At 37.9% G+C, this 121,896-nt stretch overlaps 4 protein-coding genes and 1 long non-coding RNA gene across 13 annotated transcripts; 2 read left to right on the plus strand and 3 right to left on the minus strand.

Annotated features, from left to right (window-relative positions):
• Window positions 1–9,685: 9,685 nt before the first annotated feature.
• On the minus strand, window positions 9,686–20,338 carry LOC128016539 (apoptosis regulator BAX). The gene is made up of 6 exons (XM_052601107.1): window positions 19,991–20,338; window positions 18,987–19,035; window positions 18,705–18,866; window positions 13,359–13,491; window positions 12,985–13,089; window positions 9,686–10,415 (listed from the first exon to the last, which is right to left on the minus strand). The coding sequence occupies exons 1-6, from the start codon at window positions 20,055–20,057 to the stop codon at window positions 10,317–10,319; spliced, it is 615 nt and encodes a 204-aa protein (XP_052457067.1). The 5' UTR covers window positions 20,058–20,338; the 3' UTR covers window positions 9,686–10,316.
• Window positions 20,339–30,801: 10,463 nt separating this feature from the next.
• Window positions 30,802–83,975, plus strand: LOC128016540 (anoctamin-1-like). 4 transcript variants are annotated; one of them, XM_052601111.1, is made up of 26 exons: window positions 30,802–30,951; window positions 31,038–31,295; window positions 42,621–42,787; window positions 45,009–45,326; window positions 49,592–49,690; window positions 49,784–49,935; window positions 51,529–51,583; window positions 51,842–51,893; window positions 56,725–56,780; window positions 56,891–56,932; window positions 61,062–61,126; window positions 62,215–62,349; window positions 63,698–63,858; window positions 65,715–65,797; window positions 66,590–66,658; window positions 67,747–67,821; window positions 68,229–68,430; window positions 68,525–68,636; window positions 70,430–70,487; window positions 70,816–70,916; window positions 73,336–73,472; window positions 74,282–74,434; window positions 75,741–75,793; window positions 81,783–81,967; window positions 82,063–82,168; window positions 82,765–83,975. In XM_052601111.1, exons 3-26 carry the CDS (start codon window positions 42,686–42,688, stop codon window positions 82,960–82,962), a joined length of 2,769 nt encoding a protein of 922 aa, XP_052457071.1. In that variant the 5' UTR covers window positions 30,802–30,951; window positions 31,038–31,295; window positions 42,621–42,685; the 3' UTR covers window positions 82,963–83,975. The 4 variants fall into 4 exon arrangements, with proteins under 4 accessions (XP_052457071.1, XP_052457070.1, XP_052457069.1 ...); XM_052601110.1 differs by lacking the exon at window positions 30,802–30,951 and adding an exon at window positions 32,629–32,722 and having other exon boundaries at window positions 30,961–31,295; XM_052601109.1 differs by lacking the exons at window positions 30,802–30,951; window positions 31,038–31,295 and adding an exon at window positions 32,962–33,084.
• On the minus strand, window positions 68,228–86,755 carry LOC128016543 (uncharacterized). Of its 3 annotated transcripts, XR_008184195.1 has the most exons (5): window positions 86,614–86,755; window positions 86,243–86,406; window positions 74,304–74,413; window positions 70,727–70,896; window positions 68,228–69,306 (listed from the first exon to the last, which is right to left on the minus strand). It is a non-coding gene; the product is annotated as an uncharacterized LOC128016543 (long non-coding RNA). The 3 variants fall into 3 exon arrangements; XR_008184197.1 differs by lacking the exon at window positions 74,304–74,413; XR_008184196.1 differs by lacking the exons at window positions 68,228–69,306; window positions 70,727–70,896; window positions 74,304–74,413 and adding an exon at window positions 81,972–83,041.
• Window positions 86,405–91,093, plus strand: LOC128016542 (FAS-associated death domain protein). Its single transcript, XM_052601117.1, has 2 exons — window positions 86,405–86,725; window positions 90,168–91,093. The coding sequence occupies exons 1-2, from the start codon at window positions 86,425–86,427 to the stop codon at window positions 90,437–90,439; spliced, it is 573 nt and encodes a 190-aa protein (XP_052457077.1). The 5' UTR covers window positions 86,405–86,424; the 3' UTR covers window positions 90,440–91,093.
• A 396-nt stretch (window positions 91,094–91,489) lies between these two features.
• LOC128016541 (protein kinase C and casein kinase II substrate protein 3-like) lies at window positions 91,490–120,854 on the minus strand. Of its 4 annotated transcripts, XM_052601113.1 has the most exons (11): window positions 120,435–120,854; window positions 115,632–115,697; window positions 103,864–103,964; window positions 102,899–103,055; window positions 101,340–101,575; window positions 100,864–101,019; window positions 100,131–100,306; window positions 98,596–98,716; window positions 97,523–97,653; window positions 94,771–94,931; window positions 91,490–92,574 (listed from the first exon to the last, which is right to left on the minus strand). In XM_052601113.1, exons 3-11 carry the CDS (start codon window positions 103,915–103,917, stop codon window positions 92,459–92,461), a joined length of 1,308 nt encoding a protein of 435 aa, XP_052457073.1. In that variant the 5' UTR covers window positions 103,918–103,964; window positions 115,632–115,697; window positions 120,435–120,854; the 3' UTR covers window positions 91,490–92,458. The 4 variants fall into 4 exon arrangements, with proteins under 4 accessions (XP_052457073.1, XP_052457074.1, XP_052457076.1 ...); XM_052601114.1 differs by lacking the exon at window positions 115,632–115,697; XM_052601116.1 differs by lacking the exons at window positions 115,632–115,697; window positions 120,435–120,854 and adding an exon at window positions 112,040–112,233.
• Window positions 120,855–121,896: the final 1,042 nt, after the last annotated feature.

Raw genomic sequence — 121,896 nt, forward strand, 5'->3', positions numbered from 1 at the left:
AGCCACAAGCAACCACATGAATGCATCTGCTCCGACCTCCACTGACAGCGAATCCGTAGACTCCACAATCACTGTTATACCAACACACACCTGCTATCACACATACATAAACAGAAGCTTTTCAAAAGAGAACTCACAGTACTAAATAAAATATAAACGGTTAGCTTTCCATTTTAACTGTATAATTATAAAAATAAATAATGTATAATCCGTATCAGTGCATTTTTCTGCACATGTAAATATCAGCACATGCGGTTTATTTTTGCATGTTGCTGCAGAAGGAGAGTACAGGGACTCTGATGCCTGAGGCAGTCTGTCTGAGAGTTGTATTTAGATGTGTTTGTGCCTTGTGCCCTTTTTGTAGGGCCAGTTGTAAGTTGTCTGTTTGGGATACTCCAGATGTTTGCCAATAAAGACAAGGCACTTCAAACAGCTGCGAACAACGTCCTAACCCCCTTGCACTTCCACCATGTTTAGAGGAGTATGCTGGGGCTTTAGCAGAGGGGAAATGACTCCGACTCTTACCCTGTAATCATGGGGCTGGCTTGCCAGCATGTCGAGGGGGGAGGAGGGAACCTGCCAGTCACTTTCTATTCCGCATCTTCTAGCACTGAAGGGAAGCCCTGAAACTCCATGAAACCTCCAGATTCCCACCTTTCCCAAGGGAACTAGAACTGTCTGGGAATATACAGGTTCTTCATTGGACCTAAGCAGTGCCTTTCGTTTGGACCCATTTTTCAAGAATTTATTGGATATGTTTTGTTAGAGAGTCAAAAATGTAACATAATATGTTCTTCACAATGTCACATTGATTTCAGGGAGTTTAAACTGATTTAAAAAGTGTTTTATGGAAACTTAAAAAGTTCTTCTAAGATAAAAACTGTCATGATTCCTTACAGCCAAAGATTTCTTCCACAAAGTACCACACTGAAAATGGTGTAAAAACTATTTTCACTGAGAAACTGCTAGTTAATTTCTTTAATAATTACAAAGAAATAACAAATAACAAATTAAAATGGAACAGTTCATGCAAAAATGAAAAATCTGCCATCATTTACTCACCCTCAAGTTGTTCTAAACCGGTAAGAGTTTATTTCTTCTGTAGAGCGCAAACGTATTTTGAAGACTGTAGGTAATCAAACAGTTTCTGGTCCCCATCGAATCTCATAGTTTTGTTTTCCATACTATTGAAGTCAGTGTGGACCAAGAGCTGTTTGGTTACCTACATTCTTCAAAAATATATTCATGTTCAACAGAAGAAAGAAAGTCAAACAGATTTGGAACAACTTGAGATTGACCACATGATGACAGAATTACATTTTTTGCATGAACTATCAATTTAAATATGAAAATTTTAAGTATAAAGACTAAAATAGTATTTTCTTGTAAAACATATTCCTAATTTTTTTTAGTGTAACCGTTATTTGGGAAAATAACAAAAAAAAAAAAACAACAACAACCCAAAGCTCCCTGATCTTTATAGCTTTAAAGACCCAGACCTTTGTACAGAATGAAAGCGGAGGATTTCATCTGGCTTTAATTAAAGTAACGCCAACAAAGGGGATACAGTCATGTTGGCAAAACATGGAACAAGAGACACCTAGTCAAAACAAACTTTGAGGGCTTCAAAGCGAATAGTGACTACCTGCATGCAGCACCAACATACAAATACTTCAGAGGTTTTATCAAGCCTTTGCTTCCCCAGCATAAACAAAACCACCTCGGCCAACCCTATGTCTATAAAGAACTCAAGTGTGAAATCTAACACTGGAATTAATTGCAAAACATCCTCTGGATTACTAAGGAAACTGAGGATAGAGATATAAAAGGCTGAATGAACCAGTCTTGTTGATAAGTCTGTTCTGCATATTTAACTTGAAACAAAGCTTTGAGGTTTCCACAGGAGGGCAACACATAAACAGAAAATGTGTGCAGATGTAGTGGCCTCAAAAATAGAACTGCTTTTTATGATACTGAAACTGTCATGGGACATATATGACACAAATATAAAATTATCATCACCATTGGACAATCGTGGCCTAATGGTTAGAGAGTTGGACTTTCATATACAGTATTTTATCTTGTCTAGACAAAGATATTCATTACATAAATCCATTACTCAAACATTTAAAACTATTTAATTGAAAAAAGAGTGATACCGAGTGTATTTTACATATACACTGGTATCATTAGGGGGAGTTTAACTTGCAATGGCAACACATATACAAAATATTATTGAAATAATACACTGATTTGTTGACACTAAGAACTGTTACATTCTAGGTTAGCTTTCACTTTAATAAAAGGGGCATCTGAAATGAAGGAGGTCAAACTGTGTAAACTGCAATATGTATTTTACTCTTATGTGCATCAGCATCAACCCGAAAGTAAACACTACATGTGATTATCCTTGTTTACTTAACAGGGGATCTCCCCACGTTGACCAAAATACTCCAGTGCGCAAAGCTGCACATTTGTGAATGGGAGACACAAAAATACAATGTTTTTTAGCTTTTCTTTAAGGGTAATCATATCCTATACAATACTTTTGTCTTGATTCAACATTCCCTGTTTGTTCTTAGTTCATTAAGAGGCAATGTGGAAGCATTACAAAATACATCCAGACAATGACCTTTGATCAACTGGGTCTGCATTACATAATAAATTATACATTATTTTTGTATTTAATTATTTTCTTGCGCAGTTATAGTTAACCATAAATGTGGTTATCAGACAACAGAGACTGGCCAGTGAATGACCTGGTGTTTGAATGACAGATTTCCTCTATAATCATTATTGTGTTTTTGTTTGGGGTGCAGAGGCACCAGAATTCTTTTTTTGGAGCAAACTGAATGACAGCATAGGTCAGCATTCAGAGTTATAACACTTCCTCTGCAGATTTTTGACAAACGAAACAAAGCCAAGCTTTCAGTTCTCGTCAGTTCAGTTTTTCAGTTTTCATGTGACATCATTTAATACTTGTAACAATGAATAGGCTATATATCACACAAATGATGAGATGATGGAAATTCTTTGTGACTCAGCAGGACAAATGCACCATTCATTCATTTCTCATTTGATTTCCTAGGTTTTGTGTATTCCTAGGTTTTGATATAACCTGCAGGCAACATATCAACCAATCATTTTAATGAGTAAACACATAGCCTATGTGTGCTTTTAAAATCTTAATTGACAATGAAAGAAGACGTTTGAATTAAAATTATTATTTTTTTCTATTATTATTATAATTATTATTAAGAATGCCTTTTCATTCAGTATATATAGTTTATTTGACTCTTCTTTGTAAAGCGTCAATCAGGTTCAAAAATCTTATGGAGCAACAAAACAGCCAAAGTGCAGCGATTACACAGCGCCATCTAGCGAAGAATCCTGCAACGGCTGTCTGGTGAATTTTTAGATCGCCTGGCAGAGAGATATGGTCACATAGCCTGTCTGTAAAGGTTTATATACGCTAAAAAAAAATAATTCAGATATTTTATTCAGGATCAACATAATGTTTACGATGAAATGCACTGGAGTTTGTTTACCAACCTTGCAGAACAACCACCCAGTAAAGCATTACAATAATCTAACCTTGAGGTCATAAATGCATGAATTAACATTTCTGCATTTTACATTGAGAGCATAGGCCATAATTAAAATTTATTTTTGAGATGGAAAATGCAGTTTTACAAATGCTAGAAACGCGGCTTTCTAAGGAAAGATTGCTATCAAATAGCACACTGAGTGCTAAAGTTAGAGGGTCAAATAAAGATGGAAGAGATGGGTTTTAATCCGATTCTTGAAGATGGCTTAGGACTCAGCGTCTCAGATTGAGTAGGGGAGGTCATTCCACCAGGAGGAAACATTTAATTTAAAAGTCCATAAAAGTGACTTTGTGACTGAGACTTCAGTCTTTGCAACTTTACAGATCTTCTTTACGCACCAAGAGCTTGTAACACTCCAAAGAGAAAGAAAAAAATTTTATTGCATCATATGACCCCATTAAGTCAATAAAATTTGTCATAAAACACTCTGAAGTTGGTCTACTCACTTGCACTGACTCATTTGTTTATTGTTGGATTTGAAATAATCCTCAATAGCAGCCAGGTTAACTTGAGGTTGAGGAGAGCTGGCTTGTTGCTAAATAAGTGTAAAATATGATGCATTGCACAGCAAGCCATCTGTAGCACTACAAATGAGCTTTGTGTGGGTGGTGAGAAAGCCACACACCCCAATTGTTCCATTTCTAACAACAACACAGAAGGTCCTGCTACGTCCAAGTCATGTGATTTGTCTAGATGGGTTCCCTGCACTGCGGAGATCCACAGCTGGGGTTCCACACTCTCCCCATTGCTTTTCCCAGTGGGCTTTCCTTTGCGTCAGAGATGGCGGAATGCTAGTCCATGGGAGTCCAGCTCCATAAGGACAGTGACAACTACAGAGGTCGCTCTCAACAGGGGCCGTACACTGAGTCATTCCTAAGTATAACCTTTGCCAATGACTAGAGTTTCACCCAAACAATAAAAAGGTTACTTCTTAAAGTAGTTCCCTTCACTGAGACCTGACCATAACAAGTCATGACAGTTTCCTCAAGGAAATATCTCTCCTTTATGAGGCCTGTGTGAATGTAAGACACCGACCATTAGACTACTGATTGTGCTCATGACAGTCTGTAATGTCTGTAGGGAGTGATTAATTTCTCTATGTCTGATATATAATAAATCTGTCATTATGTACTAGGATTGTTGGCTGTTTGATGAATTGCTTTGTTCATGTTTTCTAATGTGCTTTGGATAGAAGTGTCTACTAAATGTAAGTGTAAATATGAATGTAAAGGAGAGTATTTGACTCCAACACTGATTCTGTTTCCACAGCGTAGTTGTGATTTTTTTAAATCTTCCCACTCTACTGACATTTGTTATGACATACGCTTTGGACATTATGCACATGATAACATTCGTTAACTCTACAATAAGTAAATCCACTTCAAGTTCACCAGCTAATTACTCTTCAACAGGAATTCAATAGAGCTACAGTAAAAACAGAAGTTCAAAGACAAAATTCGAAAGATGGCTGAGCACTTTGTTTTTCTGACGCATAAGGTCTATAGTATATTTAAAGGGTATAATTTATAGTATAGTGTACTGTACTGTCTATTACGAGGTGACAAGAGCTGTCATAGTTTATTGTAGCCTAAGTACGGATTTCAAGAGAGGACGTGAATGCTTTTTACAAGTCAAAAACGTACCAAGCACTATGCAACAAGCAAATTTGCCACATGGATGATGGACCAAACAAAATCCAGTAAAGTGAAGATACCACATACCGTTATTCAAGATTTTTTTAGTGGGAATATCCAGTCAATTAAATAGGAATACAGGGGTAGTATGTGAGGTAGATTTTCCCTCCATATTTGGCAACGTTTTCAGGTTCATCACACCAAATAGCTGTGTTGACTAACAAAATAATCAGCTTGGTTTGAAATGACTTCTCCATTGAGAAGAACATTGACATCCAATCAGAAGCCATTGTACATTTAAAGTGACACAATCACAACTGCAGCGTGTGCTTATAATAAACTGCATTATCGTGCGCTGGAGTGGACTCATATGGTCAGGCTATAATCTGAATATTAATAGGACCCGTTATTAGTGTAAAAGAACCAAGTACAGAGATCAGAATGCCATAAGGAGTAAACTACCACCTATAGCAACCACTCAGAACACCCTAGCAAACCACATAACAATACTTACAGAATACTTAGTAACCACATAACAAAGCCCTGGCAACCGCACACAACATCCTAGCATCATGAAAGCAACTTGCACAAACAAGAACCATTTTCTTCTTCAATTAAAGCAAGCTAGGCTTAAGTAAAAAGCTAGACAAAGCCTTTTCAAGAATCTTTATAATGCTCATGGACTGTTGACGTTATTACTAATTTCAAAATGAATATGCCACTATGAAGCTTCCAGCACTGAATGCATTTATTTTTAAAAAAAGGCTAGAATATATTGACATTACAAAAAAAAACTGCATCTACATGAAATAATACTTATGAATATCATGATAAACCAGACAGACACGCTCAAGAGGGACTCTTCTAATTCATTACGTGCACTGACACCAGACAAATGAACACAGAAATGTACATTGCATAATTTTAGGCAAAATTTACATGGCTTTTATTTTAGGTAGATGCAGGCTTCCACACTAAATAAATGGCCAGTAAAAAGAAGTAAAAATAGGTAAATAAATAAGCAAATAAGTTTAAAATCATGTGCACACTCATATAATAAAAGCTGGTGTATTTTACTTGGACTCTGACGAAGACTGTCAGGTTGAGACCACAATTAATTGCCTCAGTAACCATGCTGTGTTATATTGCATACTGAATTATTAGCATCTAATGAAATATACAACCAGCACGTGGTATAATGACATTTGTTTTATCCTCAACATATACATATTCCATCAGTTTAAAACTAAGGGGAGTCTTTGTATACAGCAGTTTACTGCATCTAGCTCCTGAAAAGCTGCAGCTGATCATACAAGGTTTATAGCTGGCAAAGGTCCAAACGTGAAATCTGAGTTCTGAAACCTTTGGTTATTGTCCAGCTGGAGATCCAGTCTGTAGTCTTCTAACAGCTGAGCTAACACAGACGCGGGCCGGCTGCTGTTAATGTCTATGGCGTCGATAGGTTCAAAGCTACTATCGTGGATTATACGAAGTACTGACATAAATCCTAAAAAGCAAAGGAATGTGTACTGTAGTAGCGTAACAATGAACAATAACCAGCAGAATAAACAATATAATAAAGGAAATTATTCTGTTTATTATTTTGTATACATGCCCCAAGTTTTGATGATTTTGACTGATGGATTTCAAGGTAATGTCACACAAAAATTGGCTATACATGCAAAAGGCAAAAAAGGCATGAAAATAAAAATGGATTTTATGTTTTTATATTCTGCCTTCTTTTTGTCTATGATAAATTAGTTAATAAAACTTGAGTTCCATCAAAAAAAAAAAAAAAAAAAAAAAGACCTCAAAAGACAAGGGTCAAACTGCCAAATTCATCAAAATAAATAAATAAATAATTCTCACTACTTGAAATAAAAATTAACTGATATTAAAACTTTTAGGTATTGCATTTAGATTCATTTTTATATATTTATTTCAGATTTTATTGTTATAAAAAATGCTAAATACAATTACTAATACTTTAATTAAAAATATAGTTAAAACGGAAAAGATAAATAAAATCAATGATTTTAAATCAATGATAAAATCAATGATAATACAAAAAAAAATCAATGATAGTACATCAATAATCCTCGAATAACACTGCTTTAACATTATTCATCCATCTGGCTGTTCAGTGAACGAAATAATAAAAAGTTATTGATACCAACAGTGAGTTTAAAGGGGTCATGACATGGGTTTTTTTATTTTATTATTATGGTCCCCTAGGTGCAATTATAGTATTACTATAGTTAAAAAAAAAAAAAACTTTTAAAATGTAGTGAATTATGACATTTTCCCACCCTGTTTCTCATCCTTTGATTCAAACAGTCTGTTTTGGGTTGTTTCCCCTTTAAGAGTTCAGTGTTAACGCCCACTGTTATGATTGGCTAACGACATTTGACGGAACATTTGCGGATTGAGCGTAACTGTTTAGTAGCGAGTGATGCATTCGAAGCAATGGCTCTTGCAATGATAAAACCTTATATGTTTGAGCCGGAATCAGATGAGGAATCAGAGGAAAATGAACCATCACCACAACGAAGACTGGATCAGCCCGTGTCCACATGGAAAGTGAAACTATTTTGAATTAATAAAAAAATTGTAACCCGAGACACTTGAAAACGGTTTATTGTTGCATAATTATTCTATAGTTTAATATGCTAACAGTTCAACATTATTTACCTAATTTCAATGAAATGATAGGGTGTACTGCGGACAAAAATGCATGCACAGGCCATATTTGAAGATGCAGCATTGATAAGGCAAAATTTTTAATCTTCTATTACATGTAGGCCTACTAGAAAGGCGACATATTTTCAAGATTCTCTTATACAAATAAACTGCATCCATTTTTCCCTGACGTCAGGATCTTTCGGCAGCGTATTCAAAGATGTTGTTTGTCCACAGCCAGGAACAGCACATCTGCGTGGCATTGTAATTTTCCTGTACACAGACCCACTCGCTGTCCGTCGACTGAACACTTGTGAGGCGCGCAGCGCGACAACGATCCGAAATGAGCGTAGTTGTCTTGTGCTGGAGGCGGTCATATGCAAATGGTTGGAACGTCACTTCGCACCGTGACGTCACTTCTTACCATGGATCCAGAACGAGCTGTATTTAGAGCTTGATTAAATAAATGGCTCGTTTATAATGGGGAGGACGTCTTAAGCTATGAAACTTGCAGGACGTTTTAATGGTACAAAGACCTCTTATATTCCAAAAGATCAAGGCAAATTTGGTTTCTCATTTCATGACCCCTTTAACAATTCATCATTTTACTATCCAATTATTAAACATAAAAGCTGTGATTTAGATGTTGAGCTAATGTCATGAGACAGGAGAATCTGAAATGCACTAAATGTATTTGCAGATGCCATTTTACATTGTTTTTATGTAAATTAAATTACAAATTAAGTGTCTTTTCGGGGGCACTGTATATTTACACAATTTTTTATTAGGTTTTGTAACATACAGTTTATTCAAGTCACCCATCAGCAGCCCATATGCTTTAACGGAGCTCTGGTTGGAGAGAACAAGAGGAGAACTAGAGTCTGGTGGAAATGGTTAACTGCATCCCTCAGTCTGACACATGGATCCTCTTTCTAGTGGTTTGAGAGATGACAGACCTGTGGTTCCCATCGCTGAGATGATTTAGAATGAATATGAATGCTTCCAATTACAACAGGAAATAATGAAACAATAAGGGCCCTATACCGATTACTGACTGTTACTGTTGAGAACATTGTGACCAGGTCAAACAAGACCATTTTTAAATGTCATGTAGGAGTACGGTGGAAGTACTATAAATCAGTGATGAAAACATGGTATCTCAGCACAAAGATAACATACTACACTCTTAAAAAAAATAAAGATTCCAAAGAGATATTATATTGGGTTCCCCAACCATTCATATTTGTTTGTCTGAAAAATATCTTAATAATCTGAAACATTTTCCACTGCCCTTACGAAAAATAACCATGGTTTTATTATAGTAAAACTGTAGTAACCCATGGTTTTTTGGCGTATTGACTGCCATTTGTAAAACCATTGATTTACTACAAATACCATGGTTAAACTATGGTTAATATAGCAAAACCATGGTTAATTTGTGGTAACCATGGTTTAACTACAGTAACCATGGTTTTTTGGTTTTATTTGTAGTAAAACCATGGTTAATTTTCGTAAGGGTGTAAATAAACTTTTGTGTGATAGAAAAAAAAAGAGCCCCAATGGAACCATTGATGCCAATGAAAACCTTTATTTTTAAATGTGTACTAAAGTATCCTTACAAAAATCCACAGAATTATCATGGTACGTGTCCAAAAAACAAATGGCTTTGGGCAAAGAGAAAAAAAAAAAAAAACAGAAAATGTGTTTTTTAGCCAGGAACATACACATCAATTTATATGAAAGAATAAACACAGACATCTCTCAGTAATTCATTGTCAAATTTATTTAGAGGTGTGCAATAATTATTGTCCACATTCCCTGTATTTCACCAATAGCATGCTAAGCCTATAAATCATTTACACCACTAAAACTGCATTTTAAACCTTTGTTGAAGTTCAATTAAAAAAAAAAAAAAAGACTTAATATTTTTCAGCACTGTCCCTGTATTCCTGATGTAATAAACTGTAAACTGTTAGTCTCAGATATTTAGCAGATTCGAGGTAGGGCTGGTATGTACTGTGGCACATTAAAAAATGTTTATACCTGAGCCAGAAAAACATTTACAGAGTAAAAGGCATTGGTGGTGAAAAAGTGCGGTCTTAAAAATCCCTTATATAAATAAATCAAGGTGAAATATGTTCATTGACTCAACTGTACTGAAAACGATAGACACAACATCCGACAGGGATTGTTTAAAAAAATAGAAATTCTAGATAAAAGGCTACAGTATCTTCTGCAGTGGCTTTTTTTCATGTTTAAGTCTTTAAACATAGTAAGGCATGAAGCATGATTTGTCTGTATGACCTGTGATTGGTCCACCTGATTGCACCACTTATGAGTTTTGAGATCACATTTGTGAGAATTATGAAACTTGATGGTGTCTTTCACTTTTATCTTAGCGTGTTTTTCTCCAATAAACAGCAGCTACAATGAATGCCATGGCAGCGATGAAAGACACAGTACGCCATCTTGACACGGTGCGGAAAATGCCCTCCTGCAACACAAGGCAGAGAAAACATTAGATACACCCTGCATATGAACACATTTTCAAGACTTTGAATGACATCCATCCAATAATCTATTATCAATAATCATAATCTCAGACTTTCTCCATTGAAAACAAATGAGGGATTTTTTTACAGTAATTGGACGTTTTCCATAACTACACAAATGAATGGAACCAGTGCTGTCAAAATTCAACTACGGGAAAACACTGTTTGAATTGCTCAAATGCTAATGAGATTATTAGAGAGCAGTGCTGGAGGGGAAGCTTTTCACTGAATAATGGCTTTGATACTTTTCAGAAGAAATAAGTACCCAGAAAAATGATATGTAATTCGTGTTGAATTCACTGCTCTTAGCGGTCAATTATCATTTCACTATTCAATAGAAAAGATATATACAAATCAAGTTGCTTTTTAAAGTCTTTTGTTAGACCTTTTAGAGATTATACAAATCTTTCTATATGGCGAAAGCTACTATTAATGGTTCAGTAAATTAATCGGATTAATTCTGTAACTGCCTTGACTCATGAGTGTTTTGGTTCACTAAAAAGGACCAGCTCATTAGTCATCACTAATCATTTGTGAAGTATAGTCTTCAGATGTCATGTTCATTACAGCAGCATCTTACGTCATTGAGAAAGCTGAATGAACTGCATGTATACAGGGGTTAAGTGTTAACTTAAATATGAATATACGAATGGCTTTCTGTTTGTGTAAATGAACTATAATAATGGCATTAATTGTAATCTTGAATCAATGGGATTTGCTATGTAGAATACAGTATATTTCTTTATGTAAGTGTACTGGATGTATGTTGCTAATGTTAAATGTACCATATATACTCAATATATGACTTTCTGATGATATGTTTAAAAATTATATGAATGGTGTTATATGAAATTATATGAAATATATGAATTATCTGAAATGATACATCCACACACACACACACATATATATATATATATATATATATATATATATATATATATATATATATATATACATATATATGAGTGTATATAGATGTTTATTATAAGAGATGTAGTTTGTAGATATTCATTCCTTATAAAGTTTTGTTAAATTTATAACAATTTTGTGTAGTGACAAACCTAATTAATATTTGCTGATGTGCATCAATGCCTGGAGTAAATCACACATATAAATGACAGTCACAGCGTAAAACGTAACACTTCTGTCTATACAATCTAAATATAATGTCAATAATTTAGTAGGTATTGTATTCACTTAAGTCTGACGTCACGTAGCAGCGCTTCCGTGTCCAAACGCTCTATCAGTTACCACGAGAAAACAACAAAAGGTGCTAATATAAACTCACAATGTGATAGAATACTAGCGAAAAAGTTATAATCTTAACCTTTAACTCCATACCGAAGTCCCAGATAGCCAGACAATGAAAATATAAATTTTAAAAAAATATATAAAAATTATTTGTGTTTGGGACGCTGTGAGCACGGAGACTGAAGTGTATACCGTAAGTTTGAAAGCGTTTAGCTTAAATTATTAATATGAATAAACAGTGCTCATAAACGGCTGCTGAGGCCGTATTCTCAAGTGAAGCGAGTTGAGGCTTGGACCCGGAAGCAGCGCTTCTTATGTCATCACTTAACCGAATTACAATCAATGTTTGAACCATAAGATGAAGTGACGTGAAGCCAAGTGTGGTACAAGTGTGAGTTATTAAATTAATTATGCTCAATTACACTGTAAACACACCAAGAGCAGTGGGCATCCATTTTTGCTGTGGCACCCAGGGAACAATTGGGGGTTGAGTGACTTGCTCAAGGGCACCTCAGTTGTGGGTGTTGAGGGTAGAAAAAATTGCTGTTTAATAGCTCCCCCCACCAACAATTCCTTCCGGTATTGACAATAGAACCCATGACCTCTGGGTTACTGGGTCCAACTCTCTAACCATTAGGCCACAACTGCCTAACGGTTATACATGACCGGTGGCACATTCCACTTCAGTACAATACTGTACACAGCAGGTGCCTTAACTTTTTCAAATCACCAAAATGAGGGTCAAACCTACAAGAGTCCCTTCTCCTCCCTGTCTGGGTTTGCATTCTTCAGACTCATGCTGCGTAGCATACTGTAAATATTGTCATATGCTCACTGTATTTCAGTTCTCAGGGCCACAGTATGCTCCATGACGCTTGAGTGTTTGAAGTCGAAACCCAGCACCCCACATTCTGCTTCCTTTATGATCATATGTGTGCTATTAAACTTGAGTGGCCCCAGGAACTGTCCTGGTGGAGGCTCTGCAGCACATGCAAATCATGCAAATCGCATCTTACTGAAGTATGACAACATCAACTCTTACATGATGTGAAAAGCAAAAGTTTGCATTCTTAATATGCAATTTATAAAGACAGATCAGATCTCTGGTATGTAGTTTCATGCCATGCTGTCTGGGTTTTTGTGTCTGGATATTCCTAGACAGCATGGCTTCCTGGCCCAAGTGGGTGCACTTTCTCTGGCTCGACCTGTGTGGCTCCACATGGGTGGCCAGATGCACAAACAAAAACAGCAACTTACCCATCCTCCTTGCTGTCTGATCCAGGCAGAAATGTTTTCCTTCATAAACTGTAAAACCCAGCTAATGATCCTCTTGATAATGTCAAAGTGGTTCTGAGTCAGAGCCTAAAAGAATAAAAGATCATTTTTATACATCTGCATTATCCAAAAGAATAAGCATCCATTAATAAATCTGATCCATCAACAATCATGCATTTGCATTGATGGAGTTTTCAATTTCCTTTTCTCAATTATTCATGCAATAGATCGGCACTTTGGTTGAAAAACAAATGGTGAGGTAGTATTTTCACATTTTCACTTAAAATAATTCAAAGATGAACAAATGATTAAAGAACACTAAAATGTTTTTTAAAGGGCAAAATAAAGAGTTTCACCTGGTAAATGAGCCTATAAGCAAGGTGAAACAGTGCCACAACACGTCCCCAGTTAATGCCATCCTCAAAGATGCTCCTGGCCACAGTCATGAAGACGTCCTGAGCACAGTTTGCTTGCACAGTGCTGATGAGACTGTGAGGGGAAAAAAGTTGTATGTAACAGTATATGGGTTTCCCAACCTCTTCAACCATACCATCTTAAACAAAACACCACCCATATGGACCACTTCCTGTTTTAAAAATGAAAATGATCAATTCCTAATCATTTTGCTAAAATTTGGTTGCGACAAATAATATTTATATTGTTCTGTATTGTATACTGTTCATAATGCATCCTAGTTTAGTAACCTATCCTGGGTTGACAGGTTTTGAGATTTCACACTGTAGCTTTTTAAACCTTGTCTTAATGTTCTTATTTACACATTTGAGAGATAAATAACAATGATTGAACAAATACTGTACACAATGAGCATGAAGCCCTTTAACAATAGCTTTATCCAGATCCAGTTATGTAGAATGTTTCTACACAATTCAGCTAAAAAGAGAAAAAAATAAAAAATAAAATAAATAATAGCATCTTTTATGCATACTAGTAAGGGGTGGGTGATTTGGCAAAAAGTATCGTATCACTTTTCTTTTCTTTTTCAGGAAAATATGGATTTTATCATGGTTCTTTGTCATGTTGGTTTTACTATTTTGTAAGTTGTCTAAGCAGTATAGCCAAAATAATTTTCCCTATTTAAAAAACAAAACAAAGTCAAGGTAACAAAATATAAAATAAAATAATTGGCAGACATTTAGGCCAAAGTGGGATAGATAACAATATTTGTCATTATGTTATCTGTTATTAAAAATTAAGAAACAAGATGCACATTACAAATACACATAATATACAAATGAAACAAACAGTGCTTTATTTTTCAGGTACAGTAGGTATATTCAGGAGTAGCATTCAAGAAATTGAATGAACAAAAATAAAAATAAAACAGTATATAAAACATAAGTTATTTTGAAGAATGTGGCTCCTACTAGGGTTTGGGAATAGTTAGAAATTTTCCGGTTACGATTGTGGTTCCGGTTCCACCTAACGGTTCTGGTTCTGATTCCAGTTCCATTAAAATCATTAAACAATTATTAAGAAATAGTGGTAAGGAAAAATTAACAATACTCAACTACACAATGCTCAATACTGTTTATTACTTAAATTAAAGGTTGGCAATGTCAAAATTCAATATATATTAGTGTTCAGATCTTCATAAGTAGGGTGTGGTATTTAAAAAAAAAATTCTGGTTTCCACATTTTTAAACATTTAAAATGCATTAAAATAAATATTTTATATCACTTTGTTTATCACTCTTGAAATGACCTGTACACTAAATAATCTAGCCCTCATACTAACAGTCTGTTTATTTAGTGGTCAAAGTTGAAGCCAATATGTATATTAATGACAATATGGGACAAATATAATGCAATTTAGTGGCGGTAGGTGCAGCGCGCTGCCGTTAGATGTACAGTCAGACAAAACGATGTGCAGTTATCAAAGGCACGAGTGCACATACAATCGTGGGAAACAATGTGTTCGGCAATTAAAGATGGGACAGCGCAACGAGTTTGTGGATGCACGTCATTGGATCAATGTGCTCAGTAATTAAAGCAGCGGTTCTCAATTCCAGTCCTCGCGCACCACTGCTCTGCTTATTTTGCACGTTTCTCTTTGTTAACACACCTGGGGCCTGTTCTTCGTACATCGCTAACTCAGTTAGCTGGATTTGAATGTTGACGATTTGGCGTGATCTTGGATCATTTGGTTCTTCGAAGCTCATCCCAGAGCTGCTGTCATAGCAACAGGTCCGTAAGCTCAAACCTGCTCGGGAGCAGGCTTATTTCATGTAAACAGGATTAGATCAAGAACTTTCAACCAGAACTGATACTCAAAATATGTCTGCTACCACCGCTAATTTATTACAGGAGTATCGTACTGATCCAGGGACAATAATTTAAAATAATAATCATTTGAAAAAAATATTTTAAAATAATATAAAAATGATTTGTAGTCCATATCAGCCTGCTATAGACACAGACAGTTTTACTCACTGAAATATTTATTTGTCATAAAATTATTACTTCATAATTGTATGAGAGTCTTACACACATGCTATACAGATAATAGAGTCGTGCATTATTTTGAGTGATGACTGCTATTATAAGAGTGGCTTGATGGAGTGCAGGAGATGCAGATAACATGATATTGACCCTTAAGAAACTTTCATTAATGCTGTCACGTTACAAATCTGTCCAAATATAAAATGAAATGAATAGATAAGTTCTACATTGAAATAAAAATGTAAAGACTGCACAACTATTATAAATTGCGAATCTAAATAATTGGGAATCATGAAAAAAATTCTAATAAAATAAAAACTATCTATTATATCTATTATCTGTTTCATGTATCTATTATAACATTTATGTAGTTTTGTTTGCTTGGCTGTTTCCAAGTCCAGATATTTGTCAAGTTTTTCGTCGGGTGTCATTTTAAATTATATGACGTCATTACATTGCCGTCTTGCCACCAGCCAATCGCTGCACTGCTGATCATGGTTTAGAGTATCGATATATATCCCCTTTTAAGACAACACATGAATGCGCAATTATCTCAGATAACTCAATCCAGCGATGCTAATCATACAAAACAGGTGTGTTTGAAGAACCCAATTAGCCGGATCATGATTAGCACGATGATATCATCTTGGATGTGTCATTTTATCTTGGATGTAATAAGCGACGTACGAAGAACGGGCCCCTGATTCAGATAATCAGCTCGTTAGAAATGAACTCCGTGCATGAACTCTGTTCCAATTGTTCATTGCTCCCTACTCCCTGAGCAGGGGAAATCTGTTGAAGTTTATACCTCACATCGAAACATTCATTCACTGATTTGTGCTGTCTAGCGTCTTTAAACATGGACAACTGTGAAATCATATACCTCCGTAAATCAATACAATATTCACGTCTTGCACACTTCAATGCACTTTGATTGGAACATATAGCTATGTTCGCTTCGAGCTGGAATCATGGCTGAATATCCTTTGATGTCCACTTGCAGGGCACTTATGTTCGAATAGAACAAATGTCTGATGCAAGAGAAACATTCAAAATGTGCAGAGCAATGGGGCGCGAGGACTGCAATTGACAACTGCTGCTTTACGGGAAACGCCGAATATTCAGAACACCGGTGTTGTGCCCAATTACGACCCCCATTCCGAATTATTACCCCCCTTGTTCAAATCGCTACCAGATTGCCAATCCTAACCCCGCCCCTAATCCTAAACCCTCCCCCACACCTACTCCTAAACCTACCAATACTAGGGGGGTAATAATTCGGCAAGGGGTCGAAATTGGGCACAACACCGGTTCTTTTCAAAGAACAAAACAGGTTCTGAAAAAGAACCGGTTTTCGGTTCCCATCCCTAGCTCCTACTATCAAAGTCAATGTGGCCCAGCAAAGATTTGGTTATCCACATTCTTCAAAATATCTTCTTTTGTGTTCAGTACAAGAACATTTTTTTTATACAGGTTTAGGACAACATGAGAGCAAGTAAATAACGACCAAATTTACTGCCAAATTTCTGCCAAGTCCCAGAATGTTTAGTACTATTAGTCTGCTGTCACTTTTAACCTCCACACATCTAATATACAGGCATGCATTTGTTTTTCTCTTAACTGTTTACATTCACTTTAGACATAACCAACTGTGTTTTTTGTAAACCTTGTGTGTCCAGTAATCAGGAGTTGCTGTAGCATGATACTACGATATTTCTTCAAAAGCAGATTGTGGAGACATTTAATCAATATATATATGATATATGATATTGCATACCCATAAGTAGGCCTGTCACGATAGTCGATAAATCAATTAATTGCACGATAAAAAAAAATGAGCTCGATAATATTTTCGGCCGCCATAATTGTTTTCAATTATTTGCCCGCGGTAGAAAACACACTCTCCGATGGCACAGATGTACCGGGAATAAAGAGATAACGTCTCGCTAGAGTGGCCAGCTTTGGGAAGCTCCTTTCATTTGCTTGTGGATGTTGTGTCTCAAGTGATACAGCATTGTACTTGCACAAATACTGTACTTTATTTTAATACCACATAGCATATTTTGCAAGTAACTTCGTTGCCTTTTTAGTCGAAATGGGCCTCCTTTTTGCTCGCTTCATTTGGCTTGCTCAGTTAAATATGTCTGTAGGTGTGTGGTTGCGTGTGTCCCAGTGAGTTAACACACACACACACACACACTCGCGCGCTCGTCATTTTCTTCTTCTTTCCAAAACTCGGGCAGATGTGCTCCTGAGGCGTCTGTCATTGCTAAGCATCCACCAGCAGCGATATCCGTTACAAGGGAATTTCAGCAATGGGTTTCCACCACCGAAAAACCCTTGCTGTAACTCTGCTACAAGATTTATTTATGAAGAAAAGCAAAAAAACCCTGCAGTGTTTGGGTGCACCCCATTTTTCAAAAACAACGGGGAATTTCACCCTGAAGGAAGTTGATTGAGTTGGCTATGGTCACATGACCTGGTGCACTTGCATCATTCTGAAAAGCCGAGATGTTTTTAACTTGACGCGCCTGGAAAAAACGTTTCCATTATGAGCGTGCATACCGCATTTGAAATAACGAACTTGAGCACAAAAAAAGACGTGATATGTGAACGGCCCCTTCATCGGTCAAAATTTTTACTTTCGGTTAACGGTTAAACAGTCAATATGAGCATCCATAACTGGCATATAAATATAATATAACATACAAAATTAATTAATTTTAAGCCACACAAAGTCAACGTGTTGGTATTTCTTGCTCTGAATCTGCCATAAAAGAAAAGAAAAGTTGATTGATCTTTGAAAAGGTGCGTTATTATGCCATTATCATTATATTAGTTGAAACTGGTCTTAGAACGACAATATTATCGTTTATCGTGAAAATTTCTTAAACAATTTATTGTCCAGCAAAATTTGTTATCATGACAGACCTACCCCTAACACCAACTGATAAGGCTGCATTCGAAAGGATTGTTTTTTTTTTTTTTTGACAAATATTTTTTTAAAGCCCTATTTCGCACAAAAATAAATGAATAAAATAAAAATACAGTTATTACAAAAAAACTGATCTCTTTTAAGAGAAAATGTTTTGTGTGTAAAGTAACTAATACTATAGGTAGTCATTAAAATAAGATTAAACTAGATTAGACACTTTAGTTGTGTCCTTTTAACATCAAAAAACTTCATTTTCATAAAAAGACAAGTTAAAGACAAGTAAGCTGAAATAAAATTAAAAACATACTGTTGAAGTTCAGCATTCTTGTGAAGGTCATCGGCTATCTTCAAAAGTTGATGTACAACCTCTTTGATTTGAGGATCTTCTGCTTCATGGGCTCGTCCCCCTAAATCCTCATGGCTCACATGCACGGATGGATCCTCTACAGTAACTCGTTCAATAACATACCTTCATGTGAAACCAAAGCACAGTAACATTGTGGAGATGCATTAATTCACACAAATTCATGCATGCAAATTTAACAGACAGACAACCTACATAAAATATACAAGCATTGCATGAGTTTACCTTCTTAGTAGAACAGCACCCTGTTCAGTGATCACCTCATCCATGACATCTGAAAATAAGTGGTTTAATGTTTATATTGTGACTATTTTATAATGATACAAGCTCAAAGTTTGTATTCCTATGTGTGATAATAGGGTGACAGGTTATTATACATGTGGTAAACATTGACCTCAATTGGGAACAACTTCCTGTTTTGATACTAGCTGGTTTATGGTTTGAGAATGTTTGTTTGTGGTGTATCCAAATTACCCTATCATTACTGAAATTTTTATTCTCACTTCTGGTTTTCTCTCGTCTTGTTAATACCTTGTTTAAAGGTGGTTTGTGTAATCCCATCTTATTTTAGAAAGACAGCTTTAATGCGTATGCTTTTATTTTAAACAGCCTTGTTTTAGGGGCTTGTTGGCCCTTTGCAAGATGTCATTCATATCTGAATGCTATTTAAGTGTCTGAATGTGAATGTCCTCTAGTGGGTGTTTTGTTTGTCAAGGAATTCATTTTGAATGATTCTTTTGAGTAAACTGGCTCATTTTCACTGTCCTGACTTTAAAGCCTGGCTATACAGGATGAGCCAATAGGTCTAAAGTCCATGGTTTTTTTGACAGATTTGGGTAAAAAATATTTTTTGACGTAGTAAGGTCCCTAAACAAATTATTAGCGAAGAGACTGACAACATTCGAGACTCAAAATCCGCGCCACTATTTTTGACATACGTCAGACTCGCCCAGTATGACGTCACAGGAAATTCCATAATAACTGCAACGAAACGTTCAAAAAAGATTATATGCCTAAATAGGAGACACACTGAACTAATTTAACTAAAAATCACCCTATACTATCACCGTGGAATCTATGAAGAGGTTTAGAAGAAAGAGTACGTTAGACTTCTCTACTAACGTTAGTCGAAGAACAGCGTGACGTCACGCGGAGTGCAAAGAGCTCGGAATGGATGGCTAGTTCACAGAAGTCACTCTAATTAGTTTTAAGTTTGTTTCTCATCTTACCTTCACCACCTGCAGCCCCCCTCGACTCGTTTTCGTTTCCCCTTTCTCCGCCATTGGCATCTGCCATGGTTTAATTCAGCACAAATACAGCCGGAACCAAGTGATAGCTTGCTAACTAATTTAGCCGGACCAGTTTAACAATTTCTGAATCCGCTAAATTCACAGTTTCCAACAAGATACAACATAATCTAGTCAAGTTATCGACGCTTGTGGTTATATGTCTTCCCCGGGAGCACCGTTAAAATGGTATAATATGCAAGTAAAACTTTGTCGATAAGCCTTAAAAAGCGCTCCGCCAATCCATAGGAGCGCTTTAAACCTGGAAATAACGCGGAAATGGAGACTGTATACAAGGGCAGAGCGAACCACAAGCGTGCATCTTTCCTTTATATACATTATATTAGAAACCGGTCAACTATTTATTTTTTATTAGGGGTTTAGAAAATACAGAACATTATTATCTTACTAAAACCCACAGAAAATAGTGTAATTTTATTAGAATCACAATGACATTTACTGTCCACAGTTGACAAGATAGACAAAACATGTAAAAAAAAATATATGTATCTATATACCGATAAAATTATAAAAAGGAAGTTGAATAAAGGGGCAAAATGTAAAAAGAAAAAAAAAGGTGTGCATAGGTTCAAACGCCATAAAAGCATTTAATAATGTAATATGTGTAGCTATTTGTTAGTTTTAGGTTCATATTTATTCAGAGGCTTTTGGGAAATGACTAAATGTTTTATTTATTTGGTTTTATGTAGAGGCTTTGGGGCTTAATACTAGACATTCCTAAATCACTTTATTATACATACTAGACCTGCTTGAAATACGTTTTGCACAATTAGCCTATATTTCTCTTCTATAATGCAGTGATCGTTTTTAATTTGCGAACTACTTTTAGAATTTTAGACCGTGACGTTGATTTTTCTCCACAAGATGACGCTATCAGACTCAGGAACATAACCACGACCTCGTTTCCATTGCCTAGCAAATATCAACAAGTTTCCTAAAACATGGAATTGACCTAAGAAGCGAGAGGTTACAGAGAATAGGTTTTAGTATGTCTTAAGCGCATTACAAATGTGACTCCTAGGGGGCGCGCATTCGCACACAATTTGTATATTTAAACTAGAAAACCCAAACAGCGCTCCCCTTAAAACTTGACAGGCTATAGCCAATGAAGGGATGAAAATGGGTCTGTACTCAATTTTATTAAACACTAGACAATACACTGATTGGCAATCGGAGCAGACAAATGTTCCCCTTAGGTAACAGTGAACGATTCTACAATAAATAAGTCACAGTGAATAAAAGTCTCATAATAAATGTGTTACAGGATATTAAATCTAACAATACCTAGACTACAGTGAATAGTCGAATAAATAGATACGGTTTACACACACACACACACACACACTCCAACACTGCAAGAAACATTTTAAACCAAATCGACAGGGTACATTAACACAGCATCACACTAATAAATGTTACAAAAACTCCGTCCCCAAAGGAAATATTGCACAATGTCCATAGGTCGAATGTTGAATTATAGCGATTGCAAAACAGAATTTTTTTTTAAAATTAACAAGCTACCACTAGCCGGATTCCATCATAGGCCCACCTAGGTCCAGGTCATCAAATAACAGTGTTAACAAACCCCAAAGACACACACATACATACGAAGAAATACAAAAGTAAAACCAGATTGGATTGAACATGATTAAACCCAGGAAAAACAGTGGCTAGTGATCGACGAAGGCAATCCTCTTTTTTTTTTTTTTTTTTTTTTTTTTTGGACACCAGCCTAAATGAATTAGAACTATATACCCCTTAACAATAAAGTTAAACAGCATGAATGACTAATAGCTGTGCACTCTCCTCAATACTCGTTACTGGACACCCATGTAAAATCACTAGCTATTATGCAAACAAGTATCTGTAGACTCGTGACTGCTGGCACCACTGGTCAACAAAGATACCAAACTGAAATTCTCCTGTTTACACAGCCGATACACCAAGAGGCTCACTCTTCAGCTCAGACCGCATTAATGTTTTTTCTATTCATGTCTCAACACATTTAAAGGGATGCGTCACTTACGCCACCTGATCCAAATAATTAGTGCCAATAAGCAGGCCTTCAAGGTACACTTCCCCTCTCAACCACCCTACCTGCTACATAAAAAAATAAATACAATAAAAAAAATATATATTAGGCTGATTTTAGTGAATTGCAGGTAATCAGAATGTACCTGTGATCAGAGATGCTGCTATTGTTACTTGGCAGACTAAACAGCATCCAGGGCCCCCTCAGTAGAAATCACAAGGGGGTGCAGAGGGTGGATTCATCAAATCAATCAACTCTCATAACAGTTTAAAGTAGAGGCCTGGATAGGTTTGTCTAAGTGCTAGATTAACTCTACAAAAGAAAGATGATACTGGTGAAGGAAAATAATATACCCCTCAATTTGTGCATGCCTTTTCTCAGTATATATACCCTAATACATAAACTTTGTTTCATTTATTTACATTTAATAAGTGTCCTTATTCCTAGCTCTGTTTAATTATATGGTAATCATGTGAAATATAAGTTTGGTACCCCTGCAGACACTGTAGTGACCTGTAAATATCAGATGTCTACATTTGCTGTTTCAGAGATGAAAGTTATTGAAATTGGTGATATCATGGAGTTTTTGTACAACATACTGTATGAAAAAAGATAACTTGTTTTGATCCCCTGACCTGAAAGCGACCTCAAAGAAATCCACAGGGAAAATGTTCACCGTGCCCTTGACCAAGTCATGGAAGGTGGGCTGGCTCTGTACACCACAGATATCTTTGGATTAAACAAAGCAAACAGATTATTTAAAATGCTTTTTTTTTTAACTCAACTTTACCATTTGGGGGAAAAGTACACTCCAATGTGTAGCTTGTAGTATGAGTAAAACCATTAAAGGGCACTGCAGTGACGCTGCTGATGTACGACGCTCCTGATGTGTTATCTTAGTTATTGGGCGCACCAGAAAACACTCACAACAGATCCGGAAGAGAAGACAATGTTGAATAAAGTCACAATTCTGGTCCGTTATTTTTGGACCAAAATGTATTTTCGATGCTTCAACAAATTCTAACTGACCCTCTGGATTACTTTGAAGATGTTTTTATAACCTTTCTGGACACGGACAGTATACCGTACACACATTTTCAATGGAGGGACAGAAAGCTCTCAGACTAAATGCCAAATATCTTAAACTGTGTTCCGAAGATGAACTGAGGTCTTACGGGTTTGGAACGACATGAGGGTGAATAATTAATGACATAATTTTCATTTTTGGGTGAACTAACTCTGTAAACTTGAAAAAAAAAGAACACTTTTACATTTTTTTTTTTACATACTTCAGCCTGTATAATAAAAATCAATTTCCAAACACACAGTAACATTTGAGATGTTTAGATAAAAAAAGATAAAAAAATCCTTGATAACTGAGAACAGTGTATTGTGACGTGACGAGCCAACGACAGACACATAACAGTGAGCATGGCGTCAGGCTTTTATTAACAGAAAATCAAATAAAACAGGGGATAAAGGTGGCCAAAGGGGAAGAGTGTCCAAAACAACAGGGAATCTGGTGTCCTCGTTGTGCTGCAGGGTTCGTCTGGGTCGGGCAGTGTTCACGGAGGAAGGGTCCAGGTAAGGGGCCACCCAGAGAGGAGCTGAAGTAGACTCCTCTGCCTCAGGAGGTTTTACAGCCATAGCCGTCACCTGGGGAGGAACTGGAGCAGGCTAAGGAGTGGACTCCTGGACTAGAACACGCTCTGGATTGGATTCGTAGATTGGACGAGCTCTGGAATTAAATCATATACTGAACTCAAAGATCTAAGACTTTTTCTATGTACACAAAAGGCATGTTTCTCTCAAATATTGTTGACAAATCTGGGGGTGGGGGGGGGTCCGAAAACCAGCCAGTATCTGGTTACCACTATTGCCTGACGCAGTGCAACGCATCTTCTTCACATAGATTTGAAAAGGTTGTTGATTGTGGCCTGTGAAATGTTGGTCCACTCCTCTTAAATGGCTGTGCGAAGTTGCCAAATCATGCTCAATGTGAGAATTTTTCCCACTCAAGTCGGTTATGACAAAGAACTGCAGTCAGGTCAAGACCCCGATGAGGATGACTAGCATGCAGATGAGCTTCCCTGAGACAGTTTCTGACATTTTGTTCAGAAATTCTTTGGTTATGCAAACCAGTTGTTGCAACAGCTGTCCGGGTGGCTGGTCTCAGACGATCTTGGAGGTGAAGATGCTGGATGTGGAGATCCTGGGCTGGTGTAGTCACATGTGGTCTGCGGTTGTGAGGCTGGTTGGATGTTCTGCCAAATTCTCTGAAACGCCATTGAAGATGCCTTATGGGAGAGAAATTAACATTCAATTCATGGAGAACAGCTCTAGTGGACATTCATGCAGTCAGCATCCCAATTGCACGCTCCCTCAAAATTTGTGACATCTGTGGCATTGTGCATTGTGATAAAACTGCACATTTTAGACTGGCCTTTTATTGTGACCAGCCTAAGGCACACCTGTGCAATAATCATGCTGTCTAATCAGCATTTGTGAGGTGGATGGATTATCTAGGCAAAGGAGAAGTGCTCACTAACACAGATTTAGACAGATTTGTGAACAAAGTTTGAGAGAAATAGGCCTTTTGTGTACATAGAAAAAGTCTTAGATCTTTGACTTCAGCTTGTGAAAAATTAGGGCAGAAAAAAACTTTTGTGGTGTTTATAATTTTGTTCATTGTGCTTCAGAGGGCTCTGGAGTGGACTCTCTGAAGGCTCCAAGACTGGAGCGGGCTCTGGAGTGGACTCTAAGGGCTCCAAGACTGGAGCAGTTTCACGTGTGGATTCTCTCAAGGGTCCAGGACTGGAGCAGTTTCAAGAGTGGACTCCCTAAAGGCTCCATGACTGGAGCGGGCTCTGGAGTGGACTCTGAGGCCTCCAGGGCTGGAGCAGTTTCAAGAGTGGACTCTCTGAAGGCCCCAGGACTGGAGCGGGCTCTGGAGTGTACTCTCTGATGGCTTCAGGACTGGAGCGGGCTCTGGAGTGGACTCTGAGGGCTCCAGGACTGGAGCAGTTCCACGAGTGGACTCTCTGAAGGCCCCCAGACTGGTCCGGGCTCTGGAACAACAATAGTGGGGCTTGCTGCCCACCTGCTTCTCGATATTTTCTTGCGAAATAACGATAAAGCCTGACTATTCTCTGAGGAAGTTAGATCCAACTTGAGACTCTTCAGAGGCACTGCAATAGGCACAGACTGATCGGATGGAACCACTGAACTGCAGTAAGAGAGGGAGTCAATAAAACCCCAAACTCAAGAGTCTTCAATCCCTCCATCTACCAAAGAGGCATGGGGTAATCCAAGCATTTATTAAAAATCCTGTTGAGCTCAGAATTACAAAAACTATTATACTCAGAATTAGAAAACAAAGCAAAAAAAAAGAAAAAAAACCCACAAAATAATCCCAAAGACGGGGTGACAAAAACCGGTGCAATACTGCAGCAAACTAAGATGAACAAAACACTATATTTATACATACACTAACAAGATGACGACACACACCTGGAAAACAATGAACCTGTCAGACAGAGCAAAGGGTGATGGTATATAAAGTCTTCAAGCAAAAACAGTGACCTGGGAGGAGCGCTATCTGGTGGTTGTCGTGGGCACTCCAACCAATGGATGTGAGTGTTACTTTTTACTATTTTTAATAGTGTGATTTTAGATGACTTGTATTAAAACCAGTAATCAAATCAGGCATCATAATACATATGTTATAATAGTATAACAACAATTAATTAATAATAAACTACATTAATTCAATATTAAATTTATTGTCCATGTTTGTTAGTTTTTTACTTCGATAATTAAAATGGAGATTTTAAAGTTTTTTTGTCTACTGAACTAAAATATCTTCATTAATATCTATTTTAATTTCAGAAAGGTGATCACCTTGATTTAAATGTGGCTGTCACGTCTAAAACTCTAGTGTGTAAGTGGCCTATTGAGTAATTAGCAATATAATATCTCAAATATAAGTTATTCAGTATTTACATCCTATTTTTAACCATCTTTTACATCTTTTAATTATCATTATTGTTATTATTTTGTTAGCTAAATACTGGGTTTTCAATTCTAAAAAAATCCCTTTGGCTATTTAAACATTACATTTAAACATGTTTTTAAAATTATTATTTATTGGCTGCGAAAAATAAATTATACAGGATAAAAACTTGAAAATAAAAAATAAAAAATACATTGAAAATGAGTGCAGTAAGATTACTGATGCCCAATATTTTAATTTTTTTTTCCGTGACCCCTCTAGGAGAAAAACATACTCCCCAGCACACACAGGATGTACAAGCTCTCCCTCCAAAAATTCCAAACTTATAGTCCCATGGCGGCCAGTCCTCAGCATTGTGATAACCATAACTGCAACAATCACACACACTTACACACTGCCTGGAGCCAAACCGGGTTAGAAATGATGCTTTTGGCCGTCTCGGTCCTTGAGATTTGTGGGAGGGAAAGTTGTGGACAGTTAATGGAAAGGATGTTTCGCTTTGTTCTTAGTGTAGACCCTTCATCTTCAAATGATCTGCAGTCTCCAAATGACCTTCAGTTTACTTTACTTGATTGAGCCTGTGAGAAAATATTCAGACCATCCTAAGAACAACTAGGCTGCGTGACAAGCTTTCACTTTGACTGTTTGGGATAGATTGCAAGCTGATCCACCAGCCTGTTTCAATTTAAGCTGAAAATTGTGACAGGAAATATGGGGGATAAGAGGAAGTGGTCAGTGTGTGGGAACTTGTTAATGGAACGGTTTCAGATTGGGGTAAGGACAGTAAAGGACAAATTTCCCATGGAAAGTGTATTTCCACTATCCCAATGTTTATATTCCATTATTTATTAGTGGTTGTCAGTTTCTGTGATCACATTCTCAGTACACAATATGAGATGTTATATGTATAATGATCAAAGGATTTAATACCTTTTACAAAAATATAAACATTTTTGGTTTTCCTTCTATCTTAAGGGAATTTTGCAAGATTTATTACCTGGGTAAATATTACAATTCAAACTGTACTCTAAAATAATTTTAATAAAAATACATTTATAAAAGCAAAAAAATCTTGAAAACTGTCAGTGAATGTCAAAGTAAATCCTACACCTATTTTACAGTACAAAAACGCTATACAATTATTATTATTATTATTATTATTATTATTATTATATTAGCATTCCCTCTGGAATAATTCATTCTGATCAGTCACATCACTGAATCTGAGTTTAAATCAATTCATAAATGTACCTATATATTCCACTTAGAAAAACAAAAACCAAAAAAACAATCCATTACAATGTACAAAAAACTGGCATGACAAAAAGACAAACACACCAGCGAGGTTTTTTTATGTTTATTTTTTCTCCGTTCTGTCACCGATGGAGTTTTGGTTCCTTGCCGCCGTCGCCTCTGGCTTGCTTAGTTGGGGTCACTTCATTTACAGCAAAATCGTTGACTTGATTGCAAATGATTGCACATATACTAGTTAAACTGAACTGAGATGATGACATCACGGAATTAAATGATGAACTGCCTTTAACTGTCATTTTGCATTATTGACACACTCTTTTCCTAATTAATGTTGTTCAGTTGCTTTGACGCAATCTTTTTTGTTTAAAGCGCTATTAAAAAAAAAAAGTCATTGGAGTTGACGTGACAATCTTTTTCAGTCTATATCCGAGACACAAGATTTAATAGTTGTCTCAGCAGTCTGATACAAGAAATTACAGTAGCCCTGGCTTCTTAAGCGACCGGTCGTCAGCCATTGTTGGACTGTCTTAAGCAATTACTGGCCCAGAATTTGCAGCATGTTCTACACTGTTGGCACTAGTCAGACCCCAATTGGTGGCATGTTAAATCAGTGATGGAGCCCATCAGTGACAAAGATCTGACTTTTGTTCAGTTTACCAAACCAGTGGATGAGAAGAAAATGAAACAGAAGAAAACAAGCAAATGGGGAAGTCAAGTGGACACACTTTCTTCTACTTCTACAAGGTCAAGCCCGACAATGCCAGTTCTACTTGCAACTTATAAGACATTTTTGAAGAAGCTATATTATGAACTCATCTATGATGAGCGAGTTGGTGTGAAAAGGGTACACAAGCATAGTCCTAGGTTTCCCTTTTTGAGCAATAAAAACAGACTACTGCCACCTGGTATGTGGAGTTGTTTCCTCTCACATGGGGGCAGAACTCATGTACTAGTTTGTTGTTGAATGTAGTCGTTGCAGTGTGTTCAAGCTCAGCATTTTAGCCCAGATGCAGGAAACATAAGTGACACCAAAATAAGCTTTTAATGCCACATGTTCTTTGGTATGTTTGAGCCTTTATGTGGAATTGTTTTGCAGGACATTCATGATTTAACAATGAGTCTGTTGACCAAACCCAACTGCGTGACAAAAAAAAAATCACCTCCCAAATCTCGGGCCATTACTTGGCCAATATTATTCCTTTCATTAGTTACTGGAGAACTATAAACATTGATGAGTTCACATTTACACTCATAGCCATTGTCTTCATATCAAAGTCACACAATGTATACAAATGAAACATTTAATCTTCACCAGCAGACTTTCCACTGAAATCTAATTTGATACCTTAAGGAAACATTTCCGGTGGTGCTTGCCAAGGCAGGCATCGCTATTAATGTGACTCATTCTACCAATTATTATTATTAATTTTTTTGGCTTTTCTGGTGAATAGGACTCGTGATTTATAAATAAATCAAGCAAAAAAAAAATCCCACAAGGGTAATTTTTTGTATATATTTATGCGTGTTCAGTCAAAATGCATTGCCGAAAAGCATTTTGAATGGGTTCTCTGTGACAACTTATTGTAGGATTTTGTCTAGACCCTTCCTTCTTATCTCATGACACTCTACAGTACATCTCTTTCAGAGGAGTGCCAAGTACTTTGCATGAATATGAATGAGCTAGCAGGAGATTAAACATATTGAAACAATAGGTATGTGAGGTAACAGTGATATTTAGTGAAGATGGGACGGTTTGTTTTGGTGTGCTTTCTCAAAACATGTCCCATAACGCTCATGGGCTGTGAGTAGGCAGACGTTTGTGGCCATTTAAGCACAATTGAACACATGAGTGTCCACACTTAAAAAGAAATCAGTCCTGCAACTGTGTTTCTCACCACCTCTGGAAGTGGCTGAAAGTGGACAAGCTACAAAAGTTTTAGACCCCATTTATACTTGAATTTAGCATCATGCAATTAATTCCAGTTATAAACAAGGTCACAGAGACTGGGTGGCCTCTTTTGACTGGGAACGGTAAGCAATCACCTAGAACACCTTAGCACTGTTGTAGAAATTTTTAAATGGGCAAACATGACTATTTACATTTTGGATAAAAATGAACACAAAAGATATATTTAGTTCTCAAGTTATTCTAGGCTCACAGAAGCTAACCCAAATGTTCCAGTCTCCTTGTTGTAAAGGGCGGAAATAAACATGGGGTTAGACTGTCGAGGGGTATGCAAGCACTGCCACGGAGGGCCTGGGTTCAAAGGTCAGGACAAAGTTTCTGACAGACGGGAAATGGTGGTGGGGCTTAGCGACCCTGTTTCTGCTGAATTCCCAGTGGAAAGATTTTTTTTCCTAAAATATACTTCAGACATCAGCTTCCCGGCTTTATCTAACACTGCATCATGCTACAGAGATTCTGACCACAAATGTTTGTCATTTACTGTGAGAACAGGATTAAAAGTCTAAATATAGTATCACTTGTGGACACAAAAACAACTTCATGTTTTCTTTAGCTTTGTTATAGTGCAAATCCAGTATCATCAAGCTGTCAATGAGAGTGACATTTAAACATTTTGCATTTTAAAACTCAGTGGCCCACGGTTTACGGAGGCTGGGTGGACTGAAATAGATTTTTGTTGATGCATACTGTATAATGACATTAACACTTATAATTTAAACCTTTCCTGGTTTCTGACTAATTAGAAAACAACCCTTCCTAGAAATGGAATGGAACATTAAGGACTGCAAAAGAACAATTAGATTCCAAATCTCAGTTTTTTTTTTTTTTAAGAAGATATTTAAACTGACTTCAAACATAAACTGGCAGGACAGATTGAAAATGTGAAAATTTAAGAGCTATGGAGTAATAGAAAATTATGACAGTTGATACAAGTCATTCAAGTTTGGAACGACATGAGGTTGAGTCAGGGACAGATGATGATGCAGCGATGCTCTATACACATACCAATTAAGGTCAACCTCAGCTGAAATTGCATTGTGAAATATCTCTCGACTTTTAAATACATAGTAAATACCAAGTAAATGCATGCACCTTTATAGATTGTATTTAGTGGTTCCCCATCCTGGTCCTGGAGAACCCCCAACACTGCACGCTTTTGGTGTCTCTCTTATCTGACACACACATTTGAGGGGTACCCAATCCTACTCCTGGAGATCGACTGTCCTGCAAAGTTAAGCTCCAATCCAAATCCAACACACCTGAAGCAACTAATTAAGGTCTTCAGGATAACTTAGACATTAAAAGAAATCAGAGTTTGGCTCCAACCCTAGTCAAACACACCTGAGCATGTTAATCAATGTTTTTGGGATCATTAGAAAATCACAGCCAGGTGACTTTGATCAGGGTTGGAGCCAAACTCTGTACCACATTGGCGCTCCAGGGCAAGATTTGAATAGCCCTGGACATCTAAAATGTGCAGTGTTGTGGGGTTCTCCAAGACCAGGATTGGGAGCCATTGCATTAGTTGATCTATAATAGATGTGCGCCGAGCTGATATTCAGTATTGGTATCACTCCATTTTCTGCTGGATCAGACGAGACAGATCCAAATCCAATATTGTGAGTATACTATTCTGTGTTTGTTAAGCTCCACGAAAGGCACAAACACATTATAAAGCACCATAACATTTTTGTCACAACTAAAGGACCCAGAGGCAAAGGCAAGACAAGACAAACAAAGGATTTATTGTACACAAAAAATAAACTAAGGCAGTCTGCTGTTAACCGGCCATATCCAGCAGTCATAGAACTCCACATTAAAACAGAAGAACTGGAACATAGGGGTTGACTTGACTTGAAAGTTCAGGCGTGCGAACCTTTCAGGCTGTACGGGCCGGGGGACAGCATCCGGAGGAGAACGAACTGCTGGCGGTGAATAACTGGGAGACTGGGCATAAATCCAGGTAAGTCACTCAACTAGATAACACAATTGATGGAACTGAGTAGCCAAGAGACTGGCACCTAAGCACAACAATCTGGCAAAAAGTCTCGTAACAATAGAGATGTCTATCAGCATAAAGAGGAAATGTGCGAGCATGCCCTTGTGAAAAAGAAGTGTGCTTAATTGTACTTCAGATCATAAAAGTATACTTTTCAAAAAATGCACTTGCAGATAATATAATATAATTTAAATTAAAGGCCAATAGGTGTATTTAAAGCGAGTACACTTTAATGACAATAGGTCTTAATATATTTAAGTGCATTAAAAAATTGCAATTTATGATAATGTCTAAATTAAGTATTACTTAAACTACATTTTACATAATTATGATTTTGTTGTATTTTAAATAAGTGCATTCATTTTGATTTATCAATAATATTAAAGCAGTGACGTGACATAAAGCCAAGTATGGTGATCCATAATCAGAATTCGTGCTCTGCATTTAATCCATCCAAAGTGCACACACACACACACACACACTCACAGCAGTGAACACACACACACTGTGAACACACACCCAGAGCAGGGGGTAGCCATTTGTGCTGCGGTGCCCGGGGAGCAGTTGGTGGTTCAGTGCCTTGCTCAAGGGCACCTCAGTTGTGGTATTGTCAGCCCGAGACTCGAACCCACAACCTTAAGGTTAGGAGTCAAACTCTCTAACCACTAAGCCACGACTTCCCCGACAGTACATATAGTATGTGTATTAATGCAATTAATAAAAAATAAAAATATTATTATACAGTAAACTCCAATAAAAATTGAAATTTTCATCACCAGCTCCAGTGCTATGAACTCTAAAGTTAAATTTTCTACATAATATTTGACATACCGGGTCAATTGCGAGTACTGTATTTGTATGTAATGGTACTGTGATTAACATCTGTGTACTGAATACTTTCAATATCATTATGTTGTTCTCTTTTGTTATCCTTGGCTCAGTATCACATAATACTAAAAAGGCATGATCTTTAGACAGGATGTAGAAAGCATTATCAAAATAGTAAAGGTTTTTTTTTTTTTTTTTTTTAAGTGCCCCTATTTGAGGTGTGTGTGTATGTATCTATGTATGAATATATCCTGAAGCAAGAATATATTGTTGTATATGGGGGTGGGGGGGATTACTTGTTTGATGTTTTACTTTTTTTTCAGGTTTGGCATTCCATACAATGCAGGTTTGAATTTAGCAGCTGATGATGTAGCAGATGATGTGCCACACTAAATGTTCTTATCACACCTGTTTTTTTTTTTTTTTTTTTTTTTTTTAAACAATTCTCTCTCTTTTTTTCTTTTGGGAGCTGCATTAAAAATCCACTTGGCTCAAATATCTGAGGGGGCACGACTGAAATCACATTTTCGGGAAAAGTGGTATTTCAACTGGACCCCCTGTTAGTAAGTGAGTAAGTCTCTTTGGATAAGTGTTTGCAAAATGCAAAAATGTTAATGTGAAGATATTACAGAATTCTCATTTTTGGGATAAATTATCTATTTAAAAGTCCAGCCAGCTTCATTACATTTAAGGGAACAATTTTTGGTGTGTGTGTTGGGGGGGGGGGGGGGGGATCTCTGAGACTCTCCCATCAGGGCCTGAGACAGCCCACTCATGTTAAGGGGCTTCTGTTGCAGTCCAACTTTAACTCACTTACATAGATACGGTATAATGGCTGTATGCTGAGTAAAGGAAGTCTTAAGTAAGCAGGGAAGACGGAAGAGAGACACTGATAAAGTCAGCTTTGGGATAATGCATCCAGCAGGTAAAAATATATCTAATACATTTTGTGTGTGTGTGTGTTTTCATAAAAATACAATTATTAAGCACTTCAAGCTGCATCAATTATATGAATGTCCCTGCATTACAAACAAAACACAACAAGTGGCATTTTTTTTATTAAGATGAATCGCACAAGCATATATTTAACAAATAGTTTTTTGGGTTTAAGCTATTATTATATATGTATATATCCTCGTTAAAACTACAAAAAAAGGAATTGGGAACTTGTATATATGTATATAAATAATGTGATGAACTACACCTGTTTTAACTGTTATAGGAACTTGAAGGAAACTGGCTTCATTCACTAAAAATGTCCTTGGGATCAGTTTAGCTGAAAAGTAATAGCAAATACAGTATGGCTCAGATAAATGCTGGTGTATGACTATGTATGCAGCCTGATACTCAACAAAATACATATTTGCAAACCTTTTTAGATTTTGTCTAAATGCTTTAAATACTCTTCCATTTAAAAAAAAAAAAGTATGTTTCTGATTATTATTTCCTATGTCGCATTTTACAGAGTTAAAGGTATTTTGTACCACAGATCTTAAAGTCAACTAAGCTAATGTTAACCTGAAGACCATTCTTTGTAGTTTCCTTTATGCAAATTTATATATTTAGAGTTGCACATTTATTCAGTTCACTTATCTATTTGTACAGAAATAAGTTTTGGATACTTTTTGACTTTTCTTAGTATTAGTTCTAAGAAAGTCAATTTTTTGCTGCTCCCACTTTGCTTGATATTTTGTTATCTAGTGCAGTGACATTCATAGATTTAAGGGTGGCTTCAGTGTCCAAGTACATTTTGGTGCCTCTCTTTTAGCATGTTTTAAGAGATACGGAGCAAACAGAAAGACAGACTGAAAGAGAGAGAGTGTATGAGTGAGATAAGAGAGGAAGAGACTACTGGTAGTATATTGTCCCAAATTTGAGAGGTTACGGTTAACACTATATATTAAATTTTTTTAAATATCCTCAGGCATAGAATTGCATCCTTTTATATTAACCTAACCACCCTTGTTAATTTAGTCCGCTTTACACTGATGCCAACAATTAGCATCGTAGTCTATAAAAACTTGTCACAAAAGATGAAACCTAGATTTTCCCACACTGACTGAAGACATCTGAAACCAAGCCACAACTTAAGAGATAATAATGGCTAGCAAAATCAGATACATAGGAGGAGATAGAGAGAGAGAGAGAATAACTTCTCTATAATAACTCCAGGTAGGTTAGGTAACTATTGAATAACGTACTTGGTTCATAACATAACCTCGGTTCCCTTAGATACAGAACAAGTACTGCGTCGTAAGCCGTTAGGCTGAGTCTCAATGGGGAAAAGTCATTTTTCTCAGATTTCTGAATCACGAATCACATTTCTTTTTCAAACGCGCAGTGAAACTGCACGACCATTGGTTTGTGGAGTTTGATAGAAACTAACCAATGGCAGTGCGTGCCTATGGTGATCGAGCCCGTCTGAACCCCAGACCAATCAGGGATGTAATTACACTAGTCATCTTGTTGACCTCCTACAGTTCAGGCACCAAGGGGCCTGAGAACGTGTAGGGGACAAAGCTAACCCCAGGGACCCAGACACAGGCTGGACAACAAGCAAAAACCGACCATGATGGTGGACTTATGCTGAGAGGACCTGTATTTTGTAGAGCAGGAATTTCCAGGTTGTAGAACCTGACAAATGTGGAAGTGAGGGCCAGCCGGCTGCTGCACAGATTTCTGCAATAGACACGCCACTAGACCACACCCATGAGGAGGCCATCCCCCTTGTGAAGTGTGCTTTAACTCCTATCGGACAATGGAGCCCGGAGGATGAGTAAGCAAGATCTCTCACATCTATCTGGATAGCCTTGGCTTCGCGACCGAATGACCTTTGGTGTGGCCTCCGAAACACACAAAGAGCTGTTCCAACTGTCAAAAAGAGGCATAACAGTCAATGTAGACTCTTAAAGCCCTGACAGGGCAGAGAGTAAGTTCAACTCCTGATCATCCTGAGAAGGAAGTGCGGAGAAAACAACAATCTGGTCTCTGTACGGAGTGAAGAGAACCTTCAGGACATACCCATGCCTTGGCTTCAGGATGACCTTGGAGTCGCCAAGCCCGAACTCAAGACAGGAGAAACTCACAGAGAGTGCCTGTAGGTCTGAAAGTCCTACTCGCTTAACCGATGCTAGCGCCAGAGAACATAAGTCGGCAGTCTGAAGCGGTTTGAAGGGCGGCTCTTTGAGGCCACTAAGAACCATGGATGGGTCCCATGTGGAGATCGTGAATGGGTGAGGAGGGTTCAGCCTTCTGGACCCCTTCAGAAAATGAACAATCAGGTTGTTTTTACCCACAGACAGCCCGGCTAAAGGAGCATGACAGGGTGCGATAACCACAACATAGACTTTAAGGGTAGATTGAGTATGGCCCCTATTCAGTAAGTCTTGGAGGAAGGACAATATCTGGGATATGTCCCAAGTGAACAGATCTTCACCCCTGGGTGTACAACAGGTGGTGAAAACCAACCATTTAAGGCTATAGAGGTGCCTTGTACATGGAGCTCCAGCCTGTAATATGATATTAATGATGTTCTCTGAGAGGTCCACCAACTCCCGTTGAGAGGCCATACATGGAGAGCCCACAGCTCTAATCTGGGGTGCCATATCGTTCCGTTCACTTGAGAGAAGAGGTCCCATCTCAAGGGGATCGGCCATAGCTCTGCTAGCAACAGCTGCGACAGGTCCGAGAGCCATGATTGGCTCCTCCAAAGAGGGGCTAACAGGAGGACATTGTGGGCATCCTCACTGATTTGTCTGACTTAGGGGTTCACAACGATCAGGGGGAAAGCATAGAGGAGGAGACTGGGCCAGTCGTGGGCCAGCGCATCCCTGACTTTTGAAAAATAGATTGGGAAATGAGAATTGTCTTCGGAGGCGAAGAGGTCGACTTCTGCCCTCCCAAAGATATCCCAAATCCTTTGAACATTTTAGGTATGGAGCCTCCACTCTTCCGAGGGGAGGTTGCCCGGGACAACATGTCCACCCCAGTATTCAGAACAGCCTGCACATGTGCTGCCCTTTAGCGAGAGCAGGTGGTGCTGGGCCCACTCTAGGATGCTTTTCACTAGAGTGAATAGTGGTTTTGAGGAGAGCCCGCCTTGGTGATTTATGAAGGACACCACTGTCATGTTGTCCGACTGGACTAGAAAATGGTTCCCTGTCAGGAATGGTAACAAAGTGTAGGGAGCTTGAATACAGCCAGCATTTCCAGGTGGTTGATATGGAGCTTACTTTCTGTACTCGTCCAGATGCCAAAGGTCACATGGCCTTCGCACAGGTCCACCCAGCCTATCTTGGAAGCATACGTGAAGATGACTTTCCACCTGCCAACTATCCCCACAGCTGGCCCCTGCTCGTACCAGCTGGGCTTCGTCCATGGGGTCTGGACTGCACTGCACACCTGGCTCATCTTGATCATGTGGCGACCATGCCACCAGGCATGGGGTGGGACTTGAGGTTTTGGCCAAAACTGTAGTGGCCACATGTAGAGCAGGCCCAGCTGCAGAGCTGGCGATGCTGAGCTCATTTAGACTTAGCATCTTTTGAAACCTCTTGAGCGGCAGAGCCGTTCCAGGTGTAAAGGTTTCCGCAAGTTGCCAAATGGCCAGAGCGCGCTTTGGCTAGACTACAGCCCTCATATGGGTCGAGTCTATATTTGTCCCCAGGAATGTGATACATTGGTTGTGGGACAACGAGCTCTTGGAAAAATTGTTCCTGAGCCCCAATCACTTTAGATGGTTGAGGAGGAGGGATATGTGAGCCACCAGCTCCGCCTCTGACTGGGCCAAAGCGAGCCAGTCATCGAGATAATTCTGTAAGCACACTCTCCTCTGTCTCAAAGGGGGGAGAACCGCATCTAAGCACTTTATAAAAGTTCGGGGGGCCAGGGACAGCCCGAACCAAAGGATCATGTATTGATATGCCACTCCTTCAAAATCGAATCTCAAGAAGCGCCTGTGATGGGGCGCTACCTAGATGTGAAAGTAAGCATCTTTCAAATCCAGGGAAAAGAACCAGTCCCCTGGGCGTATTTGCGTGAGGATCTGCTTCAAAGTGATCATGAGCACTTCATCAGGGCCCTGTTCAGATGCCTCAAATTGAGGATGGGTCTGAGACCGCCATCCTTTTTGGGGACGAGAAAGTACTGGCTTTAGAAGCCTGACTCGCTCTGCTCTGGGGGGACCACTTCTATGGCCCTTTTTACGCCAGCATAAATTTTGCCTTTGAACGAAGGACATGCACATCCTCGCCTGTCACAGAGGATAGGACCATGCTGTCCAGACTTCGCCTCCCCCTCTTCCTGACCAGGGCATCAGGCTGACTTCCGTGTAGGCTGACATTTGTGCAGCGGTGAAGTGCTCAGCGAACCCATCCCCATCGGGGCTGAAGAGACCAGCGGGAGAGACAGGCGAGTCAAGGACGACTGTTTTATCCGCATCCTTGATCTCTGTCAGATTCAGCCAGAGGTGGCGTTCCACAACTACCAAGCTGACCATCGAAACGCCCAATAGCCTGGGCAGTGGCCTTAATATCGTGCAGGGCCAGGTCTGTAGCACTGCACAACTCATTAAATGTGGCCGGTTGTGCCCCACCTCGTCCATGGTGCGGAGGAGCTTGGCCTGGTACACTTGAAGCTCCGCCATGGAGTGCAGTGTTGAAGCAGCCTGGCCGGCTGAGGCAAGTCAAGAGCCAAAGTCATCTGGCATGGTTTGGAAAGAAGGGTCACCTAAGACTTCCATCCAATGGCAGCAGGCTGGCACAGGTGTGCGGCCACAGCTTCGTCCACTGGAGGGATCTTCTCATAGCCCTTCTGCCCCCCTTCTGGAAGGAAAGTTATCCATGAGCACAGAGACCAGACTCATATCCACACAATTTGGACAAGTAATTCGTTTTTTTTTTTTTTTTTGCAGTTTCATTAATTTTTCTGTGTTTCATAAATGTTTAAAATGTAAAATGGTTAAACCTAATAAAATTCGCTTTGGAGTAAAAAGTGTGACAACTAGCACAGTTATCCGATAATAGCCCGTATCACCGACACCAATATGCATGCATTAGGGCTGTGAATCTTTGGGAAGGCAGCGATTCAATTCACGATTCATAGGTTTTCGATACGATTCAAGAACGATTTTTGCAAATTTAGAACAATTCAAATTTTAATTAAATTTTACGAATTAAATTTGATTTGATTATAACGATTCGATTCTGCATTCTTTAAGTGCATTAACAGGATTATTTAAATGTTCCCCTAAATTCTTTAAATGTTTAGTCAGGGGGCAAAAAAAAAACACTTGTCCATTGTTAGATGCTAGTTTAATGATGCTATGACATGACATTGCATATGTAAAAATGTATGTAAGCCAAGATAAAAAAAAAAAAAGAGCTTCAAGTGTATTATCTATAGGCTAACATTTTGTCACACCAGCGGCATAGCCATCATTACAGAAGTGACAGAAATGTCAAATACAATAATTTTATGTATGTAGCTTATGTATTATCATAATTATTATAATTTTTAATTGTATTTATTTAAATAGAATTTATTTTTATTTTTTTTATTTTGCAAAGGAATTCTCTTCTTTTTTTATTACTTTTAATTAGCTGTAAGAAATTAAATACACTGCTGGACAATAATCAATCTTTTATCTTTTTTTTTTTTTTTTTCTAATGGCAATTTTATGATTGTTTTATATACTAGGCTACATTTAATTAGCAATTATTTTCATTTTCTGCAAAGAATAAGGTAGAATATATACTTTATTGCTTCTGTACTGTAATGGATGTCAATTAGCACTATCATTCATAATTTTTTTTTTTCTTAGCGTTTCATCAGTTCATTCTGCTTTTTATTTAGTTATGCTGCAGATAAAGCCTGACACGTCTATGAGAGTGAGATCACTTCTTTTTCAGTGTGAACTTCTTTATCTAATTTTCACAAAATAAAATGCTATAGTAGCTATTTAACTTTTCCTCTCCTTCAGTAATGATGATTCTGAGAGAAAACTCGCCAGATGTCTGTTTGCTAAAGCTACCAACACTACTTTCATGCATCTGATTATCAGATAAACCTTGCGCACTTATTTCAAGGTCGTCATTAATGCTGAGATTATTTTAACAGTTTGCTTCTTACATTCGGTTCATAAGCATTGTTTAAACACATTTATCATTCAATGGAACTGTGCATATGATTTAGACACTTCCATTTCTGCTCCATCCATGCAATACAGATGTGTAAAAAGTACTCAAAGATTTTACTCAAGTGAAAGTACTGTATCTGGTCAAAATCATACTTGAGTAAAAGTGAACAAGTACAACTTTAAATTGTACTCCAGAATTAAAGTAGAAGTAATTCTTTTTCTGACAGACAATAGGCTACAGAAGAATGGTTAAAGGGAGAGAATGGAAAAAAATGCAATGGCACAGGTCAAACATGTATATTTAGTTCAACAACAATTAAAATGAAATGCAATGGAACACCAAAAAAAAAATAATAATAAACTCCATCATTTCCAGCCTTTATTAATGTGTGTGTGTGTGTGTGTGGTAATTTAATGTGTACTATATATTTTGAAAGCATTGAATCGGTACAGAAATCGCGATTCATTCGATTCTTAGCGTTTTGAATGGATTATACTGTCCAAGATCGGCGATTCACGATTCAAAAATCATGTTTCAAGATCGATGCATATGAATCGTCAGGGTTTGTAATCGATGCATCGAGAAAACGAGTGAATCGTGCACCCCTAGCATGCATCCCTGTATCACAATATTTTAACAGGCTGTAAATCCTATGAGTTCAAAGCATCATTTATCAAAATGAGATAATCCCGCGTTCAACTGGTGTTGCTTCATGAACTGCCCAAATAAAGCGCATCTGACGTGAGGAAAAGCTCGTGTGTCTTGTTGTGATGTATGTGTGTGTGGTTGGTGAATGAGATAAAAATGCACTGGCACGAATCCAGTCCTCTGCTCGAGACTTCATGTAAATACTCCACAAACGATCGCGCAGGGACGTCACACACACACACACGCACACACACACACCGCCTACACGACACACAACTTCCACTAGCCTATATCCACCTGGAAACTAGATCCAACGAACCTTTGCGCAAATGAAGGGTGAAGATGATGTAAATACTGCGAGGAAAGATGAGGAGGCTGATGGCTCGGGTGAGTTTCTCTTTTTTTTTTCTGTATCCAGAATCCTGATTGCGCGTTTATTTTTGTAACCATGAATACTAAAGATCGACAAATAATGGATCGCTCCGTAGACAAAAAGAATCCATCACTTAGAAAACGTATTTATTTTGAACACGTTTATAATGTCCAGATTGTTACATCCAGGTATGTTATAAATAATGCAGTTAAGCAATAACCTGTTTACTGGTGCTATTATTAATAAAATAATACTAATAGTAAAGTAAGATGTGATGAATGGATAAAGAGGCTTGTGTTATTAGGCGAGCAACAGTTTTCTGTGGGTTTAGTGCAGTCACGTATTGCCCTTAGGCGCGTGCGCGCACACACACATACACACTGAGCACATGAGGAAAATCCATCACAACATCATCTTCACCTGAGGAGAGAGATGTTGGTCTGAGGGGACGGGGTTATGTCAGCCTAAACTATCAGAGGGGATTTTCCCATTTGGGATGTATGGAGGCATTGCTTTCCAAAAAGAAATGGTTTAAGGGAGAATGTTACTACATCATCTACAAGGATTTTTATAGTAGAATGTGGGAATCATGTATAAAAACCTGTAATATTTTCCATATTTGCAGCAGTGTGAGAAGTAAGTTTCATGATTTATTGGCTTTGAAATACCATGAGACAATCAAATGTAACTAATTAATGACTGCCACAAGGGTGTTTGCCATCCTGAATAATGCTTTCTTTTGTCTGACATCATTATGGTGAATGTAATCAAGCTTCATTAACTAGTATCAACAAGCAGATGAGTATATATTATATACCTCTATAAAGAAACGGGTAATGTTTTGACTGAAATTTACCAGCAGAAAGCATGTCGTACATTAGTTGTAGCCTTGGCTCCTTTTCTGATCGCCGCTGGTTTTGTATGGTTTCTGGGTGGAACATTGCTGTTCAGTTTAGTTTATTAGCTTGTCTACACTGATCTAGGTGATGGATCAGATGGACTAGCAGTTGAGATTGATTCGGCAGACTTTGACCAAGCTGGTTAAATATGGTAAACCACCTTGGACCAGTTATAAACCAGCATTCATGTTCCAAAAATCAGCTTGATCATCCTATGATGAAGACAAAGATTTTCCAACATGAACAGAAATCTAATGCAACAAAATCTATTTTCAAACTAAATTTTTCAATTTAAGAAAATTGCTCTAAAATTCTTTACTTATTGCAGCAAATTTTATATAACAATATAACATGAATGTATCTGGGATCATGTAAACTAATTATTTTCACATATAATATGCTATTTTATTATTAAAGGATGTTTGTATTAATCCCTATGGTTTCCATGTCTGTCAAAATTATATATATATATAATTTTTTTTTCTTGGGTTATTTATTTGTTGTTTATCGTGTAATTTATACTGAGTACAAAAAAAAAAAAAAAAAAAAAGGCTGGCTGACATTATTGCAGTGACAGCCCCCCTGGAGCAGTCCGAGGTTAAGCACACACACACACACACACACACACACATTTGTATCCTATAGTGACCTACATATGTATTCTAGGGAGAAAAATTTAGGCATGTGTTCTATAGGACATAGTTTCTGCTTTATTTGAGATAATTTGAAATTCACTAATCACTATACAGTACCATTGTCATATTACCACACCATAAAAAGTAATAATAATTTATTTATTAGGCTTTAGTCAAGGTGATGAATTTCTAATGCGTGTCTTGAGTGAATTGCATTTTCTCTCAGCTGCTCTGTAATTAGGTTGAGAGGCATTATTTTTATCAATATATTGACCCCTTGCTGCCCTCTCTGTTTTTACTCCAGAGCTGTGATCTATAAAAAGCAACATAAGTTGTTATGGTATTAAATATAGTATGTTAGAAAATCTGAGCCCTTAGTGAAAATCAAATGTAAACATTTGTAAAAATAAATAAATAAATTGTCAAACAAAGAATTAATCAAGATTTTGCACAAATTCTTGTTCACTAATAATAAAAACACAAATTTAGAATACTGACTGTGACCACTTCTGTTTTAAAATATATTTGTATTAAATATTTTTTGCTTTAATTACACTTTCGTTTATTTATTAAATGTGAACTGTTGGGCTGTCTGTTGCTCTTGATGATTTATTTTAAATTTCCATTCAAACTTGATTTTTCTCTTTTAAAAACTTTATACCAGCTAGTTACGTGAAATTCTATTGAGATTAATTTAGCATTGCACTTAAGGTTCCTATTGCAAAGCCATAATATTTGCATTTATAAATTTTGTGTTTGCTCTTCAACAGGTGAGAAACTCTTGGGTTTCTACAGCACAGAGGAGCAGCCATCAGGCCCAGGAGGACAAGACGGCATGTGGAGAAATGAGAAGTATGAAACCCTCCCATTGGATGTGAAGGGGACTGATGAAGACAATTCTAAAGGCACTAAAGATTTGCTATACCCCCAGGCTGCTGTAAGTCACAACAACAGAGAAAACATACCTCTACACTCATTTTGTTTATTTCATTTCAGGGATAAAGACATATTACCGGTTCCTCAACTGTTTTCCTGTCTTTCTAGTACTGCACAATTTGCAAGGCAAACTATGGACAAATATGTGGACATTTGAATGCTTCAGTTTACACTTTTGTTAGGAACAGCTGATTATATTATATTAAAGCTAGCTAGAGGTTAAATTACATAAATAGACACATTTGCATTGTAATTCTACTTTGTGCAAGGGAAATAATCTTGTAAACTAATATTATTGAGGATAATTTATAAAACAAGCAAATATATTTTCATGAAAAGCTAAAGCTTACCAAAAATTTCTTGACTAGAACACATTGCCTTCTTTTTCGTACTCCAGATGGTTCAATAAACTTTAAGATCTGCCGAGTGTGCGTACTCTTTATGTGTGCAAAACTACTTTGCATACTAAGGAATATTTGAAAGGCTTTGCTAATCTGCAGGACAGGTTGATCACTTTGAAATATCCTCTGAAATGACTTAATACAAATTTATTCAACTATGTGTTTGGCGTTCGTAGATTTGGTAGTTTTTGAGTGGTGTTACACATCCTTATATAAGGGTAACCGCACATTCAGGATTAAAATGAAAAATCGTCCAAAAAAAAAAACTCTTGTCAAGCAGTAAACTTAATTTTGCATTTGAGTCAGATTTTGATATCTTCCTCCGCTCTTTTTTTTTTTTTTTTTTACATTTTCTTTTCTTTTGTAAACCGTGCAAAAGTCTTTGAAGGGATAGTTCACCCAAAAATGAAAATGATGTCATTAATAACTCACCCTCATGTCGTTCCAAACCCGTGAGAGCTTTTATCTTCGGGACACAGTTTAAGATATTTTAGATTTAGTCCGAGTGAGCTTTCTGTCCCTCCATTGAAGCTGTGTGTACGGTCTACTGTCCAGGTCCAGAAAGGTAAGAAAAACATCATCAAAGTAGTCCATGTGACATCAGAGGGTCCATTGGAATTTTTTGAAGCATCGAAAATACATTTTGGTCCAAAAATAGCAAAAACTATGACTTTATTCAGCATTGTCTTCTCTTCCGTGTCTGTTGAGAGAGAGAGTTCAAAACACTGCAGTTTAGTGATATCCGGTTCGCAAATGAATCATTCGATGTAACCCGGATCTCCTTGAACCAGTCTCTCTCTCTCAACAGACACGGAAGAGAAGACAATGCTGAATAAAGTCGTAATTTTTGCTATTTTTGGACCAAAATGTATTTTCGATGCTTCAACAAATTCTATCTGACCCTCTGATGTCATATGGACTTCTTTTGATGATGTTTTTCTTACCTTTCTGGACATGGACAGTAGACCATACACACAGCTTCAATGGAGAGACCAAACGCTCTCGGACTAAATCTACAATATCTTAAACTGTATCTGAAGATAAACAGGGGTCTTACGGGTTTGGAACGACATGAGGGTGAGTCATTAATGACATAATTTTCATTTTTGTGTGAACTATCCCTTTGATATCACTTTTATCTTTGCGGATTAAAATGAAATAATTTCTTTAAAAGATTCTAACCCCAAAATTGATCAGCAGTGTAAATGCACGAATAGGTTTCAACATGGATAAGATCTTTTCCCCCATAGAAATTAGCTGTAATTTGTTAACTAGGATTTATTTGGTGGGTAGTAGCTCTCTTACCCAATGTTGTGTCCCTGTTTAAACTAACATCACCCCAAACTCACAGCACTCAAACCAACAGAGCAACATTGAAAGCACTGTGTTTACTGGAAAATCAGCCTAAATACATAAATACACCTTTAAAGGGCCAGAAATCTGCCACACCCTTTATAAAATGTAAGAAGTTTGTGAAGTTTGCTGGAAGTCATACTCTGATTAAACAGGCAGGCTTATGTCTGATTTTGTAATGGATGTAAAGATTACTTAATAATACTAGTGTATTTATTTTTGGTTCATAAGGTTTGAGGTTGAAGGTCAGAGATAGCATCATGATTTTGTTATTGTAAAGTCATTTTTAGATTTAGTCCATATACTTTTTTTTATAATCTCTTCATCTATTTTAAATAGAATGTCAAAAGATATTTACTTTAAATCATATAATAATCTACTAATGCAAATTAGTCTCTTAAAGAAAAAAAAAACATACAAATGCATAAATTATAATACTATAATTTTATTTTTTATTTTTTTTCTCAGCTTCGGAAAGCTCAGCAGGGAAATGAGAGACCAAAGGACCCAAAGCTGTGGCCGTACTTTCAGGATGGCTTAAGGCGGATAGATTATGTCCTCACCTACCATGTCCAGAAGCCCCAGAGCACTCGCAAACAGTCAGCCAAGTCCTTCTTGTGCTGCAAATTCAGACATGAACAGAGCAGCCCACCTGCACATGAGGACCCCGAACTCGCAGCCCAGAAACAGAGGCTGGATTACCATGAGGACGACCAGCGCCTCCGCAGGGAGGAGTTTGAAGAGAACCTGCGTGAGATGGGCCTTGAGATGGAGAGAGAAGAAGGGGTGAGTCCCATTGTGTTTTACATTTATATAAAATAAATACGATTTATTTTTGAGATTATGCTCTATTTATAGGTGAATTTCACAAGCAAATTTGTGACATTAACAATATGAACTCCTTCAGTTTGTTAAATGTCAGATGTTCCTGCTTCCACTGAAGCTTAAAATGCTCTTTGGCTTATTCTCACATCATACAATATGATCATGAGGTTTGACACCAACTTGTGAAGTGCTGCTGTCATTAAAGCAAATGGTTGAACTTCATGTTCAGTTTACAAATCAACTATTTTCACAGTTTTTTTTTTTTTATCATTTTCTAACTGTTTTTAAATTTTAAAGTAAATGTTTTAATCCATTTTAAAAGTTTTAAAATTAATTGTTTTAATTTTGTTATTATTTTTCTTCATGATTATTTTACTTTCTTTTATGTAAAGCACTTTGCATTACCATTGTGTACGAAATGTGCTATATAAATAAACTTGCCTTGCCTAAAATTAAAATAAATAAGGAAGGACGGATGGATGGAAAATTGTAATTTAATTTAACGTTTTTTTTCTCTCTTTTTTTTTTTTTGCAATGCCTCCGGGCATTTATTTGTCCTACGTACTTCAATGGGGAAATCCTAAATTTAAAAGCTGCTTACCGCACTCACATTTAAATGACGTAATTGGACATCAAATCTGACATTAGCTATGCCATAAATGTTGTCTCTTATGTTTAAATGGCATTAAAAAAAGCTTTTATTAATAGGCTGGACCAGCCAATGGACATGTGATGTCTTATGCACATGTCCAACCTAAACCCATGTCCTTTAATTATTTTACTTAGAGGATGGGAATTATTCCACAATACTGCAATTAATTTTTTTCAACTATATCTTTATCATTATCTACCTTGGTGTGAACCTTGGTCTGAAGCCTTTTTTTGGACTCATGGGTATATTTTGGGAGAAACTTGGAGAAATTAGTTGATTTCACACATTTAATCCGGTAAATTATCATTAAAATTGCTAATTTTAAAATACGTTAAATTTGCATTCATTCATTTAGCATATGATTTTTTCCAAAACGACTTAAATATTTTACTTATGCTTTCAAATAAACCTCCCATTGTATAAAATGCGTATTGCTTGCTCGGTTGCACTTTATTTTACAGTACGTGTACGTACTTGTACTTATAATGTACTTACAGTGTATTTATCTTAGAAAGTTCTGGTAATACAAGGTAACTACATGGGGTAGGGTTAGGTTTAGGGGTAGGTTCAGAGTTAGTACATAGTTATTACATAGTTGTTGTAATTACTATAATAAGTACATAGGATGTACATGAGGAACAGGACTGTAAAATAAAGTGCTACCGCTTGCTCAGTGATGAATTGTTTATGTACCTCTATTGTAAGTCTCTCTGGATAAAAGTGCCAGGTAAATGCATAAATGTAGCAGTAACTTTTCAAATCCTAACCTGTTTTGTCTCAGAATGGCTTGTTCTCATACATGAACTCTAACAGTAATTTAAATTTGCCAGTATTTTTCCAGAGAATACTATTTGTGAAAGTGCAGACTGTGATTTGCCTTTTTGTAAGTTTCAGTCCCCAAAGCTATAATCTCAGCTGGAATTGAGCCACTGTGAATGATATTGTCCACCCACTGAAATATGCACATCATCTCTAGCAAAGAAACTGATAAATTGCCTTGTGAGCAGCTCTTTGACAATATTCACTGTAATGGACTCTTGAGACTGCTGTCCTCATGAATATGAAATCCAATGACCAGTCACTTCAAATAGTATGTTTGAAGCGGATCCATTCCTTTAATCTTAAACATTGTGTATTATGCCCCGTTCATTTTCTTAACCTCTCTAGCTTTTGAAATTAATTCAGGTTTAAGTGATTCATTTACACAGCAGCATAATCATTCCCTGTTGTTGACCCAGCTTAGAAACACTTCAGTGGTGTGGAGAAATACACTACATTTTTGATGCTTTTGGGGAAGTCGTGGCCTAATGGTTAGAGAGTCGGACTCCCAATCAAAAGGTTGTGAGTTCGAGTCCCGGGCCAGCAGGAATTATGGGTGGGGGGAGTGCATGTACAGTTCTCTCTCCACCTTCAATACCACGACTTAGGTGCCCTTGAGCAAGGCATCGAACCCCCAACTTCTCCCCGGGTGCCGCAGCATAAATGGCTGCCCACTGCTCCGGGTGTGTGTTCACAGTGTGTGTGTTCACTGCTCTGTGTGTGTGCACTTTGGATGGGTTAAATGCAGAGCAAAAATTCTGAGTATGGGTCACCATACTTTGCTGAATGTCACGTCACTTTCACTTTCACTTTTATCAAAAGTGACTTACAGTGCATTCAGGCTATAAATGTATTTATTTATTATTATTCTTATCTTATCGTATGTGTGTTCCCTGGGAATTGAACCCATGACCTTTTGTGCTGCAAAAGTGATATACTGAAGAAATAGAGTTTTGACCCTTAGGATGCATGAAATTATTTCTTTAAATTGTTCCCCAGTCCCACCAGCGCTATAATTGTTGATTGTAAGAATTAATTAAGTTGATTGTTGGCAATCATGTAACAAGTTTACACTTACTTTACTGTGCAATGCTACTAATTTGCAGTTTTATTGTGATTAGTGGTTTGTATTTCAACTTAATTTAAACCAATGCCATTTGCTTTGATGTTTGCAGATTACAGGAATTTCACTTTCTTCACTGTGTTGGATTTTCTCATTGACAGCTGAGCAAGAGTTTGATGAAGAGGTCTTAGTGGACGAATCAATGACAAAGTGAAGTGTTTATCGTGCAGAGGATAATAAAGTATTAGTCTAAAAGACTAAGATTAGCAGCTCTGTGAGAAAGTACAGAGAATTGTTTGCTGAATACAAATAATTTGGCTTAGTTCATGTCACACAGGTTTTTATGTCATGACATTTTTTTTTTAGCTTCTTCTTTATTAGTTGAATTATATGAAATTAATATTATCGCTGAATCCTTAAAGAATCGTGTTATTCCATCTCAGACCCAACTTTGTTCCAAACACAATATTTTTTCTTTGTAGAAAATGGATGACTGTGTTTTTCCCAGAACTCTTGAGCTTGACAAGGCCAATATGAATGTAAAAATACTGAAATATTAATATACTGATACGACTGATAGAAAGACTTGCTCTGTTTGAACCATGTTGTCAAAAACAGTGATGTCACTCCCCCTAAACTTGATGTCAAAAAAAGATCAAACCGTTGGGTTTCGAGAGGGAAATATGAAATAGAAATGTTCTGAAATCTGTTTTCATCTAAAAGTTATTTATTTATATACACTAAAGTATCACTAAGAAGTAAGTCGCGGGAACACATTCACAACAAAATGATGCCATGTCAAGATGTCCTTGTTAATTTAATTGGGGTTGAATTGTAAATAGTTGTACTGTATATTATGTAGTACCTGTTTATGTCATACTTGGCTGAAAGCAGTGGCTGGGATTGAACAGACTGGGTCAGACCTTGTGTGTGGGATGTGAGTTATAACAAGAGTGGGTCAATTGAAGCAAATCTTACATAACCCCCTTTTCAGCTTCAGAAAACCAAGAGAGAAGTCCTTCTCTACATGCCTGGGATTTTTTATACATTTCTGTGAATTTATTTTGTCTCAAAAGTCCTCCGTGAAGAAGGAAACCTAGTTTGTTAAACCCTTGAAAAGAGATCTTGTCCATTTCTTGAATAGTTTATGAATGGTTTGCATGTTTATCTTTCAGAATACCCTGAATGAACGATATTGATCAATAATAAGCATCACTATTAATATCACGCAGTCGGTGATTTGAAGATACCTTGAACCCAGGAAATTAACATTATTAATTGTATAACTCTCACACCATTCGACAAGCACACAGGAATGATATGTACTGTAAAATTGTAAATCTTGGTGAAAAGAGGTGCTACTACTTTCTTGTAAATATATTCTCTACAATACAATAAAACAGGAAAATCATTACATGAATTTAGATGGACTTGGGATGGACCGACCTCTGTGTAGGTGCCAGAATTCCATGAAGACATGGAGGTGGGATTTAAAAAAAAACTTTGGCCAGTAAGCAACTACGCCAGTTTTGTCAGTGCAAACACTACCCTTTTTTTTTTTTACGCCAGTGTTATGTGCTTTAACACTATCTGCAATATGACCCTGATTCCCTCACAGTGATTTTAATGCTAGGAACACAGCAGCTTGCTGTTCGTATGCTGAGGCCATGTCTCTTTATCTTTGCTTTTCAGAATAAAATACCAGGTGTGGGATTCTTGAAGATCCATGCGCCTTGGGAGGTTCTTTGTCGAGAGGCAGAGTTTATGAAGTTAAAAATGCCTACATTTAAGGTATTTGTTCTTGTGTCTTATCACGTGATAAATAGAATCTGTGTGTTCTACACGAGCATGATGTACTCTGCTGTGCTCTCGTGTCTTTTTCAGAAATATAAAGTCAGTCAGGGAAGCAGCATTGTGGAGAAGGTCAACATGTTTATGCAGAAAGTCACTGCAACCTTGCAACCTAAAGTTGGGGAAAACCGGACGGAAAATGAGAAACACCTCTCATACCCATTCTCACGAGAAAAGCAGCATCTGTAAGTCTATAGTTATTCTTCACCACACTAAGCTCATGTTTAAGATGACTGTTAGACAGTTTTCCCAGGTACATACTACGTTGAGTACAATGAATGAAAATGATCACAAATAATTTTACCAAATGTTGTTTTTAAAGAGCCAGTAAGATGAAAATTCTAAGCTTCTTATCACTGTTTATAAGTCCTGTACAATAGGTTTAAATCCATCCAAGGTTAAAAAACATTGTCATTTTGTCAAAATATAATTTTAAAATTACCTCAATTCTCAGAGATCCCCAAACGGTTCGCGCGAAGCTGTTCAAAAAATTCAGTTTCCTTAAACCCCACCTTTCGGTAGCATACCGTGTTCTGATTGGTCAACTAACATAGTCAGTTTTGATTGGTTGTTCCGCACACAACTTCACGGTAAATAATGCATTAGCATCTTTTTGGGGTGAATTATGTCTTATTCCTCTCATCGCGATGCAAACAGTAAAATAAAAAACTTGAACGGTCTCGCTGCTTCTTCTTCTGTGTGGGTGTATTCCAGCCGCGTGCTTCAGTTTGAATCTGAATAGTGCGTTCAGCGCGGGGGCGTGGTCACCTTACATACAATGAAGGGAGACGTGAAAAACGGACATCGCGTTGTTTTCATATGGATTACTTTATCACAGAATATCTGTTAGCAGCACTTGTTACACTTCATTTAAATGACGTGTTTGTAAATGAAGATCAGCGCAGACAAAGGCTGCAGACAGCACACATACTGATAAGACTTTCGGGAGAAAACAAACACATAACTTCATGATCATACTTTGCATTGTGATTCGGAGATGCTCGTTGTTCTAAATAAAGTTAGTAATGAACCCTCTTTTATGGCCAAACGCTTTGAAAATCCTGCTGTACTCACCGAGATTAGAAAAGCAGTCATCAGTGAAATGTTGTGAACACAGCAAGGATTTGTTGTACTGCTCAGTTATTGTGGTAAAAATGGATTTTAGCCATTGGTTCTTCTGATCTTCATTCTTTGACAGTGAAAATAAAACAAACTTGCCTTTACAATTAAAAACACACTGTCTCCTCGACATGATGCTATCACACCAAACAGAGCGTCTTTGTGGGGCGGGCAGGTCAGAGTTCAGTTTCTCTCAAGACGGTAGACGGAGATTATTATGCAAAGTGTTCTAGTGATGTACATAGGGATGGGCAAAAGATTTGAAATCTATAACGACTCGTTTCAGCGATTCAGAGTCGACTCCTTACTTCAGAAGCCAATAACTTTATAAATCGTGTACTTTTTGGTTTAATTACTTTGCACATTGTTTACACTAATGGACAGCTACATCATACACTGTAATACAGGTAATTTTAGATTTCCCATCTGTGTGGCTCTTTAATGTAGAAAGCAATACGTGATTGTTATAAATGTTCAAATTTATGGTCAAGTTAAAGTAGTGAAAAATGAAGGATGCAGGTTCACTAGTAATCCTCTGAAAGGCAGTGTACTGTAAATGCGTCTATTGTTTTTACAGCTCCATGGTATGTTATTGCCTGTAGAATTGAACAGGGAGGCACAAAACCGTCAATGAAATGACCCTTCGTTTCTTTTCACAGCTTTGATTTATCAGACAGAAATTCCTTCTTCGACAGCAAAACCAGGAGCTCAATAGTAAGTACCAGTCCCTTTGGAAAAGCGTTTTGCTTGCCTGATTTTCCCAGCTGGGTTTATTTATTTATTTTTGCTATTTTAAGTCTCTTAAAAGGTATCCTGTAGTATTTAGAACTTCTGTTGACTACTATTTATTGTTGACTATTTATTGCATTTTAGTTACATTTTGAGTCTAGTATCACCAATAAGGAATAGTGTGTATATATAATAATCTTTATTTATAATCATCTTTAAAAACCTATTTCTAATCATCAACAGGTGTATGAGATTTTAAAGCGAACAAAATGCACACGGGCTAAATATAACATGGGTAAGTCTAATTTCTTATTTGTGCTTCACAAACTAATGCAATTCAACCTGAATCCCATACAACAATGTTGAATTGTTGAAATGTTGAATTGAATGTTATCAAAAGGAATGGTAACACTTTATTTCAAAGTGTCTTTGTCAGTTGGTACATGTAGTTAATAAAGTTCAGACCGGACCACTTTGGCAAGTTACTTGAGTTTATTGAACATATTATCTTTGGCGGTATGGTTCCTTATGGGGGTTTCTTACTCCCAAATTAATTGAACATACAATTGCTTAAACATTAACCCCCCCAAACATAATGAGAGGTATTACTGCCTGAAGAAGAACCCCCCCCCCCCCCCCCCCCATCCTTGTTCCATTCCAGCAAAAGAGAAAAGACAATGTTATTGAGATATCCTTAATGCAGCCTACTGGCTAGCAGAGGGGTATTCTCCACTCAAAATGAGGGAGAAAATAGCAGGCCCCTCTTTAATTTAAGTAGCGAGGGGTGTTCATCCCCTGCTGAGGATGAACAGCAGGCTGAACTCACTGAGGGATAGAACAGCAGATCCCTACAGTTATAGCTGCAAAGAGTGTTCTTTCCAGAAGGCAAAAATAGCAGCCCCCCTCCCCCCTTTTTTTTGGCAAATGAACGTTTTATACAAAATATCCACTTATTCATCACCAACTTTCTTTATTTAGCTGTAGATCATGCTGTATACCATTACTCTGCCTCAGAATCCAAAATCAGTTCATGAGGTGACTTAAAACAGCTGCCTGCAAGTCATGGGCTGCGTTCAACTTGAAGCACGGCTACGGACGGCGATCAACGAGAGCAGCTGCTTGCAGTGGGGGGCGGAGTTGAAAACAGATATGTCAAGCAGGACACTTCTGCTCCCGTTAGTGACACTCACACTGTGTTTGCATACTTTATCACAGATGAAGTAAATAAAATGCAGTATATGTCAAATACACAGACATTTCAGAAACGTTTTCATGAGCAACAGAACACTTTTTATATACTGCTTAATACAACACCATATTTTCAAGAATAAAGTTCCACATAATCATACTATTTTAATACTAATACAGTGGGGTATATACAGTTTTATCTGTGTTGTAAGATAAACGTGAGTCAATACAACAGTGCAACTACATTATAAAAGCTATATAAAAACACAGATATGTGGCCATTATTTGAACTGCAAATGTTGAATAAACCCAGAAACGCACATGATCGTTGTCATGTGGTGAATCTGGCCAATCGTGAATAGCTGTGTCATCATCAATGCTCCTGCAGTCACTCTGGAGAAGCTGCGGCTGGTCTCGAAACACTCTTGCAGTACTTGATGCCACACGTGACAGTCATGTGGCAATGGCTCCATCTCAAGTCGGACAAAACGCACTTAATGCCTGATACGCAGCGAGCCAGTTGGACCAGTACAAACAATTTGTATGAATGTCCTTACATTTGAATGCCCTTAGATTTTAGTCTCAAGGACGATTAATGTTGATTTTATTTTTTGGTGGTGGAGTGACTCGTCGTATTCATACATCCTTCAATAGGTAATTTTAGTAGCATATAACAAGATGGTTAATCCATCCAGGATTGAAACGTACAGAACCAAGAAACAAACATTTCTGATTTATGACTGATGATTCCACTGCATCTCGCGGAATACACCACAAACTAATTCTTGTTTACATCGTTTCCACTGTTTATGATGACGATATTCGATAGAGTCCAGTCCAGTGAGCACATGATCTGATCACAACTGTAGCGTTCAACGCCATGTGTGATTAATTGTAATGCCAAAAATACCTACCCTAATGCTGGGGAACCCTGTATAAAGATTGTATGCATTGTAAGCCGATCTTAAATTTATACCACATTGTGGCGAGTGGGGCGGGGCCGAGAGGCGTGGGAACTAAGAGTGAGGCCAGGTGTAGTGATTGAAGATGAGCTGCACCTGCGCCCCACCGCCAGTATCGAGTCCCACGTAGCAGATGGAAGGATATAAAACTGGAGCGACTATAGTGAAGGAGGAGAGAGGACCAGGCCTGGGACATTATTTTATGTTTGCTTTTTATTTTGTGCGCACCAGTCGTCCGTGAGGGGCTGGTGCGCTGTTTTGTATTTATTTTGTGTCATTAAAGTTCATTTTGATTGTGCGCCGGTTCCCGCCTCCTTCTTCTCGATGATTACGAACGTCATATCGTTACAAACATTACACTTTCATTCATTTTCAGTTAGCTTGAACAACAGCATATCACTGATTTAAACATAGTGTGTTGGAAATAGTCGGATAAGTTTAATGAAAGCATTCCCAATAGATGAGCTTGAAGGAGCAGCCCGTTAATTTCGACAGCCTTGACAACAGATTAACAATGTTTGTGGGTATATATTTAACTGGCAGTGTTACCGGTGTGGTAATACGATAGCATGCCTAGCGAACATAACTGAGCCAATTAGCTTTGGACAATGAACAATGTCTGAAGCATATTCGCCAACATAGTACTAGGCAATAAAATGAAAGAAACTTTGTTTAGCTATGTCCAGAGATGACTTAAAGGTGAAATGGCCAGTTGTTCGTGGATGCTTTAATTCTTCTTGAATATCTTGCTGCGGGGACGCAGATCTCGTGTAAAGTTGTTGGATCAGTCATATTAATACAACTCTGGCGATGAATCGCAGGCAAAATGTCTATATCAAGTGCTCTCTCATTTCACTTTCAGTCCATCGCTTGACAAACAACATGACAAATTCACTTAATTTCACGACTTGAAATCTGGTGAGATATTCTGTTGGTTTTAATGCTTCCTATGGAGATAGATTCGCATCTGATTAGTTCCTGAGTGAGCGATAGCTTTCGCAAGCAGTTGGAGCCTTGTGAGCCATTTGAGCATACTTACCGAGTAGTAGTGCCATGTATATATGTCCCGTGTCTAATTGGAGAATGGTAGTTATTGGAGCCTTTTGACAGGTGACCGCATCAGCTGGTCGCAGCATACGCCTCCGTGGCCTGACTGAACCAACGCTGAGCTCGATTAATAACATTAAATTACAAACAAACTAACCGTAAACCAAGCCCTAATTCTAGCCCCATAGTAAGTAATTGTAATATTACTCATTACTTAATTGTTTATTTACACTGTAACAAGGACATCTTAAAATAAAGTGTAACTAAGGTATTGCTGTCTTGAAGTTTAAGCACTGAGTCTACAGTAAGTTGTTTAATGTTTGAACCATAACATACCCACCACAACTTTAAATGTGCACAAATAATGACCAAACAACTCACACATAACCCTGCCCCTAATTTCCAGGACAGTGATTGGTTGAATAGATTGGTGATTCATGAGTATACTTTAGGGCTGTCCACACTGTGCTTAACACAGGATTATCTAAAACACCCTTTTAACCCTGGGGAACCTAGGTACATTTCATACTTGTAATTTAATAGCAGGGTTAGCAAGCATTGCTTTCTAGGGCATGGTTTGTTTAGTGTGAAATTATGCAATGATAGAATGTTATGCAGGGTTTGGGGCAACGCATTACAAGTAACGCAGGGTACGTAATCAGATAACTTTTCTCAAGTAACTAGTAAAGTGACGCATTACTTTTTAATTTACAACAAAAAATCTGAGTTACTTTTTAAAGAAAACAGGAACACCCCTGTCCCCATTATTGGGAGAAATCTAAAGTACAGAAGTGACTACATGATGTAGTTCTAGACTAAATATGAATGTGAATTAACTCATCCCACTCGCAAAAAAAAAAAAAAAAAAACATTTAGTATCCCTTAAAAATGAATTAAATCAGTGAAATACAAACTCAGAATATGTCACAAACCTCCAGTAATTAAATATGTTTAAAAACACAAATGTATCTAATCCCATTTTATTAACTAATGTCTTTGCTGCTGACCTTTTGTCACGTTTATGAACTTTCTGTTTCCTTTTTTGGTCTTCCTGTCCTAGTTTTGGTTAATTGATTCTTCCCACCTGTTTCCTGTTCTCTCATTACCTCCTGTGTTTAAATACCTGGTCTGTTGAGTTATCCCTGGTCCGTGATCGTTTGGATGTAATGTTGTATGGTTCCCAGATAATGTTGATGTGTTTGAATGTAGATGTTTGTAACCTACCCTAAATGTGTAAATGCTGAATGTAATCTAGTCCATTGTCTTTATTCTCCTTCATTGTCAGTAAACTCCTCATTTATTCCAGATCCTCCTCTTGCACTGTATTTTACGTTTAGCACTACCTTAATTTGTAACACCTTTGATGATCCACTTCAAACATGCTTATAAGCAAAAATAAACAAAAAATTGTGCTTCATTGGTTTTTTTTTTTATTGCTGAAAAGTGTTGACCCTTCTCCTGTGTTCTACTGTGCAGACGTGAATTTACTTTTCGTTCATGCAGAGGTTTATTCATTACACTTTTTGATGTGAAAGGACTTTTACATTTGCTATAAATAGCAATCAAAAAAACAAGCCCTGCTCATATTTAAAAAGTTACTTGAAAGTAACACAAAAGTAACGTAATGTATTACTTTGCATAAAAAGTAACCAAATTTTTTACTCTTTTTGGGAGATAAGCAATATTGTAATGCATTACTTTTAAAAGTAACTTTCCCCAACACTGTATGCATGTATACTTTCGCAACTGACAGTCTTTGGTAACGGAAGTGGTGACAGAAAATGTGAATGTAAAGAAGAGACTGTTTTATTCTTTACATTACAGTCCTCCAAAAGGTTAATTTAGGAAAAACTTGATTTACCCAAGGTTTAGAAGGGCCAAGTGTTAACTATTTCACATGTAATAAAAAACTTTTGGTCATGTACACAGGAATCAGCAGTCTACTGGGCAGTGGTGTCTACACAGAGGCCTATCCTTTGCATGATGTGAGTGACATAATATTTTATTCTCATTTATGTGTGCAAAAATCCTTTCAATTCTCTCCAACTGATTGTTCTGTTTCTCGTGTAAGTTAATTTAATTATTTTAATTACAGGGCGATATCGATGGCATAAATGCTGAAGCAAATGACAGAAAGGTAAGACATTAAAATGCATACTCGTATCTTGGACTACAGATATTTTAATCTCACAATTATTTTTGAAACAAAACATGTTTTGAACCTCTATCTGCATCAGGGTACATTCGTACTTCATGACTTAGTGCTCAGGTAATTTTTTTTTGGTCTGGCTGTTCACATTATGTTTTGATATGTGAATATCAGATTTGAGTGAACTGAAATGACTATGTATAAATGGCATAAGTTTTGAAATGTTAGATGTACAAAAACAGCTGCCTTTGTACCTACGGTGATAGGAGATAATGAAGGCATAAGTCAGGGGTTACTTTAAGGCCCAAGTGGTGCCAGCAGCAAGGTTTCCAGCCCACAGATGAGAACAATCGATAGGCTATATAAATGGATAAATCCTTCCATTCTGGTCTGTGCCCGTCACTTTACCATCTGTTGAGAAAAGAGTTATCACTGAATAAAAAAATAAACACCCCCCCCCCCCTGAATATTTCTTAAACCCTGTTTCACAGCTTTAACACAATTTTATGGCATACTGTAGGAATGTGGTAATTGATTCTCATATTGACTGCTTAAGATATAATTAAACCCCCTATAAATGGGCTTCAGAAACTTGAAGTAGCTTGTGTAGAGGAGGCCTGGTGAGACTTTGGATGTGCATGCAGTAAGCTCCGAATAATTGTCAGGTCACCAAGGCAACAGGATCATTTCCCACTTCTGCCATCTGTGAGCAGCTCTCCTGCTGGCTTGCTGTTGAGTCGTAGTGGGAAGTGTTGCCTTTCTCAAAATAATGTATAATGGTTATTTTCAAGAACTAAAAAAAAAAAAAAAAAAAGAGTAAATTAGATATTTTTTATTTCTTATTATTTTTATTTTTTTCACAACAAACCTCAAGGGACCGTGGAGAGTTGGAGTTTTGGTCTGTTTAGTGTGTTTCCTACTGTAAGATTTGCATGCAAATACAATATATTATAGTGTTCTTGTAACGCAACAAGCTTAGTAGGTTTTGTTGTGCTGATTTTATACTGTTCTTTTTTACTTTTTATTCATCAAAGAATCCTGAAAAAAGGTTCTCACAGGTAAAAAATAAATATATATATATATATCTCAAGTAGCACAACAGTTTCCGACTTTGATAATAATGTATCATATTAAAATGATTTCTGAAGGATCATGTGACACCTGGAGTATTAATTGATTAAATTTCTACACTTCATCACAGAAATATAATAAATATATTTAAGTATATTAAAATAGAAAAACGATATTTAATTAAATGCAGCCTACATGAGCATAATATTCTTTAAAAACGTCATATTAAACAATGTCTTAAAAGTTCACTTCTCTCACAAATTTGCATATAGCAAGTAAAGATTGAAAGTACACACTTTGTTTATTTTGAGTAATCCATATGAATAAAGCAGCATAATCCAAGTCAATAACCAGTGAGGTTTTTTTCCTCATGCATCAAGCAATTACGATTGAGCTGCTATAAAAATAGCTGTCTGGGGCCCTGTGAAAATGGAAGGTAGCTCCATTTGTTAATCCAACCATTAATGGTTTAACATTTAATCATTTAGCAGACGCTTTTATCCAAAGCGACTTACAAATGAGAACAATAGAAGCAGTCAGGTCAACAAGAGAACAACAACAGTATACAAGTGCCCTGACAAGTCTCAGTTAGTCTAGAATAGAACGCATAGCCACGTTTTTTTTTTTTTATATATAAATGAAAAGACAAGAAAAGAAGGAAAATTGCTAATATTAGTTGGTTAAGAGATTGGGAGGTCATTCCACCAGCTGGGCAGAGTCAAGGAAAAGGTCCAGGAGAGTGATTTTGAACTTCTTTGGGATGGCACCACAAGGCATTGTACACTTGCAGAGCGCAAACTTCTGGAGGGCACATAGGATTTAACCAGTGAGTTTGGGTATGTTGGTGCCGTACCTGTAAGGGATGGCTGAAGATCAAATTTCCATTCTTTTGATATACCAGACCAGTACCTCCACCCCTCCCAGTGGTACGAGGAGTGTGGGAACAAGTGAAATTAGTGGAGAGGGCTGCGGGAGTGGCAGTGTCTTCAGGTTTGATCCAGGTCTCAGTCAGTGCCATGAGGTTGAGACCGGAATGAGTAGCAATAGAAGAAATGAAGTCTGTTTTGTTAACTGGCAGTTCCAGAGACCAACTGGAATAGAGAGCCTAGTAGTAGAGGTCAGAGGGACAGGCCGTAGGTTTGACAGACAGGCCTTCCTGCAAATGTACATAGCGTGCTCTCCGAGTGTTAGTAGTGATAGTAGAGATCTGAAAGCACATAGTGACTACAAGTGTAAGAAATAAGTATTTGGGAGCAAGCTACACAAAAAGTAAAGAAAGGGGAGAAAAGCAATAGTACTCAAGTGTCCTGTCGGTGTCCTTGCTTGGTGGAGTCGTGCAGGTAGAGTCGATGGTCTTTACACTCGTCCGTCTTCACACGAGGGCTGCCGCGACGGCTGTCACGGTGAAACCTACCGCTTTTGTATTTGCCTGATTAACTGTGATTGAAGTCAGCTGGCCACGCTTCACTATTTAGCAGATCGAAACTGGGCAGTCCCGCAATAGGCAAACGCAAAACCAAGCACCACTTTCAGCACGTATTTACCAGGGTAAGACACACAATTTAAACCAAAACTTTCCTAGCAATGACGATCACACAGTAGTCTAATGAGAAAACGAGACAAAACACTTACAAGCTGCTGTCCTTCTCTGTTGCTCGGCTGTTTCTTGATGATTTTTTGTTTTGTATTGTTTTTCTTAAAATTTATATCAAGTTTATGCATTTTTCTATATATGTAACAAATATATTTAATTTTTTACTGTTGTTCATTCAATCAATTTTGCTGGAGGGTGTAAGTGCAGGGTGGTGTATGTCACAGCTCTTGAGAATAAGTTGTTCTCAGTCTGTGTGTTTTTCGGAGATATGATGCTGCAGCTTTATACGCCGCTGGAATGTTTGTACAGACTTGATCCAGAATATTATTGTCCCTGATCATGAAATTAATGCACTTGAAGAAATTATAAAGCACTGCTTTCATTTTACCTTGATTGAAGTCTCCTTATACAATCACAACTCCCTCTGGATGTTCATTTAGCCGGCTATTAATAGTGCTGTGTAACTTCTCCAGTGCTGACCTGACATTAGCCAGTGGTGGTATGTAATCAGAAAGGCATAAAACTCTCTTGGCATGTAGAACAGTCTGCATTTTACTGCCAATTATTCCAAATCTGAGGAGCAGTGTGTTCCAATAACATTCATTGCGGTACACTAACTGTTAAGAACATACGAACATGCACAGTCCACCGCCTTACTCTTACCACAGGCTGCAGTCCTGTCAGCTCGGTACATGAAGCGGCCCTCCAGTTCGATAGTTTCACGGGGGACGTTGTTATTAACCCAAGTCTCCGTGATGATCATCACACAGCTATGCATACCATGCGACATCAGGCAAACCCTCTGTATAATCAATCTGCAGATATACTGATTGTTGCAGGTATGGAGGTGAACCACTTATTTGAGTAATTACTGCATGTTTACTTGGTAATTAATCCATCTATTTCCACAAGTTTGAACTATTCAAGATGATTTGTGTATCTGTTGAAAACGTATGTGAATGGATTTCTTTTTAATCTTAATGGGAATGCAACAAGCTCAAGGGAAGCAAAACAGACCCTGTCTGCTTCTCAGACTTTATCTTCTGGTTTCACTGTTGAATGTTGTTTTTAGAGGTTTGTGTATTATTTGATGTCATATTTCAAAATGTTTTGGCCTTCCCTTCCTTGCTTTCTCGTACAAAATATTGCAGTTACAGTAGCTTCTTGTTCTTGAGACTGGAAGATTCAGTGCAGCTATGGTGTAAATCCACCATTACTTACTCATATTTTTGTTGTGCATTACATCCCCAGGTCCACCGAAGTCAATACATTCAAAATTACTTACATGATGGAATGGAGGCTTAATTTTGTCCTTTTCATCAGTGTATCAGTGAATAATCAGCCACTGCCATTTCCATTAAACCCCACTCACTGTGCATTTCAGCCATGCTGTATGAATGCATGTTGAATCACTGTTTTAGGATGTATTAAATTTTAACTCCGTCTTTGCAGATCTTGTGTGAAGAGTGGGCGAGTTACAGCATATTCTACAAGTACCAGCCCATTGGACTGATCAGGTATTGCCCTCACAATAAATGCACTGCCAGAGACTGAGACAAACGTTTGCCCAGGAATTATGAGCAAGAAGGGAGATGTTAGAAACACCCTATATGCATTATTCAGGAGTCAGATTGTCAATGTAATGTTTATCATTATTTCACATAAGATAAGTAATGTCTGAAATCTGCAAAACAACTGAATGTCTGATGTCTGTTTTAAGTAATGAATAATACAATTTTAAAGAAAAATAAATAAATTAAATTAGTAACTGAAATGTAAAAAAAAATTGAATTAAACAGAAACTTAGCAGAATTTGTTTTTTTTTTAAATAAGGCAACATTTCTCATTTTTTGTTTAGTTACTTGAAGTACTAAAATAACAAAAACACCACAATATTATTAAAACATTAAACTAAAATTAAAGTGCAAACATATAAAATAGAACTAATAAACAATTAAATAAATATTTAATTCAAAATATTTGCAAAAACTATAATTTAATATACTAAAATAACACTGGTTTACTGGATTATTATACTGCCATTATCGTGATGACCTAAAAGATGTCAATGAACCTGCCACTCATTTTTTTTGTCTGCATCTATTAAGTTAAAATTAAATCTAAAAATACATTACAAATGAAAATCATACATCTAGGGCTCTTTTATGATGAGATAAAAATGTCGAAGTAATACAACAGTTTTACAAAATTGTTAGTTTTTTAATTTATTTATTTTTAGGGGAAAATATTATTTAGAAAAGACTGCTACACTGATTACTAATGATATTTAGAGTCATGCAATGTAACCAACAAGCACACACACACAAAAAAAGAAATTCTGAAAAAACAAGAACATTGTAATGGAGAGAATCCTGCGGGAGGACAATCCATGTATCTTCTTTTTAATTTTTTATACTCATTTAATTACATAACATGACATTTTTATTTTATTTTTTGTTTAAATAATCTTTCATTGCACATTAAAAAGACAATCCCTTACCATTCAGGCTACAGAAGAGAATGCTTTCTTCCAGATGTTTGCTAGATAGTATTTGTCAGTTCATTGCCTCTATTGCTCTGCTTGAAACTTCTTTATTTCTCTTAGGAAGTACTTTGGTGAGAAAGTGGGCCTGTACTTTGCCTGGTTGGGTGTGTATACTCAGATGCTAATCCCAGCAGCAATTGTGGGAGTCATCGTGTTCCTGTACGGCTGTGTCACTGTGGAAGACAACATCCCCAGGTCACCTTATAACATTTATGTCATTGGTTTATTTGCATTGTTTTTGTAAAAAGAGTGCTAACTTGCATGTGACTCTACCATAAACCGTTGATAGTTACATAAATTAGCAGCCTATTACTGTGTTTAATTAAGTAGAATTAGACACATTCTTATCTGTGCCACTGAGTTCAGACACATTCCACTGTCTCACACCCCTGAGAAACAAGTTTCAGCAGCATCTACAGACAGCAATACATTATCTTCTGCAATGGCTTTGAACTTTGTGAAAGATTTTTAGCGAAGAATATGCCTAGCCTTTTATGGAAGTAATCACTGCTGAACTTTGCAAAGAAAAATGGATGGATGTTGGAGCGCATGGTAATTACAGAGTTTAGAGTGGGTTTGAAATGGTGTGACTCTAATGGACTGTAATGTAGTGTTTAATGAGAGTGACTCAGTGTTCACTGGTCGTTTCACAACGACATTAATTCACAGACGCCACTGCTGAAAACAAGCTGTTCAAAAACCTAGTGCATTGCCTACCTAGAAAAAAAAAGTATTATAGGAACACCACTGATATGAAGTATGTTGCAAAGAACAGCCTGCAGAATTATGCTGTCTTTGCACCACAAGTTTAACTTTTTGAAGAATACCAGCGAATTGCTGTAAACTTCTGTCCACAGAAATGTAAAAAAAAAAAAAAAAAAAAAAAATAAGCACATTAAAAAGATAAAGTTTGTGAGAAGCAGCATTACTATTAACCAAGGTATTTTGTTGCTATAAAACAAAAACTGTAATCTGTGACACAATGCCACTTTTCACTCTGAAATAGATGCTTATTTAAAATACAGCCTTTAATTTGATATAACAGTCATTAATTTATTTTAAACTTACATTTGATTTAATTATAAACTTTTCATCTAACTCCCTGCAATTCCCTCACAAACCTGTAGGGGTTGTACTTAAGTAACGCTGTGAAATTTTAATCAAATACAATGTTAAGCTGCCAAAAGTTTTAATTATTGTTTTTTTTTTTTTGTCATTTATTTCTACGTTTTCTTATTATATACAGTAGTAGTTAGCATAGCAACATGCTAAATCATGAGTGCACAGTGTCAGTGTGTGAAGATAAAGTTGCTACCTTTATAGAACATTTCATATTAGCCACATCTATTTAGACATTAAAGCAACTATGTTTTGGAACAAGAGGTGAAAATAGAATAAATGCATTTTCTTTCAGATTAATAAAAGCTTAAGGAAACAAATAACTTTGTGGCCTTAATAGTTTTACTGAGAAACATTATGGTGTCTAGGGAAATATAGAGACGTGATGTATTTCTGAAATCAGGTTTGTTCTTTGTATACTCAGTATGGAAGTCTGCGACGAGAGAAACAATATCACCATGTGCCCAATGTGTGATCGAGCCTGCAGCTACTGGAAACTGGTCACTGCTTGCGGCACGGCTAGGGCCAGCCACCTGTTCGACAACGCGGCCACCGTCTTCTTCGCCATCTTTATGGCACTATGGGGTCAGCAGCTCTGTTCTCCTTTCATGTTCACCCGCACGCTTTGTTGCTGCTGTACACCAACTGTTATGTCTGTACATATTGAGGGCAGGGTTGCTCTGACAAATGTAGAAGAGATTTGTGCCCTGATTTTACACTCCTGTTTTCATTCCCCACATACTCATCCCTGCTCAAAAAGCTGATTATTTTAGCTAAAGCCCTAAATTTGCGTTTCCTGTTTTGATCCTCTACAGTTACAGGCTTTGAAAAAAAAAAAAAAAAAAAATACAGATTCCTATTTTAAAAGAACCCAAAGCCAAAGTCTCACACCATTTTCCATTTAAATTGACCTAAAGTGAACTGTTCTTAGGCCATTTCTTCAGGTTTCTGTTTACTGTAGTTCTCTGTAAAGGGGATTGATATCGTTGGGAGAAAAATCAACTCAAACAAAGTGTGAAATTGATACTGTAGAAAACCTGGTTGCCACATTAAAAGATCCAAAGTCAAAACTTTTTTTTAAGTGAACCAGAAAGTTTATAGAGTGGAAAGTTAAGGAGAAACAAGTTCTTTTGCATTCATACAGCCGCTGGCCCTGAAAGTGGTCTCAAATCTCCTTTTTGTTTTTGTTTTGATTGGCATCTCAATCCACGTTCCATTCACACTAATCAAAAGTGGAAACTAGTTAGTTCTCTTTAAAGAGGTCTGAGGTGGATGGGAGTATTCACACATAAGATACAATTGTGAAGTGAACTCAAACAATTAAAACAAACCGAATGTGAAAACCCATAATAAAATATTTGAAAATACACGTTGCCAAAAAAGGTTTTACATCCTAATGCTGTAGGAAAACCTAGTAATTCCCGAAGTTACTAGCTATTGAAATGAATGAAAGAATATTGAAAGATAATTATTTTTGCATTCACACTGTTGATCATGAAAGTAGACTCGGATCTCTTTTTGTTTCACTTTGGTGGTGGTCAGTTCTCAGTCCACTTTCCATTCACAATGACCTGAAATTCACTTTTTTCAGAGCACTTAGATGATTTCAGTTCAGTTTAAAGTTTTTTTTTAAGTTCTTTTTTAAATATTGTAGAAACTAAATTTTCTGTAAAATTGCTTTGCAATGATTTGTATAGTAAAAAGCGCTATACAAATAAACCTGAATTGAATTGAATTAAAGGGGTCTGAGGTTGTTATGAGCTTTCACACATAAGCTGAAATTGTGAACCGGACTCAAACACAAAACAAACTGTGTGAAAACACCTTTAAAATACAAGTTCCCAAAATGTTTTAGAGCCTTGTGCTGTAGGAGAACCTTGCATGGTTCTTTAGAAGAGCATTCATGTATTGGTGATTCCCAAAGTTACCATCTTTGGAAATTAATGAATGAACATAGAAAAATAGTTATTTTTGCAGTCACTCTGCTGACCTTGAAACTGGAGTCAGATCTCTTTTTGGTTCACTTTGTTATAATCGGTTCTTAATCCACTTTCAATTCACACTGACATAACGGTGTTCAGAACTCTTCATTAGATGGTTTAAGTTTAGTTCTCTTTAAAGGGGTTCACTCATAAGCTAAGAATGTGGAAAGGTCTCCAAAACCATTAAAATGGGTTCCCAAAGAAGGTTTACAGCCAGATATAAGAGAATTTTCCATGGTTCTTTAGTGATTCCAAAATTACCAACCCTGTAAATGAATGAAATAATAATGACAATATTCTTGATAAGGAGAGGGCAATTTAAAAAGAAAGCCTCTGAGACATTACAGGCTTCAGTTGTAGCTTTATTAACTGTGAAACCACCCTGATCAGCACCCAGCAGATCAGTATTTATAAATGTGAGTGGTTATTAAGTGAAGGTTACTGCTCTGTGTCCCACAGCCACCATGTTTATGGAGCACTGGAAGAGAAGGCAAATGAGGCTCAATTACATCTGGGACCTGACCAGCTTTGAAGACGCTGAGGTTAGTCACGCTCACCCATGTTGACCAAGGAAACTGTCAATATAAGACATTTGAGGTTGATAAGATAATTATGTGGGTTTATGTATGTTTTGTAGTTGTGCTCCATTATTTTCTTGTATAAGTTCGTATTATCCTGAGGCTTGGGTGTAAAGAATTGAATTATTATTATTATTTTTTGATTCAGTGCCATGAAATCAAACTTTTTTTTCATAGTTTTTTTTTTGTCCTGTTTTGTATAGGGGAAACAAAAGGTTTGGAATTGGTTTATTCACAGTATTAACTGAATTTATTTCCTTCATAACTTTAAAGTTGCATTTAAGTACTAACATATTCTTCATAATATCTTAAAAGTCTTCTTCAAGCATTGGCGTCACATTCTTGCTTGTGTAAAGTATTCCACCAGCACTTATCTATCTATCGGTCTGTTGCTGTGGAAGTCTGGGTGATTCCTGTTCTCTCTTCCTCTGGCCTTACAGGTCAAAAGCTGCTCACTTTCCTTTCTGCAGTCACAGTCTTTCCAGGCTTGCCAATAAGCAGGAGGAACTAATAAATTCTAAAGCTGCTGAATGTGGAAAGGAATATGTATTTGTGGCGCTGCGAACTTTTGGTTTTAAGGATTATACTTTCACTGATTGTCACTGTGTTGCTATTACCAGAATTTCTGCTCTGTTCACTGATAATGCTCATGGCTGCTTTTGGCTCCATAACCAGTTATCTCTTTCCGCTATTTTTCACTTTTAAACTGATTTAAGTCGTGTATGTGTTGGGAATTGCTTTCTCTGTTTTTCCCAGAGTCAGCCGAGAGCAGAGTATGAGTTCCATGTCATGAAGAAGTCCTTGAAGAAAGAGAAATCCCCAATGGTAGGTCTTTATGAATTTGTGTTTAGATGAAAAACACAAAAATCCATTTGCTCGACCATTTGCTACATATTGCAAACAGAATTGCCAATTGGACTAACACAATTTCTGGAAGTAAAATAAATGTAAAAAAATGTTGCTGCTTTATATTTTTGTGGAAATTGTGATGTATTTATTTGAGATTCTTTGGTGAATAGAAAGGAAAACAGCGTTTATTTTAGCATTATAAATGTCTTTACTCTCACTTTAGTTTAAATGAATGCATCATGGTTAAATAAAAGTATTGATTTCTTCCTCTTTTTTCAGTCTTACCCTAAACTATTTAAATAATAGTGTATCATGGTTTCTACAAAAGACATTAAGCAGCAAAAACATTGATAATATTAAGAAATGTCTTAATATTTCTGAAGGATTATGTGACACTAAAAACTTGAGTAATGACTTTTGAAAATCAGCTCCATCACAGGAATTAATGATATTTTAAAATATACTGAAATATTAAAAAAAAAATTCTGATTATAATAATGTTTCACAATATTACTGTGTACTGTCTTTTCCAAAAAAAACAAAATTTTTGACTGCCAGTAGTGTCACATGGAATTAAATGGCAAACTGTTGTTTTTCATTCAACATGTTGATTAGTGGACCCCTTATTGTCCAAGTGGGTTGTTCTTGGATGGAATAATATAAAATGTGGACCAGACCATATGCCAATAAATAATTTTGGCTTTATTTGTAGTGACTGGCACAACACAGGCAATGCTGATACTAGCAATATTTTTTTCTAGTGATTTATTCATGCCATCCTTGCTGTCATAAGGATGTCTGGATTATTGGGATTACATATTGCGCTCAGATGTTGACCCAGTTGTCGTATGCTCTATGTTATGTGACCGCACAGTTGTGTGGCATGTCTAGGGGCTTGCTTTTGCTCTGCTCGGCTTGACCCTCTCTTTCCCTTCTGAGGCCAAAGCATGCTGGAATCTACACATCTAATTTTCGACCAAGTTCCTATTGCAAGATATATGTGTTAGGGTGTGTCTGGATTATATGTTCTGATCTCACATTTGACATTTCATATCTTTTTCTAGGAAGAAAATGTGAAGCTGACATGTAGAGACAGAATGCCAGCTTACATGACTATTATCATCATGATGGTTTTTTTGGTAAGACTTGATCATTTTTTTTTTCTATTATTACAATGCTGTGATGCACATAGGTTTTAAATATAACTAATAAAAGGAATTTCAGAACATTAACACTCTCAGAACATTTTATTATTTAAATGTACTTCATTTTCAACACCATTCAAATTATTTTATATATGGATGGCCATGTCAAAATCACAAGAGCAGACAAATACTGCTCACTTGATCTCATAAAGCCCTCTATTATCAGACATTTTCAGTTGCATAATAAAAAAGTCATTCTGACTTACATTCGGCTTTCTATAATTTCATTGGTAATCAGTAATGTTGTCTTTTGCATGATGCTGTATCCTATTTGTGTCAGTGTATTATTTGATAATAATTAGTCACTTTTCTTATTGTGTGCATTTGTGTTCTCAATGCAGATCTTTGTGACCTTGGCCATCGTGTTTGGTGTGGTGCTATACAGGGTCTCCATTATGACTGCCCTGCACATGAGTTCCACTCCCACATTCCGCACTAATATACGGGCCACCGTTAAAACCACTGCCGCTATCATCAATCTCATTATCATCATCATAATGGATGAGGTCTATGGAGCAATTGCACGTTGGCTCACTATTATGGGTACTTCTGGTTGCTTTTCTCAAAACATTTAGGTTGTCCACGGTGTTGCAAAACATTATATTTACAGAACTTGCTGTTGTTTTTAACCCATCAGAAGTGCCAAAAACTGACAAGAGTTTTGAGGAGAGGCTGATCTTCAAGACGTTCATATTGAAGTTTGCAAATGCATTTACCCCTATTGTGTACCTGGCATTATTCAGAGGCAGGTGAGGTTATTATTACCAAGCATTCACTCTGAAATTGAACACAAATACTCGGTTATTAACAAATCTGCAATAGGATTTCCCTTTTTTTCCAAACTTAGTGAGCTGCCCTGTTGTCAACTATTTACTTTGCTATATCCTAACCGAAAAAGAAATGACTGATTTGGAACAATGTATAGACATTGTAACTCTCTACAGATGGTTCTCACGTAAAGAACATGAGAGATTTTGATGTCCATGTGTTGCTAATATAATAGAAATTGAGAATTTGTGTTTTTGGTAAAGCATGGGTGGTCTTAATGTCACCATGCTTTATTTTCAAATCCATGTATCTGGTTAATCGGTCCCAATGATTGTTGTGTATTCTGAAAAGAGTAAGGGGAAAATTACGGAGCCTTGGGGAACCCCCATGGACAGTTGATGTGATTTAGATGCTGCTCACTTCAGAGAAGGATCTGGTGATTTTTCACTTGCAGACAGATCCAGCAGAGTGAGGAAAACTAATCTAGAGGCAGCTTTTGCCAGCCACAGGGCTTCAGTGACTGAGCAAGGTCTCCAATTTCTGCTCCTCATTTCAACAGGAACTTCGATTGGTGCCATTTTCTCCCTCAAGTTTGGCTTCACGTAGAACATCAGATGTTCAGGGGTTAGTGGGCATTTTGCGCAAACAGGCCTGGAGGAGAGAGGAGATGCTGTCTAGACAATATGTACAAGTGGATTTAAATGCGACATTTACATAAGAGAGAATGAGCTTTTAGCTGGGTGAACAGAGGTGGGCGAGCATAGAAACAAGTGTGAGGGAGTGGAGGTTATGTTGAAAGAAAACCAGCGAAGAGTGTGCAGCAGGCAAGTTGGAAATCACAAATGTGCAATGGAGTAACAAGGGCATTGTCTGTGGAACAGTTATTTCTGTAAATGATTCCCAGTTGGTTTCCTGATTTATAAGCTGGTAAATTGTTAGGACTGCCGCCCTACAGTACCAGTTCAATTAATACAGATCTACAAAACTACGTACTATAATTTTGCAATATTCTAAACAAGAGAAACCATGTATTAAGCATAATGTATTATGTACTGACTAATCATATTGATACTCTTTTATGCTGCCTTCACAATGAGTCACTGCATTCTTGGTTTCTAGTTGGCATTCCTACGGTATCCAACAGTATGAGGCGGTGATTCTATCTGTACTCCATTGGTAGTTGTCGCTTCTTATTACTGCTCATACTCCACTCAACTTTGTTGCTTCACTACCAGATTGTCATCCTGAAATTGTCATCGCTCACTGAAAATGAATGATGTCCCGTGGCTCTGTCACTGCTTATGGCCGCCAGGTTGGACATGCCTTTAGAATTTGGCCAAAGTTATGTATCGTAATAGTATAACTTTTTGTAACCCCTGACGGAAGCAAACGTCCATAAACACCAGCTTAGATCAGCAAACATTTCTGTGTCCCTCCATGCTAGTTCATGAATAATAGTACTGGGTTGAATCCTAATTGTTCATTGGACAAAAATGCTGGTCTACCTGATTGACCAAGGAATTCTCGCTCAATTCCTTAATGCTTATTCCTTACATAAGCATTAAAAAGCACGACATGTGACATACAGTATGCTTCTGACCAATATAATATTGCTCACTAGGTTGTGGAACAGAGTTACCCCCACCAACCCCCTAACCTCCTACCTCCCCTTTATGGTACTTTTAATGTAATCTCTGTTTTGTGAATCTCCACTTGCATTTGTGCAGTAGCTGGTAAACTCAGCTCCTAACTTTATTCTATCCAATGCCTCCAGACTCATTGGACGTCCTGGCAAATATATCTACGTTATGGGGTCTTACCGGATGGAAGAGGTACATATCTAATAATCAATTTCCTCCTTTTATATGTACTAGCGGCAGCTGGTGCTTTTCAAGAGCAGGGAGTCATAAACCATAAAAATGTATTTCTCAAAAATAAACAATGAATCTCACTGACCAACTGGTGTACATGTGCATGTACAAGCAAAGTTCATTCTTAACCATAATCTGTTCTTGGAGTCTTGTAACCACATCATCATATGAAAAGTAACTTGATAGATTGTCCTAGTTACCTCAGTCCTGATGACTAACACTCTCAGAGGTGTGTAGCCAGTCAACTCCATTGTAACTGATTGAAATCTCTCTCTGTTTCACCCTGCAGTGCGCCCATGCCGGCTGTCTGATGGAATTGTGCATTCAGCTCTGCATCACCATGCTTGGCAAACAGCTCATCCAGAATAACCTGTTTGAGATAGGTGTTCCGTAAGTACATACAGCATAGCGAAAACATTTGTAGATTTATGAATTCCGATAGATTCCCACTGTGCATTATAGGTGTGGTGTACATTTCTAGACATGATTGCTTTAGGGAATAACTGTACTTTGACTAGAGCATTATAAATACTTGAAATGAAATGATCTTTTTGTGTCTTGCTTGCTAATACTTTATATCTTGCTCTTGGACAAATGCAAATATATTGGATTGTAAACGCATCTCGGGAAAAACATGAGCAGGTCCAAACAGAATCTGCTAACTTTTTCTACTATTTTTGAGCTGAATGTGCAGAATCTGAGTCTGATGTCACGTCACAATTTCCAATTCCAAAAGCAATGACCAAAAATCATGATCCTACCCTTTATTTCTGCAGCAAAACCTCAGTTGGTCAGATTTATTAAATGTGACCCTGGACCACAAAACCAGTCTTAAGTGTCAATTTTTCTAAATATATGAATAAATAAGCTTTCGATTGATGCATGGTCAGTTATATCTCTGCCAAATATTGTCTGATCCTAACAATTTAAAGGGGTCATATGATGCTTTTTTTTTTTTAAAGATCATTATTTTGTGTATTTGGTGTAACAGAATGTATGTTGACATGCTTAAAAAACACTTTATTTTTTAAATACTGTAAATTATTGTATATGCCCCGCCTCTTTCGTTTTCTACAAAGTCAGAAATGTATTGCCCCTTTCCATAATCACTTCATCTTTCAAAATAAATGTAAAGATGGTTAATAATGTTCTTCATTTTACCATTAGTTCAAGCCTGAAAGGGACAAAAATTTTGATCTGATTGTAAGGGGTGGTTTATTCCTTTTGTAATCTGAGTGAGAGGAAATGTAAGAAGGGGCACTTTTGTGTGGGAAAGGGCACTTTTACTACAATTTTTTTTTTCTAAAGTAACTTTAAGCAGCACAACAGTGCTGGTCGTTGCCTAATTAGAAGTAGATAAATATCACGTGTGCTTTTTAAAACGGTAGTGGGAAATTCTGTATATTCATGCAATGTGCATGTCAAAAGAGTAAATCCGATCATAAGCTTGTGATGTGTAAATGCACATATAAACCCGATCACTTTATTTAGCGTTCATGTAAACGTAGCGTTCATATTCGTGAATCAGAATGAATTTATTCCGATGGAAGCAAAAAGTGTCCATGTAAACGCAGCTAGTGATGAAGCTCATATGTGTTTGCAGTACACAAGCTGCAGACAGTTAAAACACACATGGACATGCTACGCACAAAACTCTGCATTTGAACATTCAGTAGCAAATACTTAAACTAATAACAAAACATACTTACAGTAGCTGATTCAGAAGTGCTAGATTGTTTGTAGCAAAGTCAGAATTACCTCGAAACGGTCGTCCATAAAATGCGTTGCTTTTTTGTTAAAAGTAATCTTAAATATTTCTGAATGCATCTACTTTCGGAAGGTCAAATTAAGTGCTTTTGCACTAGATACACAAAGCATCTCCCTGACATGCTTCAACACTAACTGCGGTTACTGAAACCACATGTTCTTTCTTTGCGTGAACATTTGGGCGACATTACGCAAATATTTCCACATAGTGACATAGACATGTGGGGGCGTGTTTGAATGAGCCGTTTTAGGGGGGTGTGGCAGAGTCTTAAATTTGATAAATAATATCTCTTTGGATTTGAGACTTTAGTCTTTGCAACTTTACAGATCTTCTTCATGCACCAAGAGCTTGTAACTCTACAAAGAGAAAGGAAAATATGTTTTTAATTGCATCATATGACCCCTTTAATCTGAAGGTGCAAAAAAAATATCTAAATGCTGAGAAAATTATCTGTTGTCAAAATTAAGTTCTTAATGCATATGACTAATCAAAAATTAGCTTTTGATATATTCACGGTAGGAAATTTACAAACTATCTTCATGGAACATGATTTTTACCTTATATCCTAATGATTTTTGAGATAAAAGATTTTCTATTGTTAAAAATATACCCCAGTGACTTGTGGTCCCGGGTCACCGATGATCTATTAAAAGATTGATGTCCTGGATGCTACAGCATTCAAATGAAGTTTGAAAAATACAGTCACTCTATTTAGCCTCAGTACAAATATTTAAGAAATTATTGCAAAATTGTAAATATTTCAATATCATTCTTACTCGTGTCACTTTTTATGAGGGAAAAGCTGGAAAAATGCCATAAGCGAATAGTCCATCCAAAAATGAATTGTCATCATTTACTTACCATTATTTCATTTGAAAACTGTGCCTTACTACTACTTTTTTTCTGTAGCATAACCAAAACTGTTTGACAAATGAGAAAATGAGCACGTCATCATGTAACAGAAACGCCATGTTCACCACTAGTTCACAACGTTAATTACATGCAAAATCCACAGTGATCATTATTATATCTTTGTCACAGAAAACTAAAGAAAATGCTCCGACAACGCAAGATAGACAAAAAGCATCAGGAAGAGCTGAACAAAACACTTCATCGTCACGAGAAGGACCACTTCCTTGGGCCCTTTGTCGGACTCAACCCAGAGTACATGGAAATGAGTGAGTCACTACACACTACGCGCCCACACACACGTACAGACGTATCAACATTTGTTAGTAATCTCTCTGGTCCTGCTCGTTTCCTGCATCATAAAACATTTATTGTAATTACAGATTCTTATTATGTATTGTTAAATTCATGCTGTCCACAACTACTAACTGAAACATCTAAACACAACTAGACCGATTTATACACCTCATCTGTTCAAAGCACTGTTATATGAGAGTAATTCAAGCTCCTAGATTGCGTGCATGGTAAACGGAAAACGCACATCCGTTCTGTGAAGGATCTGCAGTATTATACACAAGAGTTGGTGTGTTACCAGCCTCTCATCTCGCCTCATCTCTGCTACAGCGTGGGATGGACTTCGGCTAAGAGAAAGGCATTGTGGGTCCAAAGGGGGGCTGGCAGAGCAGCGTGAGATTATGAGCTATAGTTCTGACTTGAATTCACTAATAACATCCCACCCCCTCATCTACCATCCTCCATCCATACTTCTGTCTTCTATCTCTCTCAGTCCCTCCTGTCCCATTCCTTCATCTCTGAGCATGTCACTAACCTACTGTATCTCCTCCTGAAACCCTAAACTAGTAACATTCAGAGCATCAGCTTAAAAAGACAATCCAGGAAGGACTGATTTAAATTCTTGTGAATTACTCTGTGGGCGATTTGTGTTTCCCAGCATACCAAAGTCTGATTTATTTCATCATGTTTGATAAGATGTTCTCAGTAATTCTGTTACATGTTCTTCAGTGGAACCTTCTATGGAAGTTTTTATTTGTGTTATTTGTTTCTTTTTCTTATCTAGTCATTCAGTTCGGGATGGTGACCTTGTTTGTGGCCTCCTTTCCGCTGGCTCCTCTTTTTGCTCTACTGAACAACATCATTGAGATCCGTCTTGATGCCAAAAAGTTTGTCACGGAGCTGAGAAGGCCGATTGCTGTAAGAGCAAAGGACATTGGTCGGTATCTTCACACTGATTTTTAATGCATTATTCGTGATCTTAATTGAAATGTAAAGTTTATACACATAATTATAGCATTCCTGTAGCTCAAACAATAGAGCATTGCTCTAACAATGCCAAGATCATGGGAACTGATAAATAAAACAAATAAAAAAAAAGGTGGGCCAATGCACAAATGTAAATCTACAGAATAATATACTGCAAATTATTTATACTCTGAAACTTAGGATATTAAAGAAAAGCCTCTAAATAAATAAATAAATATATATATATATATATATATATATATATATATATATATATATATATATATATATATATAGAAAACCTGCAATATAGTTAAGCAATAGCACGCAAGTGATGATTTTCCAAATGTTAGTACAATTACAAAGGTGATATTGATTTTCTACAGCAGCTAAATAAACATTAACTGTTTCTTTCATTAATATGAAGTGATATTTCATTAATGAAAATAGTTCCCAAAAAGCCACAGTTCAAATGTTGCGTATCCACAAGCAAGACAAAAATGTCTAATAAGGTTAGAAAACCAGTTGCCCCTATGAAGGTAATAAATGCCTATGGAAATCAAATTACAGTAAGAGGTAGAATAATACCCCGTAGTGAAAAAGTCATTTCTGTTAGTGGTTTGACCTTTTGGCCTGATGTCTCTTTAAAGTTATCTTTGTGTTTTCATCATGGTATATTTCTTGTATAAACGTATTTTCAAAATAATTGATTGTATCTCCAGGAAATATTCCAAAGGCCATTGAAATGGTTGTGTGAAATGGTATTATAATTATTATCAAATAATAATAATAATACTCTGGATGAATGAATGGCCAATACATTACAAGACTATCTCAGTTACTATGAGGTTTTACCTTTTTATTATATGTTGTACATGTGTATATTATAAAATTCAACAACAATATACTTTTTTCAAATTATTTATCTAACAGCTGTTGGATAAAGCAACACTATAAGCTACCTCTGGCAGTCATCCAGTCAAAAATCAACTATATAATAATAATTTAACTGAAGATTTGATCATTGTCAGGTCATGCATTTTGATAATTCATACTGATATCAGGGCAAGCTGTCATAATTTTTGTGTCAAAGCTTTATCACCACCTAGTGGTATTATGATATAATAGTTTTGTGTGTGTGTGTGTGTGTGACTCTCTTTATTCACTTTCATGACAATTAATACAATCATGTCATTAGTGACTTTAAGTATATCTACTTTTAAAATACAAATACGTGTAATCTAATGTTTCTTTATTTCTGTTTCTTTGTCTTCCAGGAATCTGGTACACTCTTCTCAGAGGAATCAGTAAAGTGGCTGTCATTGTAAATGTAGGTTTTTAATTGCATGTGTTTGTTGTGAAATAAATAAGTCAAGATTTACATTTAAATCATTTAAAATTACATCAAAGTAATTATTAGCGGCATGCATCACTACTAATATAGTTCCCTGTCAGATTTACTGTACATTTTTTCAAAAGTAAGCATTAATCCTTGGTTGAATTACTCCCTCTGCAAAAATGTGTTCTGTGAACACAAGTGACACCTTCAATTGTCCCACCTGTGCTGTTACTTTACGAGTCATCTGACTGATGATTTTCAGCTGGTGGATAATAAAACGGGGGAAAGAAATCTCACAGCCACTGAACGTGAGACTCAAGCCATTACTAGAGATCACAGGGCACACTAACAAACTCCTAGAAACATCTCGGTTACGTATGTAACCTTGGTTCCCTGAATAGGGAACGAGATGCTGCGGTGACGTCACCACGTATGGGGAACACCTCTGGTGTGACGAATGTCTGAAGCCCTATACCATCCCGCCAATCCTATTGGCCAAATGGCGCATAGCACCACCCTGCGCATGCGCGCGCATGATATACCTGGGTGCAGCGCGCCATTTCGCTCAGATTTCATGACTGAAGATGAAGAGTTATCAAGGTACGGAACGGCCAGAACCGCAGCATCTCGTTCCCTATTCAGGGAACCAAGGTTACATACGTAACCGAGATGTTCCCTATCATAGGTCACTTCGATGCTGCGGTGACGTCACCACGTATGGGAACGATATACCAAAACGCCTGACGTACCTGATAACTGAGATCCGAGGAAGCAACTGCTCAAGCGGAGAGAACCCGGGAGCCAGGGGCCATCCTCACATCCAGACTGTAGGACTTGATAAAAGTGCTCGGTGAGGACCATCCTGCCGCAGCACAGATATCATCCATAGAAGAGCCACTGAGAAAAGCTTGAGAAGAAGCTACAGCTCGAGTGGAATGAGCCTTAACCCCTAAGGGCGAAGCGAGTCCGCGCGCCTCATAGGCCAAAGAAATTGCCTCCACCAGCCAATGGGACATGCGCTGTTTTGTAACTGCATGGCCCTTACTTTTATGTCCAAAGCAGACAAACAGCTGGTCAGAACCACGCCAAGGGGCTGTGCGATCCACATAAGTCTTTAAAGCTCTCACAGGGCAAAGACTTAGATCTCCTGACCCGGCCTCGGCAGGTGAAAAAGCTTCCAGAACCACTTGCTGAAAGCGAAAAGGGTTAGATGCGACCTTAGGAACATAGTTAGGCCTGGGCCGCAGCAGCACCTTCACAGAGCCTGGTGCAAATTCCATGCATGAGGGTGAAACAGAAAGAGCCTGTAAATCCCCAACTCTCTTGAGGGAGGATAAAGCCATGAGAAGAAGTGTCTTCAGAGTCAGGATTTTATCCGATACGGTCTCCAAGGGCTCAAACGGATGCCCTGATAAACCTAACAACACAATGGATAAATCCCATGAAGGAACTCGCACAGGGCGGAAAGGCCTCAGCCGTCGCGCACCCTGTATGAAACGAGAAACTAATGGATGACGCCCCACAGAGGCACCGCCTATGCATTCGTGGTAAGCTGAAATGGCTGCCACGTAAACCTTTAAAGTGGCTGGTGTAACGCCATCCGAGAAACGCTCCTGGAGGAACTCCAGCACTGAAGCCACTGGGCAGTAAACTGGATCCACATTATGATTACCACACCAGGCTGTAAACAGTCTCCACTTGAAAGCATATAAGCGTCTCGTAGAAGCTGCTCTAGAACTCAATATAGTCTCAGTAATTTCAGCAGAAAGACCGGGACATACTAACGCACTCCGCTCAGTGGCCACGCCCACAGTTTCCACAGATCTGGCCTCGGGTGCCAAATCAGCCCCTGTGCTTGTGATAATAAATCCTGTCTGATGGGAATCTCCCACGGAGAGCCCGCTAGCAGACTGATCAGATCCGCAAACCACGGCTGCGTGTGCCATCGCGGAGCCACCAGCAGCAGCTGTTCCACTCTGTCCCGGCGTAATCTGCATAATACCGCTGGGATCAAACGAATCGGAGGAAAAGCATACAGACTGGTCTTGGGCCAGCTGTGAGCTAACGCATCCACGCCCAGGGGCGATGGGGAGCGTAGGGAGAACCATAGCGGGCAATGCGTAGTCATGCTCGATGCGAATAAATCCACTTTCGCTTTGCCGAATATCCGCCATAAAAGATCCACCGTCTGGGGGTGTAATCGCCATTCTCCCTGTTCCAGAGCCTGTCTGGATAGCAGATCCGCTCCGAAATTCAATCGTCCGGGGACATGAATGGCCCGGATCGAGAGAAACTTGTCCCGAGACCACAGAAGAACACGCCTCGCCAGCCTGCACAGGGGGCGAGAGCGCAATCCTCCTTGATGGTTCAGATAAGACACAACCGCTGTGTTGTCTGATCTGAGCAGCACATGACGGCCGATCAGCAGATCCGCGAAATACTGGAGAGCCAGAAAAACTGCCAGTAATTCCAGTCTGTTTATATGCCAGCCGCGCTGAGCCGCTGTCCACACTCCGTGGGCTGGTCGCCCTCGACACACAGCTCCCCAACCAGTCAAAGACGCGTCCGTCGTGACAGTCTCTCGGAAAGCATAAATTCCCAATCGAACTCCTGACAGGAGAAATTCGGTTGACATCCAAATTTTCAGCGACATCACACACCGCCGTGTCACCGAAATCGTGCGATGCGGGAGACAACGGGGTGAAATATTCCGCCTTTTCGTCCACCACTGAAAGGGGCGCATTTGAAGCAATCCCAGACGAATCACGGGGGATGCTGCTGCCATTAGACCCAAGAGCCTGAGGCACAATCTCACCGTCACCGTGCGACCCGCTTTGAAGTGCCGCACGCATGACGCAATCGACTGAGCGCGCGGGAGAGAAAGCTTCGCTGTCATCGCGCGAGAGTCCAGATCTATTCCAAGAAAAGTTATCCGTTGAGAGGGAGTTAAAACACTCTTCTTGAAATTTGTTCGTAAGCCCAGGCTGTTTAAATGATTCAGCACAAGATCTCGGTGAGAGTATGCTTGAGTCCGCGATTGCGCTAGCACCAGCCAATCGTCCAAATAATTCAACACACGAACGCCCTGGAGCCGCAACGGGGCCAGAGCTGCGTCCATGCATTTTGAGAACGTACGGGGCGCTAAAGCCAAGCCAAAGGGAAGAACGCGGTACTGATACGCTTTGCCCTCTAAAGCGAATCTGAGGAACTTCCTGTGTCTCTTGACGATCTGAATATGGAAATACGCATCCTTCAGATCGATCGTAATAAACCAATCGCTTGGTCGGATCTGAGACAGAATAGATTTCACGTCAACATCTTGAATTTGCTCGGTCTGAGTGCAAGATTCAGACGGCGTAAATCCAGAATGGGTCGTAACCCGCCGTCTTTTTTCGGTACCACGAAATAACGGCTGTAAAAACCTGTCTCCATCTGAGAGGGGTGTACTTCTTCTATAGCCCCTTTGCTCAGCAGAGCTGACATTTCTTGTCGCAGCACCGCCATTTCCGTAGACTTCACCGTAGTGGGAAGAATTCCGCGGAAAGGAGGCGGGCCTTTCCGAAACTGAATGGTGTATCCGTGACAAACCGTGCGTAACACCCATTGAGGAATGCCGGGCAAGCGTTCCCACGCGGCCCGAAACAATATTAACGGTTTCAAAACTTCCGCTCCCAGCAACGCCGTCATACGCGTTAAAACGACCGGACACGAAAAACCCGTGGTGTTCGTGCACCGGGGAAGCGTATGCGCCGGAGTCGTTGCGTTCCGTTGAGTATAATCCTGAAACGTGTCCACGGCAGGAATTAGGCCAACAGATGGAACATCGGGCTCTGCCGCTAGCGAAAAAGCGGCGGCTGTGCGAGCCGTCATAAACGGGCCGTTTGTGCAGGGTCCTTGAGTCGTCCCTCGAACTCCGAAAGCAGGATTGCGCAGAGTGTCTGAGGGAGCGTCTGTCATTACAGCTCGATCCAATGTTGCTCGAGGCGCTGTTAGCGGCGAGACAATCAATGTTTGAGCATGGGGACTGCAATGAGAGTGTGGGATGCGCGAAAGCGGTCCGACAGCGCTCTCTAGCGGAGGGCACAGTCCCTGGCAAGCAGCAAAAAGATCAGGAGCTGCTATTCGGCACCCGAGAACGAGAGGCTTTAGCCGTCGAGGTCAGGTTCAATCGCTTACGTTGACGCTGGTGCGCCGGAGGAAAAACCCTAGGGCCCCAGTCCTTACGAGGAGGCGCCATGGGTGTAGGTTCCTCTCGAGAGGCTGCTCGCTGGCGGTGAGAGGAGGTTGAGCGAGAACGCGCGGGCGCTTGCCGGCGTTCGACCTCCCTGGGTCTGCGGGGAATCAGCTGGCGGAAAGCGGCTGATTGCTGTTTCGCTGCCCTGAACTTCTCCACTACTGACGTGACAGCCTCACCGAACAATCCATCCCTGGAGACAGGGGCATCCATAAGGAAAGATTTATCCTTCTCCTTAATATCGGTGAGATTAAGCCAGAGGTGGCGCTCAACCGAAATCAAACCGGCCATAGTACGGCCCACTGCACGAGCGGTATGTTTGGTAGCGCGTAGCGCCAAATCCGTAGCTCTACGCAGTTCTTTAACTGCCTCCGGTGTGATGCCCTCACCTTCATCCAATTCCTTCAATAACTCCGCCTGGTAGGCCTGAAGGACCGCCATAGAGTGGAGCGACGCAGCCGCCTGACCAGCCGCCATGTAGGATTTACCCACCAAACTAGACGTGACTCGACACGCCTTCGAAGGAAGAAGGGGGCGAGACTTCCAAGCCGCGGCCGAACTAGGCGCAAGGTGTTCGGCGAGAGTCTCTTCCACCGGGGGCATCATAGTATAGCCATGGTTCGCCATATCAGAAACGGTGGCGAAATCCGCGGCCGCGGCGTTAGTAATCCGCGCCGAAAATGGCTGTTTCCAGGACCTCGAAACCTCCTGGTGGAGGTCCGGGAAAAAAGGCAAAGGCCTCCGGGGCTGTGTAGGTGTCCGACTGGTTAGAAAACGGTCGTCCAGCTTGGAAGAAGGTTGGGCCTCGGCCTTGTCAACCTCCCAGTCTAGCCCCAATTTACCCACCGCACGAGAAACCACATCCAACAGCTCACTGTAGGAGGGGGAAACACGCCTCTCCTGTCCGCTAGGAGGAAGAGGGCTAGTGTCAGTCGCGAAGTCCTCAGACCCCGAGGCCGCGGTGGATAAAACATCGTCGTCATAGCGTCCACAACCGAAGGAGATGGCGGTGCATGCCTCCGGTGTGGGAAGTAAATCCTCATTAGAGAAGACGACGGGCTCAGTATAAGTTTTATTCTGCAGCAGGGTAGGGGAGAGCGAGCGATGTGGAGAATATTCCAGCGCTGCGCTGTCCACAAAATCCATGTCGCACGTGTCACCCCAGGCCCTCGCCTCGTGCGGTGCCTCGGCAGTCGCAGAGGTGACCTGACGGGGGTTAGACTCGAGGGCGACATTAGAGAAAACTTCCACCCTGGAGCGCAGTACTCTGAGCCGCAGGCCATCACAATGGGGACAGGAAGAAAGGCCGCTAAGCGCCGCCTGTGCGTGATGTAAACCAAGACATACTACGCACCTGTCATGAGTGTCCCCCGCCGTGATGTACCTGGTACATGGCTCCTTACATTTTCGAAAGCTCATCGCGTCCGCGAAGAGGAGTTAACACTGCTCGAAGAGATCGCTGGAGAACGCGAGTAATAGGGCACAGATGATTCGCTATTCCTGAAGGAATGAAATCTGAGCGAAATGGCGCGCTGCACCCAGGTATATCATGCGCGCGCATGCGCAGGGTGGTGCTATGCGCCATTTGGCCAATAGGATTGGCGGGATGGTATAGGGCTTCAGACATTCGTCACACCAGAGGTGTTCCCCATACGTGGTGACGTCACCGCAGCATCGAAGTGACCTATGATAGGGAACTCATTACCAAGGTTTGGCGAGAGCTAATCCTAATGTGTCATCCTTCAGGCGTTTGTGATCTCATTCACCTCTGACTTCATCCCACGCCTGGTCTATCAGTACATGTACAGTCCAGACGGGACTCTTCATGGCTTTGTCAATCACACCCTTTCATACTTCAATGTTAGTCACTTCCAGCCTGGCACAGAACCCATGGAGTCAATGCATCTGGGATACAAAGTCGAGGTTTGCAGGTACTTGGTTTGTTTCGCACTAAAAAGGTTTTTTTTTTATTTTTTTTGTGGTGTATGACAGGTTATTATATTCGTAATGTTTATAATATCCACAGATATAAAGATTACAGGGACCCTCCATGGTCTGACACGCCATACGAGTTCTCAAGACAATTCTGGGCCATTCTGGCGGCCCGGTTAGCTTTCATCATCGTCTTTCAGGTCAGTCAAAATCAAAATTCATAAAAATACCAACTTTTTGGATTATGATCTGGACATTTCTTTGTAAAAAATTAATCATTGATCAGTAATTTCACCTAAATAATAATTTATTATATTTAATTTAAATTATTAAAATGCTAATGAAGTGGAAAATCTCACTTTCATTTCTGTAATACAAAAATATCATTCGGTCCATATGCATATATTAAAATAATTTGTGACCATTATAAAATGGGTATAAATTAATTTCAACTACTGCCATTATGAGTGTTATTGACGCAGTCTCTCACACACACAGACACACACACACACACACACACACATGCACACATATATATTTATGTGTGAGTGTGTGTGTGCGCGTCATTTTTATTAGCTGTTTTTTTATATTTCTATTTAGCTTTAATTTTAGTCATTCTAGTTCTCCAATATTTTAAAATGTCTAATATTTCAGCTTTATTTCAATTAACAAATGCTTGAATAGTTTTTAAGTTAAGTTAACAGCAACAACACTGACCTAGATTTTTTTTTTACAATTTAACAGTTTCCATGAGTCAATCTAATACACGTCACTTCTCTCTTGTCTCTCTGTTCAGAATGTGGTGATGCTGATGAGTGACTTTGTGGATTGGCTAATCCCAGACATTCCCAAGGACATTAGCATTCAGATACACAAGGAGAGAAATCTCATTGTGGAGCTGTTCATGAAACAGGAACAGGGCAAGAAGTACAGGAACACAATCGGTGACCCAAGCCCCCAGCCGCTCCGCTCGCGCCCCAGCTCACAAGCTTAGTCCGGCACTCGCTCTGATCCCAGTGCTGCGAGGGAAGCAGTATGCGGTCCATTCCAGGGCCTCAGTCCAGCTCTGTGACCTGCTCACACAGAATGGAAAGGCTGTAGAGGACTGGTCTGGCCTGGAAGATCAGTGCTGTAACAGAATGTTACATGACTGCCGCCTCACTGGTATACCAGAAAAAAGTTACGAGAAAAAGATTTATTTTGTCCGTTACTGAATTAAGCACTCTCTTGGATCTTTTTCTGTCAGCTACATGCAACTTCTGCTGGTAGGTGTGTTTGGAAAGAGGGCTGTAGGGTTTGTATCGTTTTATCTGTTGACTGATGAATATTGTATTAAGTTTTGTTAAGCATCGCTGCTTTAGCATTTATAGACCGCTAATAAGCATTTTATTTGAAAATACAACACTTGTATATGAATTTTAACACGGAAATGTAACGTTCATGTCATAGGATAGGATTGAACTCTCAACCAACTCGTTTCAAGTGCTTTTTAAATTATTTAATATTAGACATTTCATTCAGAATATTTCTGGTCAAGTGAATTAGCAACTATTGATATCATGCGGTTTAGGTACTAAGCACAGTTAGTTCTGTTCTATCAACGTAATGATTGTGTCTGTTTAGCCCTTAGCTGTCTATAGATAAAATATAGATTTTAAAACACTACAGATTAATCAAAATCACTACAATGCTCACTTTTTTGTATTCTAGAATTTCTATTATATGTGCTGGAGTGATTCTGACAGGAATTCAACTGATCTTGGGGATATTTGGCAGCATGCAAGTGCTTGTTTTTTTTTTAGGTAGTGCATCTGAAAACGCAATCAAGTTGTGCTAAGAAAGGGTACGCTGTATATAAACCCATGACAAGAGGCCTTAATATTCATGATAATGCGCTGCATTTATAAATGGGTCATGTGGATGGAGTTTTGTGTCTGTCTGCCTTACCTGTATGTTCTCTCTTGATTTGTGATGTTTCAACCTTAATGAAATTTATATATATTGGAATGTTGCACGTGTCTTTCATTTACAGGAACTATAGTGGGATACAGTGGCATGCAAAAGTTTGGGAACCCCTCGCAGAATCTGTGAAAATAATTTTCAAAAAATAAGAGAGATCATACTAAATGCATGTTATTTTTATTTTATTTAGTACTGTCTTGAGTAAGATATTTTACATAAAAGATGTTTGCATATAGTCCACAAGGCAAAAAAATTGCTTGAATTATTAAAATAAGCCCATTCAAAAGATTGGGAACCCTTAGTTCTTAATACTGTGTGCTGTTACCTGATGATCCTCGACTGTCTTTCTGTTTTGTGATGGTTGTGCATGAGTCCCTTGTTTGTTCTGAACAGTTAAACTGAAAACTGTTCTTCAGAAAAATCCTTCAGGTCCTGCAGATTCTTCAGTTTTCCAGCATCTTTGCGTATTTGAACCCTTTCCAGCAGTGACTGTATGATTTTGAGATACATCTTATCACACTGAGGACATTTGAGGGACTCAAACACAACTATTTAAAAAGGGTTCAAACATTCACTGATGCTCCAGAAGGAAACGATGCATTAAGAGCAGGGGGGTGAAAACTTTTGGAATTTGAAGATCAAGGTAAATTGTACTTAATTTGTGTACTGGGAAACATACAAGTATCTTCTGTTGCTTACGAAGGGCAGAACTAAATTGAAATAAATAAATATATATATATATATTAAAAAAATAAGAAAAATTTAGACTTCTTCATCGTGTTCAAAAGTTTTCCTTCTGAAGCATCAGTGAACGTTTGAACCTTTTTTAATAGTTGTGTTTTAATGCATCAATTGTCCTCAGTGTTAAAAGATGTATCTCAAAATCATAAAGTCACTGCTGGAAAGGGTTCAAATATTTGAAAGAAGCTGCAGGACCTGAAGGATTTTTCTGAAGTACAGTTCTCAGTTTAACTGTTCAGAACAAACAAGGGACTCATGCCCAACCATCATAAAACAGAAAGACAGCTGTGGATCATCCAGGTAACCGTATTAAGAACCAAGGGTTCCCAAACTTTTGAATGGGGTTATTTTAACAATTTCAGCAAATGTTTTGTCTTGTGGACTGTATGCAAACATATTTTATGTACAATATCTTACTCAGGACAGCACTAAATAAAAAATAACATGCAAAAAATAACTCTCTTATTTTTTTGTTAATTATTCAAATTTTCTGATTCTGCAAGGGGTTCCTAAACTTTCGCAATGCCACTGTAAATAAAAGAGTGGTTTTAAATGAAGTTAATATAATATTACTATAGGCTAACATGAAGACATACTGTGTTTGGACATGCCATGACATGCTTTTTTTTCAGATAAATTGTAGTTATTAAACAAAACTCTTGTTTTTCCTCACTTATTCATATATCCCCGGAAGGGCCTTGATTCCACATTTATTATAAATGTACAATGTAAACCTAGTTATAGACTGTTATTTCAACCCACATACTGGTTGAAAGAAAGAAACCTTTAAATGTATTTTGTGTTATTGTGGCCTTTCAGTGTCTCAAACTGCTAATGGGAGGTTATGACAGTACTTTTGCTTTTGTTTGTTTCGAAAATAAAGATGTCCTATTTATTTGGTATGTACACATTTATTGACTCTTTTGCTGACCGGAGGGCCAGTCAAATGTTGTTTGGGGAAGAACTCACTGAATTAATGTATGCTGCTGTTGCTCATAGCACTCGTTTGGGTTAAATAAAGAGGGAGGGCCATTATGATGGGAAGTAGTAGGTAACTTCAGTTCCCTCCTTCAGCGTTGCGAGATTCGATTCATTTTGCGAATCGATTCTTTTGGCTCACAAAAACGAGTCATCAATTGAATCATTTACATCTCTGGGAAAATGCACTCGTGTGTTTTAAAGTTACTTATAAAAATAATAATAGTAATAAAACTTTGTCTCGAATATGTGTTAGTTATTTAATAACATGGCTGTTAGGTTATTTTTCCCGGTTCATTCCAAATGAACTTGTTCAACAACTTTATGTTAGTGCTCAGAAAATTACGATTAAAAATCCGTCTTAGTTCTGAATTCTTACAATCATGTTGGCACTACTTTAGAACTTTGAACGTCTAATTTTGACTCCAGAACCGCGTGATCGTGATCCGGGAACATTAAAAAAAATAAAAAAAAGATTCCAAAGAACAATTCGCCAATGAATCGGATCATCCGCTATTAGCGAATAAGCCCAGATGATTCATTAATACCGAAAGACTGGTTCTAAAGAACGACTCATCTATGAAACAAGTTACCTTCACACTGAAGTTGTTGGCGGGTGTCATTTTTTTGTTTCTAGCTGACCCACCGAAGCAGATTGCGGGGTTTTCATGATGTTGAAAGCCAGAGCTGAAAGCAAAAGCGGGAGATGATCCGCTCGGGCGTCGCGCGCGGCACTGCTGTAGTTTACTGGTGTTAGCTTTAAAACAAACACAACATGGAAAAAAGCGGATTTAGAGCGATGTTACTAGCGATCTCTGATAAACTTTCTGAAGATAATTTAACAAGTTTAAAGTTTCTGTGCACCGACATCGGGAAGAAAAGGCTCGAGAAAATCAATAAGGGGATTGATCTTTTCGAGTGCTTGATCGAAAAAACTAAACTTGGGCCTGATAACACGGAGCACCTGCGAGATCTCCTAATCCAGATCGGTCAGAGAGTTCTTCTGGAGCTCATCGATGATTATGAGAGATTAAGCCCTGCTGCTGCTGCTGGGGTCCTGGACGCCGAAAAGAGAGGTTTGTCCTTTTACTCAACCCTTTCGTTTCATCCATAGACAGCGGCTAGTGAGGCAGGTGACGTCAGAGATGATTTTTGTTTAACACTCTAAATGCCTTTGAATTTTAAGTTAAACGATGGCTTAAAGTCAGGTTGAGGTGTAGTTTTTTGTTTTTAAATTTTATTCTATCGTTTTGTACCGCTGTTTCACTGAGATAATGTTCACTTGCTAAGGTTAACTTACTTCCGTCTTATCACTGGCATGGTAAATATGTCATTTTCACCAACTAATGTCTATTATATTTTAGTAGTACTTTTTTCTTAAGTAGTATTGTATCCTCCAATAACTTTAGCAGAATTACTTGTGTATTTTTCACTAATATGCGTTTATTAGATAGATACTCATTAGACACTATCCTGATAATGACAGTTAAGGTGACTGACCTTTCCTTTCTTCTTGTCCATTACGGGTCGCAGTGGCCTTTTCCCCCCCTATCTAAATACTTATTAAGGTGGTCCTTCTTTATTGATCATTACTCATAGCTTATACAGTATAGTTCGCTTTGTGTTTTTAAATGAGAAATTTTGCAAAACATATTACACTGAAAAAATTATTTTCTAAAGTGAACCATTTATAGTTCTTGTAGGATCCTAAAGGTACTCGGTGTTTTTGTTTCAATTAAAGAAAATTTCACACAAAAGAAAAAAATAATACTTTTGAAAAATAGATTTATAATTATATACACTTGCATTAGGTTACCCAAGGGCATTGGTAACTGACAACATTAGCTTTAGCATCATGCTACAGCCACACCACAAGGTGTCAGTATAAATCCAAGATCACTGTCATATCGGGGACTGCAACAGACAAAATACTGAGTACACCTTAAAAAAAATTTGTTGTTGAAACCTTGACAAATTGGAATGATGTTGTTAATAATAAGATAAACATTTACCGGACTGAAGCAGGTTAACTGGAAAAAATATTGTTAAAAGGTTTTCGATGATTTATTAACTCTTAATCATTATATTGCATTGCATTATATATTTGGCCCCCACAATAAAAACTAGAGCTTTGATCATAAAACTAAGCATTTACAATCTTACGAAGACATTATTTGGAAATGTAGTGAGACCATTTATATGCAAGTAGTCTGTTATACACTACTATCTTACTTTTTGACCATTATAACAAAAACATTGACACCAAATAACACACTTTTTGTTCAGTATGGGACTTTTTTCAGCTTCAAGTATTCTTAGAGTTGGGGTACTCGAACTTGGACTCGGACTCGAGTCCGGACTCGAGTCCAATTTTGAATGAACTCGGACTTGTCACGCACTCGGGTGAATTTGTACTCGGACTTGACACGGACTTGAACATTTTGGACTCGGAAAATATTCCGAGTACAGTCGAGTCCACGTCATGTGTAACAATAAAACTTTGAAATGAAAATTTGAAATGAAAAATTAATGAATGTCTCCCCTTCTGTCATTTTACTGCACCACACCGGCAGGCAGAAGTCTCACGCTTGCAGACGAAACACACGCACCACTGACTGGATATCAATGTGGATTAGTGATGGGAAGTTCGATTCTTTTCCGCGAACCGGTTCTTTCGGACGGTTTGATTCAATAAACCGGTTGAAAAAAAAACTGTTCACCGGATACATAATCCATTGCGATGTATTTGTTATTAAATGAATTTACGTTTCGTCAGATTGCCCTTCATTCAAGCCCTCGGTTTACCCGCACTCATTACATTAGCACAAAATCAGTTCAGAATCAATCACCAAAAGAATCAGTTCGGTTCAGACGCGCTGTGAGTCAGTCGGTTTCATGCTGAATCACGAATGCGCAGTATCATCAGCTCCTCGGTTCTCGAATCGGACGCGTCCGAAAGAAACGGTTTTCGGTTCAGTTTACTGATGATCTGAAAACTGATACAACCGGTTCTTGACTCGAGAACGAGAATCGCTCAAAACCCAGGTAGAAAAATCTGACAGGTTAGGATAAAATGTCAGGACACCGGCACATGCTGCAGTTGAGTATCATCAGCTGCTCTACTCGTGTCCATGTTTTGTTTACTACAAGCTCAGTTTGTGAATCTGTCATTAACTATAAATACAGTACAGATATTTCATAAATCATCCCTTATTCATATTAAACATGGAGTCTTTAGAGTCTTAATTATTGTCCAACTTCCCTGAAAACCCCTTTGGCCCATACATAATCTACAATATACAGATTAGAAACATGTAGCCCCTATCTTAAAAAAAAACGTATATATATATATATACATATTTGTTTTATACTTTTATCACACTTTCCGATGTTTAACAAAATACTTGAAAAATTACACGCATGCGCAGTATCATCAGTTCATCGGTTCTCAAATCGGAGCCTCCGTAAGAAACGGTTTTCGGTTCAGTGTACTGGTGATCCGAAAACCCAAAGACAGCAGCAGCAACCAACAGATGCTGCACAGCTCAGCATAGTAGGATTTGCAAGACCAGAATTGACCAAACAAGCAATGCAACTTTATGATGCAAGTTCTCCAAGACAACAAGAAATTCATAATGTCATCATTAAGGATCTCCTCATTGGCTGCACTTTACCTCTGTCAAATGTGGGGGAGAGGCATTAAATAATTGAAATGTCATCTTTAACTGGAGGACAATATAGTGTGATACAATAATAAAATAGGTTCATTTGTATTTTCATGCACTTGTAATACAATAAAACCTTTGAAAACTTTTTTGATAGGAAACTAGTTCTGTTGACATAAAATAAAAATGTTAAATGGCAATGACTAGATGTAACAGTGGTATTTTTTTATTACATTTTTATATTGCCATTGGTTTAATGGGTTGAAAGGTTAAAATATTAATAGAATGTAAAATGTATAATACCAATTTATAATCTTTTTTAATTTAATTACTTTCTGGACTCGGGCGGACTCGACTCGGACTCGGCCTTTAAGAACTCGGACTTGAGTCCAACTCGGCCCCTTTTGGACTCGGACTCGGACTTGGACTCGATGTTTGTGGACTTGGTCTTGACTCGTACTCGACAAAGGTGGACTCGGACCCAACTCTAAGTATTCTCATATCAAACTATATGGGCCATAAAAGCCTGATGTATCAAATGTGATACAAAACGTAAAACACATATACCATTGTTTCCTTCAGTTTCTTTCACATTTTGTTCAAATTATACATTTTTTTGTTTGTTTATTTGTCTTAAGTCAGACTTTACAGGGTTGTACACAAATTTTGTGAAATGACAAAATTATTTAAAAATGTAAAAACTGTATGTGACAATTGAACAAAAATAGGTTATGACACATTGTTATTAGGCAACTAGTGACTCTGCAGAAAACCACTCAAAGATCTTGAGTTTTATTCCGATTCTAATCAAATTCAAATGCTTTCTGTATCTCTCTTTTTTTTTTTTTTTTAGAAAAAATAAACATTGCAACTGAAGTAATCGTTAAACATCTGGGTAGAAAGTGGCTTCAGTTTGGAAGAAAACTTGGTGTTAAGCAGACTCAGCTGGAGGGCATCCAGGAGAAGCACAGCCGTGACCTGGAGGAGCAGGTGAGGGAGCTCATCACACAGTGGATGAAGATGAAGAAAGAAAACGCCAGAGTGGAGGATCTCATCAAAGCTCTCCGGGACTGCAACCAGAACCTCACCGCCGACCTTGTGGAGAAAGACCTCGATGCACGCTGAAAATAATCACATTCTGTTATAAAACAACAGAACTTTGGGGTGAATAATGTGAACTTCTTTTCGAAGTGTAAACTAACGGAATCCAATCCTTTTTACAGATGTACACTGCTTTGGCATATAAATATCGCTTTAGATATTCTATTTAATATATTTTACACGACATTGCAAGGCAAGAAATAAGTGACTAAGTGTCTCTTGCAAAGTGTAAGGATTTTTCCGTTTTTACAGAACACACTCCTAACACAACACTGTTCTTGTATTCACTGATTTAGTCAAGGGATGTGAGACACTTAGAAAAGGAATAAAGGGACTTTGATGTATAATTGAACAATGTGCAAATGAGGGGCAATAATTCGATCGCGTTTAGGTTCATGATGCTTTTGGGAAACACAACCCAGGTCAGGTAGAACAGTTGAGCTCAAATGTAGTTCTGAATTGATAACAGAGCTCATGTAACAGTTCTTAATGCTTGGGTTTGATGTTGCTGCTTTGATGAATCCATTTGCTCTTTCTGTTTGAAAGTAACCCTCATCTGTCAGCGTCTATCTATGCATGTGTATAGCAATGCAGATCTCCAATGAAATTCCTGAATTGCAATACTTTTAAAAATAAAGCTGCTCATATCTAAAAAGCCACGAGATATGCAGTCCAAAAGTGTTTGAGTTCAGCTATTTTCTTGTGTTAATATGTATATTAAATTGATATTCATTTATCATGATATATTTTTTGTATCTCCATCCATGTTTTTCACAATGATAAATCAATCACCTTTCAAGTTTTTTCTTCTTCTTGCAGTACATATTCTCCTTGAAGTGAACCCAATATATATACAGTAATAGCATAATTATAAAAGATTTATGTTTTTGATGAAATGATAATACTGCATGACTACTTGAAATGTAATTTCAGCTATCCGGTAACTTCCAGATGGTATCTGCTAAATAACAGAGAAAAATGTTTTCAGTGTAAGAAAACGAAAAAGTGTGTGATATCTCAATCCAAAAATGTAAAACTTTGTGTTTAAGCAGCATGACATCCACCACAGGACAATAAGAATCTCATTCACTTTTATTGACTATTTTTACATTGATTAGTATTGGCTGTTACAGCAGTTTCATGTAAAACTATGTTCACGGTGGGGCACATATGAGAAACATTTCCCATGAGCACTCACACATTCACTCTTACCACAAGAAGCCCAGAGGTTTTGCCCTTTCTCTCAAACTGTGAATCATTTGACAACAGAAATTTCATGTGCTCCAAATAAAAACAAAAAGATAAATAAAAAAAGTAAAACAATCTCACCGACAGTATTTTAGAACCTCCTCCCGGATCCCTTGACAGGAATCCAAGAATCATGATTCTGAAGAGCATCTGCCCAGAGACGGTTTGTTTATTATAAACCCATATATCTTTTGTGGAAACATATGTAAATATGCAATGACGAATCCTTCAATTCTGAACTACGATCAAAGAAATGGTCAGTTTATACTAGAACGACCTAACATATTACACACAACACGCTTCTCGTGAAAGATTCGCAAAACCTGAATATATAAAGTCAGCGTAGATTGGATCAAATACTTGAAATAATTCTGATATGTAACAGAAACGAGAAATACTAAAACAAAAGGATTGCAATGATTATCTATCAAAACAAATCCAACAGTGGCGACTCGCACGTTTACCTGTGAACACAATGAATCAGACAAACCATGTGTCCATTCAACCATGTGCTGCAAATGTCTGTGGCATTTAATAATAAAGGCACTGATCTTTCAATAAGCACAAGGACAAAGCGGGACTAACTATTCTTAAAGTCCTCTAGAGTGTCAGTGAAAGGAGAAAATAAAACACTGGACTGCGCAATCCTCTCTGAATCTCCTCATGTATCGTGGCATTCAATCCATCATGCAGTTGCATGGCTGTGTATTGGACACAACTGCCGTGGTTCAGTGTGACGTGGCCTTGCGGCTGCCACAGGGAAGGTGTGGGTCTCATTTAGGGCGAAGCGGGTGATCAAGATGTGATGACTTGGACGTAGTTAGCAGGGTAGAGGCCTATTTCTCCGCTGGCCAGCTGTCCTTTACACCAGCCCTGCTCGTCCTCTTCACCCAGCTTCATTAACTCTTCACCTGTATGACACAAATATACGTTTCAGAACACCATGCTTAACTTTTCAATGAGACGTATGCATACGATCATATAAAACCAGTCATTAATGAAAAACAGTGGTGAACCAGCCTTGAAAAGTCAACATGCAGTTTCACAAGAGCTGCAATGATGTGACTTTACTTGTTTCACACACCCTTATGCCTGTCCAGACACATCGGGCATAAACCAGCTTTCTGCTCAATATGCCTTATACATTAAAAAAAAAAGCCTAAAATATATTAGTGTGTATTCAGGGTACTTTTATATATTTAACTGCTTCAAAAACGCTTTCTCTTATGAAAATTTGCTGGAGGAATACTCAAAAAAAAAAAAAAAAAAAAAAAAAAAACACAAATATAGTACAAAAAACAACAACTAGTATCATATTGAATTAAATAAGTTTTTTTTTTCAAAACATACTACACTGAACTTCTAAAAAATCATTTTCTAAGGTGAACCATTTATAGTTCTTGCAGGATCCTAAAGGTACTCTGTGTTTTTGTTCAATTAAAGAAAGTTTCACACAAAAGAGAAAAATAATACTTTTGAAAAATATATTTATAATTATATACACTTGCATTAGGTTACCCAAGGGCATTGGTAACTGACAACATTAGCTTTAGCATCATGCTAAAGCCACGCCACAAGGTGTCAGTATAAATCCAAGATCACTGTCATATCGGGGACTGCAACAGACACAAATACTGAGTACACCTTTAAATCTACTTTCCTTGAGTGGGAAATAAACCCTTCAGTATATGACCACCAGGTGTCAGTCTTGGCATGTCTGCTAGTGCATGTTTTGTTAGAGGTGCTTTCAGACTTTTCAAAACCCCCTCCTGGGGGGGATCCCCCTGGATCCTGGGACCTGCCTGTCGGTCCAATTAAGCTCTACTTTAGCAAACTAGACCAAATGAGATTGATTCCTTATTCTTGCCCTGGCCATTAACTGCTGACCTTAAAGGGATACTCCACCCAAAAATAACATCTTTGTCATTAATCACTTACTCCCATGTCATTCCAAACCTGTAAAAGCTTTGTTCGTCTTCAGAACACAATGTAAGATATTTTGGATGAAAACCGGGAGGCTTGTGACTGTCCCATTGACTGCCAAGTATATTACACTGTCAAGGTCCAGAAAAATATGAAAGACATCGTCAGAATAGTCCATCTGCAATCAGTGGTTCAATCATAACGTTATGAAGCGACGAGAATACTTATTGTGTGCAAAGAAAACAAAAATAATAACTTAATTCAACAATTAAACTCCTCTGTGTCTCTCCGCATCACTGTAGCACAATTTTGGAGAATATCCGCTGAACGCATATTCTCGTCACTTCATAACGTTACGGTAGAACCACTGATGGCAGATGGACTTTTCTCGGACCTTGACACTGTTATTTACTCTGCACTGAAAGGGACAGGCGTGGAGTAACCCTTTAAGCTTTGTTTTACCCTCATTCTACATCACTCCAGTGCGTCTGCCTCTCAGCGTCTGCAGTGCAGACACTAATATTAGTTTTAAACACTGTCCTAAACTGACGCCATTTAGTGACTTTTGGGTAGACTTTGAGTTGAGATCATTTATTACATGCAGGGATCACCGAAAGGATACTATTGGTTTATTAGAACGCCTGTAGATCTGCGTCTGATTGTGAACGTTATTCAAAAGCAAAAACGGGGAAATTATAAAACAAGGTCAAAAGGTCAACATTTTTGTGATTTAGATTCCTTTTTAAACAAGAAGCAAATGTTTCCCTTGTTTTGTTACCCTCTTCAAGTCTAATACTTCATCTCAGCTTACTGTAAGTGTTTGAAACTATTTTGTTTAGCTGCTTCTATTTTTGACGATTCTAGCACAGCCTATTGGAAATGAGTACATTTGTGTTTCGTGTCAGTTCACTAGTTCCGTTTCGTCTAAATACGAGGAAGCGGTCTCAAATAAACCCATGTAACGTGTCATTCACACACATACGCACATGCTTAGATTGACCAACCCCATTTCATTTCATCCTTTCCACAATGCCTTTTGAAAAAACTGCTCTACCATGCTCAGCAAGGCATTGAAAGAGCAAAGGACGAGCAAAGAAAAGGGGTTTGATGAATCCACAAGCCGCAGCCATGTGTACAGTATGTTCATGTGTGTGGAATTAATAAGCATTAGTAGGGATTAATACCTGCTTTAAAGCTCAGCTCATCAGCCTCCTGCCCTGTGTATTCATAAAGCGCTCTAACACGAACCCCGACTACCTTCTCCTCCTCCTCCATCCCGTTGGCTGCGATTAATTTTTTGGGGCTCTCTTCATCAGACCAGTCCGAGGAGTAGTCTTTACTCACCCTGCGTGAACAGAAGAAGAATTAGAAAACTGAACATATTCATGGATGAATCGTTTTAATAGAAGGAGTTGGTAATCAGGTGGTCTGTGATAGTTCAGCTAAAAACATGTGAAATGTTTCAAATCGATTGAAGGGATTCAATTTGATTTTAATTCTCATCTGTGGCATACTGTTCACATGCAACATAGTTTTGAAAGTATAGTCACAAAACTTAATCAAAACTTGTCATAATGTCTTGCCCCACAGAGGCTGTCAAGAAAGCCCAACTTGTTCTGAACCCAGAACATTCATTCAATATTTACTCAAAGAAAAACAGCGTAAAGCAGTGTTAGAAATGAGGATTCCTACTGATTTTTAAAGAGGAAACTGCAAAAAGCAAATATAAGTTGTAATTGTTAAAAACTTGATTTACGCATACTGAACAATTTTTAGCTTGGAACCAAAGACTGGCTCTCACAAGGGAATGGGATCAAACAGGTTAATTTGATTCATCTTAATAGCAGCAAAACTGTTTTAACTACAAAATGCTGATAGATCTCAAAATGTTCTTGTCTTGAAAATCTTGTTAGCTCTGTTCCACTACCCAGTGAGCTACCTTGATATCTACTGCCTACATTGACAGCTGCCTTCTAAGACAATATTCTAACTTACAGTAAATAAAACTTCAAAAATGACTAACTTAGAAGTTTTGCAATTGACCCATTTATCTGTTATAGCTTACGGTATTCGTGTTGTGTTCACAAAATAGCTATTGATCCAGTCAAAAGGCACAACCTGAGACACATTAATAAATGTCACTGTTTTGATCAATGAATTTGGCTCCAGAACCATTTGACCTTTTCTTGCTGAAAAACGTTCATTAGCTGGAATTTCAGCATATCACTACTGCATAATCAGTGATTCCTTAAAATACTGTCTAGGTAGGCTGCTAACTAGGTTTTAGAACAGAGCTGTTGTCTGTACTCCGGGAGAGGAGGTCAAGAAAAAAAAAAAGTTGCACTGACACTCCCGGTGCATATCCACTTATGTTCTCGTAATAGCCATCTGCCTCAAGCCACCTGTGGGTTTAAGAGTCAACAGAGACCAGACTAATAAGCAGGACGCTGCAGAGAGCCACATGTAATACTGCAATTTAACAGGCATTCTCCTGTGTGCCTGTGTTCCCTGTGAGAGATTCAGATACAACACAAACAAAAACCATCTATACTATCTGTTCCAGACCTTCTCAGTTCTTTCCAGGCACTTCATTTAGCTAATACCTTTGACTCCCTTCATCCTGTGTTAACATGCTACCCTAACACACACACACACACACAGTCTGAATGCGCTGACTCAGTGCTAATTGGTGTAGTTGGTACTAAAAGCAGTGTTTAAAGCCCTTAGGAAAGAACTGATGCCAGCATAATAAAAATAATAATAATAAAAAAAACACACAATAACAACCCTCCACTCCTAATTACAACACTGTAATAAAAAGTTGGACTGTTTTTGTAGTAGAATACGAAACTCAATCTGTGTATCTATATTTGGGTGCTTGACACATACATTTTACAAATATTCTTGTGTGAATTTTAAGCAATTCTAAGTATTTTGTTACGGTTGCACCAATTTTGTGTGCACCTTATTTGGCATCATTAATTATTATTACAGGTGTGTGTAATGAATGAACATAATATACAAGTTTCACTTTTTGAATGGAATTAGTGAAATAAATCAACTTTTTGATGATATTCTAATAATTCTAATGACCAGCACCTGTATATACAGTCATTATATTGGTCATCAAGCACTCTGCTCTGCAGATCAGTATCAGCAATTAAAAGGTGCTGTAGGGAACTTTTGTAATATTTGTTAAACCTGTCATTATGTCCTGACAGTAGAATATGAGACAGATAATCTGTGAAAAAAATCAAGCTCCTCTGGCTCCTCCCAGTGGTCCTATTGCCATTTGCAGAAACTCCATCGCTCCCGGTAAAAAATAACCAATCAGAGCTGCGGTCCGTAACTTTGTTTGTGTTCAAAATGTAGAAAAATTTATATAATAAGCGAGTACACCATGAATCCATTTTCCAAACCGTGTTTTTAGCTTGTCCTGAATCACTAGGGTGCACCTATAATAAGTGTTTATATTCGGACTATTTTAGATTGCTTCGGGGGGATACCGCGGGGGAGTAACCCAGTACCTTTGTGATTCTTCATAGACATAAACAGAAAGAAGTAGTTCCGGCTACGATGTTCTTCCGCAAGACGCAAGCAGTTCTGTTTATTAACCGCTAGAGCGTCAAAAGTTCCCTACCGCAGCTTTAAAAAAAAGAAAACACATTTGCTAAAATCTTATTTGTAACCATTTTAATCAGCTTTTTCCCAAAGTGAACTGTAAAAAGTGCCCAAAATGTTCAATTTAAAGGTCCAAAACTAAACTTGACTGAGGGTAAGCTATTAATTAATTATTTTTTTTTAACAAAATTGTAAGTTTTACATTTCTTTTTTTTTTTTTTATGATCAAAATTAACTTTTTTTCAATGCAAAAATATTTCTAAAAAACAGAACCATTTCTTTGTGAGTATACGGGTATGCAGTAGTCAGATGTACCTCGTAGTTTCTTGTGGAGTCTTCGGGGGTTCGTCTCCTGCTGAGACGATGTTAGTCAGAGTAACCACGTCATCAGAACGACTGTTTCTTTCTCTTCGACTGATGGATCGGTTTGCTTCTGGTGACCACTCCTGTAAAAAACATTAAATGCACATATAAAAAACTAAAAATCCATATTATATGTAACTAACTTGTGTTATACTCCCTACCTATGTTTAGATTTTAATTACACATTAAAAAAAAAGATGTAATAATGAAAATAATAATAATGTAATGTGTGTGTGTGTGTGTGTGTGTATATAAACATGTATACACACACACACACATATATACACTGACATCCTAGAACTGCTGATTAGTAAGTCACCCAAACTGATTCAGTCCATGTCAGATGAATCTACAGTCTAAGAGAGAGAGAGAGAGAGAGAGAGAGAGAGAGATGTGCTTATTTACAGCCACACAAAGGGCTCCAGTGTGCTGGCAGAGAAGAGAGGATGCCAGAAGATTCCTCTGGACGTGTCACTCACCAGGTCAAACTTGACTAAAAGCTTAATTTTATCTCTGTGACGGTTATTCACTCTCCTACTGCTCGATTAAACATTCACACCATGGGGGATTTCTAAATTTCAGACACACTCAGACTCCACGTTACATCCGTACATATACAGTTGTGTATGTATAAACCTCATTTGCACAAAAGGACATGCTTGACACTGCCACTGTGTGTCTGTGTGTGTTTGTATTGTGGGGAGGGCTGGGAAGGAAGGGGGGAAGGATTGCCATTAGGGAGAGAGATCCGACCCGACATTCCAGAACCCACTCATGGGCCGTGCAAAGACAACAGCTCATTCACGCTCAGCCCTTTAGAAATAGACCATCACTGGAGCCCGGGGCCAAAACAGCTCTATGGCTGACGATGCCACAGCAGTGTTTGGGGCCGTAAGTGTCATATCTTTTCTAAACAAATGTTAGCATTCAAGTTTGGTAGTCTGGTAAACATCTTTCCTGGCATTCTTGTGATGTAGCAAAGATTCTAAACAAAACAGCATTTAGCAGAAAGAAATTTACTGTACCTCAAACTGTGGCCAATTCATGCTCATGCCTGGCCCATGGGTGTTCCTCCACCACCTGAGGTCCTCCGCGTCACTGGCTGCGTTGATGGTCTGGCCCAGGTCTCGGTACAGGGCTTGAAATCTGCATGGGGATTTTCCACACACTCTGTCAGGACAGGTTTATTTGTGCACAGGGAAGATTATAAGTAAAAAGATCCAACTACAGTTGATGGTTCTTGCTAAGACAAACATCGCCATTACTATTAATCAAACCTTTAAAACGCCTGACACAGAGAAATATATTTTGATGTACAACATCTTGCACAGTGTCAGAAAAAGAAACTTGAAAAATTGTACCTTTAGGGGTACAACAGGACTGTCACTGGAGCAATGCCATTTAAGAGAAGACTTTGTTCCTTATCAAAGATCTCTGGATGCAGGTAACACATTGTTCATTTACATATATAACCAAAAAGTGGTGGACGAAGTACACAAATCAAGTATTTGAGTAGAAGTACAGATACCCTAATCAAATATTTCTCCAGTAAAAGTACTTATTTTAGATTTTAACTGAACGAAGAACTAAAAATGAAGTACTTTTGTATTTTTATTCTAGTATTAAAAGAAATCAATGAATTTTGGGTCCTATTTATTCTAGCCGGCACTAGTCAATATGACAAATTAGTGCAGACAATTAATATGAAAAATAAAGGGTGTTGTTTTTGTTGCTATTCTGAACATGCAACTCCAAAACACAAAATGGAATGAGGTATTTGTTCATTGATTAGAAAACACATTGATACACAATATTTCAGCTCTTTTAAAATGACCCCATAGTCAACGACGTGCTTCGAATTCCTCACGAAGTAAACATAATGATAGCAGACATCCTGGAAATACAAATAAGCACTCATTAATGGTTAACATGCTTCATTTATTTTAGTTTTTAGCTATGAGACACATAAATGACCAGAAACTATTTAAAGAGCCTGAGGATACTGAACTGCCAATATAAATCAGGACTTGACACGGAGTAAAGTTTGAGACGGAGCTCTTCATTTCTCTCATTTGATTTTTAATGGAACTCACAATTGTGTGGAAATTTGTGCCTGGCAATCTCTCAGTGTCTCGGTTTCGAACTCTAGTAAGCCACCCAACTAGACAACATTTATAGATAGCACCAAGGCTTCTCAAAACGAATGGGCGCTAAATTTTGCTGCCTTCTAAGAGCATGGGTTTGGTTTAGGGGATAGGTTCAGGGGAAGTGCCTAGTTGCTAACCAGTTGTTGTAATCATTATAACAGGTACATAGTATGTACATGTGAAATATGATTGTAAAATAAAGTGTTACCACAAAATTAATCAAAGATGACAAAGAAATAATACATATTTTTATGCATAGTAAAGACTCATTAGCAACATAATCACTAAAGCGCTGTTTTTGTGTTGCATGCAATTTGCGTAGACATAAAGAGTTTCAAATCATATATTTTGATTAGGATGTTGTCCTAGAAGATAAGCATCTATATAGAGAGTGAAGCAGAGGAATGACTAACCCATCATTGCTGGGGAGGTCCATGTGCTGGTGTATGTCCTGCAGCACTTGTTTAAAAAAGCGCAACCTCTTCTTTTCTGCCTCCTGTGTGATTTCAAACACTTGTTCCATGTCTTCCATGTAACGTGGGTTACAGCGATTCAACTCGTCCAGGGCTCTCTCATAACGCTCCTTAGCCTGAGGGCAAACACAAGAAACCGGTTGATGAGACAGAGTCATGGGACACAGTTTATAAGGTCAATTCCTAAGAAATTTCCTGTTCAGAATACATCTCGAGTTTAATCTGAAAGAGCAAGCTGTACCACTTTCTTCATTTGGGAGGCACTTTGGATCAAAGCATGCACAAAATAAAATGTAAATGTACTAATATGAAATTCATGACTGTCTATAAACTATTGAAAAATGAGAGCAAAAACCTTTTTAAACATATCAAATTGTGATGTTTCCCTTTACACCTTTGAGAAGGAAGTATATTTTTGTGACTGAAACCACACATTCAACAACACACCCATTATTTTGAATTGTCACAACAGGTTCAAAGACATCATCACAGCGGCTTTACTATTGGTGGAAGCAACAAACATGCCTTGTCTTGTCTAAGTTTATGGAAATTCTGTCATTTCATTCCACCCAAAAATAAATAAATAAAAAACGTCAACTAAACTACCTAATAAAACTTAATAAAAACATTAATAAAACTGAAAAACTGTTGTCTGTGCTTCTTCTCATGCTACCTTCTCTGCTTCCTGGGTACATTTCTCCAGGCGGTCTGTGAACTTGCGGACCTCTTCTGGGGATTTGGTGGGGTCAGCCTTGGCATGTGTTTCACGGGTCAATGCCGTGCGCTCTTCCTTCCGGGCTTGGTGATAAATCTTTTTGGTAGACTCCACCTACAGCAGAGAAGATTTTTTTATACACCAAATACACATAGTTCTATTTACACATAACTTTAAACTGATAGCTCACCCAAAATAAGAATAAATAAGAATAAGAAGCTTCTGCAATCATTTACACTTCCTAATGTTTACCCAAAACTTTTTGTTGGTCAAGCTATATTTACATTTCATTCACAATCCATAAGAAACTAGTTCAGGTGCCATGAAGGAGAGCAGATGATAACATATCATTTTGGGTGTACTGCCCTTTTAAAAACAAAAAAATCTAAAAATTCATAGTATTGGCTTTGTTTTCTGCACAGGAGACGACTCACATCCTTCAGTTTTCGAACCCAGGGTTTCTGGGCTTTGCGGAAGCCATCATCGGCGTCTTTGGTCTCACGGAATCCACCGATCATTTGCTTGTGGAAGGCATCCTTCTGCCAGTTTCTAATCTTTTCGCTGTCCTCAACAGCCAGTTTCTCTTTTAGTTCCATATGGATCTCACTCAGTCTGTCTGCTGCATTCATGAAAGCATGCCAGGCCTTTTCCAGAGTCCCATACTGTGGGCCTGCAGGACAGAATTTAGCTTTATTTGTTTGTTCATTACACTGGAAAGTTGCTTAGAAGCCCAAGTCAAAAAAAAAAAAAAAAGTCATTATCATCTTCTACTCTCTAGATCAGTGGTTCTCAACCTTTTTTTCCATTGGGCCGCAATATGGTCCAAGTGCAAGTCTCACGGGCCGCATGTATATCATTTACATATTATGTCACCAATACAAACCAACCAGATTTATAATAGCCTATATTACAGCCTAAATATTATGATATCTAATCGATTACATTAATTTAAATAAGCAAATTAATAATTATACTCCCATTAATAAAACTGCTAAAAAAATGCTTTCGGGAGATGACCAATTTTGTGAAATTCGGTTTGAAAGGTGTAAAAGCACAATGAAGTTGTGATTGTAAGCTGCAGTCTGTAAGACGTGCTCGGACGCGTGACTTGACGTGTAACAATGCAGAAAATGTGCGTTCACAAATGTAGCTTATGTTACACAAATGTAGTCCAAATTTCAAATATTGATGTGCCATCAGTGCAGCTGAACAGTTCTGCATTCAAATGCATGTAATAGGCTAAGGTAGTTACCATGAATATATGAGGGGGAAATTGTAAGGAGATATTTGAATTATTTACTAATAATCTAGTGTTTTCTGAGTTGGTGCCACAAGGATCAAGTTGCCAATCCTGAATGGCCATCTCCTCAGATGCGCCTTTAAAGAAAAGTGCATCTTAATGGATTATGATTATAATGAGTTTTTTATGTTTTGTTTCATAGTGATAGATTAGTAATTTAAAGCTTTCTATAGATATCTTTATCATATCTGTGAGGCATGTATTTGCTGAGTTTTAGTTCATTTTTGTGAAGCACTCCTGTTCAAGACGAGACGTCAGAAAATGCATCATGTTTGTTTTCTTTATTTTACAGAAACACAACATTTTGTACAGCATATAGTAAAAATTTTACGGTTCCTATTGCTGGAAGGTAGTAAGTAAAGTTGAGTAATGCTGGTCCATCAATCAGCATATGCTTAATTATGACAGTTTATAAAATATGACCGTTTTCAGAAACCAAAACATCGAAATTTCTCACAGTTCAGGTTCTTAAAATAAATAAATAAATAAATAACAACCAGTTCTGAATAAAAATCGTTTTTTTGGTTCCCAACCCTAGTGAGCACTGGCAGAGTAACATCACTGACAGGTTTATAATAATTTTATTATGATACTTATAAAATCATCAGAACAGAATGTGTTGATGTTATGTTACTGTAGAGGGATGCATCTACTTTAGGAGGATGAACTATGAGACTCGAAGTCAATGCTCACCTTTCTCCACAACACCCCTCCATTTCCTGGCCCAGTCACTCAGCTGCTGGGAATAGCCCTTCTCAATCTTGGCCCGCTCCTGGAAGCAGCCGACCAGCTCGTGGCATAGTTTGTAGCCATCGTCAATGCGTTTAACCGTCCTCCTGTAGTTCCCAGGCTAACCAACCAAAGTCACGTTAGAGTCATATTCAAATGTTGCACACGGAATATAAATATTTCATTTTTAAATCAGACTGATTCGGTTTTCAGGTTTAACTCAGTGACTCAATGATTTTGTCATGGCAGTTAAAAGCTAGGATTATCATTAAATAATTACATTTCAGTCAAGTAAAATTTATAAATTATTAAATGTAAGATTATAGAATTAGATTATTTATGACTCTAGTTCCTTAAACATACATAAACCAGTTTAGGAGTGGAATAAGCTGTGATATTTTTTAAATTAGGGTTTCCTTTAAGCAAGGATTTTAACTATATTTCTGCACCAACAAACACAGGGGCAAATCTCAAAAGTGGTAAGCTGCATTTGGGGTAAGCTGTGTTAAGATAAATGATGAATTGAATTATAGGGGAATACATTAATAATTTATATTTCAAACAAAACTATGAATATAAATAAACTATGTATTATACACAACACCATCCCAAAAGTATTATTTTGCAACCCCAGTGGCACCTTCTACATGATTCTCCCCAAAATGACTGTCTGTCTTACATTACCAACAAAGCTGATGGTAAAATAAACCTTTCACTTTCACTTCACTATATAAAAGCACTTTGTATCTATTAGTTTTCTCCAAGACAAGTGTGGACCTGACCAATGTTGCTTAAAGAAACAGTGTGGAAGGGGTACTCCTACTACAAATCTCGCCAGGTGCGGAAACCTCTTCGAGAACACATGGAAATATCAGATCTGCAGGGATCCGTTCATGTAGTCTCCAAAACCCTGGTTGGAAGCCACTTACCTCCCAGAAGCTGTCCCAGCTACCAAGGTCCTGCAGATCGCCGTTGGAAGACATTTTGGGGTCACCCTTGCAGCACAGAATGATGGCGGCTGTCAGTCAAACTGTTAAGAACAAGACATGAAATCAAATAAATCTCACAAATGTGGTTATTAACAGCAAAAAAATAAAAAGACATTACTGAAAAATATAAGACAACCAAAGACAGCAGTCTTGACAGAGAACAAACTGGTTCATCCAGTCTCTGCTCTTCATGTCACAGGCCCTCAAGTTCAATCCAAAAAACTAAGCAGAGGCAATTCAAAATATATTCCATAAACGTTTCACTTGCCAGCAACCTGTTGTCACCCAACACTCCTTGGCCTCTACAGTTAAGACATCTGTCCAGGAACAGTAATCCTGTATTCCAATACAGAGAGGAAGCCAGCATAGGCCAGTCTCACCTCTCTGTGTCTTTGTGTCTGCCTAAGACAGCCTAGGTGAGGCAGAAGCTTCTCCGCACCATTCTGGGTGGAGTCACAAAAATTGTGCCACCGTCACCCAGGCAACTCCCACTAATTTGTTCTAATGGAATGTTCAGTACACCACTAAAAATAAAGGTTATTTTTTTGCATTGATGGTTCCATAAAGAACCTTCAACATCCATGGAACCTTTCTATTACACAAAGGGTTCTTTATAGTGGAAAAAAGACCTTTAGATCATTACAATGTTCTTTACACAAAGAACAAAAATTGGTGATTTTAAGAATTGTTCACTGAAAGGTTCTCTGAAGGACCCAAAATGGTTCTTCTAATCGCTGCACACTCTTATAAATAAAGGTTTAAAAAATGGGGGTTTCACATTAGGTTCTTTTGACCTGGGTGGTTATAGGAACTCACTTATAGGGACTAGCCAATGGGGCAGTACCCAGAGAACTAAATGTTGCATTCACACTGCCAGCAGGAACTCTGAAGTGACATAAGCTGGTTGACAGCGACGTCATTTAAGAGCGGCCTTCAACAACTGGAGGATAGAGGAAGGAGAAGAACATGGACTTCTGACATCTGTCCATCTATCACTGTTCCAAGTTTGTTGAGGTAGTTTCTGGCGTAAGCATGTGTAAACTGGGTGTTTACAATGCTTTATAAAAATGGCACATGCCAGTGTTTCATATGGCACACGTTCGGCCAATCAATGTACATGTCACTGGGAGCTCCTATTGTGCTGGGTTAAACCCTACTCTGTAGAAGGGTCTCCCCATATGGTGTTCCTATAACTAAAATCCTATAACTGAAATTCATTCACAAAGTTCCTGATTTGTGAACACACCAAAAGTTGTGTATTTATACCAAATGTTATAGGAAGGAACTATGAAAATTTTCCTCCGGTGAAAAGGCTCCAATAATAAAAAACATTTTTGGTTCCCCAAAGAACCTTTCAGTGAACAATTCTTAACAGAATAATTTTTTCTTTTCTTAGTGTGAAGATAAACCGAACTATCTGAATTCCATTTTTCCATTTGGGCAATGGGAATGTTCAATGAATGTTACAGGTTATTAAATGTCAGTAAATAACCTTTCATTTATATTAGTGGAAAATCCCACTTTATATGGAACCTTCATTTTTTAAATGTAGCAAGGATGTAATGTTGATAAAAAATATGTCCAAAGACATGGAAGTGTCCATTCGCTATTGGTCATGCCTCTCAGGTGCTTAATCATCACTTTAAAATAACGTGTTTATTAACACACAAACTGCGTTGGCTATTGCATAAACTACATTTAGTCCAAACAGAACAAGTATGTGTACACCTAATGAACCATGTACAAGCTGTCCCTGTGCTTGTATACATTCAGCATTACTTCTGGCCTTGGATTCTCTTCATATTGTCTGAGTCAAGGTTGTATAGCTTCCTCAAACAGACATAACAAATGAGTGTGGAAGGAGTGGGATAGGCCGCACAGAGACATCTGCTTCTAATTCAGGCCAAACTGGCTATGCTAATGGAAAATTTGCATCCTCAAGGGGGATTTTGTAATGAACAGAGTGTTGAAGAGCATTTACTGTGGATGTTGCTTTGTCAGTCGGTTGAATGGTTTTTTAAACCCCAGTTTCTAATATCTTATCCGACAAAGGTAGGGCTGGACAGTGCAATGGGATAAATAAATAAAATACATACCATTAAAAGATATGATTTTTGGTCCATATCGCCTTAAGCATTTTAGAGCAACAACTGCTTTTAGCATGGCTAAGAGACTAACAGTTACTGTTAGCATGCTAATAAAAGTTGTTTTTCCACAATTAGCCACTTAAGCAAAAAAATTGTTCAAGCTCATTTCAAGAACCCCTACGTTTTGTTTTTGCTTATCCCTAATTGTAAACAGATTCTTTTAACACATCTGTTTGTTATGGTTCAAAATCTACATCTGACTTCACATCCTTGAAGATCATTTCGGCAAATAAGCATCTTTTTTATATAAAATAAAGCAAATAAAGAGAGCTTGATTACTTCCACTGAACTTCCTCTCTGTGAGGTGAGGGCAGGGTGGAAAATTAGCTCCCGATGATGGCATTTCTCACAAACATGCCAGGAGGAGAGCTGAAATGAGAGCTTCACTTGAATTTCAGTTGCTAATTTAAAATAAAAAAAACTTTGACTGGAATACTAGAACTGGTACAGAGTACTAGCATACTTCTAACGACGTAGTGTGCATAGAATTCTGGGTACTATTAAAAAAATATCTGAAATATTACACATTACTGAGCTGGGCAATAAATTAATATCATAGAGTTGCGATAAAATTAATGTCGATAACGACGATAAGATCTGGACATTTTTACTCAATATGGATTAATATTACAGCAGAAATATATGCGACAACAGCCAGTCAGTGCTTGTTGCTAATAGGCTAACTCTGCATGTTCTGCGTGTCTCCGTGTAAATGAATGGCACAATATTCTCTGATTCACAAACTCAAACAAACGGGACAGTGATTCCAGGATCCGCGTTAGACACCATGTATGAATAGGGTCAAATCTAATAGATATTACCACACTTCCCCAGTTGATTGATCACAGTATAAATGGGTAGTTTCTCCAAAAATGGAATCACCCTCAAGTCATCCTAGGTGTATGACATTCTTCTTTCAGACTAATTCTGTCAAAAGACCCGGTACTTCAGTACCAAGTTGGTACAAAAAAGACCAGTGGACCAGTGGTACCGAGTGCAGATGCACTCTCTTCATAAAAACACTGAGATGTGGCAACATCAAAAGGAGGAAACACACCAAACTAACAAGTTTTGTTAACAGCAAAGGAAAACCAGTGTCCTCTTAGCTTAGTATATCGAAATCCTCCGACATTTTTCTTTACAAATCCTCATTCGTAAAACACTTTTGTTTTGCTCTCTCTCCTCTGCACTTCCATGATCGTCACTTCCACGTTCGTCACCACATTTGCCTACATCCTACGTCATCCACTGGATGCCACTCTCTCATGAGCATCCGTACCGCAGTTAGCGGAAGCTAGAGATTAAGTTTATAAAGTTGTAAACATGGAAAATATTTTACACAATTGCATCGCATCGCTTCAGAAGGCCTTTATTAACCTCGCCGGAGCCATGTGCAATTTTTTGGACTTCAAATTTTTGGCTACCATCCACTCCCATTATAACACACGCATTAGCCTGGACATTATTTAATATAACTCAGACTGTATTCATCTGAAAGAAGAATGTCACACACACCAAGAATGGCTTGAGGGTAAGTAAACCATGGGGTAATTCAAATTTTTGGGGTGAACTGAACTATCTCTTTAAGACCACTGTTTTGTATTGCTAGTTCTTTGAAATGTTGTTTAAATATGCAAACATAGCATTATCAAATTAAACATTATGCACTAATTTGCATACATTTGAATCTGAATATTGGAAAAGAAGTTTCAAAAAGGTTAAAAAATCTAGTTGCATTTTGTTAAAGTGTAACTAAACCCCTGGTCAGAGCCTGACTCCACCCACTGGCAATATTTGAAAAATGCTGAAATGTGGGCAGATCACAGTGGAGATATAGGGGACGAACCGAGGGCGGGGCTGAGCGGGTGGGGCGTGAACATGAGACCCGCAGTGACGGATTAGTTGACAGCTGTTGTCAGAGTCCCTAAAATGGAGAGTGACTGTAGTGACACAAGTAGCTTTGCAATAGAGCGTTCATTTGAATTAAAGGACTTTTCTCCCCCACCTTCACCTGAAATGGAGGAAGTCGAAGTGCCAGTGGACAGGGTCAGGGCTATACGCCAGATCAATTCGAGCGACTGGCTCAAAGTGTGGTCTTATCTCCCGCGATCGTCTTTCCGATGATGCTAGTGAATCAGCCGCACAAGACCGAATGGGTCCAGTCTCTGATTAAGGCACTGCATCTCTTTTCAGCGCAAGCTGTGTGGAGAAGCCCATTTCCACCTCCATTGCATTGGAGAAGCAATCCCACGTAAAATGCAGTTTGCACACTCAAGCTCTAGGCGGGAACTCGCGATCTTCCAGGCCAGGTGCATGCAACCACTGGCGCCTAATTTTCAAGTCTGCTGGAAAACTATGCAGTCCAGCAGTGCTGTCGCAACCAGCAACACACCTACGTACCATCCTGACCACGGTAAATAAATCTTCGCTAACTTAAAGCTATCCTAACTGATGCAATACTATTCTACTATTTGAACTATGCTTCTAACAATACTAACGTTACACTAACAACTATGCTAATTAACTACATAGGCTACATGAAATAATCTAAATAACTATATAAATGCTATGCTACATAGATACTAAAATACTCTTCGTTTTCAATACTCGCAATTCCAACTCCTGACTCCTGACTCACTACAGTGATTTTGATGGAACAAGATGGTTTTATACTGCCAAGGGCGTGGTGAGCTGGAAACTGCTTAGGCCACCTGCCACTGCAAACATCCAATAGGAAAAATCAACTGCAGTAGCCATCGTTCAACCTGAAGAGGGCAGCACTCAGATGTTTCTACACCATATATTGTAGAATTAAAACACTTTATACTCAAATGTCAAAAAAGTTACTTGAACCAATGAACAGCGCTAATAAAGCCCCATTCTTACAGATCATTAACTAAAAAAAGTTGGTTTAGGGTTAACAAGAGGTAACATTTTATTATTTTTATCAACATAAATCATAAAATATTGTCAGGAATAATACATTTTATAAATCAGGTAAGTAACATATGATCGAAACCCTAAAAAAAAATTATAGATTCAACTGGAAATTTTGTAACAGACTAGTCGACTAAATCACCAGAAGACAATCTGTATATGCAATCCATTTGAAATGGACTACTTAATCTATGAATCAAACGGTCAAATCCCATACTGCCACCAAAAAAGGTTATGAACATGCTTGCCTTGCATATGATCACTACTTAGCATTCACATAAAGGGGGGCTACAATTGTGTTTTGTACATTCAGAGTTGTTCACAGTGTTAAAGAGATGGATTCTCAAGCTAAACATGGCCAAAGTTTTAAAAAAGTAATTTAGACGAATGACAGAATTTCTGTGCAGAATATCTTACTTCCGGGTTGGAACAAGTTTCGGCTGTTTTTTTTTCAATCATGGATCTAATGACATAGACAATGGAGGAACAGCTTATATGAGCATTTCTCTCCGAAAAGCACACCCACGCACACGTTGACCAGAGGAGAACGAGACCGCGCCCATCAACGCGCTTTATCTGGAAATCGGCAGAAGCGCTGCATAGGATTTGTTTGAGAATGTCTCCAAATAAGTGTGTTTTTGGATGAGAGGGAAAGTTTACCATGTTCAGCCTCCAAAAGAACCCAGCATTACACAAACAATGGATGCAGTTTGTTTTTCCGGGGCAGCAATGGAGTGTAGCAAGTGCATTTGTGTGTTCTCGTCATTTCAGTGACAGCATGCCTCCAGGAGCTCGGATTTTTCCGGAGAGAATCGGAAAGCTGTATTTTTCTTTTAGAAATATGATAAGACTTTTTGGAGATATGAAGGATGCAGTACTACTCTATAGGTACTCAAGATTAACATGAGATTAGGTGAAACTGTGTATGTTATGTACCCTTTAATGAGAGGCTATTCTAAACAGAACTGCGACTCCTTAAATACAAAAGAAAAAAGTATTGTTTATTGTGTTGTACCAAAAACACTGCCTACCGCATCATGACTTCAAAACTAAAGTGCATCCCAAGCATTTTGTGTCCCATTATACTCCTACATACTAGATATAAAACAGGCCAGTATTCAGCCCATATATCACTCTGCATCACATATTGTGTTGGTAGTTCATGAATATAAGGAACTATGTGAAAAATGCAAGAGAGAGAGAGAGAGAGAGAGAGAGAGAGAGAAAAAAAGCATTACTAACAATACAGTATGTGAACAAGGCATTGAAGAAGCCAGACACACCCATTCCCATGAAACATGTCACACTAGAAGTACAGCAGCAAGCAGCTGTGTCATGTTGAGCTCCAGGAATAACCAAAGCCCTAGAGATCCCGCCAAGCTGGAGCAAGAACACAGCAGATCCTAATAACCCTCTTCCACTAGCAAGCAACAATTTCCAACAGCTGAGAGCAGATGGAAGACAGGACTTTTAGGCTCCGAATTAACGTGTCAAATACCCACTGTCAGAGTCACAGCCCAAAGAGCCTAGCAACAGGTAAATTAACACAATGGTCATGTTCACGGAGACCCTAGAGCTGTAAATTTGAAATACAAGCAGGGAGGAGTGTGGCCCCCTTTCCGTCGTGTAGGGCTCTATTGTGCTGTACAGCAGTGTTTCTGGTTTGGTCCATCATGTCGATGTAAAAGAGCTCAGCACTCCCACAGAGATCCGAGCTAAAAACGAGCATGTCTGGGGAGAGGCGTGACCACGATGGCTGTAATTACACAGCTGTGTCAGTTAAACGCCGGGGGAGAGCAAGAAACTCTCAGATCTACCATGCTAAAGATGTGTAGGCCAGCCTGGATGACAAACCGTCCCCTTGGAATTATAAGGTTCTATCTGCGTTCTGAGTAGTTTTGAGATATTGAGCTTTAAAGTTTTTGTGTTCCATAGACTTCTGTAGATAGAACCTTTTTGTTTTTTCAATAAAAAATCCCAAAATGCACACAACTTAAAATAAAACATCACATAATGTAAATAAATTGTCAGAGAATAAGAATATGTGAATAACTCAATTTTGACAAAAATGTCAGATAGAACCTATAATTCCAAGGGGACGAAACAGCAAACTACAGTGCATGTCCACAGCAAAAATCAAAAGCTCCATTTAGATTATTAAATTACCCAGTGAAATAAATGCGCTGTTTCCCTTTCAAAACTACAATCTAGGAAATTGTTTTGCAGCTACTAAGGTGTTACTAAGTGGTTGCTATGCACGTATTCTATGATGCTATGCTGGTACAATGCAGTTGCTGGTTGTTAATATGTTGCTAGGGCAGTAGTTCCCAATTCTGATGATTGAGATCAACAGCTTGTTAGGAAAGAGCCTCAAAACCCAACACTGGATAACTTTCCAGAGTTAGATGCAATGTTAAGTGACATGGCTCAAAAGCTTATTTGTTTTTTTCATTTTATTTGATGTTTGGTTTGTTTCTTTCGGTTGAAACACACCTAGCTGCACTGCGTTAATGCGTTAGCACTTTGCGTAACGGCCACATCACCACTTCGGGTGTGCATTATTTTCTAATAATTCAACAGCCTGTTGTCAATTACTTACTTAAATAGTCAATCCTACTATACATGTGATACATACTCTGAATAATATTTCCTAAAAGCATAGATGTAAATGTCTGCTTACCGATCCCACTCAAAGCAGTCTCAAGTGTATAAGATATATTGCTTGGATTGTTTTCATCAGTTTTAATAAACCATACTTTCAAGTTCATGCGTTTTACAGAATGCACTATGCAGAGAAGTTTAACGTTTAAGGTCAGGGAAATTCTCTCATACCAATGTAATAGCAAAAGTAATAGTGATACTTGCCTGCTGACCTTTGAAACACTGTGAAGAGCAACATGGCACAAATGTATTAACAGATTCCTGCTGTTGACAAAGAAACCTTGAGAACTAGCATAAAACCTGATTAAATTAACATTACCCATGACTAACAACAATAAAAATGACCTTTTTGTTGAGTTGTTAGGACTTACTTAATTTTCCTTATCCTAGAACACGTCCAGATCCTTGGAAAGGCTTCGTTTTAAAATGTACAATCCATTGCATGTCAGATGAAAAATAGAAAGCAGCAGATGGCCAGTCATGCATGTTATTTGTAATCTAGTGCAATCGCTTAAACCGGGCAACCCCCTTCCCCAAGAGGAGACAGATGCACTAAACTCTCATTTGTATAAATACCTTTCACAATTTGTTGCACAAGTTGCTCAGAAACTAACAGAATGTCAGGGGCCCTGCTTTTGGGGAAGTTTACATTTCATAGGTCATTGACTCTGTTTAGATGTTTTCGCCAGATCGGTGCTAAAGTCTCTCAAGTTAGACGACTACAAACCAGACCATTTCTTTAGTCAAACAACTTAGAACCAAAATTAAATAGGAATAAAGACAGGATTGGAAGATGATTGAGAGAAAAAAAATGCTGTTGGTTTTAAAGGGGAAAAAAAAGGTCTGGTGAGTTTTAAAGTTCAGTAAATAGGAAAGGGTAGGGTAAACAGGGTAGAGTATCCCATTACACCAAAAAAAAAAAAAATATCATTATCAAGCTGTTGCAAACCCATATGACATTACTTTTCATGGGACACAAAGAAATATATTTTAAAGAATGTTCGTGCTGCTCTTTTCCATATTACACAAGCATCAAAAAGGCTCTTAAGCTATAAAAAAAAGACTACAAAGCACCAAAAAAGTAACAAAAAATAATTAATATGATTTGTGCATTAAGTCTTCTGCAGCCATACAATAGCTTTGATTGACGAGCAGAACAAAATGTTAGTCATTTACTGAAAGTCTTGCATGGCATTGCATGTAAACGTCATGTTGATCAGGTTCATTATGATGCAAAATCCTTTTGGTTCTCAGGAGTTTCATAATACACTTAGTTTAAACGGGGATAAAATTATGTGCGAGTAAAGATCTACTGTGAAAACTTAAATTTGGTACTTTTATAAGTATGTTTTGCGTTTTTTGGGACTCAACATAATTTGTGAGCTGTAGGAATTTTCAGTTAACTGAAATAAAACACATCAACTGCAGCGAAGATGACCGTTTCATTCTTCCCTTTACAGTCTGAAAAGTCCATTCAGGATACACTATATAGTCAGCAACGTATAATATGAAGATGCTAACACTAAAGCGGTTATGTAAACCATTAACCATAGAGTAGGGGAGTGTGATATGTAGGGCTGGGACAATAAAATCACTGCATCTGGATCGATTCAGCTCAGAATCGATTCCAGAGAGAATCACAATGTATTCTGAAATCCACGATCCATGAATCATCTTTTCATTGTCCCAGCTCTAACGATCTGATGATTTTATATTGTGATCGATCTTGAAGACATCCACGATTTACTTTTCAAATCAATCATTTATGTTCTCTTATATTATGGTGATATGTTATTTTCTTTTTATGTTCTGCCTACTAGATGAGTGTTTCAATTCAAAATTCAATGTGAGCTAACAATAGTACATACTAAGATTAATTAAATTTTAGTTTCAGTTCTAATTTTAATAAACCGATCATTGTGCTGAAAGCCATTCCTTTCAGTTATAGTAATGTGACTGTCATAAAAAGCAGTTTACTGCAGGACATACTTTACTTTTTTGTTTTTTTTGTTTATCAAATTAATTTTGATAAACAAGTCGCACCTGACTATAAGTCGCAGGACCAGCCAAACTATTAAAAAAAGTGCGACTTATAGTCCGGAAAATACGGTAATTTGAAAATATAGTGAATATCGAATATTTCAAATTCAAGCATACTTTCCCAAAAAAACGCGCCAAACGTCCAAAAAAGTGAACATGTTATTGTGGACTGCTCTTCACTCCTCTAATTCCCAAATCAGAGCTTCGATGTTACATAGATATTTCTTCCTGGTGTTTTGCTTATTTTAAGTAATCTGGCAAACATGCATGCAAACGCTCGCTCCTTATTGTGGAAGCGCCGCCGCAGATGATCTGTGTTCAGTCATGAGATCTCGACTGTATTGTTTGCGATTGTGGTCGCTGTATAAATGCAAAAGCTATAAAATGTAAAATATAAAATATATATATATAATAAATAAAAACTTATCCCAATTTATTTCCCCCAGTTTTTTTTTATTATTATTTAAATTCAAACACATCGAGATATATATTGAATATCGTACAAAAATTTACAATAGAGATTTTTTTTTTTTTTCATATATAACCCAGCCATACCTGGCATTAATTGTGAACCCCGTGTTATGAGCAGTGTGAAATGTGAAAAAAAAAATATTGCAGGATCACCTTGGGTTTAAAATGACCAAGGGTTAACAAAATCCTAATTTCTGTGAGTTGGTGGCACAAAAGCTTCAAGAGATATGAAATATTGGAAAAACTACTTTTACGTTTATGTTTGTTTGTTTTGCTTGACAGTATCCTTCCCCACTTACTTTCATTGTGTGGAAAAAGAGCAACATGAACAACACTGCAAAACATCTCCATTTTACATGGAAAAAAGACAATCAAACAGATCTGAAACAAATGACAGGTAAAAGTGTTCTTTTTGGGGGTAAATACACCTAGGCGACATTGCAAACAAATTTGGCTGCATGTGCCAACATCCTTTAACAAAAGATGGGAAGTGCATGGCAGCACATTTGAAATGGATTAGGGGGCATTTACTCTGGTTGTTAGATTTGTGGCTATAAAAATACAACTTGCGGCATGTGGCTTTTGTTTGTATGACTCACACACACACACAGGTCTTTCTGATACACACACCTTTGAAAACAGCATAAATGCACGTATACAAGGAGAAAACTTTTGACTCGTGGGCCAAGTCAGCAAAGAAATTACGAATACTGGATAACCTGCCACCACACGGACCCATGAAAACAATGGCTTCCGTCTGAGCAGAATGAGGCCATGGGAAGGAGGGGTTGAAGCTCTCATAAGCCTTGCTGGAAACTCACAGTCATTAATCTGATTAATGTACACAAGACTGCAGAGCGTCTACAATATTTCAACTCCAAAAATGCCCGTTAATCCAGGCATACTTTTTCCAACAAGGGCATTCTTTCCAACAGGATCTGACTTCTTTGCAACTGGCAAACAACATTGTTAGGGGAAATTAATGCCAGACAGACAATACAAACAGCAAGGCCAGATTATTCTCAAGAGAGAAATCATGCAATCCAAATGATCGCAAATTGTAAAGAGATTAGTGACCTATTTATAGGTCATGCAGATTAAAATCGCACAATATTTGGCCATTTTGAGATTAGTGCACTGGAATATACTGGAACACTGCCCACTCTGGTCAATGAGGTGAGATTTCACTATTGAGGAAGTATATAAAGATTGTTGTTAGTATATAATTTTTTTTTTTTTTTCGCAAAAATCTTTTCATTTCCTTTCTGCAAAGTTTTCCTTATTCTGCATTAAATTAGCCAGACATCTAGGCATAAACATTAGCTATTGAGAAACCCTTACTGGTTGACCACTAAACGAGAGATGCAAAAAAAAATCCAACATTGCATATATATATAACCAGAGTAATATTTGCAAAACCAGAAAGAAAGAAGCTTAAAATTAGGAACTTACCACAAGCAAAGGAGAATGTTAGAAATTAGAGATGCTTTGTCCAGGAAAACGGCCTCTTTGGTGGCCCTGTGAGAGCAAGATGAAGTTAGGTTTTTGTCAGGTTTTAGTAAGCCAGAGAAGATGCACTAAGCAGCAGAAAGAGTCTCCAGGTCCTCTTACAATGGCAGTACAGTAAAGAAAGCAGCAGGTTAATATAAACCCAGGCACTCAAAGGTGGCACATTCTGAGATGGAGAGTGAAATGCCACACATAGAAGACCTGAAGAGGCAATCATGAGGACACTGGAAAACACCTTGACTATGTGCTACTGGCCTCAAACCTGACCTAGCACAAGTCAACACCTCGCACAAGGAATGTCCCAGGTTCAATAGAAGTTAAGCTCTATGGTCAACACATGTGGTATGATTACAACAGAAAATATTTCATCTAAAAAAAAAAAATAGTAATGCACTTACAATAAACAAGTTAAACAACACGTCATTACCAAAAACAGACTGTTTATGCAGAGGAAAATCCACCCACACATAACCACATGTTCATACATCTCCAAAGCAATCCCACCACTATACAGGTCAATTTCGGAGGAGGTCAAACTTCACAGCTTACATAACACATATTTTTGTACTGAAGGATCAATACAACTGCTTCACCAATAATACTGAAAGCTAATTAAATATTTTTGATGATGAACATCAGCGTCACAAATGCAATCCATTAAACATTCTATTTAGACACTGGGAAAGAAAAACGAACATTTAGAAACACTGACGTTCAGATTGTCAACGTTTACATTGAAACAATAAGTTGACTAATTTCTTGTGATTGTAAAGCTGAATTTTTTTAGCAACCATTACTCCAGTCTTCAGTTTCACATGCTGCTTCAGAAATCATTCTAACATGCTGATTTGGTGCTATATTATTGGTACAAAAATGCCTAATAATGGTTCTTATTGTCATTGTTGAAAACAGTTTTTGCTGCTTAAAGGTGCTGAATGTAAGTTTTTGACTCCACTAAAGACGAAAAATACCATAACATGTTCGCAGCTATTTAAGAAACATGTTAAGGTAACAATGTTTATCTGAAAAACAATACACTGAGTTATTCTCCTTTGAAAATTGGCGTTCCGGGTCAGACTGTCGGCCTTTCCTTTGGTTTGTGAAACCCGCCCACTTCCAGTTCACCCAATTGTATTTCAGCACCCTGGGTGGCCAGTTGGCGGAAAACACAGCATATTTAATTAAATTCATCGTCAAGTGGTGTCGTAAATCTGGCAACCTGATTGTACATCAAGTCCGAGGAGGAGAAGCCATGTGGAAAAAACCCTTTCCGATATTTTAAATTTGGTCTGCAATACCTAGTTCTATCAATCGGTGTCAATACTACATACAGCACCTTTAATTTTGTTTTTAATTATTATTATTATTATTATTTTAATCACACTTACACCAAACTTTTGAATGGTATTTCCCATTAAATCATTAAAGCTGCAGTAGGTAACTATTGTAAATATATATGTTTTACATATTTGTTAAACCTGTCATTATGTCCTGACAGTAGAATATGAGACAGATAATCTGTGAAAAAAATCAAGCTCCTCTGGCTCCTCCCAGTGGTCCTATTGCCATTTGCAGTTACGGACCGCTCCCGGTAAGAAATCAACCAATCAGAGCTGCGTTCCGTAACTTTGTTTGTGTTCAAAATGTAGAAAAATTTATATAATAAGCGAGTACACCATGAATCCATTTCCCAAACCCTGTTTTTAGCTTGTCCTGAATCACTAGGGTGCACCTATAATAAGTTTTTATATTCGGACTATTTTAGATTGCTTCGGGGATACCGCGGCGGAGTAACCCAGTACCTTTGTGATTCTTCACAGACATAAACAGAAAGAAGTAGTTCCGGCTACAATGTTCTTCCGCAAGACGCAAGCAGTTCTGTTTATTAACCGCTAGAGCATCAAAAGTTCCCTACCGCAGCTTTAAGCAACATAGCGGTTTTAAAAAAACTCGTAATAATACGAAAAGTTTCTTGAGCATCAGTCAGCATATTAGAATGATTTCAAAAGGTTTATGTGATGCTGAAGAGTAGTATATTTAACTCCACTAATTATGACTGTGAACATCTGTAGATACATGTTCCCTTTCCAAATAACAAGGCCGGTATGGAATGTGACATCACTTATGACATAGAGCACATTCCTGCGTGCTTTCAGGTTCAGGCACGCTGCTCTAATTAGACCCAGAGCACATGACTGTTCACCACATCAGGCCCTCCCCTGCCTCTAAACACTCCTACACAACTAAACAAGGCTCCACTTGCCCCAGACACCTTCTTTAGTTCTAGTATATTCTCACTATTCTTCAAAATGTCGCATGAAGTGATTTGACTACAAAACAGAGGATTTTGAAGCACTAGCAAACATGAAAAGGCCCACTGTTCCAGCTCATGGCACACATCCAGGGCAGCAGGACTGAACTTACAGAAGCACTGGATTATTTTACAGGGAACCATGGCCTAATTTCATAAATGGATGACTGACAATAACAGACCGACGGAAGTCAATGCTGTGCCTTAAGCTCATTTCAGAAATTCTGTGAGAAGACTTAACGCTTGTGAAAAAGATCAACAGATGTGAGGAAAATGACTAATACCGAGGAAATCTCAACAGCGGAGGAGCCGACGGGCCATAGAATGTCCATATTGATAATATTTGGGACATTTCACACCATATTCACACCAAAAAATCATTTAAAGTTAACATTTATGAAAAAATGCCTATTTATTGGCAATGCAAAATTGGAAAATATGACCTAGCAGATTGTAACGTCCAGAATTACCAAATTTGTAATTTAGAAACTACCAATTTTTAACAATTTTCAAAAGTAACAAGTATAGTTTTGCCTCAATTATTAATTCATAAATATCAAATTATGGAGGAGTAGCACCACATGACAAAAGTTATTTTACTGACATAGTTTAGAGTCCTTTATTATTTTTATTTATATATATATTATTCGTGTGTGTGTGTGTGTGTGTGTGTGTGTGTGTATGTGTGTAAAATTGTAATTGCATAACATTACTTTAAAAGCATAATGAAAATTTTCAGTAGGATCAGCCACATTTGTTCATTTTGCACTTAAAACCCTGCATTTCCTTCTTTCCCACATCTTCCCAGATAGACTGATCTTTCAAAGAGTCCTGAATTGGGCACCAGGACAGCTCAATATAGCCCTGCTCTCAAAGGCTCGGTGCACTCTGGGTCCTTGTGTAGGCATGAAGAAAAACAAAGGCAGTTTTGTTCTCCACCCAGCGTCCTCCAGCACCACGCACAGCAACAGAGATAGTTTCCTACGTTTGCCCCAGTGAGTTTAGTCTAAGATCAGTGAGCATCCATGAAAGGTCTCCATTATTGAATATAGCAATAATATACAACACAAAAATACCTAGGCAGAAGACTTCAAGGGAACACAACAAAGCAAGCTGAAACGGATCACCTGAGCTCACACGGATCAGCAATTTAACTCTTTTCATTTAAAAGTGCAGAACCCTAATTACTAATGAGCATGAAGCCCTTGATTTAACTTTTACTGCACTTTGACATTTTGCATCTAAAGCAACTTAAGAGATTTTAGAGTTATACAATGATCATGCTTCACTGAACCAACAGTATTTGCTCTAGCAGTCCAATCATTAGGCCCTCCACCACCCTTCATCTGAGATACAATATGATACATTTTGCTGCAAAAGGAGATCTACCTGAATGTTAAATTGCAAAAACACTGTATTTGATGCAAGTAGAAAAACAGGGTTACAACATAAAAAAAGTTTTATGTAAATAAAAGGTTATATATTCAGAATTTAAATCGCATTTGGGTGTGTCTTCAACTTTGGAAAAGTCCCATGTGGTGATTTTTGCTGAAACTAACAGATTTCTACTTTTTTTAAATATTTTTCTTAGATGAAGGTCACATGGGAACTGTTTACCATGTCTTCATTAAGTTAGCAACTTTTCAATGTAGAATTTAACCTTGCTCCAGACCCATATGTCAACATACTAATTTCAAAACTAATAATTTAAACATTTAGTGAAACAAATAATTTCAAAATTTATGAAAATTATTTGTACCAACTGAATTTTTCCCCATAATTTCCAAAACAATAACACTGTTGTCCTGGTAATGTACTTCTAGTGCAAATATTAATACTGAAAAATGATACTAATAATGGTACTTTAATACTAATATACTAATAGTGTACTTTTATATCAAGATGCATTGACTGTGAAGAGCATGCTCGAGATTAAATGTGACGTAATAAGTTTTTTCTTTCTTTTTTTTTTTAAGTGAAAATGTGAAAATATGATTTAACTGCATAAAATTATAGCCAAAAAAAGATCACATTATATTACATTATATTAAAATGTAGTGGAAATGACACAGTGGGGAAAATCACTTTTACTAAATAAATAAATAAATAGTCTGTGTATGTCCACGGTTGTGGGACAAACGTACATTTTACTAGTTTATTAAGCAAAAATCAACAGGCCCAAGGCATACAGGTAATCCCACAAGTCTACAGACATTAACATCTTTCTTCAAACAGCAAAAGAGTGAGGCCTCGTCAAATTTCAAGGGATTTGTATGACCGTAGTGTCAAAAAAATGTTGTTTACTCCCTTTATCGTGTTTTGGCTCTAAATTCTACAAAACTCTGGACAAATTAATCTTTTCACACACGTTACTTGAGGCAATACTGTGTCCACTTAATCACGAGGAACTTATCCTAATATTGAAATCTACTTACTCGTTGTTTTGCTCTTATTCAGGCGAAAACAGTCGTGCACTCGTTGTCCCTCGTCGTCAAACTCTCTCAGAGTCCCCCAGTGCGATGTGAAGAGGTTTATCTCCAGTGCATTTACACGCAGACCGCGTTCAGAGCGAGAAAAGCGCCATGTGAAGAAAAGTTTACACCGCTCAGACACCTTCCCTTTCTGCCATAGCTAACAAACGCGAAATAATATCTCCCATAAACATTTACCAGGAGGCAGGAGCATGGAGGAACACTTTCAACAGGTTGTTTTTAGAGAACAGGCCCATCATCAACAGTAACTCAGAGCGATTCTTCCAGAAACAGCAGCAGGCCTGTATGAGAGGAGTCTTCTCGGATGAAATCAGATGCTGGGGCTCCGCATTATTCCCATTGATCCAATTACACGAGTTAACCCTTTCAGCTTCAGACAGCTAACTATTGAAACCCTTGTAGTTCTAGGGTTTTATGTACTGGCATTTTCTGACCTGAGTGAATACTGCTCTCATTACAATAACGTATAGTATACTAAGATACTATAAACTAAATTATATACTTGTAATGGAGATATTATCTGTTTTAGATCAGTTGGGGATTATAGGCACAGTAATAATAAGAGCAACAGCGCCACCTGTAGGATGATATTCTCTCGTGTCAATGCTATTTCTCAGAACCATCTTCTTCAGCGCTACATTTTTGATTGAAGCTCAAACTAATGCAAACAAAGATGTAAAGAGACAAACTATAAAAAAGTTTTGCCCTGTACAGTCATCACACTACATGGGCGTAAATTGTCACAAAAGCACCTGCGATTAAACAGCTTACTATTTATCAGATTAATTTAAATATGAAATCTAGTGTAAAACTCAGGAAAGAAAAAATGTAAAAGGTACAATTAATGTCATACAAAACCATTGTTTATTAATACTTAAACGTGATATACAAATGACGCAAATGAGACACGTGCTACTGTAATAATAAATATTCTAATAATTATAATAATAATAATAATAATAATAATAATAATAATAATAATAATACTGTTTTATAAATGACAATACACTTGATAGCTTACTACAATTAATAGGCTATTTCATAAATCGCTTATAGCAACAAATGTAAAATATACCCGCCAAACATATTACATACATTAAATACATTTCAAATTTTGAAATAAGTTATGTTTTAAGTATGTTATCAAACAAGTGTGTTCTTTATGACCGCGTCTTTTCCTAACATTTCAAACAAATCCACCAGGAGGCGCTGAAGTACACGCATTACAGCTCGCTGAGCGGCCTGTCATCAATAAAAGTCTTGTGCTTCTTCATTTATTTTCTCAAGTTATTTATAGCAGTTGAGCGCAAATAAAGAAGTGCAGCTGGAAACGAAAAAAAATTGATATGAGATTAATTAGAAGTCGAAGTTTTTTAATGAATCATCCTAGCATTGTTTATCACAG

Source organism: Carassius gibelio, chromosome A7 (assembly GCF_023724105.1).
Source record: "Carassius gibelio isolate Cgi1373 ecotype wild population from Czech Republic chromosome A7, carGib1.2-hapl.c, whole genome shotgun sequence".
In the NCBI taxonomy this organism is placed as follows: domain Eukaryota; kingdom Metazoa; phylum Chordata; class Actinopteri; order Cypriniformes; family Cyprinidae; genus Carassius; species Carassius gibelio.

Bases quoted from the DNA above. Each gene is read 5' to 3' on its own strand.
- LOC128016539 (XM_052601107.1), bottom strand. From the start codon at position 20,057: ATGGCAGATGCCAATGGCGGAGAAAGGGGAAACGAAAACGAGTCGAGG. The intron at 19,036-19,990 runs GTAAGATGAGAA...ACTTATTTTCAG, and splicing joins GGGGGCTGCAGGTGGTGAAG to ATGTCATGGATGAGGTGATC. The intron at 13,492-18,704 runs GTATGTTTTTAA...TTCCCCTCACAG, and splicing joins AAGAATGCTGAACTTCAACA to TCTCATCAGCACTGTGCAAG.
- LOC128016540 (XM_052601108.1), top strand. From the start codon at position 40,273: ATGAAGGGTGAAGATGATGTAAATACTGCGAGGAAAGATGAGGAGGCT. The intron at 51,584-51,841 runs GTAAGTACCAGT...AATCATCAACAG, and splicing joins GCAAAACCAGGAGCTCAATA to GTGTATGAGATTTTAAAGCG. The intron at 56,781-56,890 runs GTGAGTGACATA...TTTTAATTACAG, and splicing joins AGGCCTATCCTTTGCATGAT to GGCGATATCGATGGCATAAA.
- LOC128016542 (XM_052601117.1), top strand. From the start codon at position 86,425: ATGGAAAAAAGCGGATTTAGAGCGATGTTACTAGCGATCTCTGATAAA. The intron at 86,726-90,167 runs GTTTGTCCTTTT...TTTTTTTTTTAG, and splicing joins CCTGGACGCCGAAAAGAGAG to AAAAAATAAACATTGCAACT.
- LOC128016541 (XM_052601114.1), bottom strand. From the start codon at position 103,917: ATGTCTTCCAACGGCGATCTGCAGGACCTTGGTAGCTGGGACAGCTTC. The intron at 101,020-101,339 runs GTGAGTCGTCTC...TCTCTGCTGTAG, and splicing joins GGGTTCGAAAACTGAAGGAT to GTGGAGTCTACCAAAAAGAT. The intron at 100,307-100,863 runs GTAGCATGAGAA...GTTTGCCCTCAG, and splicing joins GTACCCAGGAAGCAGAGAAG to GCTAAGGAGCGTTATGAGAG.